Here is a 144,179-nt window from a genome sequence, read left to right as displayed (position 1 = left end):
GTCTTTTTAGAGGGTCATTTATTATTCAAACCCTCAACCCACCAGAATTCTGTTTGGTTCCCCTAAAGTATTAAGAAGTAGTTCAGGCACAAAGAACAATGAGCTTCACATGTTTGGATTAATCTCTTTTTCCAGCCTTTTCTGACTATTTAAGACCCTCCCCAAACTTGTGAACAGCACTCATACATGGTCAACATGGGAAAGACAAAGGAGCATTCCAAGGCCATCAGAGACAAGATCGTGGAGGGTCACAAGGCTGGCAAGGGGTACAAAACCCTTTCCAAGGAGTTGGGCCTACCTGTCTCCACTGTTGGGAGCATCATCCGGAAGTGGAAGGCTTATGGAACTACTGTTAGCCTTCCACAGCCTGGACAGCCTTTGAAAGTTTCCTCCCGTGCCGAGGCCAGGCTTGTCCGAAGAGTCAAGGCTAACCCAAGGACAACAAGGAAGGAGCTCCGGGAAGATCTCATGGCAGTGGGGACATTGGTTTCAGTCAATACCATAAGTAACGTACTCCACCGCAATGGTCTCTGTTCCAGACGAGCCCGTAAGGTACCTTTACTTTCAAAGCGTCATGTCAAGGCTCGTCTACAGTTTGCTCATGATCACTTGGAGGACTCTGAGACTGACTGGTTCAAGGTTCTCTGGTCTGATGAGACCAAGATCGAGATGTTTGGTGCCATCCACACACGTGACGTTTGGAGACTGGATGGCACTGCATACGACCCCAAGAATACCATCCCTACAGTTTAGCATGGTGGTGGCAGCATCATGCTGTGGGGCTGTTTCTCAGCCAAGGGGCCTGGCCATCTGGTCCGCATCCATGGGAAGATGGATAGCACGGCCTACCTGGAGATTTTGGCCAAGAACCTCCACTCCTCCATCAAGGATCTTAAGATGGGTCGTCATTTCATCTTCCAACAAGACAACGACCAAAAGCACACAGCCAAGAAAACCAAGGCCTGGTTCAAGAGACAAAAAATCAAGGTGTTACAGTGGCCTAGTCAGTCTCCTGACCTTAACCCAATTGAAAACTTGTGGAAGGAGCTCAAGATTAAAGTCCACATGAGACACCCAAAGAACCTAGATAACTTGGAGAAGATCTGCATGGAGGAGTGGGCCAAGATAACTCCAGAGACCTGTGCCGGCCTGATCAGGTCTTATAAAAGACGATTATTAGCTGTAATTGCAAACAAAGGTTATTCCACAAAATATTAAACCTAGGGGTTGAATAATAATTGACCCACACTTTTATGTTTAAAATTTATAAAAATGTAACTGAGCAACAAAACTTTTTGGTTTGTAAGATTTATGCATCTGTTAATAAATCCTGCTCTTGTTTGAAGTTTGAAGGCTCTAACTTATTTGCATCTTATTAAACCTGCTAAATCTGCAGGGGGTTGAATGCTACTTGTAGGCACTGTATGTATGTATATGTGTATATATATATATATATATATATATATATATATATATATATATATATATATATATATATATATATATATATATATATATATATATATATATATAATATACAGTTAGGGCCAGAAATATTTGGACAGTGACACAATTTTCGCGAGTTGGGCTCTGCATGCCACCACATTGGATTTGAAATGAAACCTCTACAACAGAATTCAAGTGCAGATTGTAACGTTTAATTTGAAGGGTTGAACAAAAATATCTGATAGAAAATGTAGGAATTGTACACATTTCTTTACAAACACTCCACATTTTAGGAGGTCAAAAGTAATTGGACAAATAAACATAACCCAAACAAAATATTTTTATTTTCAATATTTTGTTGCAAATCCTTTGGAGGCAATCACTGCCTTAAGTCTGGAACCCATGGACATCACCAAACGCTGGGTTTCCTCCTTCTTAATGCTTTGCCAGGCCTTTACAGCCGCAGCCTTCAGGTCTTGCTTGTTTGTGGGTCTTTCCGTCTTAAGTCTGGATTTGAGCAAGTGAAATGCATGCTCAATTGGGTTTAGATCTGGAGATTGACTTGGCCATTGCAGAATGTTCCACTTTTTGGCACTCATGAACTCCTGGGTAGCTTTGGCTGTATGCTTGGGGTCATTGTCCATCTGTACTATGAAGCGCCGTCCAATCAACTTTGCAGCATTTGGCTGAATCTGGGCTGAAAGTATATCCCGGTACACTTCAGAATTCATCCGGCTACTCTTGTCTGCTCTTATGTCATCAATAAACACAAGTGACCCAGTGCCATTGAAAGCCATGCATGCCCATGCCATCACGTTGCCTCCACCATGTTTTACAGAGGATGTGGTGTGCCTTGGATCATGTGCCGTTCCCTTTCTTCTCCAAACTTTTTTCTTCCCATCATTCTGGTACAGGTTGATCTTTGTCTCATCTGTCCATAGAATACTTTTCCAGAACTGAGCTGGCTTCTTGAGGTGTTTTTCTGCAAATTTAACTCTGGCCTGTCTATTTTTGGTATTGATGAATGGTTTGCATCTAGATGTGAACCCTTTGTATTTACTGTCATGGAGTCTTCTCTTTACTGTTGACTTAGAGACAGATACACCTACTTCCCTGAGAGTGTTCTGGACTTCAGTTGATGTTGTGAACGGGTTCTTCTTCACCAAATTAAGTATGCGGCGATCATCCACCACTGTTGTCATCCGTGGACGCCCAGGCCTTTTTGAGTTCCCAAGCTCACCAGTCAATTCCTTTTTTCTCAGAATGTACCCAACTGTTGATTTTGCTACTCCAAGCGTGTCTGCTATCTCTGATGGATTTTTTCTTTTTTTTCAGCCTCAGGATGTTCTGCTTCACCTCAATTGAGAGTTCCTTTGACCGCATGTTGTCTGCTCACAGCAACAGCTTCCAAATGCAAAACCACACACCTGGAATCCACCCCTGACCTTTTAACTACTTCATTGATTACAGGTTAACGAGGGAGACGCCTTCAGAGTTAATTGCAGCCCTTAGAGTCCATTGTCCAATTACTTTTGGTCCCTTGAAAAAGAGGACGCTATGCATTACAGAGCTATGATTCCTAAACCCTTTCTCCGATTTGGATGTGGAAACTATCATATTGCAGCTGGGAGTGTGCACTTTCAGCCCATATTATATATATAATTGTATTTCTGAACATGTTTTTGTAAACAGCTAAAATAACAAAACTTGTGTCACTGTCCAAATATTTCTGGCCCTAACTGTATATATATATATATATATATATATATATATATATATATATATATATATATATATATATATATATATATATATATATATATATATATATATAATATATATATTATACAGTGCCGTGCAAATTAAATGGGACAAAGCAAAAAAGCAAATATTTTTGAAAATGTAATATTAAAATGTTATAATGCACCGTTACACACTAATCCTTTTTCCACTGGCTAGTCGACCAAGATATATTTATTATATATTTAAAACTGGTCTGAATCACTGACTGTAACCAACTTATGATTTTACTTAAAAAATGCTTTGTCCCAATTAATTTGCACAGCTATATAATATATATATATATATATATATATATATATATATACATACATACATACATACATACATACATACATACATACATACATACACAAATATGCAAGATAAAAAGTACATAAAGAATTAAAAAAAATCATTTTTGATGTGAATTGTGAACAGTAAAAAAATATGAAAAAAAATTTCATTTTCATTTTTGTAATTCGTATGTACGGTATCTCAAAACAGCAGTAAAAATAATTTCTCCCGCATGAAACAGAGCATAATACAGTCAAGTCAGAAAAAAAAAGTTATGGCTGCTAAAGAGCAGAGGCAAAAAAATAATTAAATTGTTCAGTGATTGAGGCCTTTGTTGGCCTGGTCATGGTAAGATGTCAGCAGTCCTTGCAGGAGGCCTACACTTAAAGGCCTCTGCGCTATGGGTGCATTTTAGATGACCCCATCATGGGCGACTTTTGTAAATGCCGTGTCCCTTTGTGCTCCTGAATTGGTAAATGTGTGTGAATTACGGTAGCTTATTAAGGTTTACCTCAAAGTCAGGTCACTGGGTTGTAATGCCTGAGGTTTTGTGCTAGGGAAATTGTTAAAGGTTTATTCCCATCTAATTTTTTCATGCCTGAAAGGTTAATAACGGGAATATGACAGCATGTTTTTACTATGTAATCTGATAGCAGTATGACACAGGGGCGGAGAACCGGACTCCAGTGATGTCACTGGGCTGCATGCTGTCATTTTCATAGAATTACTGTTTTTTCTGCTGCAGATCTGGCAGAGCTCTGAATACTGAGCTGTGTATAGCACCTCCCTGACCAATGATTGGCAGCTTTCTGTCTATAACTCCACCCACACTTCATTGGCAGCTTTCTGTGTACACTTTGCTGAAGTAGAAAGCTGCCAATCAGTGGTGTGGGCGGGGTTACATAGAGCAGTTGACCAGGAGGCACGAGACACCTAGTCCTCTAGTAATAATCTCCTGGTGATTAAATCGCTGATTTTTCTGAGACAGTAACACCCAGCCCTGTAAATGATACATCACAGAAATTAGGTTCACTGCCCCTATATCATGTCAGGGAAAGGAAGAATCGGGCTATTGAAATTTCAACGGCCTATCCTTTTGTTTTTTTGGACCAGCAGCTGCTTTCTCCTCTCTTCTCATTGAAAAAAAACTGAAAGTCTGGCCGAGCCTATTGCTTCTGTGTATGGGGGAAGTTGGACCAGATAGTTGCCTGCTCAAGTTGGTGCAAATTGATTCCCAGGACCCGATCTTATAGCCATCTCAATAATCTGTGGTCGCTGTACGAGATCGGAAAAATCACCTCTTGATTAGCCGGCCTAATCAAAAGAAGAGCTGCAGAAACCATCTGGTAAGAAGCGGTTCTCAGGTCTCCCATCCAGCGGCCACATATTACTTACCTGGTTGATGGAAAGGGTCCTGCGAATCCATTTGCACCACCTCTACTGTTTGCTGACCGAGCGTTTGACCGAGCGTTTGACCGAGCGTTTGACCGAGCGTTTGACCGAGCGTTCGACCGATGGTTATCCCAGCTTTACGTCATCATGCTCTGACCATTAGCCATGGATCTATGGAAACAGCAATGAGCTGTGCTAAGTCTGTAACTCCCATTCATTCCTTGGCCATCTCTCTACCTCTACATTCGGGGTCAATGATTCACAGAGTTATTCCTGTCTCAGCCATTCAGGACTGAGATGAGAATAACCCTTGAACAACCAGTTGGATCCGCAGTGTCCTAGGCCAGTAACCATACTATTGTGCACTATTGTTTTGCAGATTATTTGAGCTTCTGGACGGAGATGACACTCAGAAACTCTTCAGAACGTACAGCGGTCTAGAATCTCTGGCGCAGAAGCTATCCCTGGACACCCAGTCTCTAAAGGACCAGCTCGCCGTCTCTGAGCAAGAACAGTCCCTTTATATATCAAAGCTCGAATCCAATCTGAAGACATTACAAGATTATATGTATCCGGATGGAAGCGAACTTATGTTAAGTACCCCAGTGAGTACTTCTTAGGCTACGTCTGTGCTGTAATTGGGACTGGCTGTCACATGGCCGACACAGAGAACATAATAGATCTGCGGCACCCTGCAGTGACCACTACACAGTTCACAAAGCTGAACAGCTGATTGCGAGGGTGTCGGACTCTCACAGATCTGATATCACTTAGGCTAGGTTCACATTGCGTTAGTGGGTGTCCGCTAACGGAATCCGTTACATGGCGAAATTGGTGCAATGAACGCTATGTAACGGATCCGTTAGCGCACCCATTGACTGCAATGTGCTAACGGATCGTAACGCATCGCTAAACGTATGCCTTTTTCGGCATGCATCAGCGATGTGCCGTTAGTTTCGGATGGGCCTCGAACGCTGCGGGCATCTGCGCTAGCGGGATTGCCAAACGCAATCCCTTTTTGGACATTGCGTTAGCGTATCCGCTAAACGGATTGCACTAACGCAATGTGAACCTAGCCTTATTCTTTGGATAAGCCATCAGTATAAGTGTATTCAAACAAACCCTTTAGGTTTTTGTTTCAGGGGCAAAAACCAGTGGGAATAAGTCCTTAGTCCAATTTAAACTTCATCTAGGTCTGTCAAAAATAAGTGACAACCAGTATGGCTGTCATTACGTATCTCTCTAGGATTGTCATCCAGCTTTCCGTGAGTCCCGAGCGTCTAGTCTACAGTTGTGTAGAGGATATTTTTCTCCCCAGAGCGAGGCACATTTGCTGAGTTTACAAGAATAGACTGATGTGTAATCACTTTATAATGATTCTTTTTTTTTTTTTCGCCTTTGTGTTTTCAGGAGCTGTCTTCCAATTTTCAGCAATTATATTCACATCTAGACAAATTAAATAAGATTTTACTGGAGGTTCTGGAGGATCTGCGGATAAAGCGGAAGATTTTACAGTCAAGCAGGTTTGACAGATTAGAAAAACAACTTTATGTTTACTTCTTCCAGAACGAGGAGCTTCTGAAGAGCATCGTGCAAAACCTGGAGTCTCAGGCCGAGCGTTTTGCCTCGTAGCGGTCCTTCTTTTATTGTGGATTTGATCATTGTATGTGCAATAATATAAATCTGTTTTTACTGAAAGTGTAAATGAAGATATCAATTTTAGACAAGAATGCTGTGACTGCAACGTCGCAAATCAGACATTAAAAGGATAGCAAGTTATCGTACTGATTGCGTAGGGGGAACTGACCATTCCGATCTCCCTCGAATGGTAGGTGAACATGCTCATTCGCTGCTCCATTCATTGTCTATGGGATTTTTTTTCGGCAGTTCCATAGAATAGGGGTGGGCAATTAATTTTCCCAAGGGGCTACATAAGATACTGTGACTGTAGTAGAGGGCCGAACCAAAATTCCGACCTTTTTTATTATTATTGTTTTATATTAAATTCTATCACTTAATATTGAGCAGGAATAAGGATGTTGACTAACTGCTACTGTTAATACATAATAGGATAGGGTTTATTGTAACTTGTATTCTTACTTGTAGCAGCTATTAAAAACTATATAATTTACTGGTTTTTTTTGTAACATATAAAAAGCCCCTGCTATCAGCTTTATATTGTCTGGTTATCAAAAATAGAGGTGCCCCACACAGTTTGTTGTTGTTGTTGTTTTTTTTAATTATTTAAATAAAGAAAAAAAATGGTTTGGGGTCCCCCTCATTTTTGACAACCAGCCAAGCTAAATCAGACAGCTGGGGGCTGGCATTCTCAGATTGGGAAGGGGGACATGGATATTGGCCCTTCCCAGCCTATATTTGCATCTTTATTACTAACCTATGGGCTTAATGTCAGCTGACATCAACCCCACAACTTTAACCCCACTTGCCACCACACCAGGGCAAGTGGGAAGACTGAGGCTAAGTGCCAGAATAGGCACATCTAATGGATGCGCCATTTCTGGGTCTGCCGAGAGCTGATGGTTTTAGTCTGGGAATCGGCCAATATTCATGGCCTTTTTCTAGACTATTAATATCAGCTGGCAATTCTGTTTAGCATTTGCTGGTTAGGGATTATAGGGGGTCCTCCACATCATTTTTTTTGGAGGGGTGTCTCCCCTGTAATAACAAATATAGGGTAAGCAAACAGATGTGAGCTGATTTTAATAGCTTGAATACTGGCCTATTGCCAAAATATTAACATCATCCCCCAGCCATTGGCTTTCCCTCAGTTGTTTATGAAAATTATGGGAGACCCCACTCAAGTTTTTTCATTTATTTTTTTAAATAAATACACAGATTGGCGCACCAGAAAGCTAATATACAGAAGCAATGTACAAAATTTCAGGAGCACACCACAACATACAGCACCACCAAGTGATACTGCCTGTATCAGCAGGACCCAGCGTATACAGAACATGGTGGAAGAGTATGTGTCCACACACATTCATGTAGAAACTGATGGGTTTGCCCCATTTAACTATTGGATGACAAAACTGGACACATGGTCAGATCTTGCTCTGTATGCCTTGGAGGTGCTGGCCTGCCCTGCAGCAAGTGTCATGTCAGAGTTTGTCTTTAGCACCACAGGTGATGTCATCACAGACAGGCGCATCCTTGGGGAAGATGACATTCCTAAAAATGAACAAGGGGACAAAGGACATGACCATATGTTTGGATGACTAGACAATTTTACCAGCTGCACCTAGCCATGGTTACACTGTATTTTTTTTTTGTTTAATTTTGTTGCATGCCAAAATTTTAACAACATTTTTTTTAAAACAATGTTGGCCTCCTCCCTCTCTCCTATGTACACCTCCACCCCCTCCTCCACTTGTATTTTTTTTTTTTTTTGTTTGTTTGTTTATTCCATTTTTTTGTCTCTGGTATTTTGTCTTTTTTTTTTTTTTTTTTTTTTAAAGGTAAAAGTGGAGTGGATGATGGATGGATGGATATGGGAGGGATAGATAGATGAATAAGGGAGGAATGGATGGAGCCATTTTTGATAACCAACCAAGGGAAAGCAGACACCTTTGTGCTGCAGCCCTCAGGTTTCTGCTTTCCCTTAGCTGGTTATTAAAATGGGGAGGAACCCCAAAGGTTTTTTTATTTATTTTTTGCTAATATTAATAAATGGAAAAACTATGTGGCACCCCTCCTATTTTTAATAACCAGCTGAGGGAAAATCAACGGTTGGGGGCTGATGGTAATATTCTGGGAACGGGCCAATAGCCATAAAGGTTCCCAGGCTGTTAATATCAGCTTACAGCAGTTTGCTTAGCCTTTACTGGTTATTACAGAGGAGACCCCACAAAAAAAATGTCGGGTCCCTTATATTCAATAACCAGCAAAGGCTAAAAGAAGCTGTGTGCTGATATTAACCCCTTGTTGACCAGGGGTATTTCAGTTTTTGAATTTCATTTTTTTGCTCCCCTTCTTCCCAGAGCCATAACTTTTTTATTTTTCGGTCAATATGGCCATGTTAGGGCTTGTTTTTGTGGGACAAGTCATACTTTTGAATGACACCATTTGTTTTAACATAGTGTACTGGAAAACGGGAAAAAAAATTGTGGTGCAATTGCAAAAAAAAAGTGCAATTCCACAGTTGTGTTTTTTTTTTTTCCGTTTTTTTTTTTTTCCGTTTTTTTTTTTTAAACCGTGTTCACTAAATGTTAAATCTGACGTGTCATTATGATTCTCCAGGTCGTTACGAGTTCACAGACACCAAACATGTCTAGGTTGATACCATTTTGGTGTAGATACGATCTCTTGATCGCCGCTATTGCATTTTATTGCAATGTAGCAGCGACTAAAAAAAATTTAGCGTTTAGCGATCGGGTTAATTATTTTTTATATTGAGAGATCAGGCGATTCTGAACACGGCGATAACTTTTCTATTTTTTTTTTTTAATATTTTAACTTTTTGCATGCTTCAATAGTTTCCATGCTGCAGTACTTCCATCACTTCTGCTACATACATTCGATGATCAGATCGCCTGTGTGTAGCAGAAATGCTCACTTGCTATGAGCGCTGACCACGGGCATACCGGCAATGACAACCATAGAGGCCTGCTTCAGACCTCTGGGTGTCATACCGACCCATCGGTGCCCCGCGATCATGTGATAGGGTCACCGATGGGCAGAATTTACGACGCGCTTCTAGTAAGCGTGAGTTAAATGCCGCTGTCAGAGATTGACAGCGACATTTAATTACCGTAACAGCCACTGGTTTATTGCGATTCCACCCGTATCTGTCGTGGGCACGTCGGCTGTATACGGCAGCAGACATGTTCCCGGAAAGTTGCGGGCTCAGCGCCGGAGCCTGTACCAAACGGAGAGTCTAACGTGGGCGTACTATTACGCCCAACATTGGAATTAGTTAAATAGCCCAGGAGAGAGCCATGGATATTGTCTCCCTCTCAATCTAAAAACATCAGCTCTTAGCCGACCCAAAAATAGCGCATCCATAAGATGCACCAATTTAGCCTCACTCTTCCCACTTGCCCTGGTGCAGTGGCACTTGGGATAATAGTAGTGTGGTTGATGTCAGCTTTGTAATTTCAGCTGTCATCAAGTCCACATGTTAGTAATGGAGAGGCGTCTATGAGACGCCCCCATTACTAACCCCATAGCCATATTGTAATATACACTAGACAGTCAGAATAATGTCCTTTATTTGAAATACCACCATTCTTTTGCCCATATTTTTTTTTCAAAAATTAATAAAACTAGACACCATATTCCTCACCTGTCCGACGAGAAGATAATCCATATCTGTCCCACAAAGAAGCCCAGCTCTGCTACAACTGGGTGGTTTGTTGAATGCTGGCATGATACGACTGCTCTCCACACCAGCCAGCTCACACTGAGACAGGAGCATGATTACGCTCCTGCAGTGTATAGCGCTGACTTGATAAAGGTCACCGGAGTTCATAGCTGATGAACCCTGGTCATCTCATTGAAGTAACTGCTGCCATCATGTGAAAGCTGTCACACAGCGATCGGTGACATCAATGAGTTGACGGGTTGAACTTGAGTTCTACACACTTCAGGAGCGTTCTCACGCTCCTGCCTCAGTGTGTTCCGTCTGGCTTGCTGATTGGTCGCATCATGGAAAAGATATGGATTATCTTCTCGTTGTACAGGTGAGGAATATGGTGGTTTATTTTTCAGTAATAATGTAGTAAATAAATTACAGTAATAAATGGGGAAAAAGAGGGACCCCGAATATTTGTTCAAAATTAAAGAAGTCTGTGTCTTTCTTTCAATTAAATAAATTTATTCTGGTTGTGTATTTTTTACAAATCTGTCTGAGTTTAGTATTGGGGGCATCTTATAGACATCTTTCCATTACAAACTCCTGGGCTTGATGTCAGCTGACATTACAAAGTTAACATCAAGTCCACAACTATTACTCCACTTGTTATCGCACCAGGGCAAGTGGGAAGACCGAGACTAAGCAGCAGAATTGGTGCATCTAATAGATGTGTCTTTTCTGGGGTGACTGAGTTATGCTATTTTTAGGCTTGGGGGGGCAATATCCATGGCCCCTTACCAGTCTGAGAATACTAGCCCCCGGCTGTCTGCTTTAGCTTGGCTGGTTGTCAAAAATGGGGGGAACCTACGCCTTTTTTAAAATAAATAAAAAAAAATGGTGTGTGGACCTCTTTATTAAATACACAGCCAATATAACACTGAGGGCTGCAGCCCGCAAATGTCATTTTTTTTTCTGCACTGGTTGACAAAAGTAGAGGGAACCGCACGTCGTGCTTTTTTTTTTTTTTTTCTTTTTTTTTTATTTATTGCACAAGCGCTGGATGATGAATACTCTCAGCATCGTATGCCTGCTCTCGCTGCTATCAGCGAGAGCAGGCGTACGATGTTGAAAGTTGTACTCTCATCAGCCGCCGCCTGTGACTGGCGGTAACCTTTTCACTGCTGGTTTATACGCTGTCATCTGAATGGGAACCGCAGCGCTCTGACCGGCGATATCGAACTTACTGCCGATCAGAGCCTGTGTGTCACAGGTTTACTGAGACAGAGAGGAGCCAGAAGACTGCAGCATCTGATTTCTCCTACTCCTGCACTGATTAGAAGCACTTCACCTTCATATTAAACGGTGCAGGTTTCTTTTTAGCAGTTGAGAGTGTTGAGGGAGGATCTAAAGTGATCCTTCACGGTTAACTCAGTGATTTCCAAATTAATCTACAGGGCGTTGCCGGCAACTGAAAATGACCAGACGGAGACGTATGTCTCTGTTTGGGGGGGATCAAGCAGATCTCTGGCCCCCGTTTATTGTGTATGACTTTTCATAGTCATAGAAATTATACTTCAACCAATCAGTATAAGAACACGCTCACAGTTCTTAACCTATAAGAATCCAGGAACAGTCTGTACGTCAAAGTCTCGTAGAACAATACACCCTCAGTCTCATGTTCTGTTCAGATTGCAACAATCAAGGTCTCATAACAGCTGTAAACTTTAGCCTAGTAACAAAATTTATATCAAAACAACAAAATGGAGTCGAAAAGCACAAAATGGAGAATCTTTGTTAATATGTTCCTTCACATTCCCCCCTAGATAAATTTTGTTAATTAATGTCCAGCATCAGAGGTACTATCCCAAGCTATAAGCTCGAGGGGTACTGGTCTTCAGATGACTGGTGCCATGTTACCAGCCATGGCTGTTGCGGCGTACCCGTCCACCCTGTATACTAGAATTTACGAATAACAATTATTGATAATAGTGGTGGGGATCTTTTGAAGATAGCGATGCGATTGGCTTCAACATCTTCATCAGGTAACTTTGTGAAATCGGTGTAGAGAAGAGCAGGGGTGGCAACGCTTTTGGTTTCATCATTAGTTGTCTTAGTGCAGGATTTCCTAATACATACAGAAATACACCAAAGAACAAGTTTTAGTATTACATACATGACAAGGATAAAGGCAGCGATGTGTAACAAACTATCCAGCCCACAAGTCCCTTAAACCAATTGGCTGGATTAAGAAAGGAGAAGATATCTGCCCACCAACTGTCCTTATTACGGTCATTGTCTTTATCATAATGATCTCTGAGTCTTTGAATGTCCTCTAACTTTAGCTTTAGAGTACTATTGGGATCTGTATAATGACAGAAAGCGGGTCCAATAACCTGACACATACCACCCTGTGCTGCTAAGTAATCCAGTACTACAGTGTGTTGATTAGTGACTATGATAAGTTGGTTTTGGACAGCGACAGTAGTATTAAGTATATCCAATATGTCCCAAATTTGATCATCTAGATAGTCTGTGGCCCTAACCAATTTATCCCACATTTGTGTAATCAGGGTAAATGAAAATAGAACTGACAATTTTATTGGCTATACCCATCTGTACTACTAATCTTTCATGATATTGTACAAACGTATTATTCAAGGATGTTGGAGAATTTAGGCTGTCCCATGCGGTTACCAATATTATTATATGGAAATACGAAAAACCAAAACATTATGTCCCCTTATTTGTTACTAGTCTGTTTGACCAGCTTGCAGTGTGATACGTGGATCCACGTCGGCCTTCCTTCCAGCTTTATTGACATAGGAGTAATGAGGAGGACTTGGTAGGGACCGTCATACAAGAGTTCTAGTCTGTGTTTTCTGACATAGCTTTTCACGACCATAAAACCACCAGGCTTCAAATTGTGACAAGTGTCAGTTTCTGCTGAATCTGGAAGGGAAGAAGAAACTAAAACATGGGTGTTAGCAAGATTTTTACTAAGCTGAATAACATATTGAACAGCACGGTCAGTTTCTTCTGACAACTACTGAGACTGGAAATTTGCAACTGAGGGCCTAGCACCAAACAATATCTCATATGGGGACAGGCCATGTTTTGCAATAGGGGTAGTACGAATGTGGTACAGTACAATGGGTGGGAGCTCTGGCCATGGAGCCGTAGTCTCCTGCATCATTTTGGTCAATTGTCCCTTCAGTGTGCCGTTCAGCCTCTCAACTTTCCCACTAGATTGTGGATGGTACAGAGTATGGAAGGCTACAGTGGATCTAAGCATTGTCGGAACCTCCTGATACACATGAGAAGAAAAGGCTGGACCTTGGTCACTTTCGACGACTTCTGGAACACCATATCTGCATATAACTTCCATCACCAGTTTCGTCGCTGTGGTCTTTGCAGTCATGTTGGTAACGGGGAATGCTTCTGGCCAACTGGAGAACATGTCGACAACCACCAGACAATATTCATACCTTCCAGACTTAGGCAACGTGATGTGGTCCACCTGGAGCCTTTGGAAAGAATAGTCAGGCTTAACAAGGTGCTTCGGGGGTACACGTTGAAGTTGACCGGGATTGCAGGTCTGACAGATATTACATGCACGGTTGAGTGCGGTCATGAGTGTAGAAATACCTGGAGCCCAGTAGAATTTTTGTACCAGGGCTAGGGCCTGTTTTTTCCTTGATGTGTGGGCCCATGTGCCCACGTGGCAATAGCAGGATACATCCGCTTAGGGAAACACAAGTTGGTCCTTTTTCCAGAGACCATTGTCCATACGTGCTCCATCAGCCTTCCACTGTTTCACTTCTTCCTTTGGCGACATTCTCTGCATTGTCATTAAGCGGTCTCGTGGGGTCTGGCAGAAAATTTCAGTCTGTCGTGGATCATCAGGTTCCTGTAGAGTCAGTGTTTCTTGTAACTGTTTACGCTGAGAGCGTGTGGTCACCATAGTTGGTATGGTCTGTTCAACGGGTAGGAGAGCAGCAGCTTTTGCTTGCATATCCGCATATCCGCAAAGGTGTTACCAACAGTCTGTGGACTGTTCCTAGGACCATGCGCCTTAACTTTGATAATAGCCACCTGAGTAGGTAATTTGATTGAGTCCATGAGGGTTTTAACAGCTTCAGCATTCTCCACTGAGTCCCGGCAGTAGTAACAAACCCTTGATTGGCCCGTAGGGCTCTGAAATCATGAGCAATACCAAATGCATACAGTGAGTCCATGTATATATTAGCCCGCCTGTCTTTGGCCAGAACACATGCAGTAGACAGAGCCTGAAGTTCTACTTCTTGTGCTGACAGTGAGGGAGGGAGTGCAGTTGTGTGCACTACAGTATCTTCCGTAATAACGGCGTATCCGGTGTGGAATCTGCCAAAATCATCATATCTTGAACCGTCTTTCAGGGCCTTGTAGAGAGGTTGCATTATGCGGGATGCGTCCGGTACACACTGATGACAATAAGTACATAGTCCAAGAAAACGCTGGAGTGCAGTCTCATCTTTTGGGAAAGGAAGGGAGCTGACGGCTATTTTTCTTTCTTCTGTGAGGTGTCTGGCACCCTGAAGGAGACAGTGACTCAAAAATATCACTCGACCAAGGCAGAACTGAAGTTTCGAGGCCGAAACCCGACAGTTCAGATCTGCCAGATATTTGAGAAGGCTAACAGTGGCAACAGTGGCTTCCTGCTCTGTCCGTGCACACAACAAAAGATCAGCCACATACTGAAGCAGCGTGACATAGGGGTGATTGTTATGAACTGGTGATTCAGAAACACAATGGACCTGGTGGTTAAGAGCACACAAAGTGACCTGATAGTTACTAATAACATAGGACGAGCTCTGAGACGTGGGAACTCTGCTGACCGCAATCCCTAATCCTATCACACCACACTAGAGGTAGCCGTGGAGCGCTCCTGACCAGACCTAGGCGCCTCGGGCACAGCCTGAGAAACTAGCTAGCCCTGAAGATAGAAAAATAAGCCTACCTTGCCTCAGAGAAATTCCCCAAAGGAAAAGGCAGCCCCCCACATATAATGACTGTGAGTAAAGATGAAAATACAAACATAGAGATGAAATAGGTTTTAGCAAAGTGAGGCCCGACTTACTGAATAGACTGAGGATAGTAAAGATAGCTTTGCGGTCAGCACAAAAACCTACAAACAACCACGCAGAGGGCGCAAAAAGACCCTCCGTACCGACTAACGGCACGGAGGTGCTTCCTCTGCATCCCAGAGCTTCCAGCAAGCTAGAAAAACCAATATAGCAAGCTGGACAGAAAAAATAGCAAACAAAAGTAACACAAGCAAAACTTAGCTTATGCAGGGCAGACAGGCCACAAGACGATCCAGGAGAGAGCAAGACCAATACTGGAACATTGACTGGAGGCAAGGAACAAAGAACTAGGTGGAGTTAAATAGAGCAGCACCTAACGACTTAACCTCGTCACCTGAGGAAGGAAACTCAGAAGCCGCAGCCCCACTCACATCCACCACAGGAAGTTCATAGACAGAACCAGCCGAAGTACCACTCATGACCACAGGAGGGAGCTCGACCACAGAATTCACAACAGTACCCCCCCCTTGAGGAGGGGTCACCGAACCCTCACCAGAGCCGCCAGGCCGACCAGGATGAGCCAAATGAAAGGCACGAACCAGATCGGCAGCATGAACATCAGAGGCAAAGACCCAGGAATTATCTTCGTGACCATAACCCTTCCACTTAACCAGGTACTGGAGTTTCCGTCTCGAAATACGAGAATCCAAAATCTTCTCCAATATATACTCCAACTCCCCCTCAACCAAAACCGGGGCAGGAGGATCAACGGATGGAACCACAGGTGCCACGTATCTCCGCAACAATGACCTATGGAATACATTATGGATGGAAAAAGAAGCTGGAAGGGTCAAACGAAAAGACACAGGATTAAGAACCTCAGAAATCCTATACGGACCAATGAAACGAGGCTTAAACTTAGGAGAGGAAACTTTCATAGGAATATAACGAGACGACAACCAAACCAAATCCCCAACACGAAGTCGGAAACCCACACAGCGCCTACGGTTAGCGAAACGTTGAGCCTTCTCCTGGGACAATGTCAAATTGTCCACCACATGAGTCCAAATCTGCTGCAACCTATCCACCACAGTATCCACACCAGGACAGTCCGAAGACTCAACCTGCCCTGAAGAGAAACGAGGATGGAAACCAGAATTGCAGAAAAACGGGGAAACCAAAGTAGCCGAGCTGGCCCGATTATTAAGGGCGAACTCAGCCAAAGGCAAAAAGGACACCCAATCATCCTGATCAGCAGAAACAAAGCATCTCAGATATGTTTCCAAGGTCTGATTGGTTTGTTCAGTTTGGCCATTTGTCTGAGGATGGAAAGCCGAGGAAAAAGACAAATCAATGCCCATCCTAGCACAAAAGGCTCGCCAAAACCTCGAAACAAACTGGGAACCTCTGTCAGAAACGATGTTCTCCGGAATGCCATGTAAACGAACCACATGCTGGAAAAACAATGGCACCAAATCAGAGGAGGAAGGCAATTTAGACAAGGGTACCAAATGGACCATCTTAGAGAAGCGATCACAAACCACCCAAATGACCGACATCTTTTGAGAGACAGGGAGATCCGAAATAAAATCCATAGAGATATGTGTCCAGGGCCTCTTCGGGACTGGCAAGAGCAAAAGCAACCCACTGGCACGAGAACAGGAGGGCTTAGCCCGAGCACAAATCCCACAGGACTGCACAAACGAACGCACATCCCGCGACAGAGACGGCCACCAAAAGGATCTAGCCACCAAATCTCTGGTACCAAAGATTCCAGGATGACCAGCCAACACCAAACAATGAACCTCAGAGATAACTCTACTCGTCCATTTGTCAGGGACAAACAGTTTCTCCGCTGGGCAACGGTCAGGTCTATTAGCCTGAAATTTTTGCAGCACCCGCCGCAAATCAGGGGAGATGGCAGACAAAATTACCCCCTCTTTGAGAATACCTGCCAGCTCAGGCAAACCCGGAGAGTCGGGCACAAAACTCCTAGATAGGGCATCCGCCTTCACATTCTTAGAGCCCGGAAGGTACGAAACCACAAAGTCAAAACGGGAGAAAAACAGCGACCAACGAGCCTGTCTAGGATTCAACCGTTTGGCAGACTCGAGATAAGTCAAGTTCTTGTGATCAGTCAAGACCACCATGCGATGCTTAGCTCCTTCAAGCCAATGACGCCACTCCTCGAATGCCCACTTCATGGCCAACAACTCTCGATTGCCAACATCATAATTACGCTCAGCAGGTGAAAACTTCCTGGAAAAGAAGGCACATGGTTTCATCACCGAGCCATCAGAACTTGTTTGCGACAAAACAGCCCCTGCTCCAATCTCAGAAGCATCAACCTCGACCTGGAACGGGAGCGAAACATCTGGCTGGCACAACACAGGGGCAGAAAAAAAACTACGCTTCAACTCCTGAAAAGCTTCTACAGCAGCAGAAGACCAATTGACCACATCAGCACCCTTCTTGGTCAAATCAGTCAATGGTTTAGCAATACTCGAAAAATTATTGATGAAGCGACGATAAAAATTAGCAAAGCCCAGGAACTTTTGCAGACTCTTCAGAGATGTCGGCTGAGTCCAATCATAAATTGCCTGAACTTTAACAGGGTCCATCTCGACAGTAGAAGGGGAAAAAATGAAACCCAAAAATGAAACCTTCTGAACACCAAAGAGGCACTTTGACCCCTTCACAAACAAAGAATTAGCACGCAGGACCTGGAACACCATTCTAACCTGCTTCACGTGAGACTCCCAATCATCCGAGAAGACCAAAATATCATCCAAGTATACAATCAGGAATTTATCCATGTACTCTCGGAAGATGTCATGCATAAAGGACTGCAATACTGATTGAGCATTGGAAAGCCCGAATGGCATAACCAGGTACTCAAAATGGCCCTCGGGCGTATTAAATGCTGTTTTCCATTCATCGCCCTGTTTAATACGCACAAGATTATACGCACCACGAAGATCTATCTTGGTGAACCAACTAGCCCCCTTAATCCGAGCAAGCAAATCAGACAGCAGCGGCAAGGGGTACTGAAATTTGACTGTGATTTTATTTAGAAGGCGGTAATCAATACAAGGTCTCAACGAACCATCCTTCTTGGCCACAAAAAAGAACCCTGCAACCAATGGCGACGACGACGGGCGAATATGACCCTTCTCCGAGGATTCCTTTACGTAACTCCGCATAGCGGCGTGCTCAGGCACAAATTAAACAGTCGACCCTTAGGAAACTTACTAACAGGAATCAAATCGATAGCACAATCGCAATCCCTATGCGGAGGTAGGGCACTGGACTTGAGCTCATCAAATACATCCCGGTAATCCGACAAGAACTCTGGGACCTCAGAAGGGGTGGATGATGAAATAGACAGAACTGGAACATCACCATGTACCCCCTGACAACCCCAGCTGGACACAAGACATAGATTTCCAATCCAATACTGGGTTATGGATCTGTAGCCATGGCAACCCCAACACGACCACATCATGCAGATTATGCAACACCAAAAAGCGAATATCCTCCTGATGCGCAGGAGCCATGCACATGGTCAGTTGGGTCCAGTACTGAGGCTTATTCTTGGCCAAAGGCGTAGCATCAATTCCTCTCAATGGAATAGGATACTGCAAGGGCTCCAAGAAAAACCCACAGCGCCTAGCAAAGTCCAAGTCCATCAAATTCAGGGCAGCGCCTGAATCCACAAATGCCATGACAGAATAGGATGACAAAGAGCAGATCAAAGTAACGGACAAAAAAAATTTCGACTGTACCATACCAATGGTGGCAGACCTATCGAACCGCTTAGTGCGCTTAGGACAATCGGAGATAGCATGAGTGGAATCACCACAATAAAAACACAGCCCATTCCGATGTCTGTGTTCTTGCCGCTCAGCTCTGGTCAAAGTCCTATCACATTGCATAGGCTCAGGTTTATGCTCAGATAATACCGCCAAATGGTGCACATTTTTACGCTCACGTAAGCGTCGAACGATCTGAATGGCCAAAGACATAGACTCATTCAGACCAGCAGGCATAGGAAATCCCACCATGACATCCTTAAGGGCTTCAGAGAGACCCTTTCTGAAAATTGCTGCCAGCGCACATTCATTCCATTGAGTGAGCACAGACCACTTCCTAAACTTCTGACAATATATCTCTACCTCATCCTGACCCTGACACAGAGCCAGCAATTTTTTCTCTGCCTGATCCACTGAATTAGGTTCATCATACAGCAATCCGAGCGCCAGAAAAAACGCATCAATATCGCATAATGCAGGCTCTCCTGGCGCAAGGGAAAATGCCCAGTCTTGAGGGTCGACACGTAATAAAGAAATAATGATCTTAACTTGTTGAACTGGGTCACCAGAGGAGCGGGGTTTCAAAGCCAGAAACAGTTTACAATTATTTTTGAAATTCAGAAACTTAGCTCTATCTCCAGAAAATAAGTCAGGAATAGGAATTCTAGGTTCTAATATAGATTTCTGAACCACAATGTCTTGAATATTTTGTACTCTTGCAGCGAGATGATCCACACAAGAAAACAGACCTTTAATGTCCATCACTACACCTGTGTCCTGAACCACCCAAATGTCTAGGGGAAAAGAAAGACAAAACACAGTGCAGAGAAAAAAAAATGGTCTCAGAACTTCTCTTTTCCCTCTATTGAGAAGCATTAGTACTTTGGGCCTCCAGTACTGTTATGAACTGGTGATTCAGAAACACAATGGACCTGGTGGTTAAGAGCACACAAAGTGACCTGATATTTACTAATAACATAGGACGAGCTCTGAGACGTGGGAACTCTGCTGACCGCAATCCCTAATCCTATCACACCACACTAGAGGTAGCCGTGGAGCGCTCCTGACCAGACCTAGGCGCCTCGGGCACAGCCTGAGAAACTAGCTAGCCCTGAAGATAGAAAAATAAGCCTACCTTGCCTCAGAGAAATTCCCCAAAGGAAAAGGCAGCCCCCCACATATAATGACTGTGAGTAAAGATGAAATTATAAACATAGAGATGAAATAGGTTTTAGCAAAGTGAGGCCCGACTTACTGAATAGACCGAGGATAGTAAAGATAGCTTTGCGGTCAGCACAAAAACCTACAAACAACCACGCAGAGGGCGCAAAAAGACCCTCCGTACCGACTAACGGCACGGAGGTGCTTCCTCTGCGTCCCAGAGCTTCCAGCAAGCAAGAAAAACCAATATAGCAAGCTGGACAGAAAAAATAGCAAACAAAAGTAACACAAGCAAAACTTAGCTTATGCAGGGCAGACAGGCCACAAGACGATCCAGGAGAGAGCAAGACCAATACTGGAACATTGACTGGAGGCAAGGAACAAAGAACTAGGTGGAGTTAAATAGAGCAGCACCTAACGACTTAACCTCGTCACCTGAGGAAGGAAACTCAGAAGCCGCAGCCCCACTCACATCCACCAGAGGAAGCTCATAGACAGAACCAGCCGAAGTACCACTCATGACCACAGGAGGGAGCTCGACCACAGAATTCACAACAGGTGATTTAACTGCCAGGATCAAAGACACTCGCTCATATTTTTTGCAAACTGATTGGGACTGTTTTGGGCCCCTTGTGGCATAACTGTCCACGTCAATTGTCGTCCCTGATAAGTGAATGCAAACAGAAACTGGCAATCTGGGTGTAATGGAATGGTGAAGAAGGCATTTGTGAGGTCGATGACTGTGAACCAAGCAGCATCCTGAGGTATCTGGGTCAAGAGAGTATGTGGATTAGGCACCACCGGAGTTTCCAGAACAGTAGCTGCATTAACTGCCCGTAGATCTTGTACGAGCTGGTACACAGGGGGTTGGCCGGGTGGGGTCTTTTTCTTAACGGGAAACAAGGGCGTGTTACATGGGGAAACACAGGGTACTAGGGCACCATTATCAAGTAACGTTTGTATTTGCCCCTTGAGGCCCCACTCCTGATCATATTTCAAAGGGTACTGACTGACTTTGGGAAAAGGGGCACCAGGTTTGAGAAACACTTTTACTGGTTCTACAGGCATTATTGGGGGTGGATCTGGGCCTCTCAGGGCCATCATAACCATGGGAAGGGCATGTAAGATATACATCTCATTATGTTCATCTGCATAGGGGTTATATAACGTAAGGACCATCTGACCATCATCTTGGAATTGTATTCTGGAGCGGAACTGTGATAATAAATCTGCCCCCAGTAAATTTACCGGACATATGGGAGAGATTACGAACTGGGCCGTGACTTCAGACAGGGATGGGTTTTGTAAGAGTATATTTATTGGGTCTGCCATCTACTCCATTTAAAACAAATTCTTGATCTGAGAATTGACATGGCAGGGCTTGGGAGGGAGATTCCCAGACATAGGGTTAAAAGGGATATTGGAGTATGGGACTGGATTTGTGTACGGTGGGAGGGCTGGAGCTGGAGTCTGTCGCGTGGGCCACTGATAAGGAACGGAGCTGTGTCCTTGTGCTGCGGTGGGGGCTAGAGAGCGAGCAAGAATCGCTGCGGCTACTGATTTAACCTTTAATTTCCCTGCTGATGCAGAATGGGTTACATTCTTCTAAAAACTTTGTAGTACTATTTTTCAATGCATCGTCCGGAATGGAAGTCTCAATATCGGGTCTAACTGACATTATTCCCTCTTTCAATTCAGATTTAAGGCCGGACATTAATGCTACTACAAAAAGGTGTGTATGGGCTTTATTTTACAATGAGAATCCCAGATCTTTAACCCCTTCATGACCCAGCCTATTTTGACCTTAAAGACCTTGCCGTTTTTTGCAATTCTGACCAGTGTCCCTTTATGAGGTAATAACTCAGGAACGCTTCAACGGATCCTAGCGGTTCTGAGATTGTTTTTTCGTGACATATTGGGCTTCATGTTAGTGGTAAATTTAGGTCAATAAATTCTGCGTTTATTTGTGATAAAAACGGAAATTTGGCGAAAATTTTGCAATTTTCACATTTTGAATTTTTATTCTGTTAAACCAGAGAGATATGTGACACAAAATAGTTAATAAATAACATTTCCCACATGTTTACTTTACATCAGCACAATTTTGGAAACAAAATTTTTTTTTGTTAGGAAGTTATAAGGGTTAAAATTTGACCAGCGATTTGTCATTTTTACAACGAAATTTACAAAACCATTTTTTTTAGGGACCACCTCACATTTGAAGTCAGTTTGAGGGGTCTATATGGCTGAAAATACCCAAAAGTGACACCATTCTAAAAACTGCACCCCTCAAGGTACTCAAAACCACATTCAAGAAGTTTATTAACCCTTCAGGTGCTTCACAGCAGCAGAAGCAACATGGAAGGAAAAAATGAACATTTAACTTTTTAGTCACAAAAATTATCTTTTAGCAACAATTTTTTTATTTTCCCAATGGTAAAAGGAGAAACTGAACCACGAAAGTTGTTGTCCAATTTGTCCTGAGTACGCTGATACCTCATATGTGGGGGTAAACCACTGTTTGGGCGCACGGCAGGGCTTGGAAGGGAAGGAGCGCCATTTGACTTTTTGAATCAAAAATTGGCTCCACTCTTTAGCGGACACCATGTCACGTTTGGAAAGCCCCCGTGTGCCTAAAAATTGGAGCTCCCCCACAAGTGACCCCATTTTGGAAACTAGACATCCCAAGGAACTTATCTAGATGCATAGTGAGCACTTTGAACCCCCAGGTGCTTCACAAATTGATCCGTAAAAATGAAAAAGTACTTTTTTTTCACAAAAAAATTCTTTTAGCCTCAATTTTTTCATTTTCACATGGGCAACAGGATAAAATGGATCCTAAAATGTGTTGGGCAATTTCTCCTGAGTACACCAATACCTCACATGTGGGGGTAAACCACTGTTTGGGCACATGGTAAGGCTCGGAAGGGAAGGAGCGCCATTTGACTTTTTGAATGAAAAATTATTTCCATCGTTAGCGGACACCATGTCGCGTTTGGATAGCTCCTGTGTGCCTAAACATTGGCGCTCCCCCACAAGTGACCCCATTTTGGAAACTAGACCCCCCAAGGAACTTATTTAGATGCCTAGTGAGCACTTTAAACCCTCAGGTGCTTCACAAATTGATCTGTAAAAATGAAAAAGTACTTTTTTTTCACAAAAAAATTATTTTCGCCTCAATTTTTTCATTTTCACATGGGCAGTAGGATAAAATGGATCATAAAATTTGTTGGGCAATTTCTCCCGAGTACGCCGATACCTCATATGTGGGGGTAAACCACTGTTTGGGCACTCGGCAGGGCTCGGAAGGGAAGGCGCGCCATTTGACTTTTTGAATGGAAAATTAGCTCCAATTGTTAGCGGACACCATGTCGCGTTTGGAGAGCCCCTGTGTGCCTAAACATTGGAGCTCCCCCACAAGTGACCCCATTTTGGAAACTAGACCCCCCAAGGAACTTATCTAGATGCATATTGAGCACTTTAAACCCCCAGGTGCTTCACAGAAGTTTATAACGCAGAGCCATGAAAATAAAAAATAATTTTTCTTTCCTCAAAAATGATTTTTTAGCCTGGAATTTCCTATTTTGCAAAGGATAATAGGAGAAATTGGACCCCAAATATTGTTGTCCAGTTTGTCCTGAGTATGCTGATACCCCATATGTGGGGGTAAACCACTGTTTGGGCGCACGGCAGGGCTCGGAAGGGATGGCACGCCATTTGGCTTTTTAAATGGAAAATTAGCTCCAATCATTAGCGGACACCATGTCAAGTTTGGAGAGCCCCTGTGTGCCTAAACATTGGAGATCCCCCAGAAATGACACCATTTTGGAAACTAGACCCCCAAAGGAACTAATCTAGATGTGTGGTGAGGACTTTGAACCCCCAAGTGCTTCACAGAAGTTTATAACGCAGAGCCATGAAAATAAAAAAAAAAAATTATTTTCTCAAAAATGATCTTTTAGCCTGCAATTTTTTATTTTCCCAAGGGTAACAGGAGAAATTTGACCCCAAAAGTTGTTGTCCAGTTTCTCCTGAGTACGCTGATACCCCATATGTGGGGGTAAATCACTGTTTGGGCACATGCCGGGGCTCGGAAGTGAAGTAGTGACGTTTTGAAATGCAGACTTTGATGGAATGCTCTGTGGGCGTCACGTTGCGTTTGCAGAGCCCTTGATGTGGCTTATCAGTAGAAACCCCCCACAAGTGACCCCATTTTGGAAACTAGACCCCCAAAGGAACTTATCTAGATGTGTGGTGAGCACTTTGAACCCCCAAGTGCTTCATAGAAGTTTATAATGCAGAGCCGTGAAAATAATAAATACGTTTTCTTTCCTCAAAAATAATTATTTAGCCCAGAATTTTTTATTTTCCCAAGGGTTACAGAAGAAATTGGACCCCAAAAGTTGTTGTCCAGTTTCTCCTGAGTACGCTGATACCCCATATGAGGGGGTAAACCACTGTTTGGGCACATGTCTGGGCTCAGAAGGGAAGTAGTGACTTTTGAAATGCAGAATTTGATGGAATGGTCTGCGGGCGTCACATTGCGTTTGCAGAGCCCCTGATGTGGCTTAACAGTAGAAACCCCCCACAAGTGACCCCATTTTGGAAACTAGACCCCGAAAGGAACTTATCTAGATGTGTGGTGAGCACTTTGAACCCCCAAGTGCTTCATAGAAGTTTATAATGCAGAGCCGTGAAAATAATAAATACGTTTTCTTTCCTCAAAAATAATTATTTAGCCCAGAATTTTTTATTTTCCCAAGGGTTACAGGAGAAATTGGACCCCAAAAGTTGTTGTCCAGTTTCTCCTGAATACGCTGATACCCCATGAGTGGGGGTAAACCACTGTTTGGGCACACGTCGGGGCTCAGAAGGGAAGTAGTGACTTTTGAAATGCAGACTTTGATGGAATGGTCTACGGGTGTCACGTTGCGTTTGCAGAGCCCCTGGTGTGCCTAAACAGTAGAAACCCCCACAAGTGACCCCATTTTAGAAACTAGACCCCCCAAGGAACTTATCTAGATATGTGGTGAGCACTTTGAACCCCCAAGTGCTTCACAGACGTTTACAACGCAGAGCCATGAAAATAAAAACTCATTTTTCTTTCCTCAAAAATTATGTTTTAGCAAGCATTTTTTTAGATTCACAAGGGTAACAGGAGAAATTGGACCCCAGTAATTGTTGCGCAGTTTGTCCTGAGTACACTGATACCCCATATGTGGGGGTAAACCACTGTTTGGGCACACTTCAGGGCTCGGAAGTGAGGGAGCACCATTTGACTTTTTGAATACGAGATTGGCTGGAATCAATGGTGGCGCCATGTTGCGTTTGGAGACCCCTGATGTGCCTAAACAGTGGTAACCCCTCAATTCTAACCCCAACACATCCCTAACCCTAATCCCAACTGTAGCCATAACCCTAATCACAACCCTAACCGCAACACACCCCTAACCACAACCCTAACCCCAACACACCCCTAACCCTAACCACAACCCTAATTCCAACCCTAACCCTAAGGCTATGTGCCCACGTTGCGGATTCGTGTGAGATATTTCCGCACCATTTTTGAAAAATCCGCGGGTAAAAGGCACTGCGTTTTACCTGCGGATTTTCCGCAGATTTCCAGTGTTTTTTGTGCGGATTTCACCTGCGGATTCCTATTGAGGAACAGGTGTAAAACGCTGCGGAATCCGCACAAAGAATTGACATGCTGCGGAAAATACAACGCAGCGTTTCCGCGCGGTATTTTCCGCACCATGGGCACAGCGGATTTGGTTTTTCATATGTTTACATGGTACTGTAAACCTGATGGAACACTGCTGCGAATCCGCAGCCAAATCCGCACCGTGTGCACATAGCCTAATTCTAAAGGTATGTGCACACGCTGCGGAAAACGCTGCGGATCCGCAGCAGTTTCCCATGAGTTTACAGTTCAATGTAAACCTATGGGAAACAAAAATCGCTGTACACATGCTGCGGAAAAACTGCACGGAAACGCAGCGGTTTACATTCTGCAGCATGTCACTTCTTTTGTGCGGATTCCGCAGCGGTTTTACAACTGCTCCAATAGAAAATCGCAGTTGTAAAACCGCAGTGAAATGCGCAGAAAATAACGCGGTAAATCCGCCATAAATCCGCAGCGGTTTAGCACTGCGGATTTATCAAATCCGCAGCGGAAAAATCCGCAGAGGACCAGAATACGTGTGCACATACCGAAACCCTAGCCCTAGCCCTAACCCTACCCCTAACCCTACCCCTACCCCTAGTCATTTATTATTTTTTTTTATTTTGATCACTGAGATAGATTATATCTCAGTGATCAAAATGCACTTTGGAACGAATCTGCCGGCCGGCAGATTCGGCGGGCGCACTGCACATGCGCCCGCCATTTTGGAAGATGGCGGCGCCCAGGGAGAAGACGGACGGGACCCCGGCTGGATCGGTAAGTATGATGGGGTGGGGGGAGACCACGGGGGGGGGGATCGGAGCACGGGGGGGAATCGGAGCACGGGGGGGGGAATCGGAGCGCGGGAGGAGTGGAACGGAGCACGGGGGGCTGGAATGGAGCACGGGGGGGCTGGAATGGAGCACGGGGGGTGGAACGGAGCACCGGGGGGGTGGATCGGAGTGCAGGGGGGGTGATTGGAGCACGGGGGTGATTGGAGCACGGGGGGGTGATTGGAGCACGGGGGGAGCGGACAAGAGCACGGGGGGGGAGCGGAGCACTGGACGGAGGGGAGCCGGAGCAGTGTACCGGCCAGATCGGGGGGCTGCGGGGGCGATCGGTGGGGTGGGGGCACATTAGTATTTCCAGCCATGGCCGATGATATTTCAGCATCGGCCATGGCTGGATTGTAATATTTCACCCGTTATAATAGGTGAAATATTACAAATCGCTCTGATTGGCAGTTTCACTTTCAACAGCCAATCAGAGCGATCGTAGCCACGAGGGGGTGAAGCCACCCCCCCTGGGCTAAACTACCACTCCCCCTGTCCCTGCAGATCGGGTGAAATGGGAGTTAACCCTTTCACCCGGCCTGCAGGGACGCAATCTTTCCATGACGCCGCATAGGCGTCATGGGTCGGATTGGCACCGACTTTCATGACGCCTACGTGGCGTCATGGGTCGGGAAGGGGTTAAATACTACCATAAGACGCCCATAGAACTTCTCGGCAGTCCAGGATATATTGGTGCCTTGGGGTTAAGGGGCATAGGGCTTACAGTCGGGAGAACAGGCTTAATTTCCTGGGGAGGGACCATATTATCTAGCAGGGAGACAATATTTCTTTCTACTGCAAAACAATATTGTTGCTTTAAACAAAACACAGATCTCCCAGCACGTTCTACACCAAGGATAGAAAATTCAGCTACGTGCCCCCTCCATACCAGAGACACAGCACAGATAAGAATTCCTCAACACAGAAAGAAGAAGCAATAACGCAGCTGTTTGACCCCTCCCGTCGGGTAGTTTAGAAATTTACACAGAAACAGAATACAGCAGTTCTCAGACTTAATTAATTTCTACAAAACCTTCATCACACAATTCATATGAAAAACCAGACCACTTTAGAAAAACCCATGATTGAGAATATCTTTCCTGCATTCCTGACAGATTTCTTTCCCCGTATTTGGGCTAACAGTATCAGATTCATCATACAAATTCAAAGTCTTTTTGTTCCACGGAAACTGATTCTCCTTTAGAGCTAAATATCCTTACTCTAGTCGTGCATAGTACTAGAGCGGCCGTATAGTCTATTCCACTGGGTCTACCTGTCCCCCGCTGGGACAACCCAAAAACGCGGTACTCAGTGAAAGGAGGAGGGTGTCTCAGACTTTCCCTCCGGATACCTCTGGAAATATACATATATATCTATATATCCCTGAGTTACGCATCCTACCCATCTTCGATCACCTCACCGCGCCTGCTTCTAACATTGATCAGGAATTCAGGATATTTTGACTATAAAGAGAATTACATCACTGGTCAATCCGGGGTGTCCGTCCCTTATGAGGTACGGTTCGAGCACTGGGCTCCCAACGGAACTACACCTCTATATGATTCCACCCAAGAATCACCCCACCATCGGGGACAAACCTCAGATCCTCTTTGCAGCACAAACACAGGAAAACCACACCAAACGGTCAGTCTGGACAGTATAACTGCCAACTTACCGTGGTTGTTGTGGGGGATGATCAGTCCCAATTTTCCAGTACCTGTGTCCGGTCCGAGGGTCCTTTGTCTTGTTGTCCTCCGGGGGGCAGAGGCGTTCCTGTTTGGGGCCCCATGTTTCGGGCGCCAACTGTTGAGGGAGGATCTAAAGTGATCCTTCACGGTTAACTCCTGCACTGGTTGACAAAAGTAGAGGGAACCACACGTCGTGCTTTTTTTTTTCTTTTTTTTTTTTTTTATTTATTGCACAAGCGCTGGATGATGAATACTCTTAGCATCGTACGCCTGCTCTCGCTGCTATCAGCGAGAGCAGGCGTACGATGTTGAAAGTTGTACTCTCATCAGCCGCCGCCTGTGACTGGCGGTAACCTTTTCACTGCTGGTTTATACGCTGTCATCTGAATGGGAACCGCAGCGCTCTGACCGGCGATATCGAACTTACTGCCGATCAGAGCCTGTGTGTCACAGGTTTACTGAGACAGAGAGGAGCCAGAAGACTGCAGCATCTGATTTCTCCTACTCCTGCACTGATTAGAAGCACTTCACCTTCATATTAAACGGTGCAGGTTTCTTTTTAGCAGTTGAGAGTGTTGAGGGAGGATCTAAAGTGATCCTTCACGGTTAACTCAGTGATTTCCAAATTAATCTACAGGGCGTTGCCGGCAACTGAAAATGACCAGACGGAGACGTATGTCTCTGTTTGGGGGGGGATCAAGCAGATCTCTGGCCCCCGTTTATTGTGTATGACTTTTCATAGTCATAGAAATTATACTTCAACCAATCAGCATAAGATCACGCTCACAGTTCTTAACCTATAAGAATGCAGGAACAGTCTGTACGTCAAAGTCTCGTAGAACAATACACCCTCAGTCTCATGTTCTGTTCAGATTGCAACAATCAAGGTCTCATAACAACTGTAAACTTTAACCTAGTAACAAAATTTATATCAAAACAACAAAATGGAGTTGAAAAGCACAAAATGGAGAATCTTTCTTAATATGTTCCTTCACAAGAGCTCCTGGAAGCTTTCCTGCATTAAGGTTCAGCTGTTCACTGTTAGCCACTCCCATCTCCTATGTAATCTAGGCCCTGGATAGCACTCATTGCCAGAGCTAGGTTTTGCTGCACGGCTTTAGGTTGTTGTTGGTTGTTATTTGGGAATGCGTTTGGTGGATTTATCTGTGACTGTTCCTAGGTTTGTTGGTGTGTGATAATTCCCATTTTCCCACTTTGGTTTTACCCCATCCTCCACTCCCCAGTGCATTCCTCTGTTTGTGTGAGTATATTTGTATGATTGGTATTTTTTGTTATCCCTGTTCGTATTTTCTTGATAGTCTGGTTGGTGTATTACGGTACACTAATACTCCCCTCTTCCCTGGGTGGGGGAAGGGTATAGACTGAGGGCAGATTCAGGAGCTAAGGCAAGGTACATGGCCCCGGCATCTTCACCATCAGAATTAAACCGGGGAACAGGGCGACCTAGATCGCCCCTAGCGTTAGGGGCAGGGAAGGAGCCACTGTTCCTGGAATACTCATCAAGGCATCTTCACCATCAGAATTAAACCGGGGAACAGGGTGAGCTAGATCGCCCCTAGCGTTAGGGGCAGGGAAGGAGCCCCTGTTCCTGGAATACTCAACAACAGAGTCGTTACACTGTGTTTCTCTCGATGTCACACACGACAGAGTGGGAAACACTTGATGTTTGGGCTGCCAAACCCGAACAATAAAACAGACTTCCTGGAGAAGTTAGTGTTTGGGGACTGTGCACTGACACTAGGTGTTGAGTACAGACGCAGAACTTTATCATTTGGGTTCCCCCATCACTAAATATAATTCTTACACAGTATGATGTGCCCACCCCACAATATGATATCCACACAAAGTATTATGTCCCCACACTGAGAATGATGTCCTCAAACCGCCCTCTTACACAGTATTATTTTCCCATGTAACGCCCTACCACCGCCACGCAAAATGATGTAAAAATAAACAAAACCTCACCTCTGGTCTGCTCTGTGTACTGTTCTTTCAGATGATGAGAGCTTCCTGTTCCATCATTATATTCACTAGTATCATAGAAAGTGAGACGCCGGACGGAAGGAGGCCACGTGGTGCGGGACCTTACTGTCCTGGTCTGCAGACCAAACTGGAACACACGAAAGGCCGCATGAGGCCTTCTTTAGTCCAGTTTCAGACTTTTTATAAAGACATTTTTAGGGCACTGAGGATTGTCCTTTTTCTTTCGGATCTCCATATGTATCAAAGATGAGGGATCAATCACCGTAGTGGACAGTGCTTTTATTGAGGTTTTTTTTTACGAGTAATGCTACTAGACAGCTTCATGTAAGGGAACACATTTAAAAAGGCTTCTGACAACAGAATTTTACCCCCCAAATTATTTATACGTGCATGTAGTGCTTTCAAAGACAAGTCCAGTAATATGTTTATATGGCCACTCCGTTCCTCCATTACTGAGAAATCAGCATTTGAATTCATATGCAAATGTGGCTGAAGAGCTATGGTAGATCTGAAGCCTCTGTCACTCCAAGTCTTCAAAGGGAACTACAGAATACAGGAGAAATGAATAAAAAAAAAAGTTTAAAAAAATTAAAATCTCACCTTTTTTCCCCCCAATGGTTTAAAAGAAAAAGAAAATTAGGTCAGCCTGTAAAAAACAAACTCTCACCCAAGTCATCAACCGCAAAATGAAAACACTACGGATCTTGGAAAATGGTGATGCAAGCAATTGTTTTTCTACAGATTTTTTTTTATAAAAATGTCACCACTTCAATAAAAGAAAAGTAATGCAACTTTGGTACCACAGTAATTGTACTGATCCGGAGAATCATATTGCCCAGTCATTTTTGGAGCACAATGAATGATGTAAAAAAAAAAAAAAACGACTGAAAAAACAAATGTTTTTTTTTTTTGCCATGTCACTTCACTTACAATTTTTTTCCTTGTTTTCCTGTACATTATATGGTAAAATTAATGGTGCCATTCAAAGTACAACTATTCTCGCAAAGAAACAAGCCCCCATACAACTATCTGGGTGAAAAAGATTGAAAATTGTAAGCTTGCGAGCAGGGCCCTCCTTCCTCTTGGTATCTGTTGATTTATGTGAGTAATGCTATTCTGTAATGTCTTTTATTGTCTGTACAAGTCCCCTCTAAAATGTAAAGTGCTGCGGAATATGTTTGCGCTATAGAGATAAAATTATTATTAATAAAGTTGTGGATCTTGGAAGATTAACAGTTAATTCCCAGTCACTTCATTGGGGGACACAGGACCTTGGGTTTGTCTGCTGTCACCTAGAGGCTGATACTAACAATACATCTTAACAAAAAAGTTGGCTTCCCCCCCATCCCCCCCATCAGACTATACCTCGCTTTCTGACATCAAGCCTCCTCATTTTAGCTTGGTGTCATTCGGAGCCAGACATGGGACTGAGCTTTGGTAGGTAGGTGCTGATCTTTTCTCTTTTTTTGGGGGTTTTAGATCTCGAATGATTGTGTCAAGAGGTAAGAGTGTTTTCACACTGTGTTTTGTCCCACGTTCATTTTGTCCCGTAGGGGATTACCTCCTATGTGAAAGTGCCATTACAGAGTGTAAGTGGCCATTCTGTTTCACCCCACGTAGCGACAAAGAGTGCAGCCTGTAATGTTCAGCCTGTATCCTCTCTCATCACTATGGCAGGACAATGTACCTTGATGCAGTTGGCGATCAGGTACCTTTGGCGTTTGCTCTTTTTGACTCCTTCCCACCCACCAATGCGCAGTACAATTGCATGGAGTTGAAGATGGTGTCTGGACTTCTCAATGCCCAGCTACAGGATCAAGGCTTCTTCAGGACAGTTAAGCACTGTGTGTCCCTTACTGTTGTCCAGTTTCATTCCAAACCCCCGCAGAACGCCCTACCATCTTGTTGGGACAGCTCTTTGGGATGGTAGTTAACGTCGCCTCTGATACATCAGGGTCACTCCTTCCACCCTACTTCGTGGCAGGGTCTAACAATGGATGTCAGTCTCCTCAGATGGTTTTCTGTCAGTTCTCCGTTCAGGGCTCATGGACAAGACAGGAGAGGCTTCTCCCAATCAACGTATTGGAGCTCAGAGCCACCTGCCTGTCACTTCTCTATTGGCAGCACTTGCTCTCTGGTTTGCTTGTGTGGATTTTGTCCGCCAATGCCACCACAGCAGCATATATCAACTATCAGGGCAGAGTTCAAAGTCAATCAACCATGGCAAAGGTTACACGGATTTTGGATTGGGTGGAAGACAGAGTTCCGTTTATTTCAGTGATTCACATACCCGGATGGGACAATTGAGATGCAAATTTTTAAAGCCGCGAGGGGTTATCTACAGGAGAGTGGTCACGTCATCCAGAGGTTTGCAGCCAGATCTGTCTTCGGTGGGGCACTCCAGATGTCAAACTAATGGCATCCAGGCCAAACTGTAAGATGCGGAGGTTTGTGGCCAGGTCTCGTAATCTATTGGTGGTCACACTTGACGCACTGGCAATCCCTTGGTCTCCGTTTACCCTGCCATACCTGTTTCCACCTCTGCCCCTGCTACACAGGCTGCTCAAGAAGATCAGGGCACAGGGGAACTGGCCTCAAAGATCTTGGTTATACACACATCAACATCACGGCAAATGTCTCATGCGGCCTCCAAGACTGTACAGATCTTTTCCAGGTTCCGCGCTTCCATCAGAATTTACGGTATCTCATTTTAACGGCATGACTGTTTAAGCCACAATTCTGAGTACATTATGCCTGTAGGATGCAATTATCCATGCTATAATTTAGGAATGAAAGCAGGGCTTTGGAGTCGGGGAGTCAATGTCCATTTTGGTGGAGTTGGAGAAGGTATAAAATGGACAGACTCAAACTTCTAAAATATATAATAAATTTGGTACAGTAGTACAATGCAGGATGTGCTTTATATTTTTTCATAAGAATTTGGGAAAGTAATGAAATGTCCTATAAATGTCTGTTCTGTCCCCGATCTAAGGATCTCGGATTTTAGTTGAGATGAATCTGTGCTGCACTTTGTACATGCTCAGCAGTGACCAGTGCTGTGGGGTCGGAGTGAGGGAAATTGAGGAGTCGGAGGTTTGGCTTACCCACTCCACAGCCGTGCATAAAAGCCCTCCTTGTTGCACTTCTACCATCACACTTGTAAGGCCTTGCTTTCACTGGTGTGAATCCAGCAACATTGCCCCAGTGTCTCTGCTGGTGTTTCTCTACTTTTTGCAGTCTGTTCTGGAGTTGGAACTGAGACTTAGCTTCCTCAAGGGTAAGAATTTTGCCTTGGCTATTCTGTTTCATATAGATCTGGCCTCCATGCCGCAAGTCAAGACTAGTGATGAGCGAATATACTCGTTACTCGAGATTTCTCGAGCACGCTCGGGTGACCTCCGAGTAATCTTTAGTGCTCGGAGATTTAGTTTTTCTTGCCGCAACTGAATGATTTACGTCTGTTAGCCAGCATAAGTACATGTGGGGATTCCCTAGCAACCAGGCAACCCCCACATGTACGTATGCTGGCTAACAGATGTAAATTATCCAGCTGCGGCAAGAAAAACTAAATCTCCGAGCACTAAAGATTACTCGGAGGTCACCCGAGCATGCTCGAGAAATATAGAGTTATGAGTATATTCGCTCATCACTAGTCAAGACTTTTCAAGGAATTGGAGCACAAGAGGCTGCTGTACCGCGCCCTCCCCCCCTTGATCCTTGCTATCTCAGTCTTGTTTTGGACGTACTTTAGTCCCCACCCTTTAAGCCAAATAGAGACATCTCGCTGTTCCTTTTTGGAGTTAGCTGCCCTCTCTTGTTGCGCTCCTTACCTCATCCTTCACCCGAACAAGGTTGTGTTGCGTCCTTAACGAGGACATTGTCGTACCTTCCTTCTGCCCTTCGCCCTCTCATCCTACTGAGAGAGCTTTGAACTTTCTTGACATAGAGTCTCACAGCGTCACTTATCAGCCACTGCTCCATCCAGACGTTCAGATTCCTTGCGGAAGGTCCGTGCAGAGGTCTGGCTGCCTTTTAAAGTGACTACTGCTTGCTGGATTCGATTGTCCATTATTAAAGCATATAGGGTGATGGCCAGATCTCCCCCATTCAGGGTTAAGGGGCACTCTATGCAGTCCATGGGGGCCTCCTGGGCCTGCCGTCAGAAGGCATCTGTTCTGCAACTTTAGTCAACGGTTCATACCTTTTCTAAGTTTTACAGGATGCATACTTTTTGTGTAGGCATTCATAAGTCTTGGCAGGAAGGTACCGCAGGCAGCAGTTACCCAGGCGGCGGCCTAAGCAAGGGCGATTACTTCTGTGGTAACAGTATAATATTTTTTTTCCTATCCCCTCCCCAGGGACAGCTTTAGGATGTCTCATGGCTTCTGTATCACCCAATGAATCGACTGAGAAATGAAGATTTTTGATACTCGGTGTAAAATCTCTTTCTCGTAGTCTTCATTGGGAACGCAGCACCCACCCTTGGTTGCCTAGTTGGGCGTACATTTAAGTTGTTTTTTCTCTCTGGGTGGTTATACTTTTTCTTTAATTCCTTCATGCTTTATGTTTTTTTTGCTTCTTCTACTGTTTTCTCACTAACCGAGAAAACTTAGTGTTAGCAGGCGAGGTGTAGTCTGCTGGGGTGAAGCCAACTTTTTTTTTTTTTTTTAAGATGTATTGTTAGTGTCAGCCTCTAGATGCCAACAGACCAACCACATGGTTCTTGTGTCCCCCAATGAAGTCTACAAGTAAGTGATTTTACGGTGAGTACCAAAAATATTAATTTTATTTATTTTAAATAAGTAATTAGTACGCATGAAAAAAATAAACGTAATATTTATTGTAAGATAAATCTGCTTCTTTTTCCTCTTGTTTTGATCATTTGTTCTCGAAATTCTCAATTCACTGGTAAAATGTGTCTTCGGTGAGTACAGATTTTCCCATTACTGAGATAGGAGTTGCCAGTTGATGCTCATAAAGGTCTATGGAATGTCTGTGTTCCACTAGCTCCTCCCTCCTCCATAGAATTTTAAAAGCACCAACTGCCGTCTCCTTTCTCAGTAATGGGGAAATCGTTCTTCACTGATTACAGACTTTAACCATCAGTCCAAGAGGAGAAAGAAGCATTTTTCTCTGATAAGATATTTTATAAAGTTTTTTTTTTAAATTTTCATGTATACTATTGATTTATTAAATTAATATTAAAACAGCAAATACTCTTTAAGATCCACTTCAAACATTGTATTCCAGCCAACAGTCCTTCCACGATCAAGTATCGGAGCCTCCAGAGATCTGAATATAGCATTGTGACCTTTCCTGGTGCAGCGTAAACATTGCAGAACATGAAGTCCTCTAGTGGCGGCCGCCCGTCCGGCCCAGCTATTTTCTGGATGAAACAGAACTTTGCAGAGACGGAGATCTTCTGAAAGGCTCGAGACGTGATGTCAAAACAAAGTCGTTGCCTGTGGCCAAGAGAATGTGTTTGAGCTCTGCGTTTGCTAAATATGACTATGAGCCTGGCAGAGCTAAAATACGAACCAACAGGTTTTCGAAATGGATCCCGTGCATTCATTTTGTGTCGCCCCCTCGTGCTTTCCTATAGACCAGTAGATCTCAAATAGCAGATGTCAGGCCCATAGATGGCCTGACAGAGATATCACTCAGTTATACTATATGGACAAAAGTATGTGCCCCCTCCACATTACACTGGCCTTTCTGACCTCCCATGCTACATCCATTGATAATAATATGGCGTTGTCCCCTCTGCAGATAGAACAGCTCCCGCTCTTCCGGGAAGGCTTCCAAGATTTTGGAGGTGTTTTTGAAAATGTTTTGCCCCCTTCATCCAGAAGAGCATTTGTGAGGTCAGACCCTGATTTTGGAGAGGCCAGGTTCTCAATGTCCGTTCAGTTCATCCCAAAGGTGTTGAAGGGTTGGAGTAGCAGACGGTCACGTTCTTCCACACCAGACTTCTCTAACCGTGTCTTTATGGAATTTGTGCACTGGGCACAGTCATGGGGAACAGAAAAAGACCTTCCTCAAACTGTTCCCAAAAAGCTGGAAACTACAATTGTCCACAATGTGTTAGTGTGCTGAAACATTAAGATTCCCCTTTTGCTGTTTCATGCGGCCCCCCAGGTGCTGTCCAGCATATTTAGCTCTGCTGTTCCACGTGGCCCCAGGTGCTGTCCGGCATATTTAGCTCTGCTGTTCCACGTGGCCCCAGGTGCTGTCCGGCATATTTAGCTCTGCTGTTCCACGTGGCCCCAGGTGCTGTCCGGCATATTTAGCTCTGCTGTTCCACGTGGCCCCAGGTGCTGTCCAGCATATTTAGCTCTGCTGTTCCACGTGACCCCAGGTGCTGTCCGGCATATTTAGCTCTGCTGTTCCACGTGACCCCAGGTGCTGTCCGGCATATTTAGCTCTGCTGTTCCACGTGACCCCAGGTGCTGTTCGGCATATTTGTGTTGTTTCACATAACCCCAGGTGCTGTCCAGCATGCTCAACTCTGCTGTCCTATGCAGCTCCAGGTGTTCTCCAACCTATTCAGCTCTGCTGTTTCACCTGGCCCCAGGTGCTGTCCACCATATTCAATTCTGCTGTTCCACAGGGCCTCAGATGCTGACCAGCCTATTCAGCTTTGCTGTTCCAAGTGGCCCCAGGGGCTGTACAGGATAGTCATCCCTGCTGTTCTACACAGCTCCAGGTGTGGTCCAGTATATTAAGCTCTGCTGTTCCACGTGGCCCCAGGTGCAGTTCAGCATACTCAGCTCTGCTGTTCTACAGGGCCTCAGATGCTGTCCAGCCTATTCAGCTTTGCTGTTCCAAGTGGCCACAAGGGCTATACAGGATAGTCATCCCTGCTGTTCTACACAGCTCCAGGTGTGGTCCAGTATATTTAACTCTGCTGTTCCACGTGGCCCCGGGTACTGTCCAGAATTTTCATCTCTGCTGTTCCATGTGACCCCAGGTGCTGTCCAGCATATTCAGCTCTGCTGTTCCATGTGACCCCAGGTGCTGTCCAGCATATTCAGCTCTGCTGTTCCACGTGGCCCCAGGTGCTGTCCAGCATATTCAACTCTGCTGTACCACGTGGCCCCAGGTGCTGTTCAGGATTTTCAGCACTGCTGTTCCACACAGCCCTGGGTACTGCCCAACATTTTCAGCTCTGCTGTTCTGCGGAGCTCCAGGAGTTGTGCAGCTGTTCTATGTGACCCCAAGTGCTTCCCAGCATGTTCAGCTCTGCTGTTCCACACAGCTCCAGGAGCTGTCCAGCATATTTAGCTCTGTTGTTCCAAGCAGCCCTAGCTGCTGTCCAGCATATTCAACTTTGCTATTCCATGCGGTCCTAGGTACTGTCCGGTATATTCAGCTCTGCTATGCCACATTGCCCCAGGAGCTTTCCAGCATATTCAGCTCTGCTGTTCCACATATCCCTAACTGCTGTTAAGCATATTCAGCTATGCATATAGCCCAGGTGTTGTCCAGCATACTCAGCTCCACAGTTCCAGCATAATCAAATCTGCTGTTCTACACAACTTCAGGTGTTGTCCAGCATATTTAGCTCTGCTATTCTATGTGGCCCAGGTGCTGTCCAGCATATCATTTAGCTCAGCTATTCCACTTGGCCTCAGGTGCTGTCCAGCATATTCAGCTCTGCTGTTCCATGCAAGCTCCAGTAGTGATCAAGCATATTCAGCTCCTCTGTTCCATGCAGACCCAGGTGCTGTCCAGCATATTCAGCTCTGCGGTTCCATTCAGATGTCATCCATACTTTTACTTACTGTTGCTTCCTGTCTGAAAAATTGCTATTTTAATTCATATTCAATGAATATGCAAGACACTGCCTTCTCCTGCTCTATAACCCAACAAGCCCCACCTTCCTCTATTTGATTGACAGTTTATTTGGCGTTGGGGAGGCAGAATCTTGTGAAGTGCTTTGTCACTCCCAGAGCACTTAAGCCTCATTTGCATATTAATTCAAATATCTTTTTTTCAGTCAGGGAGCATCATATGGCGTAGGTAATCAAATTGGTTGTCGGCTAAATCCAATTACCTTAATAAATAATGGAATCAAAGTAAGTAAGATATCACAAAAGAAAACTGGGCTGTTTATGGTAGTTTTGTAAATGGAGTCCAAGGACTTGCCTAAACTCCACCTGCAGTGAGAATCTGAGATGAAACAACAGATTTTTACTTTTTCCCTCCGAACGATTCCCATTATACTTAATAATAATAATATAATAATAATAATTTTATTTATATAGCGCCAACATATTCCGCAGCGCTTTACAAATTATAGAGGGGACTTGTACAGACAATAAACATTACATCATAACAGAAATACAGTTCAAAACAGATACCAGGAGGAGTGAGGGCCCTGCTCGCAAGCTTACAAACTATGGGGAAAAGGGGAGACACGAGAGGTGGATGGTAACAATTGCTTTAGTTATTCGGACCAGCTATAGTACAGTGTTAATTGTACAGTGATGGGGTCTGACAATACCCCAATATAGTTGGATAAAGGAACGACTGCCATTCCCTACAATAATACGAGGGCTGCAATCTGAAGCTTCAATTTAAGGTTTTGCCTTTTCTATGTGTGCTGGAAAGTGGCAGGGTAACAAGGCATTCCTGACACATCTGGACAATGTGTATTTGTAATAAGTGAACATGTCAGCTGTTTAGCAGGACGTCCATCGCCATCTCCTTTCTGTTAAAGAAGTTTTTGCTGTCTGACATACATTAAGCGCTTTATATTTTACGGATCCTAAATATTCTGCTGTGATTTCCATGTGAAGTTTGTAAACGTATGATTTTATAAGGTGACCTATAGCTTGGGGATTACTGTAAAAGGTTCTATTAGGTTTTAGTGTGGCTTGTAAACACAATGGAGGCTATAAAGCCACAGCTGAAAGACAGGAGGCTAAGTGCTCTGTGACAGCCTGAATCCGAACTGATGAACATCTGGAAAGCAGATGACTGTGATGAATGCTGAGCAGAGGAGAGGAAAAGCTGCACAGCGTACATTGTTTTCCTTAGGTCAGATCTGATATAGGTCAAAACTTCACTATATGTCTAAATATACAGGGGGGCACCTGACCATACACTTTTTGTTAGGATCAGAAATATTTGGGGAGTGACCAAATCTTCATGATTTCAGCTCTGCAGGCCACTTTTATGGATTTGAAATTAAACTTCATTTCATGGCTTTAAACTATCACATGTGAACACGCAGTGAGAGTGTTGTGCCGACAGCTGAGCGTTATGGAAAGAGGGACCCGTGTCAGTGATCCCCACAAGCAAAGGACTGTGATCAGTCAGTCAACAGCAAGATAGCGCAGGAGGTGCTGAAATATCAGCATCTCTTGGCTGATCACAGCAGGAGCTCGTCGCTGCTAGTGGCCGAGCTCCTGTGTTAACAGCCAGGGACGGTGCCAGCATGATCTAAGAAGCTTCTGTATAGGTTTAATGCATTTTCAATGCATGGAAAAGTGCAATGGTTCCTGACCCCTCAAAAGAAATCCAGCAAATTCTGCACTCCCAAATCCAAATGCCCTCTCCTTTCTGAGCCCCACAGTGTGCCTAAACCACATTTAGCATTCACATGTTCGGCAGTGGTATGATTTCCCAAATGGGATAACTTGATGGGAGATTCTGCTCTTCTACCACTTAGGGGCCCTGTATATGGAGTCCGCAAACATTTTCAGGAAAATCTGTTCTCCAGGAGGCAAATAGCGCTCAGTCCATACCGAGTCTCGCCATGTGGCTTTGCAGTACTGGGGTATTGCCATGTTCAGCAGAAATTGTGGGACAAATTTTGGTGCCATTTTTACCCATTTCCCCATGTGACAATGTAAAACGTAGGGCTAAAACAAAATGTTTGTGGTAAAAATGTAATTATCTTTTCTTCACTGTTCTAATGGTAGAAAAGTCAAACTGTGCTCCTTTCCTTCCAAGCCCAGCCATGCGCCCAAACAGTAGTTTTCCCTTGCAATGGGGGGTATACTCAGGAGAAATTGTACAACAAATTTTGGGGCCCATTTTCTTCTGTTACTATTGTGAAAATTAAATATTTGGGGCTTAAAGAAAATTTTTGTGGAAAAAAATGTGATTTTTGTTTATTTTGTTTATTTTCACGGCTCAACTTATAAATTTCTGCAAAGCACCTGCGGGTTCAAGGTGTTCACCACACACATATAGTTAAGTTCCTTTAGGGGTCTAGTTTCCAAAATGAGGTCACTTATGGGGGGGATCCGCTGTTTAGGCACATCGTGGATCTTCAAATGAGACATGGCGTCTACTCTTGATTCCAGCCAAAAGAAGATTAACAAGCCCTTATTGAGTTAGGTCCAGAAATATTTGGACAGTAAGGGTACCGTCACACTATACCATTTCGATCGCTACGACTGTACGATTCGTGACGTTCCAGCGATATCGTTACGATATCGCTGTGTCTGACACGCAGCAGCGATCAGGGATCCTGCTGAGAATCGTACGTCGTAGCAGATCGTTTAGAACTTTCTTTCATCGCTGGATCTCCCGCTGTCATCGCTAGATCGGTGTGTGTGACACCGATCTAGCGATCTAGCGATGCGATCCAGCGATGCGTTCGCTTGTAACCAGGGTAAACATCGGGTAACTAAGCGCAGGACCGCGCTTAGTTACCCGATGTTTACCCTGGTTACAAGCGTTAAACTAAAAAAAAACAAACAGCACATACTTACATTCTGGTGTCCGTCAGGTCCCTTGCAGTCTGCTTCCAGCACTGTGACTGCCGGCCGTAAAGTGAAAGCAGAGCACAGCGGCTGTGCTTTCACTTTACGGCCGGCAGTCACTGAGTGCGGGAACCAGACGGCAAGGGACCTGACGGACACCAGAATGTAAGTATGTGCTGTTTGTTTTTTTTTAGTTTAACGCTTGTAACCAGGGTAAACATCGGGTAACTAAGCGCGGTCCTGCGCTTAGTTACCCGATGTTTACCCTGGTTACCCAGGGACCTCGGCATCGTTGGTCGCTGGAGAGCTGTCTGTGTGACAGCTCCCCAGTGACCACACTACGATTTACCTACGATCACGGCCAGGTCATATCGCTGGTCGTGATCGTAGGTAAATCGTATAGTGTGACGGTACCCTAACACAGATTTGGGAATATTAGCTGTTTGCCAAGACATATTCAAGATACAGTTACAGTGCAAACTCACAGCTTTAAATGTGATCATATTCTCCTCCTAATTGGATTAAGGGTTTAGGAATTACAGCTCGTTAATATGTAGCTGAATCTTTTTAAAGGCATCAAATGTAAATGTACAATTATCTCAAAAGCTCTTTAACTGGCTGCTGTCAATGGATAATGTAGAGCCAGAAGACCGCAGCATCTGATTGTTCCTACTTCAGCACTGAGAAGAAGCACTTCTTCATTTTAATGGTGTTTATTCCTTCTGGCAGAACAGGGTTCAATCGGCCATGTTGGAAATCTCTGAGTTTGCAGCTTAGCTCGGTTAGCCTCTCCTTTCCCCTTTATAATCTGGGCTCTGATGCAAATCCTTGTCAGAACTAGCATTTGCTGCATAGCTTCAGGAGTGGGTGGTGTTTATATGAGAAGGAGTGTTGGATAAGTTATCGGTGACTGTTGCTTGGTTGTATCAGTGGTATTTCCCTATCCTCTATTTTGGTTTATTCCCCTACCTCCACTCCCTGGTGCATTCCTCTGTTTTATGTGAGTGAATATTTTGTATGCCTGGAGTTTTCTGTTAACCCTTGCTCGTGTTGCCTTGTTTGTCGGGTTGGTGTACTATGGTGCACAGTAATGCCCCTCTTCAATTGGGTGGGGGAAGAGAAGAGACAGAGAGCTGACTCAGGAGATAAGGAAAGGGAGGAGGCCCTGGCATCTTCACCTTCAGAAGTATCCTGGGAAGCAGGGAAAGCTAGGGCGCCCCTAGTGTTAGGAACAAGGAAGGAGCCCCTGGTCCCGGGTCACCCGACAGCTGTGAAGTCAGACTATCATTAGGTTGAAAAAAGAAAAAACAAGAAGAAATCGATCAGAGAGATAGCAGAAAAGTTAGAAGTGGACAAATCAAGTTTGGTACATTCTGCATAAAAAGGAGCTCACTGGTGAGCTTGGAAACTCAAAAAGGCCTGTACTTCCACAGAAGACAATAGTGGTGGATGATCGCAGAATCCTTTTCATGGTGAAGAAAAATCTCTTCACAACATCCTCCCAAGTGAAGAACCCTCTCCAGGAAGTCGGTGTGTCAGTATCTAAGTCTACCATAAAAAGAGAGGGTTCACCACAAGGTGCAAACCATTAATTAGTATTAAAAACATTAAGGCCAGATAAGACTTTGCCAAAAAACCATCTATAGATGCTTTCCAGCCCAGTCTCTATTCTCCTGGATTTCCACAATAGTTCACTGACAAAAAGGTAATTTGAGAAAACAAGTGATGATGTTGGAAAAGAAGAATTGACTATAGCATTGTATTGATAATTGTTCCACTTCATCCCTAAGGAGATAAAACCAAAGACAGAAACATAATGATTACCCTTCAGTAAGTAAATAAACAGCACAGTGCATGAAATACGGTACTTAGATGACATGTTTTTTGATTTAAAAAAAATGCCAAAGCCATCCCACCATGGCTTTCATCAGACAAATCTGCTTCTTTGCACCGACAGTCGTGTTTTATTCATATGCAAATTAGGTTCACAAGTGCGCTAGTGGGTGCAACAGTGCACTTGCAATGCTTGCTCCTCCCTGCCGGCGGCGCTCCTCGCTTTTTGATTTACAGTGGAGAGCAAAGGTGATAATCTGTACCACTGTCAATCAAAAAATTGACGCCTGTCTGGGAGAAGCAAAGAAGAGCGGTGGACTGCAAGTGCACAGATACACCCACTAGTGCACTTGCAGGCATAATTTGCATATAAATAAAAGCAAAATTTCAGCTCAATGACAATGTTTCACTAGGTACATTCTTACAGGATGCTGACGGAATAGCTATCCTTGGAAATATGTTACCCCTGCTCTATCCTCTGTTCTTAGGCACACTTTTTGTGACAGGTAGACTTTAAAACTAGACCCAGAACAATCTGCATGCTGCATGGCTTTTAGTCCTCCTTCTGCCAACGCCGTGTTCTTTGCAGAGATGAAGCTATGAATTTCCAGGATCTCATTACACTGCCCAATGAGCATCCGAATTTCCCGACGTCCTGCAGTCTTTCTACCATCTGCTGCCATGTCTGGCTTGGCACTCACATCCTCGTCCTCTAAAAACCTGAAAGGATATTGTATGAGTAAAGTAACAGATTATTTTTTTCATGTCCATCAGTCTTTTCTAGGCCAAAAAAAGAGGAGAAAATCTCAGAATTGGGTTTTTATTAGAATTTAACAGTGGAAAGTGTGAGGCAGTGACTCGTGTCACAGGTAGGGGTCGCTGTGTGTCCTCCCCAGGTTTTGCATGGAGACGGATGAAATCCATACGTGTGCATGGCAGTCACGGATTTCCGGTCCGGGTTTTCCATGTGGCTGAAAGCCACAGGTTTGTTTGTTAAAAACCCTGCAGTAAGGGGTATGGGTGTGTCAGGTGCAACGTCAGTGTCAGTCTGGTGTGTGCTGTTGTGCAGAGCAGAGGCCTGCAGAGCGCTGGCTGTGTGTGAAGCAGCACAGGCCAGAGGCTATGGCAGCTGAATAACCTGGCACCCGCAGCGATGCAAGTTATCCATGGTAACTGGTCTCGGATATGGACTGTCCTGTGCCCGGAGGTGAACTGGAGGTGGATGTCCGATGCCCGAAAGTGTCGGATGTGGACAGTCCTGTGCCCGGAGGTGGATGTCCTGTGCCCGAAAGAGGACTGGCGTGTGTAACGATTGCAAACAGGTGGATATGATGCCCGGCTGCTATCCAAAGGATATCCTGGGCTGTGTACGGCTGTGTGAGTATAGAGACTGTGATACAACGGTGAAGGACACCCACAGGAACTAGTCAGAGGAGGACTGACGTGTGTAGTGTCTGCAACATGTGAAGCTGTGTTTGGAGACTCTAATATGGCGTGCGGTCATCCAGGGAAACTGGACAAAGGGAAGCCTGGCCTGTTTAGGGACTGAAATCTAAAGCCGTATGATGTGTAGTGCTATGAAACAGGCACTGAGACGAGATGCAACTGTGTGTATTTAACTTTGATGTCGTGTACTGTAAAACGCTATGCACCTTTATGTGTGAAGTAACACAGTAAAGAGACTTTTGTGTTTGAACTTTGTGAGTCACTGCCTCTTCGCTGCGTACGGTACTATCGCGGCATCACAGAAGGAAGAAACAAATGACTCTTTAATAAGTGGAACAGGCTGCCATGAGAGGTAATGAGTTCTACTTCAATGGAAGTCTTCAAATAGAAGCTGGACAGACATCTGTCTGAGATTGTATAGTGGATCCTTCATTAAGAGGGGTTGGACACGATGACCCTGGAGGTCCCTTTCAACTCTAACATTCTATGATTCTAAGTCATACTTACCCCTGGAATCCGCTCTCCGCTCCAGCGCTCCCGCTCTGGACCATCTCCACCGAAAGAGATGATGTCCTGACCACCTCAGCAATCGAGTGAGTGGTGGTGAACATAAGATGATGTCCTGCCCACCGATAACCTGACTCTGCAGCCAATTAGGTGCCTCAGCAATCAAGTGACTGGTGGTCTTCACATAATCTCTCCTGGACTGACGGAGACGGACAGACCAACAGCACCGGAGCGTAGTTAGGATTCCGAGTTTGAATATGGTTTCAGCGACCCTTCCCGTTGGAAAAAAAGCGATTACATTTTAAAAGCTACCATAACTCCTAAATCAATTCCTGACCACTAACCATGAAAACCTGGGCAAGATCTGATGGCATTATCTTACCTGATGAAGGCCCCACCGTGTCTGCCATGGTTGTGCACCTATGAAGCCAATGTGACTGGGCTTCATAGTAGATCAATAAATTTGGCAAAACCGTTGCATCATTAGGCTTCTAAACATTGTATACAAGCGAGCAAGTGATAGTGATCAAGTCAAGTAAAGGAAAGTCTAAAAAAAAAAAAAAAAAAATGTAAAAAACGAAAGAAAAATATTTTTAACAAATAAAAAACATAAAAGTTCATATCATGCCCTCTTTTCCGGCCCATAACATAAAATATAAAAAGTATGAAAAAGAAAACATTTGATATTGGTAAGTCTGAACTAATAAAATATTATATTACTTATACTATACAGTGAATGACCAAAACGTAAGGAAAAAAAAAATGCTAGAATCACGGCTTCTGGATCTTCTTAAAAGCAGAATATCAAAAAGTTGCATGGACCCAAGATGGTAATGATAAAAAAGCGACAGCTCTTTTCACAAAAAAAAAAAGCCTTCATACAACCCTGTAGACCGAAAAATAAAAAAGTTTTATTCGAGGAAGAAAAATTGATTGAAAGCTCACTGGGATTCTGTTGCCCAAAAATCCTCAGTCATAAACCTAAAGCTGGTCCTGTGTATAAGAAGCATTTTCTAGCCCCAAAAATGAATTTGTATGTATTTTTCCAACTCTCAAAATTTGCACGAGGGACTGAAATGCACTGCTGGATATCTTCCGATTTCAAAGGCAAGTAAGAATAATGTGTCTTTCATCTGGCCGACCACTGCGTCTTTACTTGGTCCTCAATGTTGCCCATTTCTTGGTGTCTTCAATGCCGAGAAATACAGTCAGATAATTATCCATCATGTAATGCCATCAGGAAGGCGACTGATCGGCTCCGAATTTATTCTGCATCAGGACAATGACCACAAACATATAACTGATGTCATTAAGCACCAGAGTAAAGAAGAACAAGGAGTCCTTGAGTGATGATCCAGCCCCCGCGGAGCCCTGATCTCACATCATCTAGTCTGTCTGGGATCACATGACGAGATAGAAGGATTTTATAGAATCATAGAATGATAGAGTTGGAAGGGACCTCCGGGGTCATCGTGTCCAACCCCCTGCTCAATGCAGGATTCACTAAACCATCTCTGTCCAGCCTCTGAAGACTTCCAAGGAGAACTCACCACCTCTCGTGGTACAAGCGACATCCACAGAAGATCTGTGGTTGGTTCTCCAAGATGTTTGGAACAACCTATATGCCGAGATCCTTCACAAGTCACGAGTACCTGGAAGTTTTGATGAAAACAAATTGCGGTCACCAAATATTGACTGGATTTAGATTTCTCTTTTGTTCACTCACTTTTAATTTTTTTTAATTGATAAAAAAAAACCTTTGCTCTTTGCTATAGATCCTTACAATGCAGAAGCTACGCCAGTGAGTGCAGCTGTCAGGCTCGGGTCAGTAGAGCGGCCGGCCAGTCCGTGCACTGCGATGCGATCGTCCTCCATGTTATACATCCGTCTGACAGCTCCCTCATGTCTACTCTGCGATTTGGGACGCCACAATTATCTCTGAAAGGAATGTTGGAAGTGCAGCGACTGCGATGCCTTCACGTAATTCCTTGTGTGTTCGGCCAGAGGGTGACGACCTGCAGTCATTACCTGTGTAATGGAGCCTTTATTTACCCTGGGATATTCTTTTGTAATCTCACATAAAAAAAATCATTTTGATGAATTTAAAAGAATAAACATGTCATCAGATTCTCACAAATCGTTCTGCATGATTAACAAAATTCAAAGTGAATGAACAAAAGAGAAATCTAAATAAAATCAATATTTGGGGCTACTGCTCTTTGCTTTTATTACTTCTTCTAGGTGCTTGCACTTGTCACACAGTTTTTGAAGAAACTGAATATACCAATCTCTGATGATCCTCCGAAGCACCATCAAATCCATTATCATCATATGGAGGGAACATGGTACCACAACAAACCTGCCAAGAGAGGGCCACCACCAAAAGTCTCAGCCTGGGCAAGGAGGGCATGAATCAGAGAGGCAGCACAGAGTCCAAAGCCAACCCTGAAGGAGCTGCAGAGTTCCCAAGCAGAGACTGGAGTATCTTCAACTGGTTTATTAAAAACAGGCTTCATAAACCAGTGCAAACAAAATACGCACGTTCGGTCTCGTTGGCATAAACACACAACACTCATTACAGTCCGTAAAACTATGGGGTCCACCCGCTCACAAAATCGGGTTCAGCTCTGATTTACAAGAGCCCAGCTCTGGGGGTCAGCTCAACTTTAGAGCACACCTGAGTCCATGAGGCTAAACCTTTTATCCTAGGGTGGAGATATGGTGAACAGACATCCCGCCCAACTCTGGCTGTTCACAAAAAACCTGGCCCTGTCATGGCTGATTAACCCCTCTCAACACTTAGTGTGCTGAAGCAAACTTCCAGGTTCATATCACTGAAGCTAATAAACCTCAGTGAAACATATCTCCCCTCCAGTATATCACCATTGATCCTCAAAATGATTAATTTGGCAAAAACTAAAAGATGGGGGGGGGGGGGGTTTCCTCTTTTGCGTTTCTGCACAATCCTTTCAATAAACTGGAAGGTGTTTCATGTTCATTTTCAGCAGCGGAGAAATAAAAATGTTGTACAGACCCTGGAGTACTACTTAGGGTAGGTGTCACCACCCGGCCAAGTCCCGGTACCCTGAGCAAGCAGTGGGGCTCGCTCGCTGTCGGGGACTACAGGGCCCGTGAGTTTGGGGAGCCCAGTGCCAGCACCCGCGAGTGGGCCCCCTCCCCTCTTGCTCAGGGCCCGGTCACTTGCAATAATTACCTCTCCCTGTTTCCCCGGAGCGTCACTGTGGATTCTATGTAGAGGGACTCAATAATGGCGCCTGCAGACAGTTCTCTCAATTGTTCCCTTAAGAGCATGCAATACTGGAATGTCGAGTTGTAATGACAGGGCTTGTTAGAGCAAAAGATGGAGTGTTTCTCCAACACAGGTGTGTGGCTTGGAAGATGCGGTCCGTTAAAAAATTTCAGTGCACATTTCTGGAACAAGGTTTGCCATGTAATGAGTGTAAACCAAGACAAGGTGAATCAAATTTATGAAACATCTTAAACCACTATGATAAATTTGGCGCATTTTAAAACCATCTGGAGTAAGTTTACACCATCTAAGAATTAATAGTAAAAAGATTAGTAAAAAGATGCTCATATTTATGCTTTATTTTGTGTGAAATCAGCCAGAGGCCAGTTATACTGATTAGCAGACCCATAAATGTGGTACAGAGACGGCAATATTTGACTATGGATTCTCATCAACACAATCTCATCTGGTCAGTAGTAGAAAATAAAATGTCTACCAAAGGCCCAAAACAACTTCTATCCACAGGCCCTAAAAGGTCATACAGGAGAGTTCTCCTTATCTAGGACTCCATCCAGCCAGAATGAAAATCTGAAAAATCATCAGAGGGTCTTCATTTAGTAGTCCCGACGGGAGAATCCCTATAAAGTGCTATTCCCATCTTCATGAGTGGATAGTGTCAGTGCACTCTTGTAATTTACTGCTTATTAAAATTTGCCGCCGTTCTTGCGTTATTTACAGCTTGTTGCCTACGAGACCGTTCACTAGCTTGTAAGCACTGCACTGAAACTGCCTGGGATTAGGAGGTAACAGTGCAGTCCAGTTCAAAACAGTGCTTACAGGCTCAATAGAAAAGAACTGATAAGCACGGATCATGTTCTGCTGTTTTGGTCGGTGGTCGGTCTCCAAGGCAACGAGCTGTAAACACAAGTGTTAATATCTCAAGAACTACTAAAAATTTTAATAAGCAGTAAATTGCAAAAGTGCTTGTTTTTACAAGTGCTATTTGACAATACCCATATATGAAAATGGGAACAATCCTTTAAAGGGTTTGTCTCATTATTTTCAGCAGGAGCGTGCGACTCCCCAGCCTCCTGGACGGAGGTTCGTAGCAGCTGCATCAATGAGCCGCTGGCCAGAACTGTGCACTCTCTGATGCAGCTTTGTGTCTGTAGAATCGGAGAAGTGCTGGCTCGGAAGCTAAAAATGTGCTCCTTAAGAACAGCGCTTACAAGCTCCATTGTAAAAAGCTTGTAAGCGCTGCTCATGTTGCATTAAAAGGGTGAAAAATTTTCAACGAAATTTGCATGGTTTGGAATTTCTTTGCAGTGGAAAGATAGGTAGCGGACTCAATATAAGTGAATGTTCATCCGATATATACAGTATGTGGATGGGGTTGTATACGATGTATATATGAAAACAACAAAAAGTCGCAAATTTCTCTTTATAGACAATTTTATTTCCGTACATCACGTGTATTGCAGCATCGTGTTAAACATATGTACAAGATATTCTCAAATCAACAGCACAAAGTCCTGGGAAACGAGTCCCGAGACTCCAGGACATTATGATAGGACACAGTGTCATCAACTGGACGTCTGGACATTCACAGCTGCTCCACGTCGGCGAGAAGCTGCGCCAGTGTCGGATTTTACAGTATTGAGTGAGGCCGGGTTCACACATCCCACATTGCAGTCACCTCTGGGTAGTAAATAAGAATGTTTCCATTCACTGACTGCAATCAGAGATGTTAAAAAAAACAACACAATGTAAAAAGTACACCCCGAATAATTTGGAGAATATAATACATTCCCAGGTTTTATTAATAGGTAAGGAAATGGAGTTGTAAAAAAAAAATTAACCCAGCCCTGTGTGAACCCGGGCTCATACGAATTCTTACAGGACCGAAAAGAAAACTTGCATAGCAATGGTAATTCATTTATTAATGGTACATCATTATCAACCATAATTGGAATGTGCTTTTTAAGGATGGCTAAAGCTATGGTAACGCAGGAGACTGAGATTTGTTTTGGCAGCCATTTTGTGGGCTCGAAAAGTCTTGTGTGGACGCACCCCACAAAATGGCTGCTTACACTGAAGACTCAACCAATGAGGTTCCGTGCTTCTTTTCTGCAGTGCAGGATCATAAATGAAAGCTGGAGTCTGATTGGTTGTTATGGCTGTCTGTGCTTATAGAGAAGGCCCAACAGTAATTTACCTACCAGCAAGTATCAACCAATCAAGATTCAGCTTTCGCTTTTTTTTTTATCCAGAATTAGAAAATGTTATCTAAATTCTGATTGGTTGCAACTGCTTTCGAGTCTCTACTTTAAAATGAAGCCCCTTTTTCTAAATCAGAAGGAAACCAGTCAGCTGTAACCGGTTGCTATGAGCAACTAAAATCCCAGTGGCCATTGTGACGGAGATAAAATGACTTGTTGAACACAGCAACCAATCAGAGTTCAGCTTTCATTTTCTAACCTGCATCAAAAAGATATAAGCCGTAATTTGATAGGTTGACAAAGGCAATTTTTCTCCACGACCATAACAAAACATAAGGTCCTTTGTGCGGCGGCGGCGGTTTTTGCACAATATGGAAGAACTTAGGAGAGAGCTATAAACACTGAAAAAGAAGCAGGCGATTTTCTGTCATCAAATCTGACAAATAAGATGGCTCCTTTAATTGGCGACTAGTGGTCTGCAGTCAGGGCATTCTGGGACATGTAGTTATACACTCGCCGATGGGTCACCTGATGCAGACCACCAATATGGACGTCCAATGAAAGACTCCAATTTTCCATTCGATATAGTGCAATAAACGACATTTTCTCTTATCCATAGTTTAGGCATGTGAATATTGGGGGTTTTCCAAGGCAGTGATGGAAGCAAAGATGTCTCGCGTACACAGAGGGGCGGCCATGTTTTAGGCATAAATAATTCATTCACATTGGTGGTATGTTATAGGATTTCTTAAAGGAAAGCTCCACTTTTTCCTAACATATTCCATTAACCCACCATTTAAGTCATAATAATCCATTGAATATTCTTCTAAATACTTTGCTTTACTTATTGTGCACCGTTTTTTTTAATTATATGACTTTTTCTCTCCTTCTCCTTTCAGTCAGAAAGCTACATATAAGAATTAGGTGACCACACAACAGTGCATTGTGGGAGATCAGGTCACATGACTGTCCACAGAGCACTTTCGCTTTAGCTTGCGAGTGGAGAAGGAAATGTCATAAAGCTCGAAAATCGGTGCAAAATGAGAAAAGGAAAAGTTTATTTCAAAGCCTACTAACGTTTTAGGCAGATTTTAGCTGTGCAGTTTAATCTGGATTATGCCCTTAAAGAGGACGCGCTTCGTCTCCTACGCTTTGGATAACATAAAAATATATATCTATATTTCCAGCCGCCCACAATATGGCTGCCCACGTGATTTACAGGCAATAGGCATATGACGTAACAGAAGAACTATTCATTTTTGTTGTTAAAAAAAGCAAATATTGCTAAATTATCTCTACTAGGAGATAGTAAAAAGCCAAAAAAAAAAATGTTTTAAACACTATAGTTCTTCGGGGCAGTCACAAGGAGAATAGTCAGCTGCCATGTTGTGACTGCACCTCCTTCCCCTGTATTCTTTAGCGAGGGGTTACACCTGAATCATAAGATCGTAAGAAAATAAAACATACACAAATATCTGTTGTTGTTGGCAAGACATGAGCCAAGTAAGTGCAAACAAAAGGGCACATTCATAAAAAAAATAAAAAAAATTACAGAAGGAAAAAGGCTCCTTTACGACTAATCGGAGGCTTGCTTTTTTTTGTAGTAGAAAAAAAAGTATTCCGATTGATCGGCCGAACCTTTTTCCTTATATGCCCTTTACTTAAGCTGCCAAAAATGTAAATTCAGATTTATATAGTAACTGGTGTTTGGAGAGAAAGATTTCGGCCTCTGTGGTGTTTTTCTTAACCAACCTAAATAAATGACAATTTTTGGAAGTGCGCAGACCACAGAAGAGCCGCATTTAATGACGAAGACCGGAAGTACTCAGCAAAAGTCATAAAAAGGTTCTTAAAGGATGTGACCACCTGTAAAGGGTTTGATCCAAGTTAATAAGTTAGGATAGAGAATAACTTATCGATCACTGGGGGTTCAACCACTGGAACCTTCAGCGATCCCAAAAAACGGTGCTCCCATCGTGAATAAATGGGGTCTGGCCATCACTCCATTCAGTCAGAGCTTTTCAGAGCCCGGCTCTCTAGATCCATGGAGTCGGACCGCCAGCGATCAATAAGTTAATCCCTAACTATTAATAACTTCAGTCAAACCTTTTATGTATAGCACCTGTGGTGGTCTGTTAGCTGGGAACCCAACTAATAACGGGGAAGTTAGGGCGGTCTACCAGCAGCATACCTTTTTCATCTTCACTCATTGATTTATATTACAGTATCAAAAATATCAATTATTAAGGCCAGTTTCACACATCCAATATTCACAAAGTAGGGACCGCGATGGGTGCCCGACCGACCCAAACTCCTATATGTCCTACAAGGCTGTTGTATTCGGGTCAGGACATCTGCTTCGGTACAAAAATCATAGTTCGTACTTTGATAATGAATGGCAGACACGTGAAACCGGACTAAATCCTAATCTTGTGATTGGCGGAGGTTCTAGCTCACGAACCTGATGCCATTTTCTTCTGCTATATCAGATGGCGGTAATTAGAGGATCTCCTACAGTGGTATAGGTAATAAATGCTAAATTGTTGGAGGTCCAATCAATGATCGCAGAAACGAGGGGGGGGGACTTCTATACCGCCATCTACAGGACCCAAGAGAAATTTCAATAGAGCGGCGGCCAAGCATATGCCCCACAACTCCATTCAAAGTTTACGGCACTAATATAAAAAACATCCAGGTGCCCTTTTTTTTAGGTTTCTTGTTTCCTACTAAACAAATCTGTGTAGCGTGGTGAGGCAGTGCATTGTAAAGCAGATAAAGCTTCCGCTATACTATACATGTGCTTAAACGGTAATCAGTGCTTGGCTATCTACGGTAGTCTCATGTAAAACGAATGAAAATAGTGCGTATGCTTGAACTTCGCTCCATTCAGACGGGTCTCCGCAGAGTCCCGTTCTCGAGGGATCCCAACGGTCGGCTCCCTATTCTATAGATGGGGGATAACTTTCAAACTTGGTGCAACCCATTTAATCCAATATTAGAATAAAGTTAGATTTTTTTATATGTAGAAATTCTTAAAAATGGTATAAATATAGTGAACTCACAGATATAAGATGTCATTACCATACGGTAACTATAAGAAGGGGTTTATAATAAAAAATGATAATTAGTGTTTACAGTCTTAATGGGGGCAGATATTGTTCTATTTCTTTCTGTCCCTATAGGGGCTTTAAAGGGAGCTCTTATATATTTACATGTATATTCGCCAGTTATTCAGACTTCCTATACTGGTTCTGGAGACAATAGACAATATATGTATTAAAATAAAGTCTCGTAACCACAAAAATAATCTCAGACATAGCCAAAAATAAAGTATAATCGATTAACAAGGCACAATATGAAAACAAAAAGAAAAAGAAAAGAGTCCCTGAGACTCTATTTTGGATGCTTTCCTTTTTTTTCCCCCCATCTCCCCCTCCCCCACCCCCCTAATATATTGAGAACATTTAGGAAAATATAATACAAAAAATATTATTTATTTTTTTTACAAGGAAATATAGACTACACGTACTAAAATCACTCGTCAGAAAAGCGTCTGTAGCTTTTTCTTCTTTTACTACAACCTCAAACTGGAAATCCAGGATATCGATCAGGTGGCGGAAGGCGGTCATTTTGACAAATATTTAAAGGGGTGCTTCAGAACAAAAAGTTTATGGACGTACCAGTCCCATTGGTAAATAATAATCTCCTCCGTCTATACCGATTGGTGCCTGGAAACTTTTGCTTTTTAATAATACCCTTTAAAAGGGTCGATAAAAGGGCTTGGTCATAATGTTGTAAAAAGTTTTGGAACTTTCTAATATCCATTGTACTTTAATTCCTAATCTCTGCCAAACCCAATACTTTCCTGATATAAATGTATTGTACTGTTTCTCCTTAAAGGGGTTGTCTCATCTTATAAATTGCAATTACCTTTTAATAAAAATATTTTCCTTTCTCAGGAACAGAGGGATTTTTAATTCTGTAGTATGTCAATCTTCAGAAGGGTACCATCCCTGACAAGCAGGAAGTCAAGAGGCTGGGAAAAATTGTGCTCCTGAAGATAGAAACATAAGACAACCCCTTTAAGGAGGACCTGTCACTTGTCATAAATATGTATTTTTTTAAGCTGGTGTGAATGCCGCCGTTCTCCTGAATCCGGCGACGTTTTTCTTTTGTTCCTGCGCCTCTCTGTTCCTGATATATCGCCTCTTCTTTGATGCATAAGAATTTAGTCTTTTAAGCCAAGTGGGATTGGTCCTCAGTTTTATGGATGTCCCCGCCCCCTTGGCTGACAAGACTAGTTTTATAGACAGGGAATATAGGGCCGTATCTCAGGAACAGAGAGTCGCAGGAACAAGGGAAAAACATCGCCGGATTCAGGAGAACGGCGGCATTTATACCAGGTAAAAAGAAATGACATTTTTATGGCAAGTGACCACTTCAATATGGAGTCTTCCAAACGATGCTCCATGGGAAAGAAACTATGCAAATTAGCTGTAAAGGGTATTAGACTGGAGTTTGGGAGGATTGTTTAGGCTGCATATACCTGCAGCAAACCCTCAGCTGTGAACATTATTTATGTTTGTACAGGTTCTGAATACAACCATGGCTGTTCACTATCAATGATCACAACTGGAGATTTTTATAAATGGGAACACAAAGTAAATTAAAAAGTTGACGAAGATCTTTCCATCACAGTTTTCTGGATCACCCCTTTAATAGCTGCTTTGTCATCAACTTGTGAGACCATAAACGTGTCCTGGAGCTTAAGGTGCTCATACACACTAGGCTTGTGTTGAAATGTTTGGCCGACGTTCGTTTGGCAGACGGATCGGTCATGTTGGATTTCAACATGCCCGATCCTTTGTTCTTAAGGAAGATAAGGAGTCTCGCAGCGATTCCATTATCCTTGTTAAAAAAAAAAACAAAAACAAAAAAACACATGCACACTCGGTGGAACTGAGCGCCCATATGTGTGAGGGCTCGTTAAGAATTTCGGTTGGCTGAATGAGTTAAATGGGTATTCCCATCTCCAAGATCCTATCCCAATATGTAGAAGGTCTAATAATAATAATAATATTAGCAAATACCACCAATTAGAAATATTGGAAAGTATAGTTCCAATAGAAATATATTAGAAAGTATAGTTCTTCTGAGTAGGTATGTCACTTACCCCATGTGCAGGGCGGGACAGTAGCTTAGATATCCATGGTTACGACCACTCATATAGTGACAGTTAGATATCCATGGTTACCACCACTAGCAACTAAGTTAGTGCAACGCCCTTCACATAAGGTAAGTGACATAGCTAATCAGAAGAACTATACTAAATTTCTAATTGGAGTTATTTGCCAATATTATGGTTATTACACCTACTTGGCGATGGGAATACCCCATTAATGAAAGTTTAAGGCCACCTTTAGCAATGGTTCAGCCGGCTTTAACGATGTGCTAGGACTGGGGCTACATTTGGACATCTGCCTTCCCCCATGTGACGTCGGGCTCTCCTCCGGCGGGCGTTATAACACTATCGCCCCAGTAGCCCCTCTCCCCCCCTTCATACCGCCCTTCCTCTACCGGACTTCACTTGAGGAACCGAGGCCGCGTACACAAAATAAAACTAAACTACGACTTCATAGTATTGCTACAATTCTCATAGATACATATATTAGTATACAAAATAAACGGTGCCGTTTCACAGCATGATTTTTTTCCCCTACATTTTTTTTTAGTTATTTTACTTTTTTTGTTTGTTTTTTGCCATTCCAGACGTAGTTCCTATAGTGCTGAGGAAACACAATGTAATAATACGCAGCAGCCGGAAGCCAAAAAAAATCTGTATATATTGCATCTGTAGCGGAAAGAATACACACAAAACAAGCGGCTTTCTCCTACCCGAGTACCACGTTTAGAGGGGGAGTCTATGGGGGTCTTACGGGGACATCTGAGTGCATATTATAGAAGACTTATACAGGCGCTCCCATGCTGTATACTGCATCAGACCGTGCGGAAACTCCATAATGCAAGTGTGCGGTCAGGGAGAGCCATGGGGGCTGCAGAGCCGTGGGGGGCTACAGAGCCGTGGGGGGCTGCAGAACCATAATTCAAGTGTGTGGTCAGGGAGAGCCATGGGGCACTGCAGAGCCATGGGGGGGCTGCAGAGCCATAATGCAAGTGTGTGGTCAGGGAGAGCCATGGGGGCTGCAGAGCCGTGGGGGGCTGCAGAACCATAATGCAAGTGGGTGGTCAGGGAGAGCCATGGGGGCTGCAGAGCCGTGGGGGGCTGCAGAACCATAATTCAAGTGTGTGGTCAGGGAGAGCCATGGGGCACTGCAGAGCCATGGGGGGGCTGCAGAGCCATAATGCAAGTGGGTGGTCAGGGAGAGCCATGGGGCACTGCAGAGCCATGGGGGGGCTGCAGAGCCATAATGCAAGTGTGTGGTCAGGGAGAGCCATGGGGGCTGCAGAGCCGTGGGGGGCTGCAGAACCATAATGCAAGTGGGTGGTCAGGGAGAGCCATGGGGGCTGCAGAGCCGTGGGGGGCTGCAGAACCATAATTCAAGTGTGTGGTCAGGGAGAGCCATGGGGCACTGCAGAGCCATGGGGGGGCTGCAGAGCCATAATGCAAGTGGGTGGTCAGGGAGAGCCATGGGGCACTGCAGAGCCATGGGGGGGCTGCAGAGCCATAATGCAAGTGGGTGGTCAGGGAGAGCCATGGGGGCTGCAGAGCCGTGGGGGGCTGCAGAACCATAATGCAAGTGTGTGGTCAGGGAAAGACGTGGGGGGCTGCAGAGCCGTGGGGGGCTACAGAACCATAATGCAAGTGTGTGGTCAGGGAGAGCCATGGGGGCTGCAGAGCCGTGGGGGGCTGCAGAGCCATAATGCAAGTGTGTGGTTAGGGAGAGCCATGGGGCACTGCAGAGCCATGGGGGGCTGCAGAGCCATAATGCAAGTGTGTGGTCAGGGAGAGCCATGGGGCACTGCAGAGCCATGGGGGGCTGCAGAGCCATAATGCAAGTGTGTGGTTAGGGAGAGTCATGGGGCACTGCAGAGCCATGGGGGGCTGCAGAACCATAATGCAAGTGTGTGGTCAGGGAGAGACGTGGGGGGCTGCAGAGCCATGGGGGGCTACAGAGCCATAATGCAAGTGTGTGGTTAGGGAGAGTCATGGGGCACTGCAGAGCCATGGGGGGCTGCAGAACCATAATGCAAGTGTGTGGTCAGGGAGAGACGTGGGGGGCTGCAGAGCCATGGAGGCTGTAGAGCCTTGGGGGATGCAGAGCCGAGGGGGACTGCAGAGCCATGAGGACTGCAGAGCCATGGGGTTGTAGAGTCGTGGGGGGATGCAGAGCCATGAGGGGCTGCAGAGTCGTGGGGGAGCTGCAGAAGTTCCATTTTCTTGGGGGGCCCACAGCATATCATTATTTTTGCAAATCATTATCATCCTGTATTATTATCATGATATAGGTATTCAAAAGTCAATCAAGGTCTTTAGTGGGGGGCCCCGGTGAAGGCAGGAACATGTGCAGCGCTTCCCTCTCCAGAGAAGCCACATTGGCCCGAGGGTTATGAACAGAGAGAAACAAGCACCGAGCGGTGACGGGGGGCTCACCTAGCACCATAATGGGGGCCCATACTGATCACTACTATGGAAATCTCTCGCCAAGCCACCACATAGATTACGTCTCCCTTAATTCACCATTTTTTTTTAAATCTAAATATATCTATTTGAGGGCTAAAAAAATAATTTTTTGCAATTGTTTTTTTTTTTCTTTTTTTTTTTTTTTTTAAATGTCACATTCGTTTTTTGTAGCATTTGAAGAACGAGTTAACTGAGAACCCGTCAGTGAGCTCCCTCCAACAGAACAGTCTGAAATCCTTTTTCCAATCTCCTCTCGGCTGATTTACAGCCGCGGACCACAACAAAGGTGAATGCGCAATGAAACGAAATAAGCCCGGTGCAAAATTGGTGCAGAAACCCAATCGCAAAAATGATTTTTAGCCTCAAATACATAAAAAAAAAAAAACAGGAGAAAACCCATTTTAAGGAAACGTATATATTCCGTATATATTAGCCTGCATTGGGCTAATCCACAGCGCCGCATACTGCAATGTAGAAGCGGATTGGTCGGCAGGGAGAGATCCAGACGCCGTCTACGTGTATGAGGTCCGTGTATACAGTACAACCTGTACATCGCAATCACCTCCCTGCCCCCATCGGACCCCTCTCTTCCCGCGCCAAGTGCTTGAAATACTGACTCCGGGAAGCGTCGCTGCCTTTATTCTCTTCCGTCGAGCGTGTACAAATACTAATTAATTCTGAAAAATAAACTAGATGATCTCTGGTAATCAAAAATATTATCTGACCTGCTTTATATCTCCCGTGTATTCGTGTAATACTTAGTAATGGAATGAGAGGACTGCGAAATTGGGCGCCACTTTTTTTTTTTTTTTCCTTCTTCTTTTTTTCTGCTACTACCATGAGGATTCCACCAGAGGCTAGTTGGGGGTCTCCGAGTGCCGTGTAGGGGGCCGCTCAGCACTAAAGCTCCTTCTTCAGGACGTAGCAATGGATCGAGTCCCGGCTGAGCGGCGGGTAACATTTCTTTTCTTGCAGTTGTTTTTTTTTTAGTTTTTTTCTTCTTTTTCTATATATATATAAGTGCCTTCAGCTGGGTGGTCCTGAGTTGGTCCAGTCATTTGGCCACTATAAGAGGCCGGAATTAAGTCTCAGGGAATGTGGGGTGTAGCCGCTGTCGCTCGAGCTGCTCTGCAAACTGTAGTGGTCGTCGACATCGCTGGCGCTTCCCACGCTGTCCATCTCACCCGCTGCAAACTCCATGCCTTCAATGTCCACCTCTGAAAAGACAAGGAGAACGGGGACGGTTACGACGTGACTATACGTAGCCAGAAACGCCACACAATCATTGCCGACGCCTACTAACCCCCAAAACTACACTTTCCTCCACCAACACCCCACCTTCATTTTCTAACTTGCTTAGAAGTTTAGTGTTTTGTTTTTATTTATTTTTTTGCATTGTTTTTTTTTTTTTTTCCTAAAAACAAGTCTGTGCAGTACGGAGGGGTAGTATATTAAATAGCGGACAGAACTTTCTGTGATCCTCTGTGTACATTTAGTTACGATAAACTAGGTGGAGAATACATAAAAAATGGATGCGCAGTGTATTAACCGTGGTAAACCTTCCCATCATGAACTAAGTAAAATGATCAAATACATCCATTAAAGGGGTTGTCCGGCCTTAGGCTTATGAATTCTCACATTGCGCACACTGTACGCTGTTAGGATTCTCCAGTGCCGTGATTGAGTGGTCCTGAGACTGCAAGTATGAGAATTGCATACCCCCGGCCACATTACGACTAGACTTGTCCAACTTTGCTCAATACGCTTCCATTGAGTGAGGTGAGGCTACGCACGACTAGTCGGCATGTGACCGCATGTATGTGGTCCCCAGAGGAGAATCTTCAAAGTGTGAGGTGCACACCGTGCGAGGATTCACAAGTTTGCAGTCTGAAGTCTAATGTTGGTTTGTCCACATGGTGGCCCCTGACAGATGATGTTGGGGGGGAGATAAGAATCAGACGCGTCCAATTTCGGACTGTCGAACCTTTTATTCTCAAGGAAATGAGCCAACGCCAGAGGATGAGTCTGGCATCGGCTCTCTCATAGAAGACCTATGCGTGGGAGTGTCGGGTAAGATAGCTGCCGGCTGACTGTCCGTCCGACTGTCCGTCCGCTATCTAACGTGTAACCCCTATAATTCCAGACCCCTAAACTCCCCCTCAAAAAAAAAAAATCAGACCCCCCAGACTCATCACATAGGCAATGATCTCAGTAATTAAACCCTCTTCCCGCCAGTGATGTCACATGTGCCGTAACGGTGTCATTCTCTGTGATCCCCTCCCCCACCCTCCGCGACTCCAGATTATATCCTGAAAGGTCCAAAATGGCAGAGTCCGACGCGTCTTCAGGTCCCTTGTGACGATGATGAGGATTGCTTCTTATCCTGAGCCATCGACCGTAGGAAACGTTAAGGAAGGAAATGAGAGGCGAGAATGGACGTTCGCCCAGTTACAGGCCATCGTCCTGCCTGCTGACGGTCTCCCCCGTACCTGCTGGTCTCCGGATCAGAGAGAACGCCATAATTACTTTATTATTACCCAGAACTGTTCTTGTTCCCAGAAATGTCAAACTCCCTAATCTTAATCTATCTTGACCTAATCGTAGGGAAAGTGCTATTAAGCGACATAATTAATAATTAAAAAAACTAAAATATTCACATTAAAAGCTTTATAGTCACAATGTGAGCTCTGGGGGATATTTAGGGAGGGGGCTAAAAAAGTAAGTGCTCCGCCAATGACTGGAGGGGAAGATTGATGAGCTGTGGAACCAGGTGAAAGGATTCACCCAAGCTAGTGAGCTGAGGAGGTCGGGAGATCGGGAGACCGTGCCGAGTGTGAGGATCTGAGGATGTAGATGATGGCCCATCTGGGGCGGAACCTGCAGAGCGTAGCACTGGGCCCTGTCCAGCACCGCCTCAGAGTACCGCCGTCCATTCCCTCCACCCTGTAATGGGAAGTGGCCCTCACCTTGTTCGGAGTCAGTGGATATGATGGAGCCCATGCTGTCAGTGCGCAGGCGCTCCATGCCGTGGACGGACAGCTGCTCGAGGCGACGCTTGAGGTAGCGATGTTCTCTCTGAAGCTGCTCTTTGACGTTCAGTGCTTTTCGGTCCTGTTCTTCTAATTTCTGATATGAAAAGAAGCAAGAACCCAAATATACAGGGTCACATAGCAAATAAATAGGAGGTCATGAAGATGATGGATGGATGGATGGATGATAATAGATAGATAATAGATGATAGATAATAGATAGATAATAGATGATAGATAGATAGATAATAGATAGATAATAGATAGATAATAGATAGATAGACAGATAGATAATAGATAGATAATAGATAGACAGATAGATAGATAATAGATAGATGATAGATGATAGATAGATGATAGATAAATAGATAGATAGATCATAGATAGATAATAGATAGATAGATAATAGATAGATAGATAGATAGATAATAGATAGATAATAGATAGATAGATAATAGATAGATGATAGATAGATAATAGATAGATAGATCATAGATAGATAATAGATAGATAGATAATAGATAGATGATAGATAGATAATAGATAGAGATAGATAATAGATAGATAGATCATAGATAGATAATAGATAGATAGATAGATAGATGATAGATAATAGATAGATAGATCATAGATAGATAGATAGATAGATAGATAGATAGATGATAGATAGATAGATAATAGATAGATAATAGATAGATGATAGATAGATAATAGATAGAGATAGATAATAGATAGATAGATCATAGATAGATAGATAGATGATAGATAATAGATAGATAGATCATAGATAGATAGATAGATAGATAGATAGATGATAGATAGATAGATAGATAGATAGATGATAGATAGATAATAGATAGATGATAGATAGATAGATAGATAATAAATAGATAGATAGATAATAGATAGATAGATTATAGATAGATAATAGATATATAGATAATAGATAGATAATAGATAGATAATAGATAGATAGATAGATGATAGATAGATGATAGATAGATAGATAGATAATAAATAGATAGATAGATAGATAGATAATAGATAGATAGATAAATAGATAGATGATAGATAGATAATAGATAGATAATAGATAGATAGATCATAGATAGATAATAGATAGATAGATAATAGATAGATAGATAATAGATAGATCATAGATAGATAATAGATAGATAGATAATAGATAGATAGATCATAGATAGATAGATTATAGATAGATGATAGATAGATAATAGATAGATAGATAATAGATAGATAGATAGATAATAGATGATAGATAATAGATAGATGATAGATAATAGATAGATAGATCATAGATAGATAATAGATAGATAGATCATAGATAGATAGATAATAGATAATAGATAGATGATAGATAGATAATAGATAGATGATAGATAGATAATAGATAGATAATAGATAGATAGATAATAGGTAGATGATAGATAGATAGATAATAGATAGATAATAGATAGATAATAGATAGATAATAGATAGATAGATCATAGATAGATAGATAATAGATAGATGATAGATAGATAATAGATAGATGATAGATAGATAATAGATAGATAATAGATAGATAGATAGATAATAGATAGATGATAGATAGATAGATAATAGATAGATAATAGATAATAGATAGATAATAGATAGATGATAGATTGATAATAGATAGATAGATAATAGATAGATAATAGATAGATAATAGATAGATTATCTATCTATATAGATAGATATATAGATATATAGATAGATAATCTATCTATATATCTATAGATAGATAGATATATAGATCTATATAATAGATAATAGATAGATATTATCTATCTATTATCTATCTATCTATCTATCTAATAGATAGATAGATAGATAATAGATAGATAATAGATAGATAGATAATAGATAGATAGATAATAGATAGATGATAGATAGATAATAGATAGATAGATCATAGATAGATAATAGATAGATAGATAATAGATAGATGATAGATAGATAATAGATAGAGATAGATAATAGATAGATAGATCATAGATAGATAATAGATAGATAGACAGATGATAGATAATAGATAGATAGATCATAGATAGATAGATAGATAGATAGATAGATAGATAGATAGATGATAGATAGATAGATAGATAATAGATAGATAATAGATAGATGATAGATAGATAATAGATAGAGATAGATAATAGATAGATAGATCATAGATAGATAGATAGATGATAGATAATAGATAGATAGATCATAGATAGATAGATAGATAGATAGATAGATGATAGATAGATAGATAGATGATAGATAGATAATAGATAGATGATAGATAGATAGATAATAAATAGATAGATAGATAATAGATAGATAGATTATAGATAGATAATAGATATATAGATAATAGATAGATAATAGATAGATAGATAGATGATAGATAGATGATAGATAGATAGATAGATAGATAATAAATAGATAGATAGATAATAGATAGATAGATAAATAGATAGATGATAGATAGATAATAGATAGATAATAGATAGATAGATAGATGATAGATAGATGATAGATAGATAGATAGATAGATAATAAATAGATAGATAGATAGATAGATAGATAATAGATAGATAGATAAATAGATAGATGATAGATAGATAATAGATAGATAATAGATAGATAGATAGATAAATAGATAGATGATAGATAGATAATAGATAGATAATAGATAGATAGATCATAGATAGATAATAGATAGATAGATAATAGATAGATAGATCATAGATAGATAGATGATAGATAGATGATAGATAGATAATAGATAGATAGATAATAGATAGATAGATAATAGATGATAGATAATAGATAGATGATAGATAATAGATAGATAGATCATAGATAGATAATAGATAGATAGATCATAGATAGATAGATAATAGATAATAGATAGATGATAGATAGATAATAGATAGATAGATAATAGATGATAGATAATAGATAGATGATAGATAATAGATAGATAGATCATAGATAGATAATAGATAGATAGATCATAGATAGATAGATAATAGATAATAGATAGATGATAGATAGATAATAGATAGATGATAGATAGATAATAGATAGATAATAGATAGATAGATAATAGGTAGATGATAGATAGATAGATAATAGATAGATAATAGATAGATAATAGATAGATAATAGATAGATAGATCATAGATAGATAGATAATAGATAGATGATAGATAGATAATAGATAGATGATAGATAGATAATAGATAGATAGATAGATAATAGATAGATGATAGATAGATAGATAATAGATAGATAATAGATAATAGATAGATAATAGATAGATGATAGATTGATAATAGATAGATAGATAATAGATAGATAATAGATAGATAGATAGATAATAGATAGATAGATCATAGATAGATAATAGATAGATAGATAATAGATAGATAATAGATAGATGATAGATAATAGATAGATAGATAGATAGATAATAGATAGATAGATCATAGATAGATAATAGATAGATAGATAATAGATAGATAATAGATAGATGATAGATAATAGATAGATAGATAGATAATAGATAGATAGATAACAGATAGACAGATATACAGATAGATAATAGATAGATAATAGATAAATAGATAGATAAATAGATATACAGATAGATAATAGATAATAGATAGATAATAGATGATGATAGATAGATAGATAGATAGATAATAGATAGATAGATAACAGATAGACAGATATACAGATAGATAATAGATAATAGATAGATAATAGATAATAGATAGATAATAGATAATAGATAGATAGATAATAGATAGATAATAGATAGATAGATAGCAGATAGACAGATATACAGATAGATAATAGATAATAGATAGATAATAGATAATAGATAGATAATAGATGATGATAGATAGATAGATAGATAGATAGATAGATAGATAGATAGATAGATAGATAGATAGATAGAATAATAGACAGATAATAGATAATAAATCCTAGACACCGGCGTCGCCCACCTTAATGTGCATTTTTGCCCTCTTCAGGAGGCTTAGAGTGGTATGTCTGTTACTGTCGGGTCCCAGCGGCACCAGCTGCTTCAGCTGCTCCAGATATAGCCTAAGTTTTGCTCGCCTAGAGATATGGGGAACACACGCTGCATTAGTGAGGCCGGCCGCCATCTCCTGCCGCTGTATACGGCTACATATATAGACAAACACTGAGGGGAGATACAGGTATTAGGAAATCACTGCCCTGTTATATTTCCACTTTCAGAACTGCTGCGATAATTCTATAATGTCCTCTGAATACGTCACATACAACATGGAGATGTCCTTAACCATATTCTGTGTAGATAATATTAATTATAAGAGAATAAGAAGACAGTAAAGATTTGCCTTACATTAAAGTAATTAAAAAAAAAAATAACATACTGTTGGGTCTAGAAATATTCGGACAATGACGCAGATGTGGAATTTCACCCGTTTACCAAAATACATTCAATATGCAGTCATAAAACCACTGTGGGCTTGTAGTGGAGACTCTCAGCTTTAATTTAAGGGTATTTACATCCTAATTGGAGTAAGAAATTTCAGCTCTTTAATATATCGCTGCCTTTTTTTTTTTAAAGGGACCAAAAGTATTGAACAATTAGCTCAGAAGCTCTTCAATGGGCTGCAATGGATTTCCCCTAATTAATCCATCACAAATTAAGCAGCTAATAGGTCTGGGGCTGATTCCAGGTGTGGCATTTGCATTTGGAAGCTGTTGCTATGAACCCACAACATGTGGTCAAGTGAGCTCTCAATGGAAGACAAACCGACCATCATTAGGATGAATAAAAAAGAAGGAATGCATCAGAGGGATAGCGGATACATTAGGAGAGACCAAGTTAGCAGTCTGGTACATTCTACCAAAAAAATAGAATGTACTGATGAGCTTGGGAACTCAAAAAGGCCAGGACGTCCACGGAAGACAACAGTGGTGGATGATCGCAGAATCCTTTCCATTGTGAAGAAAACCCCTCCATAACATCCACACAAGTGAGGAAGTAGGCGTCTCAGTATCTAAGTCTACCATAAAGAGAGGACTTCATGGGAGCAAATACAGAGGGTTCAGCACAAGGCACAAACCAAAAATCCCACTTAAAAATAGAAAGATTAGACTTGGCCATAAAACATCTAAAGAAGCTGCACAGTTCTGGAAAAGCATTCACAGGACAGATGAAACTAAGATCAGCCTGTACCATAATGACGGGATGGAGAAAGGATGGAGAAGGTGAGGGACTCCTCATCCTCGGCACAGCACACCCTCTGTGACACATGGTGGAGGCAGTGTGATGGTGCGGACATGCATGGCTTCCAATGGCACCGGGTCACTAGTGTTTAATGATGATGTGACTGAAGATAGAAGCAGCCGGATGAATCCTGTGTGTACAGGGCGATACTTTCTGCTCAGATTCAACCAAATGCAGAAAGGTTGATTGGACGGAGCGTCACAGGACAGATGGACAATGACCTAAATCATACTGGAAAGCAAAGTGGAATATTCAGCAATGGCCGAGTCATCACCACACCTCCACTAGGTGGTGCTATCTGTACGTAACTGTGCACAGATCAACTCTACTAGTGATACACGAGACCTCCACTAGAGGGAGCTATCTGTATGTAGCTGTGCACAGATCAGCTAGTGATGCCCCAGACCTCCACTAGAGGGAGCTATCTGTATGTAGCTGTGTACAGATCAGCTCCACTAGTGATACATGAGACCTCCACTAGAGGGAGCTATCTGTATATAGCAGTGTACAGATCAGCTAGTGATGCCCCAGACCTCCACTAGAGGGAGCTATCTGTATATAGCAGTGTACAGATCAGCTAGTGATGCCCCAGACCTCCACTAGAGGGAGCTATCTGTATGTAGCAGTGTACAGATCAGCTAGTGATGCCCCAGACCTCCACTAGAGGGAGCTATCTGTATGTAGCAGTGTACAGATCAGCTAGTGATGCCCCAGACCTCCACTAGAGGGAGCTATCTGTATGTAGCTGTGCACAGATCAGCTAGTGATGCCCCAGACCTCCACTAGAGGGAGCTATCTGTATATAGCAGTGTACAGATCAGCTCCACTAGTGATACATGAGACCTCCACTAGAGGGAGCTATCTCTATATAGCAGTGTACAGATCAGCTCCACTAGTGATGCCCCAGACCTCCACTAGGGGGTGCTATCTGTATATAGCTGTGCACAGATCAGCTCCACTAGTGATGCCCCAGACCTCCACTAGAGGGAGCTATCTGTATGTAGCTGTGCACAGATCAGCTCCACTAGTGATGCCCCAGACCTCCACTAGAGGGAGCTATCTGTATATAGCAGTGTACAGATCAGCTCCACTAGTGATGCCCCAGACCTCCACTAGAGGGAGCTATCTGTATATAGCTGTGCACAGATCAGCTCCACTAGTGATGCCCCAGACCTCCACTAGAGGGAGCTATCTGTACGTAACTGTGCACAGATCAGCTCCACTAGTGATGCCCCAGACCTCCACTAGAGGGAGCTATCTGTATATAGCAGTGTACAGATCAGCTCCACTAGTGATACATGAGACCTCCACTAGAGGGAGCTATCTGTATGTAGCTGTGCACAGATCAGCTAGTGATGCCCCAGACCTCCACTAGAGGGAGCTATCTGTATATAGCAGTGTACAGATCAGCTAGTGATGCCCCAGACCTCCACTAGAGGGAGCTATCTGTATATAGCAGTGTACAGATCAGCTCCACTAGTGATACATGAGACCTCCACTAGAGGGAGCTATCTGTATGTAGCTGTGCACAGATCAGCTAGTGATGCCCCAGACCTCCACTAGAGGGAGCTATCTGTATATAGCAGTGTACAGATCAGCTAGTGATGCCCCAGACCTCCACTAGAGGGAGCTATCTGTATATAGCAGTGTACAGATCAGCTCCACTAGTGATGCCCCAGACCTCCACTAGAGGGAGCTATCTGTATGTAGCTGTGCACAGATCAGCTCCACTAGTGATGCCCCAGACCTCCACTAGGGGGTGCTATCTGTATATAGCTGTGCACAGATCAGCTCCACTAGTGATGCCCCAGACCTCCACTAGAGGGAGCTATCTGTATATAGCAGTGTACAGATCAGCTCCACTAGTGATGCCCCAGACCTCCACTAGAGGGAGCTATCTGTATATAGCAGTGTACAGATCAGCTCCACTAGTGATGCCCCAGACCTCCACTAGAGGGAGCTATCTGTATATAGCAGTGTACAGATCAGCTCCACTAGTGATACATGAGACCTCCACTAGAGGGAGCTATCTGTATGTAGCAGTGTACAGATCAGCTAGTGATGCCCCAGACCTCCACTAGAGGGAGCTATCTGTATGTAGCTGTGCACAGATCAGCTCCACTAGTGATGCCCCAGACCTCCACTAGAGGGAGCTATCTGTATATAGCAGTGTACAGATCAGCTCCACTAGTGATGCCCCAGACCTCCACTAGAGGGAGCTATCTGTATATAGCAGTGTACAGATCAGCTCCACTAGTGATACATGAGACCTCCACTAGAGGGAGCTATCTGTATGTAGCAGTGTACAGATCAGCTAGTGATGCCCCAGACCTCCACTAGAGGGAGCTATCTGTATATAGCAGTGTACAGATCAGCTCCACTAGTGATGCCCCAGACCTCCACTAGAGGGAGCTATCTGTATATAGCAGTGTACAGATCAGCTAGTGATGCCCCAGACCTCCACTAGAGGGAGCTATCTGTATATAGCAGTGTACAGATCAGCTCCACTAGTGATGCCCCAGACCTCCACTAGAGGGAGCTATCTGTATATAGCAGTGTACAGATCAGCTCCACTAGTGATGCCCCAGACCTCCACTAGAGGGAGCTATCTGTATATAGCAGTGTACAGATCAGCTAGTGATGCCCCAGACCTCCACTAGAGGGAGCTATCTGTATATAGCAGTGTACAGATCAGCTCCACTAGTGATGCCCCAGACCTCCACTAGAGGGAGCTATCTGTATGTAGCTGTGCACAGATCAGCTCCACTAGTGATGCCCCAGACCTCCACTAGGGGGTGCTATCTGTATATAGCTGTGCACAGATCAGCTCCACTAGTGATGCCCCAGACCTCCACTACGGGGTGCAATCAATACACTGATTCCACCATAAGCCTCTTCCTTGGAATGAAGCATTACTGTTGACCAATGCTCAGATTTCAGCTTTTAGTTTATTTAGTTTTTATTTCGAAGCTAAAAAAAATCCTGTCCTGATCAAGTCCAGTTAAAGGGGCGGTGCAGGGCTTGTTCAATGTATGAAAGCTTTGGTATATCCTAACCCCGGGACACGGTCTAGGTACTGTAGGTTTTCCAGCCTCTGTAAATACATAAGAATGTTTTCAGTCACTGGCAGTGAGGCAGGAGATATTGTGAAAGTTATATATGTCCTTAAAATAGAAATCCCCTTTAAGCTGACGTACAGTGTGTGTTCATGGTAGAGCTGCTGCCATTGCCATCCACTGGGGGATCGTCACCCGCGTTGTAGTGGACGTTGTGCCCATTAAATGAGCCTTTCTTTTTGCATTAAAACAGGCCGACCACAAGCTCCAGCGAGTCCTGTAAAGGGCCAGTGAGTCAGACAGCAATGGAAATAGATGTGGAGGCAGGAAAGGCTGGGAGGGAGCAGAGCGGGGTCCGGTGACTACACATCGCCCTGCTCTCTGCCTGCCAGATACCACAGCCCTCTACCGGAAACAGGCACAGAAACTTTCCACAGTCGTCATTAAGCTTTCCACCATTTTGCTGCTGTAAGGCTTTTATCTAGTGGAACGTTTTGAAAAAAAAAAAAAATGTTAAAAATCTGATAGAGCTCCGCCTCCGTTCTGATGGCTGTCCCTTCTCTCAGAGTTAGAAATAGCAGCAGGGATGTGTAGGGGGAGGGGATGTACACGGAGCTCCAGTGTGGAGAGGGAAGAAAGTATCTATAGTCTCGGAGAGGACGGAGAAAACAGACTATGGAAAACGAAGAAAGGGAAAGAGAAAATTCACGCAGGATAGAGGCTGCGCTGATATATATGAGCATATGATATATATGCCTGGATACACATAGACCACACGTTCAGCCTATATTACAGAGAGAGACACTCCCCCCAAAAAAGAGAAAACTCAAACTCACAAATTGCACATCTGAAAATGAATGCAGAAATGAAGATGGTAGACTGAAACTTAGTGCGATTTTATTAACTGAAACCACTAACCTATGGAAAGGGAAAGAGAAAATTCATGCAGGATAGAGGCTGTGCTGATATATATGAGCATATGATATATATATATATGCCTGGATACACATAGACCACACGTTCAGCCTATATTACAGAGAGAGACACTCCCCCCCCCCCCCAAAAAAAGAGAAAACTCAAACTCACAAATTGCACATCTGAAAATGAATGAAGAAATGAAGATAGTAGACTGAAACTTAGTGCGATTTTATTAACTGAAACCACTAACCTATGGAAAGGGAAAGAGAAAATTCATGCAGGATAGAGGCTGTGCTGATATATATGAGCATATGATATATATATATATGCCTGGATACACATAGACCACACGTTCAGCCTATATTACAGAGAGAGACACTCCCCCCCCCCCCCCAAAAAAGAGAAAACTCAAACTCACAAATTGCACATCTGAAAATGAATGAAGAAATGAAGATAGTAGACTGAAACTTAGTGCGATTTTATTAACTGAAACCACTAACCTATGGAAAGGGAAAGAAAATTCATGCAGGATAGAGGCTATGCTGATATATGAGTACAGCAGCACCATGGATACACATAGACCTCACGTTCAGCCTATATTACAGAGAGAGACACTCCCCCCCCCCCAAAAAAAAAAAGAAAACTCTGAAACTCGCAAAAATGCAAATTGCATATCTGAAAATGAATGCAGAAATGAAGATTGTTGTCTGACACTTAGTGCAATTTTATTAACTGAAGATAACCACTAACCTATGGAAAAAAAAACAACTTCCCAATGTTCCCCTTAAAAGAACGTAGCTGACCCCGAACAATGGTAGCATATCCTCTAAGATAGTCACCAATGTCTGATCTGAAACGGTTGCGTCGACAGTGATCTTTTCCGCGCTGTGTCACCAACTACTGTCGGCTCAGATTTTTTTCCATATAAGTGTATGGACGGCCATTATAGCGCCTCCAGTGTCTGGTGTGAGCAAAGTCCTTGAATTTTAAGCACCCGGTCCCCTTGTATTTGTCCATTAAGTTCACTGAATACAAGGTGGATTAGTAATAAGGTTATTGGAGTCATTTTCCACCTTACAAGGTGACAGCGCCACATATAACATGAAGTCTTGGCTGTTAAAGGACAATTTTACTGCAGGAATTAGTGTTACGGCTGTGTAGGTCACAGCACAAGAAGAAAAATGATACCTGTATTGTGGTAATCCGATGTGCCAGCGCTGAGAAATCAAGCTTTGAATCAAAATGCAAATGAGACTTTAAGTATGTTGGGGGCGTGTTAAATTCTGAGTAGACTAACACGCCCCCAGTGCACTTCCAGGCTCATTTGCATATAGCTTCAAAGCTGTATATCTCGGCGCTGGCACAACGGATTTTTACAATACAGGTGTCATTCTTCTTGTTGTACAAAGACCTATACAACCGTACCAGTAGTTTTTGAAGTGACAGGTTTTCCCCAATGTCCCCAGTGTAGACAATCAGCATGTGACAGAAGTGTCCATCTTACCTGTGCTTTTCTAGCTCGTTGTGCGATGACCTGTAAAAAAAAAAAAAGAGTGAGAATATTAGAAATCTGTTCTACACATGTTGACCACCACTGATTTCTAGTATCGAAAGGCTCTGCAGAGAGACAAGGCCCCTTTGACACGGCTCGGAGGTTTCCGCTAGTAAAAAAAATCTCCCATAACATTCTATGCAAAAGTAGAGTCCTGTATTCACCATTACAGCAACTAACATGGAAATAATAGAGATAATCAATTGCAGAAAGTTTCCAGACGAGCCCAGGAATCATACATCATGGTGGATTTCATGCACAGGCAAAAGACACTGAGCGCTCATATAATATCGTCAGCGGGGATGGCCGCCGTCCCAGAAAGTCTCAGCATCTTGGAATGCGGCACATTTGGTAAAACGGATGTCACCCCATGGCACTCGCGAGCAATGGGAATACAAATAAACACTGTCCTTAAAGGGGTGTTTCCATCTGAGTAAGTGATGGCACTGCAGTAGAATATATGCCATCACTTAATGGTCACTGGGGGTCGATTTCTGGGACCCACAGCGATCCTTGCAAAGACAGGGCTTGTGATCATTAAAGGGTCAATAAAAACCTGACTGCTGGGAACCCCATGGATTCCACAAATGGGGTTCTGAAGTTCTGCTATCGGCTAGCTTCAGCCTTATACCCCAGAATTCCTGCCCTTGCCATAAATATGTACAGTCACGGCCAAAAGTATTGACACCCCTGCAATTATGTCAGATAATACTCATTTTCTTCTTGAAAATGATTGCAAACACAAATTATTTGTTATTATCTTCATTTAATTTGTCTTAAATGAAAAAAAACACAAAAAGAATTGTCCTAAAGCCAAATTGGATATAATTCTTCACCTCCCATATACAATCTCTTGCCCGCTCGTGCCGCTTACACCTAAAGAACATCTCTAGAATCCGCCCTTTCCTCACCATGGAGACAACAAAAACTCTCACTGTCGCCCTGATCCACCCCCACCTGGACTACTGTAACGCTCTATTAATTGGCCTCCCCCTCACGTGACTTTCCCCTCTCCAGTCCATATTTAATGCAGCAGCCAGGGTCGTCCATCTGGCTAATCGTTACTCGGATGCGTCCGCTCTTCGCCAGTTGTTACACTGGCTGCCCATTCATTACAGGATACAATTCAAAGTACTTGTTCTCACCCACAAAGCTCTCCACAGTGCGGCACCCCCTTACATCTCCTCCCTCATTTCTGTCTATCAGCCTAACAGACCACTGCGCTCTGCAAATGACTTTCGATTAACCTCTGCACTAATCCGTACCTCCCACTCCCGACTCCAAGACTTCTCCCGTGCTGCGCCAATCCTCTGGAATGCTCTACCCCAAGATATTAGGACCATCCAAAATTTGCATAGTTTTAGGCGCTCGCTCAAAACTCATTTGTTCAGAGCGGCCTATCACGTTCACTAATCAAAGTCATGTTATGTTTGTGTGTGTGTGTAGCCCATTCACTATCCCCATCTATTCCCCAACCCCTGAAGATGGCTGGACCATCATTGTAAATACATCATTGTAAATACACACCTGTACTTTGTATCTCCCCCTCCTCATTGTAGATTGTAAGCTCTCACGAGCAGGGGCGGCTTATTTTGCTTTATTACTGTATTGTTAACGTTGTTACTGTTATGACTGTTGTGTTTGAAACTGTTAAACTGTAAAGCGCTGCGGAATATGTTGGCGCTATAAAAATAAAGATTATTATTATTATTATTATTATTATTAATTCAACACCAAACATAAAAAAGGGGGTGCACAATAGTATTGGCACTGTTTGAAAAATCATGTGATGCTTCTCTAACTAGTGTAATTAACAGCACCTGTAACTTACCTGTGGCACCTAACAGGTGTTGGCAATAACTAAATCACACTTGCAGCCAGTTGACATGGATTAAAGTTGACTCAACCTCTGTCCTGTGTCCCTGTGTGAACCACATTGAGCATGGAGAAAAGAAAGAAGACCAAAGAACTGTCTGAGGACTTGAGAAACCAAGTTGTGAGGAAGCATGAGCAATCTCAAGGCTACAAGTCCATCTCCAAAGACCCCAATGTTCCTGTGTCTACCGTGCGCAGTGTCATCAAGAAGTGTAAAGCCCATGGCACTGTGGCTAACCTCCCTAGATGTGGACGGAAAAGAAAAATTGACAAGAGATTTCAATGCAACATTGTGCGGATGTTGGATAAAGAACCTCGACTAACATCCAAACAAGTTCAAGCTGCCCTGCAGTCCGAGGGTACAACAGTGTCAACCCGTATTATCCGTCGGCATCTGAATGAAAAGGGACTGTATGGTAGGAGACCCAGGAAGACCCCACTTCTTACCCCGAGACATAAAAAAGCCAGGCTGGAGTTTGCCAAAACTTACCTGAAAAAGCCTAAAACGTTTTGGAAGAATGTTCACTGGTCAGATGAGACAAAAGTAGAGCTTTTTGGGCAAAGGCATCAACATAGAGTTTACAGGAGAAAAAAAGAGGCATTCAAAGAAAAGAACACGGTCCCTACAGTCAAACATGGCGGAGGCTCCCTGATGTTTTGGGGTTGCTTTGCTGCCTCTGGCACTGGACTGCTTGACCGTGTGCATGGCCTAATGAAGTCTGAAGACTGCCAACAAATTTTGCAGCATAATGTAGGGCCCAGTGTGAGAAAGCTGCGTCTCCCTCAGAGGTCATGGGTCTTCCAGCAGGGCAATGACCCAAAACACACTTCAAAAAGCACTAGAAAATGGTTTGAGAGAAAGCACTGGAGACTTCTGAGGTGGCCAGCAATGAGTCCAGACCTGAATCCCATAGAACACCTGTGGAGAGATCTAAAAATGGCAGTTTGGAGAAGGCACCCTTCAAATATCAGGGACCTGGAGCAGTTTGCCAAAGAAGAATGGTCTAAAATTCCAGCAGAGCATTGTAAGAAACTCATTGATGGTTACTGGAAGCAGTTGGTCGCAGTTATTTTGGCTAAAGGTTGTGCAACCAAGTATTAGGCTGAGGGTGCCAATACTTTTGTCTGGCCCATTTTTGGAGTTTTGTGAGAAATGATCAATGTTTTGCTTTTTGCTTCATTCTCTTGTGTTTTTTCATTTAAGACAAATTAAATGAAGATAATAATACCAAATAATTTGTGTTTGCAATCATTTTCAGGAAGAAACTGAGTATTATCTGACAGAATTGCAGGGGTGTCAATACTTTTGGCCATGACTGTAATGGTGTAAATGCCGCTGTTCTCCCGATTCCGGCGTTGTTTTTCTTTTATTCCTGCGCCTCTCTGTTCCTGAGATATGGACTCCTCTTCACTGCTAATCTAGGTGTGGTCCTCGTGAAGACACCCACAAAAGAGCTCAGGATAACAACTACGGTACTTGGATAACAAGACTACATTTTCATTCAGAAAAAGAGGAGGTCATATTTCAGGAACGGAGAGGCACAAGAACAAAAGAAAAACAGCGCCGGATTCAGGAGAACAGCGGCATTTACACCAACACACATTTATGGCACGTGACACGTTCTCTTTAATATGATAAACATTCTTCTTATCACTGGCATCCTAATGTCTTTACATCTAGCGAAGGGGAAAGGGTTTATGGCCTAAATGATTGTCACCAAAAGCTCAGGATAATTTGATAACTCTAGTTAAGACTCTTATGGGGGATTGGAAAAGCATGACCACTTTCAGACACAGCGCCACTCTTGTGCAAAGGTCATGTCTGGTAGTGCAGATCATCTAAATAAATGCTGTGATATCAGAAAAAGCCCATGAAGTATAAACCTAGGAATTAATGAACCGTAAAATAGATAATTTTACTCGAGTGTTTGACACTCCTACTGGAGTTCCTCCTGGAGGAACCACAGGGTTAATTCTCCTCATGATCTGCTCCATTTTCCATCTGTCTTTTTCTGAGCGCCTCTCAGCTGATTTTTCACCGCAAAGCTCCGCTCAGCTTTGATGTGGTCTGTGATCATAACCAAGAACAAAGGAGTTCAGAAAAACACAGATAAAAGAGTAAAAACTCCCCAAGGAGCTCACTGACAGATTCTCAGTTAACTCATAATTCAGCCAGCAACACAAAAAGGGAAAAAAAGAGCCTATTAAAGACAAACAAAGCAAATTTTTTCATGAAACCCAACTCCAAAACGTATTTTTAGTCTAAAATACGCACATTTAAGAATATAGAACTTCTTTAATGGAGCAAATAATGTGATTTTGTTTTACAGCGGGGGATACATGACATCTCACACTGCTAAATGTGGGTTGTATACAGTGGACGATGCGTCCAAGCGAGTGTCAGCTCTGCAGGCAAATGATGGTGGATACAATTGGGAATAAATGGGTATAAGTACAGCATCTGGGACTGCAATCTATGGAAGGTTTTCGGTGTTTTCATTTCTGCGCTATTCTCGCTTTTCATCAGATTCTTGCACCTGGCACCTTTTGCATTCTGTACAACCCATGAAACATATGTTCAGAACTGAAATAAAAACAAATGTGAGGTCCGCAGCGGGCGAATCCAATTACTGGATATTTACACTGAAAACATTCCCGGTCACAAGCTCGTAGGCAAAGGGGGGATATTCAACAGGGGTCCGGTCTTCGCCTCGAAATACGAGTGCAGGAGGAAAAGCTGGCCCGGGCTAGTGCTGAATAAAGGTTTTTATCACTCCAGAAGCCAAAATATATCATATCTTCCCCTGCTATGGTCTGCGTGAAGGCTGTGTCCAACCATGCAAAGCTTCCCTAGTTAATGGTTAACTCTGGGGAGGAAGCATAAGTGACATATGATGAGTGAATATACAGAAGAAATAGCAGGGGCTCACAGCTTTCTGAGGTAACACATTTCCCTGCCTGTTTTATCACAGGAGTGAGTGTTTCTGCCATGTCTCCAGCCCTCTGATCTCATCATAATAGGGGATCCAGCAGGCGCTGAGCTCATAAGTCACAGCCTTGATTTAGGACGAGCTCCCTTGAACGATGACGGGCCGCAGAGACACTAGCTCTTGTGATAAAACAGGCTGGGGAAATGTGTGTCAGGTCGCCGTTATCACCGCCGCGGCCCCTGCTGTCCGCTCTGACTTACTGCTCCTCGGCGTCCCGGCGCGCTCCTGTTCCTTCTCCAGCGCCGCCTCCTCTGCTCGCTCTCCCGGCTCCTGCTTCCTGTCGGGCGCGCGCGCTCTAGGATTTCCTGCGCACGCGCACTCTGCCTTTTCTTTGGATGCTCTTTCCCCTGCTCTCTGTGCTCCTGGAGGTCCATGACCCGGAAGGTACGCTGCCACTCTGCATTTAAGGCCGCCTCTTCCTTTTGGCTGTGCCTGTCTGTCATTTGTTATATGGCAAATGCCTCTGGCTCTCTCGCTTCCTAGCGTACCCTACGTTCTCCCTGCTGCTTGTCTCTGACTTTTCGTTTCTGTGTATTATCATTTACTCCCTCCGTGCTTCCCTTGCAGCTCCAGTTCTCCAGCACCTTCGTTTTTTCCCGGTGTTCCAGATCCTCTGCCTAGTCCTTCCGCCATCGTCTCCTGCGCTTCCGTGGTCTCGTGTCTTCATCCTGTCTTCCGGTTTGTCCTTTCATTCTCTGTCTGTCTTGTCAGTTTCCCGTTACCCGTTCCTCTTCTCCTTCTTCGTTTTCTTTTCCGTCGTCCCTGCCCTGACCTTTTCCTTTCCCTGTACTTTGGTACCGGCTGCCGTACAGTAGTCTCCCCTGGGCCTGCTCCTAACGCTCCCTGTATAGGGGGCGGCCCACCTGGTCCACTCATCCTGGGGAGGTTCGCTGTTTCGGTCTAGTGGGTCCACTTATCTCGCTTTCCTGGTCCCTAAGCGTAACAGTACAGACAGGCCATGGATCCCGCTGGTACCTCTGTTTCCACCCAAAAGGAACTCTTGTTTTTACGGGAGAACAAAAGCCGGATTATGGGTTTTCTTAAATCTATGGAGTCCCGTTTAGCTGCTCTTCAACCCTCCGACCCAGGGAGCGCTACTCAGCTGGCCAGTCTCCAGCAAGAGCTCGCCCAGCAACGTGATACCCAGGGCCACATACTAAGTTACATGGCTTCTGTGGATAATCGTCTGCTCACCCTTCAAACTGCCGCCTCGGCCCCTGCCCAGGCTCCGGCTTCGCACCCTCCTCCTCGTCTGGCTAGGCCGCCGCGATATAGTGGAGACCCTAAATTGTGTCGAGGTTTCCTAAACCAATGCCAGATGCACTTTGAACTTCTGCCACAACAATACCCCACTGACCGAGCTAAGGTGGCCTTTATTGTGTCTCAGTTGGAGGGTGTGGCTCTGGCCTGGGTTAACCCCCTATGGGAACGAGATGATCCTCTCGTCTCCCAACTCTCTTCTTTTCTGGAGACCTTTCGTAAGGTCTTCGATGAGCCAGGACGGTTGGCTTCTACTACCGAGTCGCTTTTTAGTCTCCACCAGGGTACCCTTTCTGTCGGCCAGTACGCCATTCAATTTCGTACCTTGTTGTCCGAGCTGGGCTGGAACAATGAGGCTTTGGTTGGGGCCTTCTGGCGCGGTCTGTCTGGTTGAATTAAGGACGAGTTGGCGGGTAGAGACACTCCTACAACTCTGGAGGATCTGATTTCCCTGGCGACCCGCATTGACTTGCGTTTCCAGGAACGTCTCCGTGAATCAGCCAGGGAGAGGAGACCGCCTCGTCCAGTCCCATCTTCTCGCAGTCCTACTCGTTCTCCTCAAGTCTCCCCTTCTATGGTATCTGCTCCTGAACCTATGCAGGTGGACCGTATCAAGCCGGCGGAGCAGCGTCGTAAGGAGAGACTGGCACAGGGTCTCTGCTTCTACTGTGGCAGTGCCTCCCATCTTCTACGTTCCTGTCCGGTGAGGCCGGGAAACGCCTCCGCCTAGGTCAGGTAAGGGAGGCTTACCTGGGTGATAGCGATTCCTCTCTACCCTTTACTCTTTCAGTTCAGTTACATATCGGTTCCGCTCGTTTTTCTGAAGTAGCGTATGTTGATTCTGGTGCGGCTGGAAATTTTATTCAACTCGAGGCAGTCAGTAGGTTTCAAATTCCTGTCAGAACCTTGGAGTCTCCTCGGCAGTTAGCTTCAGTTGACGGTCGGCCCTTGCAGGAAACCGTTACTTTGGTCACAGAAGAAGTGGAACTGCAAATCGGAGCTTTACATCGGGAGAAGATTGCCTTCTACGTGTTGCCATCTTTATCTCATACGTTTCTCCTGGGTCTTCCGTGGTTAAGAATACACGAGCCCGTTTTAGATTGGCGTTCTGGAGATGTCCTCCGTTGGGGTCATTCCTGTCAAACTAAATGTCTACGTCCTGTTCTTCCTTTAAGGTCATCCGTGTCTAATTTTCCTCCGGCAGGTTTGCCTTCAGCCTATCACTCCTTTGCTGATGTCTTCGATAAGAAAGAGGCGGAGAACTTGCCCCCGCATCGCCCATATGACTGCCCAATCGACCTCGTTCCTGGTACAACTCCACCCAGAGGACGAATTTATCTGCTGAATCCTCTTGAGTCTCAAGCCATGTCCGAGTATGTTCAGGAGAATTTGGCCAAGGGTTTCATCCGGAAGTCTTCTTCACCCGCAGGTGCAGGTTTCTTTTTTGTTAAAAAGAAGGACGGAACCCTCCATCCCTGCATCGACTATCGTGGTCTTAATTGTATTACTATTAAGAACAAGTATCCACTACCTCTTATTCCTGAACTTTTTGATTGGCTACGGGGAGCTCGAATTTTTACTAAGCTGGATCTTCGCGGGGCCTACAATCTTATCCGAATTCGTTCCGGAGATGAGTGGAAGACCGCTTTCAACACCAGAGATGGTCACTACGAGTACCTCGTCATGCCCTTCGGCTTATGCAATGCCCCCGCGGTATTTCAAGAATTTGTGAATGACATTTTCCGTGACCTTTTGTATTCTTGCGTGGTGGTATATCTGGACGATATTCTCGTTTATTCTCCTGACCTGTCTACTCACAGAAGGGACGTTCGTCTTGTTCTTCTGCGTCTGAGGGAGAATCGTCTATTCGCCAAGATCGAGAAATGCGCCTTTGAGCAGTCTTCTCTTCCTTTCCTGGGATACATTATCTCCGACTCTGGTCTATGCATGGACCCGGAATAGGTGTCCGCTGTGCTCAACTGGCCACGTCCTCTTGGTACCAAAGCTATCCAGCGATTCGTCGGTTTCGCGAATTACTACCGACAATTCATTCCTCACTTTTCTTCTCTAATCAAATCCATCATCTCCTTGATTCACAAGGGATCCGACCCTCACATCTGGACCCCTGAAGCTGAAGATGCCTTTCTCTCTTTGAAACAAGCCTTCTCTACAGGCTGCTCCCATACTTCATCGTCCTGAAGTCAATAAACCTTTTATTCTCGAAGTGGACGCTTCTGCAGTAGGAGCAGGGGCAGTACTGTCTCAAGAATCTTCGTCTGGGCGTTTTGTCACCTGCGGTTTCTTTTCCAAGACCTTCTCCCATTCTGAGCGACACTATTCTATTGGTGACAGGGAGTTATTGGCCATAAAGTTGGCTCTACAAGAGTGGAGATACCTTTTGGAGGGAGCTGTTCACCCGTTCAGGATCTATACGGACCACAAGAATCTAGCTTATATTCGTTCGGCTCAGAGACTTAATCCCCGGCAAGCTAGATGGTCCCTTTTCTTTGCTCGTTTTAATTTCGAGTTACATTTTCGTCCTGGCAATAAAAATCTTAAGGCCGACGCTCTCTCCAGATCCTTTTTGCCTATCGACTCAGAGGAAGAGGCTTCACATATTCTGGATACCTCCAAGGTCATCGTAGTAGCTCCCGTCAATCTGTCTTTGCTGCCTCCGGGCAAGACCTTCGTCTCTGAGCGCAACAGGAGGCGAGTTTTACGTTGGGGCCATGCCTCCAAGTTTGCTGGTCATGCTGGTCTTAAGAAGACGCTCTTGCTTCTTTCCCGCTACTACTGGTGGCCAACTCTTTCCCAGGAAGTTCAAGATTTTGTTGCCTCTTGTCCGTCTTGTGCCAAGAACAAGATTCCTAGACGACGGCCCTCTGGACTTCTTCATCCGCTGCCAGTTCCTTCAGCTCCGTGGCAACACATTGCAATGGATTTTATCACCGATTTGCCTCGCTCTTCCGGCTGCACTGTCATCCTTGTTGTTGTGGATAGGTTCTCCAAAATGGCTCATTTTTTATCCCTTCCTGGTTTACCCTCTGCACCTGAACTGGCAAAAATTTTTGTCCGCCACATTTTTCGTATTCATGGCTTTCCTCAACATATCGTTTCGGATAGAGGAGTTCAGTTTACATCTCGGTTCTGGAGAGCGCTCTGTAAATATATGAACATCTCACTTGACTTCTCTTCTGCCTACCACCCTCAATCCAACGGTCAAGTGGAGCGCACCAATCAGACTCTGGTAACTTATCTTCGTCATTTTTCCAATTCACATCACAGTGATTGGTCTGATCTTCTTCCTTGGGCAGAATTTGCATACAACAACCATCCCAGTGAATCTTCTTCCAAGTCACCCTTCTTTGTCGTCTAGGGGCAACATCCTGGTGTACCCCTACCGGTTCCTCCTGTCTCGGGGGTGCCGGCGGCTGATCTTTTGTCCGGGGAGTTCTCCAGGATCTGGCAGGAGACCAAGACCGCTCTTGAGTTTGCGTGAGACAGAATGAAGAGGCATGCTGACAAGAGGCGCCTAGACCCTCCGTTATATCATCCCGGTGATAGGGTATGGTTATCCTCTAAATTTGTTCGCTTAAAGATTCCTTCTCGTAAATTGGGTCCTCGTTATATTGGGCCTTTTGAGATTCTGACCCGTATTAATGATGTCTCCTACAAGTTAAAGCTGCCCCCCTCGCTACGCATTCCTAATTCCTTCCATGTTTCCCTCCTGAAGCCACTTGTTCTCAATCAGTTTCATGCCTCTACTGCGCTTTCTTCCCGGCCGGTCTCCGCCAATGATGTTTTTGAGATTAAGGACATCCTTGCCATGAAGAGAGTGAGGGGGAGGACCTTTTTTCTGGTGGACTGGAAGGGTTTTGGTCCAGAGGAGAGATCCTGGGAGCCTCGGGAGAACATCCAAGCTCCTCGAGTTTTGGCTAGATTTCTTTCTGGTCTTAGAAAGGGGGGAGGTAAGGAGGGGAGTACTGTCAGGTCGCCGTTATCACCGCCGCGGCCCCTGCTGCCCGCTCTGACTTACTGCTCCTCGGCGTCCCGGCGCGCTCCTGTTCCTTCTCCAGCGCCGCCTCCTCTGCTCGCTCTCCCGGCTCCTGCTTCCTGTCGGGCGCGCACGCTCTAGGATTTCCTGCGCACGCGCACTCTGCCTTTTCTTTGGACACTCTTTCCCCTGCTCTCTGTGCTCCTGGAGGTCCATGACCCGGAAGGTACGCTGCCACTCTGCATTTAAGGCCGCCTCTTCCTTTTGGCTGTGCCTGTCTGTCATTTGTTTTATGGCAAATGCCTCTGGCTCTCTCGCTTCCTAACGTACCCTACATTCTCCATGCTGCTTGTCTCTGACTTTTCGTTTCTGTGTATTATCATTTACTCTCTCCGTGCTTCCCTTGCAGCTCCAGTTCTCCAGCACCTTCGTTTTTTCCCGGTGTTCCAGATCCTCTGCCTAGTCCTTCCGCCATCGTCTCCTGCGCTTCCGTGGTCTCGTGTCTTCATCCTGTCTTCCGGTTTGTCCTTTCATTCTCTGTCTGTCTTGTCAGTTTCCCGTTACCCGTTCCTCTTCTCCTTCTTCGTTTTCTTTTCCGTCGTCCCTGCCCTGACCTTTTCCTTTCCCTGTACTTTGGTACCGGCTGCCGTTCAGTAGTCTCCCCTGGGCCTGCTCCTAACGCTCCCTGTATAGAGGGCGGCCCACCTGGTCCACTCGTCCTGGGGAGGTTCGCTGTTTCGGTCTAGTGGGTCCACTTATCTCGCTTTCCTGGTCCCTAAGCGTAACAGTGTGTTACCTCAGAAAGCATACAAAGGATTTTTTGGGATATTGTCCACGCTGCTGAACAAATGGAAACCTGAACGTATTGATGAAAAGGAATGGTGGTTTTATTCAACGCGTTTCAAAGTCTATATAGGACTTCGTCCTCGGGAAACACCACACACATATCCGTGGATCTGCGGCAGCTGGCGTTTATATGCCCTATCAAAGGGGCACCAGGTGAGCAGTTTTCTAAATAACAGATTCTGAAATTGTTGGATATGACCCTATGTGCGCTTCTTCTCTCCTATAGTTTCTTTGTTACCTCAGAAAGCTGCAAACCTCAGCTATTTAGCCTGTAAGGCTACGTTCAGACTAGCGTTGTGCGCCGCTGTGTCGGCGACGCGACGCACAACGCACCGAAAAACGCGGCAAAACACACGCAAAAACGCTGCCTTTTGCGACGCGTGCGTCGTTTTTTGCCGAAAATCGGACGCAAGAAAAATGCAACTTGTTGCGTTTTCTTGGTCCGACGCTTGCGGCAAAAAAGACGCATTTGTCGCAAAACGCAACAAGCAAAAACGCATGCGTCCCCCATGTTAAACATAGGGGCGCATGACGCGTGCGTCGCCGCTGCGTCGCCCGACGCGGCGCCGACGCACACTAGCACAACGCTAGTGTAAACGTACCCTAAACGCATTTACCCTAAGTGACTTCTGCTTCCTTCCTGGACAGAAGATGTGGTATTCGCTGACCATGAACTGGAGCAGCTCAGCATGGTAGGACGCAGCCATTACACAGTACACAGCAGGGGCACATTTATAAGATTATCTCAGCACAGGAACATTTTATTTAATCACATACAATTGTGTAAATTAATAGTATTCCAAGATCTATTAATTAAAATGTACTTTGCTCAACCTCTTTAAAATGGCACAATACTGGCGGGATGCCTGTTCGCACATAGGTAACCGTGATTTTCAATATATGCTCAGGTCATATAGGTGAGGCAATCACAGGTTAAATTCCTCTGGGGGGGGGGGGGGGGGGGGGAAATCAAGTGAAAAGTTTTAAAACATAGTAAGAAAATAAAAAATATCATGAATTAGATGTGTCTGTCCCCCAATCTCTCAAAATATAAAATTACTTAATGCATACAGGAAACTCTGTAAGAAAAACAAAATTGATAGGCTAACATGTTATATTTTGGGACTGCACTTGGCCACACTCAGGGTGCACCGGGCACACTAATTATCATATTTGACTAAAGAAGCACTCCTCCTATTAAAGTTTTTATCTTCTTAATATATTGCAGTCATCACAATATACAGCACGGTGTACTTACAATTGCTCATTAATCCTTTCTACCTAGATATAATCCTTCTTTTTTCCATTAAGTCTATGACATCATATGATTAATAACTGGCTAGCTGAATCCTTCTAAGCTCTATGTAGAAACAGTAGGTCATAAGTCTCTGCTAGGGGGGGAGGAGGGAGCAGCTGGGTCAGGAGATGAAGGGGATGATAAATGCAGGGACAAGAGACTTCTTGTTTCTGCATAGAGCAGAGAAAAGGGAAGAATTAGCTGGGTGGAAAGGCAAAATGAGCAATTGTAAGTACACACAGTGCTGTATAATGTGATGACTGCAATATATATAAAGAAAATAAACACTTTGATGGGAGGGGAAGATGTCGAGGAGGACAAGGAGGATGAAGAGGACAAGGAGGAGGAAGAGGACAAGGAGGAGGAAGAGGACAAGGAGGAAGAGGAGGACAAGGAGGAGGAAGAGTGCTGATTTAAGCTAAAATGATTTTAATGATTAGATCACTAAAAGTATGTCATATACCATGACATGGCCTTAATAATGTACTGTGGCAAAAAAAAAAAATTATTGCCATGGCAAAAATCCGAACGTTAGTGATCATATAGTGGTGACACGTGGCATAGGAAGTCGCCGTGTAGCCTGGTCTCCAATAATTGGCAGAATTCCAGAATGGCTTCCACGCTGCACTCCAGGAAGTTTCCACAAGTGAAATACTTTCTAACAAGCAGCCGGACGCTCACAGTAGACATACACTACAAGGACACAAGTGTCGGGACCCCTCCACATTACACCCACAGAGGATTCCTCACATCCACAGACATGAGCGAGAACAGCTTCACTACAAGATCTTGTAGGCTTCTGTCCGTGGGAATTTTTGCCCCGTCATCCAGAAGAGCGTTTGTCAGGTCAGACCCTGATGGGGCAGAGGACGGGCTCACAATCTCCGTCCTACCTGATCCTAAAGGTGTAGGATGGGGCTGAGATCCGGGATCTGTGCGGTCTTGTTCTTCCCGCCATGTCTGCATGGAGCTTGTGTACTGGGCACCTTCATGGGGAACAAAAACGGGTCTTCCCCAAAAAGCTGGAAGCTACAATTGTCCACAATGTCTTATACTGAAGTATTAAGATTTCCCTTAACTGGAAATAAAGGCCAAACCCTGAAAAACACCCCCATAGTATTATCCTCCTCCACCAAACTCTACAGCGGGCACAGTGCAGTCCGTCCGGGTAACGTTTTCCTGGAATCACCAACCCCAGATGCCACATAAAGACACATGATCCGTCACTGCACAGAACACGTTTCCTCCAGAGTCCAGAGAGGCCGGCTTTACACCACTCCATCTGAATCTCGGCATTGTGCTTGGTGATGTACGGCTGCACGCAGCTGCTCGGCCATGTAGGAGAGGAGGTCTGGACTCTGCAGTTATGGAGTCAGCAGAGAATTGGTGACATTTCCACCCTCTGCTCCTCAGCACTCGGTGACCCCGCTCTTTGACGTTACAGGGTCTCCACTTTGTGGCCGAGTTGCTTCGGTTCTTTCCACTTAATAAGTTGGGTCACATGTTATACACTGGGGGAGGGGGACGGAAGTCATACACCAGGGGAAATTAGGCTGGAGATTATACACCAGAGGTGAGGGCTGCATATTACACACTGGGGGCGAGGGGCCGGAGGTTATACACTGGGGGCGATGGGCCGGAGGTTATACACTGGGGGCAAGGGGGCGGAGGTTATACACTGGGGGCAAGGGGGCGGAGGTTATACACTAGGGGCGAGGTGCCAGAGGTTATACACCGGGGGCAAGGGGGCTGGAAGTTATACACCAGGGGGCGAGGGGGGTGGAGGTTATACACCAGGGGGCGAAGGGGGGTGGAGGTTATACACCAGGGGGCCAAGGGGGGTGGAGGTTATACACTGGGGGTGAGGGCCCGAAGGTTATACACCTGGGGCCAAGGGGGGCAGAGGTTATACACTGGGGGTGAGGGGCCGGAGGTTATACACCAGGGGGCGAGGGGAAGGAGGTTATACACTGGGGGCGAGGGGCCAGAGGTTATACACCAGAGGGCGAGGGGCCGGAGGTTATACACTGGGGGCGAGGGGGACAGAGGTCATACACCAGGGGGCAAGGGGGGTGAAGGTTATACACTGGGGGTGAGGGGACAGAGGTTATACACTGGGGGCAAGGGGGTGGAGGTTATACACCAGGGGGCGAGGGGCCGGAGGCTATACACCAGGGGCGAGGGGCTGGAGGTTATACACCGGGGGCGAGGGGCTGGAGGTTATACACTGGGGGCGAGGGGCTGGAGGTTATACACCAGGGGGCGAGGGGCTGGAGGTTATACACCAGGGGCGAGGGGCTGGAGGTTATACACTGGGGGCGAGGGGCTGGAGGTTATACATCAAGGGGCGAGGGGGGTGGAGGTTATACACCAGGGGGCGAGGGGGGTGGAGGTTATACACCAGGGGGCAAGGGGGACGGAAGTTATACACCAGGGGGCGAGGGGCTGGAGGTTATACACTGGGGGCGAGGGGCTGGAGGTTATACACCAGGGGGCGAGGGGCTGGAGGTTATACACCAGGGGCGAGGGGCTGGAGGTTATACACTGGGGGCGAGGGGCTGGAGGTTATACATCAAGGGGCGAGGGGGGTGGAGGTTATACACCAGGGGGCGAGGGGGGTGGAGGTTATACACCAGGGGGCAAGGGGGACGGAAGTTATACACCAGGGGGCGAGGGGGACGGAGGTTATACACTGGGGGCGAGGGGGGTGGAGGTTATACACCAGGGGGCGAGGGGGGTGGAGGTTATACACCAGGGGGCGAGGGGGGTGGAGGTTATACACTGGGGGCGAGGGGCTGGAGGTTATACATCAGGGGGCGAAGGGGGTGGAGGTTATACACCTGGGGGCGAGGGGGGTGGAGGTTATACACCAGGGGGCAAGGGGGACGGAAGTTATACACCAGGGGGCGAGGGGGGCAGAGGTTGCACACTGGGGGCGAGGGGCTGGAGGTTATACACCAGGGGGCGAGGGGGGTGGAGGTTATACACCAGGGGGCGAGGGGGGTGGAGGTTATACACCAGGGGGCAAGGGGGACGGAAGTTATACACCAGGGGGCGAGGGGGGCAGAGGTTGCACACTGGGGGCGAGGGGCTGGAGGTTATACACCAGGGGGCGAGGGGGGTGGAGGTTATACACCAGGGGGCGAGGGGGGTGGAGGTTATACACCAGGGGGTGAAGGTTATACACCGTGGGGGGGGGGGGGGGAGGTTATACAAATGGGACTGAGTGAAACACTGGACCTCAATGATGAGACCCGTGCTATACTTTCCTCCATACGACTGGGGGTGCTCGGGCCGTAGAGGGGAGGACACTACAAGGAGCGACGCCTCTGCAGCAAATACTTTCTACTGGATCCTTGAGGGACATAAATCTGCAGACTGAATATTTACTTTGCTTTCCAGGAACATTTTCTGCTTACACTGCACATTCTGACTGTATTCAGTGATCAGAAGATGAATTACACAGAGCTGCAGCAATGATTACCATGTGTAAACACTGGGGGCTCTTAAAGGGGAAGGTACAGCAAAGAGGCTCAGAAACCTGTATCATAAGGAAGGAGAAGGCTCCTTAAAGGGGTTTCCACTAATAAGTTTTACACTTTTGTCTTTTCTTTGAGCTCTGAGTTTTTCAACTGGAAACCACTTCAGGAACTGCTGCTTTAGGGGAGTTATTGGAGGAGTTTTACTTTTTCGAGGATTTCTGGAAGAGTTTATTTTCCCCTGAATCGTTCTTTGTAGCGTTTTGATTGGTCAGTGCCTTAACTTGGGAGAAGTTTCCTTCAAGAATTGACCTGCACTTTTTTTCCCACCATTAAATTTTCTAAAACCTCTTCATAAATAAAAAAAAAAATAAAAATAAAAAAAAATCATAGATATCCCAAAGAAATTATTAGGAAGAGCTTTCCAACATTTTTGAGGAGGATTTCGGAGTCCTAAAAAAACTTTGTGAGTAACTAAAGGGGTGGACGGATGTCGAAAACCTATTTTTAAATACTCCATTAGAGAGGAATCCACCTTTTAGGACCCTCAGGGGTTGTTCAGAAAAAATGTATTTTTCTTTGGGGGGGGGGGGGGAGGAATGAAATTTTGACATAGGGGGTCTCTCTATTCAGGACTCTCATTTATAAACTAGAGTGGCAATAAATGGCATGTTTTTCTGGCTCTCTCCAGAGACCACTTGGTAGATCCATCCTTTACAGGGTCAATCATTATTATTATTATTTATTTATATAGCACCATTGGTTCCATGGTGCTGTACATGAGAAGGGGTTACATACAAGTTACAGATATCACTTACAGTAAACAAACTAACAATGACGGACTGATACAGGGGGGCGAGGACCCTGCCCTTGTGGTCTTACATTCTACAGGATTATGGGGAAGGAGACAGTAGGTTGAGGGTTGCAGGAGCTCCGGTGTTGTTGAGGCGGTAGCTCCGGTGTTGTTGAGGCGGTAGCTCCGGTGTTGGTGAGGCGGTAGCTCCGGTGTTGGTGAGGCGGTAGCTCCGGTGTTGGTGAGGCGGTAGCTCCGGTGTTGGTGAGGCGGTAGCTTCAGTAGTGGTGAGGAGGCAGCGGGGTCAGTGCAGGCTGTAGGCTTTCCTGAAGAGGTGGATTTTCAGGTTCCGTCTGAAGGATCCGACTGTGGTTGATAGTCGGACGTGTTGGGGCAAAGAATTCCAGAGGATGGGGGATATTCGGGAGAAGTCTTGGAGGCGGTTGGATGAGGAGCGAATAAGTGTGGAGGAGAGAAGGAGGTCTTGGGAGGACCGGAGATCACGTGAGGGAAGATATCGAGAGATTAGTTCAGAGATATATGGAGGAGACAGGTTATGGATGGCTTTGTAGGTCAGTATTAGTAATTTGAACTGGATACGCTGAGGGAATGGGAGCCAGTGAAGAGATTGGCAGAGGGGGGAAGCGGAGGAGTGTAGCGAGGAGAGAGATGAATTAGTCGGGCAGCAGAGTTAAGAATGGACTGGAGAGGTGCAAGGGTGTTAGCAGGGAGGCCACAGAAAAGGATGTTGCAGTAGTCAAGGCGGGAGATGATGAGGGCGTGCACAAGCATTTTAGTAGATTGGGGGTTGAGGAAAGGACGGATTCTGGAGATATTTTTGAGCTTAAGGTGACAGGAGGTGGAAAGAGCTTGGATGTGCGGTTTGAAGGACAGGGCAGAGTCGAAGGTTACTCCGAGGCGGCGGACTTCCGGTACGGGGGAAAGCATGATGTCATTGATTGCGATAGATAGGTCAGGTAAGGAAGATCTGTGGGATGGAGGAAAGATGATGAGTTCAGATTTGTCCACATTGAGTTTGAGGAAGCGAGAGGAGAAGAAGGAGGGTATGGCTGATAGGCACTCTGGTATTCTGGACAGCAGAGCGGTGACGTCTGGGCCAGAGAGGTAGATCTGAGTGTCATCAGCATAGAGGTGGTACTGGAACCCATGGGACTTTATGAGTTGTCCCAAGCCAAGTGTATAGATTGAGAAGAGTAGGGGTCCTAGAACAGAGCCTTGGGGGACTCCAACAGAGAGAGGGTGGGATGAGGTGGGAGTGGGAGACGCTGAATGTGCGGTTGGAAAGGTATGAGGAGATCCAGGATAGGGCGAGGTCTTTGATGCCAAAGGAGGAGAGGATCTGTAGTAGGAGGCAGTGGTCGACTGTGTCGAAAGCAGAGGACAGGTCTAGAAGGAGTAGTACAGAGTATTGTCCAGTAGCTTTGGCGGTAAGTAGGTCGTTAGTGATTTTGGTCAGGGCAGTCTCAGTTGAGTGATGGGGGCGCAAACCAGATTGTAGATTGTCGAACAACAAGTTAGATGAGAGGTGGGAGGAGAGTTCAGCATGGACGTGCTGCTCCAGGAGTTTGGAAGTGAATGGGAGCAGTGATATTGGGCGATAGCTGGACATAGCAGTTGGATCGAGGGTTGGCTTTTTAAGGATAGGCGTGATTGTGGTGTGTTTGAAAGCAGAAGGGAAGGTGCCAGAAGATAGTGATAGGTTGAAGAGGTGGGTTAGGGATGGGATGAGTGTGGTGGTGTGGTTGGGGAGGAGGAGGGATGGGATGGGGTTGAGCGCACATGTGGTGAGGTGCGATTTGGAGAGGAGACAATTACGCCCCCCTTCAGTGATGTTGAATAGGGAGGTTATGGGGTTTGGGCATTGGTCTGGTATACAAAGGGGTTGTGGTGGTTGAACAATGAAGACTTGCCTTGTTTGGTCGATCTTATTTTTAAAGTGTGTGGCAAAGTCCTCAGCAGAGATGAGGGAGGTTGGAGGAGGCAGTGGGGGGCGGAGGAGGGAGTTAAAGGTTTTGAATAACTGTTTGGGGTTGTAGGATAGGGATGATACGAGGGTTGTGAAGTAGGCCTGTTTAGCAGAGGTGAGTGCAGATTTAAAATCATTGTACGGCGCAATACCCCATTTCTCCTGCGGAGGTGCTGCTGCACTTTTTGCCAGGTTTCCCCACAGATTAATCAATCAATGAGGGTCTCAGCAGCAGGACACAGCGCTGATCTTCTAACAATGTTTGCCTAAGCCAATATTTAAGAGGAGCATTTTAGGGGCTGAATTGCTGAAATACTGGGAACAGATGATTTTCTAAGTGCCAATGCAAGTAAAGCCCCGCGCAGAGCGCAGCTGCGAACCTTTACTGCACGGCATGTGAGAAAGGTAGAAAAACGCTCATAAATCATCATCACAGAAAACCACAATATTCGGCCTGCGAGATGAAAGGTGACTGGTTACAGATGGGCGCACACCACCTCTGCAGAGGAGCACAGGGGGCACGAAAACACCGAGCAAAGCCTAAAGCTATGTGCACAAGTTGCGGGTTTCTGTGCGGAATTTTCCGCTCAGTTTTTGAAAAATCCGCAGATTTCCAGCGTTTTTTGTGTGGATTCCACCTGTGGTTTTACACCTGCGGATTCCTATAGAGGCGCAGGTGTAAACCGCTGCGGAATCCGCACAAAGAATTGACATGCTGCAGAAAATACAACGCAGTGTTTCCGCACGGTATTTTCCGCAGCATGGGCACAGCGGATTTGGTTTTCCATACGTTTACATGGTACTGTAAACCTGATGGAAAACTGCTGCGGATCCACAAAGGCCAATCCGCACCGTGTGCACATAGCCTAAAGCTCCTCGCCCTCGGCAGACCTCATTGTCAGAGACTACAGGCTTGTCACTTGTACCTGTGGGGTATCGGAAAGGTTGCTGCAGGTGAATTTCCTCTAAAGTTTAAGGTTATGTTCACATTGAGTTTTTTGATTTTTTTTTTTTTTTTTTTTTTTTTAATAGGACATGTTGCAAAATCCTCCTCGAAAACAACTCAAAAACTCTGTGTGAACATAGCCTTAGGCAAGATTCAGAAATCTGTGGAAGACAGTCCAGATGTCCGATCCGGCATATATGGAGCTGCCTAGTTTGGGTCAGGAGACCCGGGGCCAGTTTGGGTCACTACAAATAGAAAGAAGTCTAGCACTCAACTTAAGCGGCGAAAGATTTGATTTATTTGTAGCACTCGAAACGTTTCAGTCCATAAGGACTTTCATCAGTCACGTGCCGTTAGAAGCCCGTAGGGCTGGGTTCAGAAAGAGCAGGGATGCACAGAATGTGCAAAAAGCGCCGCCACAGCTTGCGTTATAGAGAATGGAGGTAAAATAGAGCTTAGTTAGAGTGCTGTAATGGTGGGGCAATGGCCGCACATCAGGATGTAGCACCCACAAGCTGAAAGCGCTGGTGTTCGGGGTGAGGGGCACTGCCTCCAGACACGGTATCCACCGCTAGTCACTAGCTAGCCGCTAGCTCCAGACAGGTGGATTCAGAAGATGGGCATGCGCAAACCACTATGCCACCAACGGAAATATATGCAAGATCTGGGGGAAGAAACAGCCATGTCGCCACGCCCATATGACCTGACCAGCCTGATTGACAGGCGAAAACAACGACTTTGGTAAGGTATTTCGGCAGCATAGGTGGGGAATCATGGTACACTACATACACTATAGGAACGCACAGCTCAGGCCCCATTTAACGGTATTTTTATCTCGTACTGAAAAAACGGGGTGACAGGTTCCCTTTAAGGCAAAACTGCTCCAGCTCCTTCTAGTTAGATGGTTTCCTCTGGTGAACACCAGTCTTCATGTCTGACCACAGATTCTCCATTGGATTAAGATCTGGGCTTTTTTGACTAGACGTCTCCAAAACATGTACACGTTTCCCTTTAAACCACTCGAGTGTTGCTTTAGCAGTTTGCTTTGCGTCATTGTCTTGTTGAAAGACGAACCTCCGTCCCAGTCTCAAATCACTGACAAATAGGTTTTTCTCAAAAATATTCCTATATTTTGCACCATCCATCTTTCCCTTGACTTGGAACATTTTCCCTGTCCCTGCTACCGAAAAAACATCTCCACAGCATGATGCTACCACCACGTTTCACTGTGGGGATGGTGTTCTTAGGGTGATGAACTGTGTTGGTTTGGTGCCAGACAAAGCGTTTACCTTGGTGGCCAAAATTTTAGTTTTAGTCTTTTCTGACCAAAGCACCTTTCTCCATACATCTGGGGAATCACATGTCTTTTGGCAAACAATACAATCCTTACAATTTTTGTGTGAGTAAAGGGTTTTTTTCTGCTCACTCTTGCATAAAGGCCACCTCTTCTTGTGGTCGTATGGACAGATACTCCAGTCACTGCTTGGGAACTCTGCAGTTCCTTCAGGGTTACCTTTGGTCTCTGTGCTGCCTCTCTTGGCAGATTTGTTATGGTACCATGTTCTTCCCATTTGATGATTACCCCTGACTTGTTCTTCTCAACAACTTTGTCCCTAACTTGTTTGGAGATCTCCTTGGTCTTCACGGTGGTGTTTGGTTAGCGGTACCTCTTCCTTCATGGAGTTTGGTTAGTGGTGCCTTTTCCTTCATGGAGTTTGTTTAGTGGTGCCTCTTCCTTCATGGAGCTTGGTTAGTGGTGCCTCTGCCTTCATGGAGTTTGGGCCAGTGGTGCCTCTTCCTTCATGGAGTTTGGCCAGTGGTCCCTGTTCCTTCATGGAGTTTGGCCAGTGGTGCCTCTTCCTTCATGGAATTTGGCCAGTGGTCCCTCTTCCTTCATGGAGTTTGGGCCAGTGGTCCCTCTTCCTTCATGGAGTTTGGCCAGTGGTGCCTCTTCCTTCATGGAGTTTGGCCAGTGGTCCCTCTTCCTTCATGGAGTTTGGCCAGTGGTGCCTCTTCCTTCATGGAATTTGGTTAGTGGTGCCTCTTCCTTCATGGAGTTTGGTTAGTGGTGCCTCTTGTTAATGGTGTTTGGTTAGTGGTGCCTCTTCCTTCATGGAGTTTGGTTAGTGGTGCCTCTTGTTAATGGTGTTTGGTTAGTGGTGCCTCTTGATAATGGTGGTGCAGCCTCCGTGGTGTTTCACAAATGGTAAAGTGTATATACTGACGGCGATGTGACGCTTCGATTACACACAGGGGGACGTCCTGCCTCTAAGCATGTGACTTATGAAGGCAATTGTTGGCACTAGAATTTTTTAGGGGCTTCATAGCAGAAGGGGTGAACACATATGCACAATTTTTAACTTATTTGACCCCAACAATTTAATTTATAAAAACATTAAAAAAAAAACTCAGCTCCAGGTAGGTTTGTGCTGTGGAGAAGCCCGGAGTCTCGTCTCTGCCAGACGTTGGCATTGCTTGTGAAGGAAGCCAGTCCAGCTTCAATCCACAAAAATCAAATCATTTTATGATTAAAACAGATTTGGCAGCCAGAGATTAAGACCTCAGCAGTCGCTGGAAACCTGTCGGTTCCTCCTCCACCTCCTTGCACCCCTCATCCCCAATCATGCCTAGGCATATTTCAGTGTTGTCATATCTAAAGTAATCAAAGGATTTGATTTTATGGATAGAAGCTGGACTCTCTTCCTTCACAAACATTTCATTATATAATCGTATCGTATATAACCTTCCATTTTCACACCTCCAGCTTAGACTATTTAGTGCTGATGCCTCACACACAAATCGGATTACAAAAATACTAAAAACAGGTTGTAATGTGACAAAACGAGTAAAAAGCCAAAGGGATGAATACTTTTGCAAACCACTCTAGCTGTATTCAGATGCTGTCGCGTTTCAGAGTAAAATGTAAGCTGCTTCAATGCTGCCGCCGGCGTCTCATTCATGCTGTCCGGGGATCCGGCCCAATAAATCTCTCGCAGGTTCCCTTTAAGAAAAACCTATTAAACCTATATATAACACCTATCATTAAGAGCAACCCTCATCGGGCCATAAAAAGGCGATCACAAATACAGACTGTGAGTGAACACCGGGGAAAGTGGCCGGATGGGAGACGCAGAGGAAAAATCCCCATTACATAAGGCGTCCGGATACCGAGGGAGCAAATTACACAGTCGCCGTGCGATAAATGCTATATAATTAGCTCGATGGCCATGATGTCACGTCCAAGCTGATGAACCTAAAACACCATTCTCATTGCCATGGTAACACTCACGTCCCTTTAAACACGGGTTCCCATCACTAACCATCATCATTATGCAACTTTTGTAAAAGAAGAAAAAAAAAACTAAAAAAAAAAACTATTAGGTATTTGTGCTTGTTCTTTGATAGTTTATTAGTTTTATTTTTTAATATTACTTTTTTTTTTTATGATAAATATTTATTATATTCAGTTTTATTTTATTTTTAATTTTTTTACTGGTAATTTATTCCATCCCCAAATAAAAGAAAGACAATTTAAATTTTTCTTTTTTTCATTAAAAACTTTGTGCGAAGAAGTTAGGATTGATGATAACTTCTCTATCGCTTGGGGGTCCGACCGCTGGGACCCTCGCTGAGCCTACGGTCCCCGTCTGAAAGTAGTAAAGGTCGAGCATGCACACCTCCGCTACCATTCACTCACAATAGGAGTGGGAGTGTTGATCGCGGGCTCAGGGGCACTAAAAAAAATAAAATAAAAAAATAAGTAAAAATAAAAAAATTTAAAAAAAAAAAAAAAAAAAAAAAGAGAAAAAAAGTTTTGAAAAATTCAAGCAAAAAAAAAATTACGCGCTTATTTTCATAGTTCAAAAATAAACATATTCAGTATCGCAGAGTCTGTAAAAGTCCATTAAATATATAGTAAATACCGTAAGGCAGAAGAAAAAAAAAATGCCGCAAGTGTGCTGTTTAGTCCCATCTCCTCCCAAAAAAATGCAGCAAAATACGCTCCGTATCTCCAAAAAAAAAAAAAAAAAAAACTATTAAAACATCAGCTTGCCATGAAAAATACAAGCTCTCATACAGTGAAAAATTAAAATGTTCCGTGGCCTTCTCAGAAAAAAAAGTTGACTCGTCAATTTTTCTCATTTTTTTTTTCTACTTTTGTGTCATTTCTATATATTTTTTGGCCATTTTTCAGCACTTCAGAGGTTAGGTTTTTTTTTCTTATTTACATTACATTATAAGGTAAAATGTATGGTGTCATTAAAAACGGTAACGGAAAAAAAGCCCGACTGTACGGTTCTGCCGACGGAAAGTGCAAAAATAGAAAAAAGGTTGTTTTTTTTTTTTTTAGACTTCTGTCTTTTACGCTCACTTTGGCCACCACTTGGCTTGTAAAACATCAAAGCATCAATATCACCACTGCTGGAATAAAAGGCTGAAACTGGATCCTGGGGAGCGCTACTGATCAAAGGGGATTTAAAGGGAACTTCCACCCCGACGTGGAAGCCACGGCATGGGAATGTGCCGGCACTCACAGGTCCCTGGGCTACTACATTCAGTCCTATAGTCCCGGCACAATCCTTGCGCCCCCATTCAGCCGCCCTGTTTGTGTTTGGGCTGGAGGTTTAATAGTTTCCACATAAAGAAGCGGCTCTGAATGGTAATGAATGGCCGACATTCACACATCGCTAGCTGCCATTGTCTGCGGCCGGAGCTGCCTCTTTTATATCAGATAGTCAGCCATTGACGATGTAATGAAAGGCGAGTCATCGAAAAAAAAAAAGCTCAAAGTATCCTGGGAAAAGGGGAGCGCGCTGTCATGTCTGCTCGCCGCGTCACAAGTCATATCACCTGTCGCCTTCTATACCATTATGGATTTTTTTTTTCGTTATTTTAAATAAACCTTTGAAGAAAACAAAAAGAACAAAAACAAAACAAACAAAATAAAATAATGATTTATTTTTTATTTTTGCAGATTTGTATCTATTACGTCTGTGTTGTTTATTGGATTTATACTTTTTGTTTCAGCTTCTTAGTTTTGTATTCTCGGCCGGAGCGGAGGGTGTTTGGGGGGTGTCCTTCAATCTTGGCAGACTTGTATGATGAAATGCTCGGTTGGCATGGGCAACAAGGACATTATACCTCTGAGGCAGCACTGAGGCCCCCGCTCTTTTTGGCAAGGATGAAACTTGCCAACAGTAATAACCATTGCTACATAGAGGTGGGATATTTAAGCAAACAACACACATACTATACATACAGTACATACCAAAGTTTGGACACACCTTCTCATTTAAAGATTTTTCGGTATTTTCATGACTATGAAAATTGTAAATTCACACTGAAGGCATCAAAACTATGAATTAACACATGTGGAATTATATACTTAACAAAAAAAGTGTGAAACAACTGAAATTATGTCTTATATTCTAGGTCCTTCAAAGCAGCCACCTTTTGCTTTGATGACTGCTTTGCACACTCTTGGCATTCTCTTGATGAGCTTCAAGAGGTAGTCACCGGAAATGGTTTTCCAACAATCTTGAGTTCCCAGAGATGCTTAGCACTTGTTGGCCCTTTTGCCTTCACTCTGCGGTCCAGCTCACCCCAAACCATCTCGATTGGGTTCAGGTCTGGTGACTGTGGAGGCCAGGTCATCTGGTGTAGCACCTCATCACTCTCCTTCTTGGTCAAATAGCCCTTACACAGCCTGGAGGTGTTTGGGGTCATTGTCCTGTTGAAAAATAAATGATGGTCCAACTAAACGCAAACCGGATGGAATAGCATGCCGCTGCAAGATGCTGTGGTAGCCATGCTGGTTCAGTATGCCTTCAATTTTGAATAAATCCCCAACAGTGTCATCAGCAAAGCACCCCCACACCATCACGCCTCCTCCTCCATGCTTCACGGTGGGAACCAGGCATGTAGAGTCCATCCGTTCACCTTTTCTGCGTCGCACAAAGACACGGTGGTTGGAACCAAAGATCTCAAATTTGGACTCATCAGACCAAAGCACAGATTTCCACTGGTCTAATGTCCATTCCTTATGTTCTTTAGCCCAAACAAGTCTCTTCTGCTTGTTGCCTGCCCTTAGCAGTGGTTACCTAGCAGCTATTTTACCATGAAGGCCTGCTGCACAAAGTCTCCTTTTAACAGTTGTCGTAGAGATGTGTCTGCTGCTAGAACTCTGTGTGGCATTGACCTGGTCTCCAATCTGAGCTGCTGTTATCCTGCGATTTCTGAGGCTGGTGACTCGGATAAACTTATCCTCAGAAGCAGAGGTGACTCTTGGTCTTCCTTTCCTGGGGCGGTCCTCATGTGAGCCAGGTTCTTTGTAGCGCCTGATGGTTTTTGCAACTGCACTCGGGGACACTTTCAAAGTTTTCCCAATATTTCCGACTGACTGACCTTCATTTCTTAAACTAAGCATGGCCACTCGTTTTCTTAGCTGCTTTTTTCTTGCCATATTACAAATTCTAACAGTCTATTCAGTAGGACTATCAGCTGTGTATCCACCAGACTTCTGCACAACACAACTGATGGTCCCAACCCCATTTATAAGGCAAAAAATCCCACTTATTAAACCTGACAGGGCACACCTGTGAAGTGAAAACCATTCCCGGTGACTACCTCTTGAAGCTCATCAAGAGAATGCCAAGAGTGTGCAAAGCAGTCATCAAAGCAAAAGGTGGCTACTTTGAAGAACCTAGAATATAAGACATAATTTCAGTTGTTTCACACTTTTTTGTTAAGTATATAATTCCACATGTGTTAATTCATAGTTTTGATGCCTTCAGTGTGAATGTACAATGAATGTATATACAGAAAAATCTTTAAATGAGGTGTGTCCAAACTTATGGTCTGTGTGTGTGCGCGTGCGTGCGTGTATATATAATATATATATATATATATATTATTTTTTTTTGTTTGTTTGTTTTCTTGTGGCTTTTTGACTGGCCATGTATCTCTATGTGTGTATGTGTATAGAAAAATATTTGGAATTGAGAGTCCTCAGTGGTTGATACCTTTTAATGGCTAACTGAAAAGATGGTAACAGATTGCAGCTTTCGAGACTACTCAGGTCTCTTCATCAGGCACAGACTAATAGAAAGTCTGAAGAATCACATATTTATGCACAACACATCACAGAAGTAATGCTATAGATAAGACAGGTGATGTGAAGCAGAAGTATCATTATGGGAGAGTGATAAACAGTTCATAGATAAGGAGTGAATGTTTTATTGTCCTCTGATTGGGGTCTCGTTCTGTGTTGTGAACCAATACATTTCATTCACCTTCACAATTGTGTTCCACTTGTTGATTCTTCACCAAAAATTTCCATCTGGTATCTTTACGTTTGAAGCATGACATGTGGGAAAAGGTTGAAAAGTTCCAGGGGGCCGAATACTTTTGCAAGTCACAGGCCCACAGGGAGGTTCTGTAGTACACTCCCAACTTGAAATTTGTATCTTCATTTCCAGAGGTCATAACTTTGGAACATAGGGGCCCAGAAGAAAAATGAAAACTGTTCCAGAATCAGTGGATCAGCAGCAATTGGAGAAGTTGAGGCAGATTAAATTAAAAAAAAAGGTCCCCTTTAATAGCTATCAGTGGGTGGTAGGTGATAAGTTGTTACGGTGGGAATACCCATTTAATTCTATCACTTTTCTTTCTCTCCTTCTGTGTCCCTGTGACAACACTTCTTGCACACATCTACAATATTCACATACCATGTATTGCACCGGTTTTGTATAAACGTGTAGAATCTGGATTGTCTTGATGACAACATTGAAGTATGGTCACAAGGACACAGGAGCAGAGATAACACTTAGGATATACGTATGTTTTTGTCCATTATTCATCTATGTATCTTCAAAGCAATCACTGATCTCTACCTACAAACCTTAGCTGAACAACTACTGTAATACTCGTGCACCATATGGCGGCACATGGATGGATAAGGTCCGCACCCTAAGCTTTATACATGGCTACCTTTGTAGTCCACATGTCCCCTGATCAATCACTATTACGTGATCGATCTGCTCATCGTCAATTTGCAAACCGCAGGACTAGAGTTGTGGGCTATGTCCACACAAGGCGGAAATGCAACAACTTGCCATAGAAAACGCAAGCAGCAAATCCCCCACCTCTGCAGGCGCCATTTATGTGCGACGCACCTCTATTCATCCTTCCCGTCTTTCCTCGGACATACATGTATTATGTGGCCACTATTTATATACAGAATACAGAAAATAATCACACCGGCCAGATTTCTACCACGGCTGAATGTAAAATGTATTTGAGTCCAGAGGGAAAGGATTCCAGATCCTGCGAGCTCCTATATATAGACCTCTCCCTGCCAGGAGCGCTGCACAATGCCAGGAGGACCCGAGCGAGCAGCCTCAGGATCAGCAGAGACATTAGACGGGTCCCTGTACATGCTGGTTGGATAATAGTCACCGCTCCCGATGCCGCCACATTGATATAGACTGTTGGCGTAAGGGTGACATGACAGAACTAAAACCTCCAGCACAGCCCACCACCTATATGAGAACCCAAAAGAGTCTGAACATCCTAGGATCGGTTCTAAAGATAATAATGGGGCCCTAAATAAGAAAAGTTACTGTCATACGATGTCAGTGAATACCACCATACATCTTCAGAGAAAACTATCATAGCATGTCTGCGAATACCATCACACAACTTCAGGGAAAACCTCCATACAGTGTCTGAAAACCACAATACAACATCAGAGAAAACCTCCATACAGTGTCAGCGAATACCACCATACAACATCAGAGAAAACCTCCATACAGTGTCAGTGAATACCACCATACAACTTCAGGGAAAACCTCCATACAGTGTCAGCGAATACCACCATACAACATCAGAGAAAACCTCCATACAGTGTCAGTGAATAACACCATACAACATCAGAGAAAACCTCCATACAGTGTCAGCGAATACCACCATACAACATCAGAGAAAACCTCCATACAGTGTCAGCGAATACCACCATACAACATCAGAGAAAACCTCCATACAGCATCAGTGAATACCACCATACAACTTCAGAGAAAACCTCCATACAGTGTCAGCGAATACCACCATACAACATCAGAGAAAACCTCCATACAGTGTCAGCGAATACCACCATACAACATCAGAGAAAACCTCCATACAGTGTCAGTGAATACCACCATACAACATCAGAGAAAACCTCCATACAGTGTCAGCGAATACCACCATACAACATCAGAGAAAACCTCCATACAGTGTCAGCGAATACCACCATACAACATCAGAGAAAACCTCCATACAGCATCAGTGAATACCACCATACAACTTCAGAGAAAACCTCCATACAGTGTCAGCGAATACCACCATACAACATCAGAGAAAACCTCCATACAGTGTCAGCGAATACCACCATACAACATCAGAGAAAACCTCCATACAGTGTCAGCGAATACCACCATACAACATCAGAGAAAACCTCCATACAGTGTCAGCGAATACCACCATACAACATCAGAGAAAACCTCCATACAGTGTCAGTGAATACCACCATACAACTTCAGAGAAAACCTCCATACAGTGTCAGCGAATACCACCATACAACATCAGAGAAAACCTCCATACAGTGTCAGCGAATACCACCATACAACATCAGAGAAAACCTCCATACAGTGTCAGCGAATACCACCATACAACATCAGAGAAAACCTCCATACAGCATCAGTGAATACCACCATACAACATCAGAGAAAACCTCCATACAGTGTCAGCGAATACCACCATACAACATCAGAGAAAACCTCCATACAGTGTCAGCGAATACCACCATACAACATCAGAGAAAACCTCCATACAGTGTCAGCGAATACCACCATACAACTTCAGGGAAAACCTCCATACAGTGTCAGCGAATACCACCATACAACTTCAGAGAAAACCTCCATACAGTGTCAGTGAATACCACCATACAACTTCAGAGAAAACCTCCATACAGTGTCAGCGAATACCACCATACAACTTCAGAGAAAACCTCCATACAGTGTCTGAAAACCACAATACAACATCAGAGAAAACCTCCATACAGTGTCAGCGAATACCACCATACAACATCAGAGAAAACCTCCATACAGTGTCAGCGAATACCACCATACAACATCAGAGAAAACCTCCATACAGTGTCAGCGAATACCACCATACAACATCAGAGAAAACCTCCATACAGTGTCAGTGAATACCACCATACAACATCAGAGAAAACCTCCATACAGTGTCAGTGAATACCACCATACAACATCAGAGAAAACCTCCATACAGTGTCAGCGAATACCACCATACAACATCAGAGAAAACCTCCATACAGCATCAGTGAATACAACATCAGAGAAAACCTCCATACAGTGTCAGTGAATACCACCATACAACTTCAGAGAAAACCTCCATACAGTGTCAGTGAATACCACCATACAACTTCAGAGAAAACCTCCATACAGTGTCAGTGAATACCACCATACAACTTCAGAGAAAACCTCCATACACTGTCAGTGAATACCACTATACAACATCAGAGAAAACCTCCATACACGGTCAGTGAATACCACCATACAACATCAGAGAAAACCTCCATACAGTGTCAGCGAATACCACCATACAACATCAGAGAAAACCTCCATACAGTGTCAGTGAATACCACCATACAACTTCAGAGAAAACCTCCATACAGTGTCAGCGAATACCACCATACAACATCAGAGAAAACCTCCATACAGTGTCAGCGAATACCACCATACAACATCAGAGAAAACCTCCATACAGTGTCAGCGAATACCACCATACAACTTCAGAGAAAACCTCCATACAGTGTCTGAAAACCACAATACAACATCAGAGAAAACCTCCATACAGTGTCAGCGAATACCACCATACAACATCAGAGAAAACCTCCATACAGTGTCAGTGAATACCACCATACAACATCAGAGAAAACCTCCATACAGTGTCAGTGAATACCACCATACAACTTCAGAGAAAACCTCCATACAGTGTCAGTGAATACCACCATACAACTTCAGAGAAAACCTCCATACACTGTCAGTGAATACCACTATACAACATCAGAGAAAACCTCCATACAGTGTCAGTGAATACCACCATACAACATCAGAGAAAACCTCCATACAGCGTCAGTGAATACCACCATACAACATCAGAGAAAACCTCCATACAGTGTCAGTGAATACCACCATACAACATCAGAGAAAACCTCCATACAGTGTCAGCGAATACCACCATACAACTTCAGGGAAAACCTCCATACAGTGTCAGCGAATACCACCATACAACTTCAGAGAAAACCTCCATACAGTGTCTGAAAACCACAATACAACATCAGAGAAAACCTCCATACAGTGTCAGCGAATACCACCATACAACATCAGAGAAAACCTCCATACAGTGTCAGCGAATACCACCATACAACATCAGAGAAAACCTCCATACAGTGTCAGCGAATACCACCATACAACTTCAGGGAAAACCTCCATACAGTGTCAGCGAATACCACCATACAACTTCAGAGAAAACCTCCATACAGTGTCTGAAAACCACAATACAACATCAGAGAAAACCTCCATACAGTGTCAGCGAATACCACCATACAACATCAGAGAAAACCTCCATACAGTGTCAGCGAATACCACCATACAACATCAGAGAAAACCTCCATACAGTGTCAGCGAATAACACCATACAACCTCAGAGAAAACCTCCATACAGTGTCAGTGAATACCACCATACAACATCAGAGAAAACCTCCATACAGCGTCAGTGAATACCACCATACAACATCAGAGAAAACCTCCATACAGTGTCAGTGAATACCACCATACAACATCAGAGAAAACCTCCATACAGTGTCAGTGAATACCACCATACAACATCAGAGAAAACCTCCATACAGTGTCAGCGAATACCACCATACAACATCAGAGAAAACCTCCATACAGCATCAGTGAATACAACATCAGAGAAAACCTCCATACAGTGTCAGTGAATACCACCATACAACTTCAGAGAAAACCTCCATACAGTGTCAGTGAATACCACCATACAACTTCAGAGAAAACCTCCATACAGTGTCAGTGAATACCACCATACAACTTCAGAGAAAACCTCCATACACTGTCAGTGAATACCACTATACAACATCAGAGAAAACCTCCATACACTGTCAGTGAATACCACCATACAACATCAGAGAAAACCTCCATACAGTGTCAGCGAATACCACCATACAACATCAGAGAAAACCTCCATACAGTGTCAGTGAATACCACCATACAACTTCAGAGAAAACCTCCATACAGTGTCAGCGAATACCACCATACAACATCAGAGAAAACCTCCATACAGTGTCAGCGAATACCACCATACAACATCAGAGAAAACCTCCATACAGTGTCAGCGAATACCACCATACAACTTCAGAGAAAACCTCCATACAGTGTCTGAAAACCACAATACAACATCAGAGAAAACCTCCATACAGTGTCAGCGAATACCACCATACATCAGAGAAAACCTCCATACAGTGTCAGTGAATACCACCATACAACTTCAGAGAAAACCTCCATACAGTGTCAGTGAATACCACCATACAACTTCAGAGAAAACCTCCATACACTGTCAGTGAATACCACTATACAACATCAGAGAAAACCTCCATACAGTGTCAGTGAATACCACCATACAACATCAGAGAAAACCTCCATACAGCATCAGTGAATACAACATCAGAGAAAACCTCCATACAGTGTCAGTGAATACCACCATACAACTTCAGAGAAAACCTCCATACAGTGTCAGTGAATACCACCATACAACTTCAGAGAAAACCTCCATACACTGTCAGTGAATACCACTATACAACATCAGAGAAAACCTCCATACAGTGTCAGTGAATACCACCATACAACTTCAGAGAAAACCTCCATACAGTGTCAGTGAATACCACCATACAACTTCAGAGAAAACCTCCATACAGTGTCAGTGAATACCACCATACAACTTCAGAGAAAACCTCCATACAGTGTCAGTGAATACCACCATACAACTTCAGAGAAAACCTCCATACAGTGTCAGTGAATACCACCATACAACTTCAGAGAAAACCTCCATACAGTGTCAGTGAATACCACCATACAACTTCAGAGAAAACCTCCATACAGTGTCAGTGAATACCACCATACAACATCAGAGAAAACCTCCATACACTGTCAGTGAATACCACCATACAACATCAGAGAAAACCTCCATACACTGTCAGTGAATACCACCATACAACATCAGAGAAAACCTCCATACAGCATCAGTGAATACCACCATACAACTTCAGAGAAAACCTCCATACAGCATCAGTGAATACCTCCATACAACATCAGAGAAAACCTCCATACAGCGTCAGTGAATAACACCATACAACTTCAGAGAAAACCTCCATACAGTGTCTGAATACCACCATACCACTTCAGAGAAAACCTCCATACAGCGTCAGTGAATACCACCATACAACATCAGAGAAAACCTCCATACAGTGTCAGTGAATAACACCATACAACATCAGAGAAAACCTCCATACAGCGTCAGTGAATAACACCATACCACTTCAGAGAAAACCTCCATACAGTGTCAGTGAATACCACCATACCACTTCAGAGAAAACCTCCATACAGCATCAGTGAATACCACCATACAACATCAGAGAAAACCTCCATACAGTGTCAGTGAATAACACCATACAACATCAGAGAAAACCTCCATACAGCGTCAGTGAATAACACCATACAACATCAGAGAAAACCTCCATACAGCGTCAGTGAATAACACCATACCACTTCAGAGAAAACCTCCATACAGCGTCAGTGAATACCACCATACAACATCAGAGAAAACCTCCATACAGCGTCAGTGAATACCGCCATACAACATCAGAGAAAACCTCCATACAGTGTCAGTGAATACCACCATACAACTTCAGAGAAAACCTCCATACAGTGTCAGTGAATACCGCCATACAACATCAGAGAAAACCTCCATACAGTGTCAGTGAATACAACATCAGAGAAAACCTCCATACAGCGTCAGTGAATACCACCATACAACATCAGAGAAAACCTCCATACAGTGTCAGCGAATACCACCATACAACTTCAGAGAAAACCTCCATACAGTGTCTGAAAACCACAATACAACATCAGAGAAAACCTCCATACAGTGTCAGCGAATACCACCATACAACATCAGAGAAAACCTCCATACAGTGTCAGTGAATACCACCATACAACTTCAGAGAAAACCTCCATACAGTGTCAGTGAATACCACCATACAACTTCAGAGAAAACCTCCATACACTGTCAGTGAATACCACTATACAACATCAGAGAAAACCTCCATACAGTGTCAGTGAATACCACCATACAACATCAGAGAAAACCTCCATACAGCATCAGTGAATACAACATCAGAGAAAACCTCCATACAGTGTCAGTGAATACCACCATACAACTTCAGAGAAAACCTCCATACAGTGTCAGTGAATACCACCATACAACTTCAGAGAAAACCTCCATACACTGTCAGTGAATACCACTATACAACATCAGAGAAAACCTCCATACAGTGTCAGTGAATACCACCATACAACTTCAGAGAAAACCTCCATACAGTGTCAGTGAATACCACCATACAACTTCAGAGAAAACCTCCATACAGTGTCAGTGAATACCACCATACAACTTCAGAGAAAACCTCCATACAGTGTCAGTGAATACCACCATACAACTTCAGAGAAAACCTCCATACAGTGTCAGTGAATACCACCATACAACTTCAGAGAAAACCTCCATACAGTGTCAGTGAATACCACCATACAACTTCAGAGAAAACCTCCATACAGTGTCAGTGAATACCACCATACAACATCAGAGAAAACCTCCATACACTGTCAGTGAATACCACCATACAACATCAGAGAAAACCTCCATACACTGTCAGTGAATACCACCATACAACATCAGAGAAAACCTCCATACAGCATCAGTGAATACCACCATACAACTTCAGAGAAAACCTCCATACAGCATCAGTGAATACCTCCATACAACATCAGAGAAAACCTCCATACAGCGTCAGTGAATAACACCATACAACTTCAGAGAAAACCTCCATACAGTGTCTGAATACCACCATACCACTTCAGAGAAAACCTCCATACAGCGTCAGTGAATACCACCATACAACATCAGAGAAAACCTCCATACAGTGTCAGTGAATAACACCATACAACATCAGAGAAAACCTCCATACAGCGTCAGTGAATAACACCATACAACATCAGAGAAAACCTCCATACAGTGTCAGTGAATACCACCATACAACATCAGAGAAAACCTCCATACAGTGTCAGTGAATAACACCATACAACATCAGAGAAAACCTCCATACAGCGTCAGTGAATAACACCATACCACTTCAGAGAAAACCTCCATACAGTGTCAGTGAATACCACCATACCACTTCAGAGAAAACCTCCATACAGCGTCAGTGAATACCACCATACAACATCAGAGAAAACCTCCATACAGTGTCAGTGAATAACACCATACAACATCAGAGAAAACCTCCATACAGCGTCAGTGAATAACACCATACAACATCAGAGAAAACCTCCATACAGCGTCAGTGAATAACACCATACCACTTCAGAGAAAACCTCCATACAGCGTCAGTGAATACCACCATACAACATCAGAGAAAACCTCCATACAGCGTCAGTGAATACCGCCATACAACATCAGAGAAAACCTCCATACAGTGTCAGTGAATACCACCATACAACTTCAGAGAAAACCTCCATACAGTGTCAGTGAATACCGCCATACAACATCAGAGAAAACCTCCATACAGTGTCAGTGAATACAACATCAGAGAAAACCTCCATACAGCGTCAGTGAATACCACCATACATCTTCAGATAAAACCTCCAATGTCTGCGAATACCACCATACAACGTCAGAGAAAACGGTCATATCATGTCAGTGAATACCGCCATACAACTTCAGAGAAAGTTTCCATACAGTGTCTGCGAATATCACCACACATCTTCAGAGAAAACCTCCATATAATGTAAGTAAATACCACCATACATCTTCAGAGAAAACCTCCAGCCTCCTCTAACCTTGTGCCAAAAACACAGCAGTCATAGGTTCTTCTAAGCAGCTGCCTAGCACTCTGAAAATGAAAACGGTGAAGGCCCACAAAGTAAGAGAAGGCTATAAGAAGATAGCAAAGTGTTTTCAAGTTGCCCTTTCCTCGGTTCAAAATGCAATTAAAGGCACCGTCACACTTAGCGACGCTGCAGCAATACCGACAACGATCCGGATCGCTGCAGCGTCGCTGTTTGGTCGCTGGAGAGCTGTCACACAGACCGCTCTCCAGCGACCAACGATGCTGGTAACCAGGGTAAACATCGGGTAACTAAGCGCAGGGCCGCGCTTAGTAACCCGATGTTTACCCTGGTTACCATCGTAAAAGTAAAAAAAACCAAACACTACATACTTACCTACAGCCGTCTGTCCTCCAGCGCTGTGCTCTGCACTCCTCCTGTACTGGCTGTGAGTACAGCGGCCGGAAAGCAGAGCGGTGACGTCACCGCTCTGCTTTCCGGCTGACCAACGCTCACAGCCAGAGCAGGAGGAGTGCAGAGCACAGCGCTGGAGGACAGACGGCTGTAGGTAAGTATGTAGTGTTTGGTTTTTTTTACTTTTAGGATGGTAACCAGGGTAAACATCGGGTTACTAAGCGCGGCCCTGCGCTTAGTTACCCGATGTTTACCCTGGTTACCAGTGAAGACATCGCTGAATCGGTGTCACACACGCCGATTCAGCGATGTCTGCGGGGAGTCCAGCGACCAAATAAAGTTCTGGACTTTCTTCCCCGACCAGCGACAGCACAGCAGGGGCCTGATCGCTGCTGCCTGTCACACTGGACGATATCGCTAGCGAGGACGCTGCAACGTCACGGATCGCTAGCGATATCGTCTAGTGTGACGGTACCTTAAGAAATGGCAGGTAACAGGAACTGTGGAGGTCAAGATAAGGTTTGAAAGACCAAACAAAAGGTCAGTGAGAGCTGGTCGTAGGACTGCTAGAGAGGCAAATCAGAACCTCCACTTGATTGCAAAAGACATTCAGAAACATTTAGCAGACTCTGGAGTCGTGGTACATTGTTCTACTGTTCAGAGATAAATATGACCTTCATGGAAGAGTCATCAGAAGAAAACCTCTCCTCCATCCTCACCATAAAATTCAGCGTCAGAAGTATGCAAAAGGACATCTAACCAAGCTTGATGCATTTTGGAAACAAGTCCTATTGACTGATGAGGTTAAAATAGAACTACCGTATATACTCGAGTATAAGCTGACCCGAGTATTAGCCGAGACCCCTAATTATGCAATAAAAAAAACTGGGAAAACTTAATGACTCGAGTGTAAGCCTAGGGTGGGAAATGCAGCAGCTACTGGTAAATTTCAAAAATAAAAATAGATACCAATAAAAGTAAAATTAATTGAGACATCAGTAGGATAAGTGTTTTTGAATATCCATATTGAATCAGGAGCCACATATAATGCTCCATAAAGTTCATGATGGGCCCCATAAGATGCTCCATACCAAAAATATGCCCCATATAATGCTGCACAAAGGTTAATGATGGTCCCATAAGATGTTTCATATTAAAATATGCCCCATATAATGCTGCATAAAAGGTTAATAATGGCCCCATAAGATGCTCCAAAGAATAATATGCCCCATATGCTGCTGCTGCGATTAAAAAAAAAAAGACATACTCACCACTCATCGCTGGGCGCCAGGTGCAGGAGTCACCGCTGGCTCAGGCCCCTGGCACTTGCGATATTCACCTGTCCCCGTTCCACCGTTCCACCACCGCTGTATCTTCCGGGTCTCTGCAGTGACTGTTCAGGCAGAGGGCGAACACTAACCACGTCATCGCCCTCTGACCCGAACGTCACAGCTAGAGACCCGGAAGACAGCACAGCGGTGGAACGGAGACAAGTGAATATCACATGGCTCACCCTCCCCCGTTATACTCACCTCCTCCCGGTGTGGTCTCTGCACGTCCCTGCTTCTCAGATGGTCTCCGGCAGCTTGTTCCTGTGTTCAGTGGTCACATGGTACTGCTCATTAAAGTAATGCATATGCGCTCCACGCCTATGAGAGTGGAGGAGCGTCCATATTCATTACTTTAATGAGCGGTACCACGTGACCGCTCACACAGGAAGAGCTGCCAGCGCCGGAGACATGTGAGAAGCAGGGACATGAAAAGACCGCACCAGCAGGAGGTGAACAGGAGGTGACAGCTGCCACTCCCCTGCTGCCCCCCTGGGACAATGACTAGAGTATAAGCCGAGAGGAGCACTTTCAGCCTAAAAAAAATGGGCTGAAAACCTCAGCTTATACTCGAGTATATACGGTATTTGGCCACAATGATCAAAGGTATGAGTGGAGAAAAAAGGACACAGAATTTCAGGAAAAGAACATCTCGCCAACCATTAAATTGCAACAGATTCTTCATTCAAACATAACACCATCTGCAAAATAGCTGAAGTTGAAAAGAGGATGGCTTCTACATATCTATCTATATATATAATTGTCTAAGGGTTTTTCCGTCTGTCTGTCCTGGAAATCCCGGCTCTCTGATTGGTCGAGGCCGCCAGGCCTCGACCAATCAGAGACCGGCACAGCATCGACGTAGAAATCCCACGTCTGATTGGTCGAGGCCGCCAGGCCTCGACCAATCAGCAACGGGCACAGCGACGATGATGTCATAAAGGACATAGAAATCCCGCGTCTGATTGGTCGAGGCCGCCAGGCCTCGACCAATCAGCAACGGGCACAATGACGATGATGTCATAATGGTTGCCATGGCGATGATGATGTCATAAAGGTTGCCTCGACCAATCAGCAACGGGCACAGCGACGATGATGTCATAATGGTTGCCATGGCGACGATGATGTCATAAAGGTTGCCTCGACCAATCAGCGACGGGCACAGTCTGCCGCGAATTCTGGAATCATCATTGTCCATATACTACGGGGACATGCATATTCTAGAATACCCGATGCGTTAGAATCGGGCCACAATCTAGTCTAATATATAATTGCCTAGAATACTACTTCCTGCAATTTGTGCCAACTTCCTGTCCGGAGCTAATGTCCGGAGCTAATGTCCGGAGCTAATGTCCGGAGCTAATGTCCGGAGCTAATGTCCGGAGATAAGTGACGTCAACAGTGTCCAGTGTCTGATTGGTTGCCGCCTGCTGCGAGCGACCAATCAGAAACATGCCGTACTGTGACACACTCCGCCCGCCATTTTGGTGTGATTTTTGAATTTTTACTTTCTACTGCGTGGAGGCGGGCCCAGTGACGTTGCTCTTCAAGCTCCTGCCGAATTTCGTCAAAAAAATGATAATACCATTTACCAAAACTATATATATTTAGTTGTGAAGTGGTTCAGTGACATTTTCACACCAATTTTGAACTTTTGTTTGGTGTTTTCTCCATATACTGCCTCCCCTCATAAGCATGTTCATGGATCCTGTGTAACTGTACCTTAAATAACAAGAATTGTCAAGAGCTGGTGAGTGCAGCCATTTTTTGTTCTTTCTTACTATTATTTATTAATTGTATTATTCTTACATTTGAATAAATAAAGTATATATGGATTCTAGACTCCCGATTCTTTAGAATCGGGCTGCCATCTAGTATATATGTAATTGCCTAAGGGTTTTTCCGTCTGTCTGTCTGTCTGTCTGTCCTGGAAATCCCGGCTCTGTGATTGGTCGAGGCCGCCAGGCCTCGACCAATCAGAGACCGGCACAGCATCGACGTAGAAATCCCGCGTCTTTGATTGGTCGAGGCCGCCAGGCCTCGACCAATCAGCAACGGGCACAGCGACGATGATGTCATAATGGTTGCCATGGCGACAATGATGTCATAAAGGTTGCCTCGACCAATCAGCGACGGGCACAGTCTGCCGCGAATTCTGGAATCATCATTGTCCATATATTACAGGGACATGCATATTCTAGAATACCCGATGCGTTAGAATCGGTCCACAATCTAGTCTATATATATAATTGTCTAAGGGTTTTTCCGTCTGTCTGTCTGTCCTGGAAATCCCACGTCCCTGATTGGTCGAGGCCGCCAGGCCTCGACCAATCAGCGACAGGCACAGTATCGACGTAGAAATCCTGCGTCTCTGATTGGTCGAGGCCGCCAGGCCTCGACCAATCAGCGACGGGCACAGCGACGATGATGTCATAAAGGACGTAGACATCCCGCGTCTCTGATTGGTCAAGGCCGCCAGGCCTCGACCAATCAGCAACGGGCACAGCGACGATGATGTCATAATGGTTGCCATGGCGACGATGATGTCATAAAGGTTGCCTCGACCAATCAGCGACGTGCACAGTCTGCCGCGAATTCTGGAATCATCATTGTCCATATACTACGGGGACATGTATATCCTAGAATACCCGATGCGTTAGAATCGGGCCACAATCTAGTGGATAATGATCCTAAACACATGTCAAAATAAACAATAGACGACCTCAAAAGGCGCAAGCTGAAGGTTTTACAATGGCCCTCACAGTCCGCTGATCTGAACATCATTGAAAATCTTTAGTTAAACCTCAAAATGACAGGATGCAAGACGACCCAGGAATCTCACAAAACTGGAAGAATTTTCCAAGGAAGAATGGCAGAGGATCCCCAAATCCAGGTGGGAAAAACTTGTTGCATTATTCCCAAGAAGACTCATGGCTGTACTAGCTCAAAAGATGCTTCTACTCAATACTGAGCAAAGGGTCTGATTACTTATGACCATGTGATATTTCAGTTTTTCTTTTTCAATAAATTTGCTAATATAACTACATTTCTGTTTTTTTTCAGTCAAGATGGGGTACAGAGTGTGCATTAATGAGAAAAAAAATGAATGTTTTTGAATTTACCAAATTGCTGCAATGAGACAAAGAGTGAAACATTTAAAGGGGTCTGAATACTTTTCGTACCCACTGTATATAAAAAAAATTTTTTGCCTAAAATAAAAAGGAAACATGACAGCTCTAACTTTAAGCCTTTTAGAGATCATTTAATCTTTAACGTGCTTAACTGTTCACAAGAACAGTAACATGGACCCAGGCTGCCCAAACCTTTACATGCCACTGTGTATCTTCATAGAAACTCGCCATACAATGTCACAAAATACCACCAGAAAATGTCAAAGAATATTATCATAAAATGTCAGAGAAAACCACCGTGTAACTTCAGAGAAACTCACCATACAATGTCAGAAAATACTGCCATTCATCTTCAGAAAAAAAAAAAAAAAAAAAAAAAAATCGCCATGCGAAGGCATATTTCTGCAAAGCATTGTGATAGAATACTGCCAAACATAGAATATTTGTAGCAATAGCCGAGTACATGTATTCATTAATCGCAGTATGGTGACACACATATGTTTGTATATTGGCCACAGGGTATTTCTGCACCTGCATACTAACTGTATACTATAGGCATGCTGATCTTTTTTCTAGTTTTTTTTGTACCGCAATATAATGTCAGAGAAAACTGAAATGCAATATAAGGGATTACTACCATACAATGTCATCAAATATTTCCATACAAAGCCAGAGAAGACTACTAAACAATCTCAGAGTGCCGCTATACAATGCTAGAGAATACTGCTATACAATGACAAGGAGAACTACTAACGTACAATGCTAGAGAATACTGCTACACAATGTCAGGGAGAACTACTAACGTACAATGCTAGAGAATACTGCTATACAATGTCAGGGAGTATTACTAACGTGCAATGCCAGAGAGTACTGCTATACAATGTCAGGGAGAACTACTAACGTTCAATGCTAGAGAATACTGCTATACAATGTCAGGGAGAACTACCAACGTACAATGCTAGAGAATACTGCTATACAATGTCAGGGAGAACTACTAACGTACAGTGCTAGAGAATACTGCTATACAATGTCAGGGAGAACTACCAACGTACAATGCTAGAGAATACTGCTATACAATGTCAGGGAGAACTAACAACGTACAATGCTAGAGAATACTGCTATACAATGTCAGGGAGAACTACTAACGTACAGTGCTAGAGAATACTGCTATACAATGTCAGGGAGTATTACTAACGTGCAATGCCAGAGAATACTGCTACACAATGTCAGGGAGTATTACTAACATACAATGCTAGAGAATACTGCTATACAATGTCAGGGAGAACTAACAACGTACAATGCTAGAGAATACTGCTATACAATGTCAGGGAGAACTACTAACGTACAGTGCTAGAGAATACTGCTATACAATGTCAGGGAGTATTACTAACGTGCAATGCCAGAGAATACTGCTACACAATGTCAGGGAGTATTACTAACATACAATGCTAGAGAATACTGCTATACAATGTCAGGGAGTATCACTAACGTACAATGCCAGAGAATACTGCTATACAATGTCAGGGAGTATTACTAACGTACAATGCTAGAGAATACTGCTACACAATGTCAGGGAGAACTACTAACGTACAATGCTAGAGAATACTGCTATACAATGTCAGAGAATACTGCTATACAATGTCAGGGAGTATTTACTAACGTACAATGTCAGAGAATACTGCTATACAATGTCAGGGAGTATTTACTAACGTACAATGTCAGAGAATACTGCTATACAATGTCAGGGAGTATTACTAACGTACAGTGCTAGAGAATACTGCTATACAATGTCAGGGAGTATTACTAACATACAATGCTAGAGAATACTGCTATACAATGTCAGGGAGAACTACTAACGTACAATGCTAGAGAATACTGCTATACAATGTCAGGGAGAACTACTAACGTACAATGCCAGAGAATACTGCTATACAATGTCAGGGAGTATTACTAACGTGCAATGCCAGAGAATACTGCTATACAATGTCAGGGAGAACTACTAACGTACAATGCTAGAGAATACTGCTATACAATGTCAGAGAGTATTACTAATGTACAATGCCAGAGGATACTGCTATACAATGTCAGAGAGTATTACTAATATACAATGCTAGAGAATACTGCTATACAATGTCAGGGAGTATTACTAACGTGCAATGCCAGAGAATATTGCTATACAATGTCAGGGAGTATTACTAACGTACAATGCTAGAGAATACTGCTATACAATGTCAGGGAGTATTACTAACGTACAATGCCAGAGAATACTGCTATACAATGCCAGGGAGTATTACTAACGTACAATGCTAGAGAATACTGCTATACAATGTCAGAGAGTATTACTAATGTACAATGCCAGAGGATACTGCTATACAATGTCAGAGAGTATTACTAATGTACAATGCTAGAGAATACTGCTATACAATGTCAGGGAGTATTACTAACGTGCAATGCCAGAGAATACTGCTATACAATGTCAGGGAGTATTACTAACGTACAATGCCAGAGAATACTGCTATACAATGTCAGGGAGTATTACTAACGTACAATGCTAGAGAATACTGCTATACAATGTCAGGGAGTATTACTAACGTACAATGCCAGAGAATACTGCTATACAATGTCAGGGAGAACTACTAACGTACAATGCCAGAGAATACTGCTATACAATGTCAGGGAGTATTACTAACGTACAATGCTAGAGAATACTGCTATACAATGTCAGGGAGTATTACTAACGTACAATGCTAGAGAATACTGCTATACAATGTCAGTGAGTATTACTGACGTACAATGCTAGAGAATACTGCTATACAATGTCAGTGAGTATTACTATCGTATAATGCTAGAGAATACTGCTATACAATGTCAGGGAGAACTACTAACGTACAATGCTAGAGAATACTGCTATACAATGTCAGGGAGAACTACTAACGTACAATGCTAGAGAATACTGCTATACAATGTCAGGGAGTATTACTAACGTACAATGCTAGAGAATACTGCTATACAATGTCAGTGAGTATTACTGACGTACAATGCTAGAGAATACTGCTATACAATGTCAGGGAGTATTACTGACGTACAATGCTAGAGAATACTGCTATACAATGTCAGTGAGTATTACTATCGTATAATGCTAGAGAATACTGCTATACAATGTCAGGGAGAACTACTAACGTACAATGCTAGAGAATACTGCTATACAATGTCAGGGAGAACTAACAACGTACAATGCTAGAGACTACTGCTATACAATGTCAGGGAGTATTACTAACGTACAATGCTAGAGAATACTGCTATGCAATGTCAGAAAATACCACCAGAAAATGTCAGTGAATACTGCCATGCAATGCCAAGAAATACTACTGAAAAAGAAAGGGCCGGAGCTGAACTAGAAAAGGGTAGGTCCCACATGACAGGGGTCGGGCCGTGAGCAGAATGTTAGTTATGTGATTGGTGGTTATGGGGCTTGAATTTGAATTTGCCGTTTTAGGGGCTCCTCTAGGTGAAAAGTGACCCCTCCTACTATCATACTGCCTCTTATCTGTTAGCCAAGGCTAATATTGAGGCTCTTCTAGGATGGCTGCAAACGTCAGAGGTGAAGTGTGGCTGGAGTACCAGGGAGTTCGGTCGGAGGCTGGGGAGGATGAGGCCACCAGAGACTGACCTCGGAAAATACCTCTCGCTCCTGGCCCCGTCTCAGGAGCCCCTGTACGGACCCTCCTGGTGGAGGGCACCAGAATACCGCAGCCGTGAGGCTTCCACAACCAGGGAGGAATCCTAACAGCCAGCCTGGGGCCACGGGAGGAAGTAGGCCGCAAAGCACACAAAGAGATAGGCCTCTTCCTTCCAGATGACCAGAAGTACGAACAGAGGCGGTGTGCCCTGCTGCCGATGTTCCTGTTGCCGGGTCTGACAGTGTTGATGGGTCTCCGGGACGTTCGGCGTTACAGTCATGGTACGTAACTACCAAAAGTTCATCCTGATAGTATAGTGTTAGCAGGTTGTTTTTTGGGAAAGGAATACTTTCTCGATAGGCATTTGCCGATGGGTACTGCCTTTCTTGTTCTCTTTTTGAAACCTTCAGCTCTTTTTCGGAATGGGTGGTAAGGGATGTTTCCACCATTCAGTCTGTTATTCACAACTTTGATGACTTCTTGTTTTTGGGTTCTCCTGAATCGGCAGTTTGTACAAATGTTTTGATGACCATGGAATGGGTGGCAATGCGTTTTGGAGTTCCGTTGGCGAGGGATAAAATGGAGGAACCTTATGCACAGTTAGTTTTTTGGGGATATTTAATTGATTCGGAGTTAATGCAATGTCGTTTACCGGAGGACAAATTGGTGTCTTTGTGCCAGGAGGTAGACAGGGCGCAAAACTTGCACAAGTTGATGCAGAGGGAAAAAAAAAATTGAATTTTTCTCTCAGAATTTTACCTATGGGTAGGGTTTTTTTTTGTTGAAGGTTAGCAGGGCCGACGGCTGAAGTGCTAGTGGCCATATCCACATGTGGCGAAATTGTAAGATTAGGTTTCATCGTGACAACATGGCGGTGGTAGCGATTATTAACAACCTTACGGCTTTTCACCACCGACGGCAAGATTGCTTAGGGAGCTGGTTTTTGCGTTGCTTGGAACGGAATGCCTGGATTGTTGTAGTACATGTACCGGGAGTAAAGAATTGTATTGCCGACTCTTTGATTCGATTTCAGTGGGATCGTTTCCGAGAATTGGCTCTGGAGGCTCAACAATTGGGGTTGGAGTGTCCCTCGTTACTGTGGAGGGTGGTTACCGAGGAGTAAAGTCTTAATTCGTGGTTCAGTCTCTGAGGGTACCTGAGAGGCGTTTGAGTCTGTTTGGCGAGCATGGGAGAGCTGGTTATTATATTGGGGTGATGTTCTTGTAGAAGGATTGGATTAGAACAGTGGTCCCCAACCCCAGGCCTCGAGGGCCGCCAACAGTGCAGGTTTTCAGGATTTCCCTAGTATTGCACAGGGGTTGGAATCATCACCTGTGCAGATGATCACATTACCACCGATGCAATACTAAAGAAATCCTGAAAACCTGCACTGTTGGCGGCCCTCGAGGCCTGGAGTTGGGGACCCCTGGATTAGAAGGTCAAAGATGGATCAAGTAGGTGGAGGTAGAAGGGCTAAGCTTGGGTTAGTGGTTGGGTCTGAGATGTGGTCCGTTGCTTCCTCATGCTGGGTCTTTTCTTTCAAGACACCAATTTACCTCAGTTACGAGAAAAGGATTACGGGAGTTGGGTTTGGCTTCGGCTTGTTTCGGCTCTCACTCCTTTAGGATAGATGCGGTGACGGAAGCAGCAGACGGGGCCTCAGGACAGAAGGCATCAAACGGATGTAAAGATGGAGTTCTAGTAGGTCACATACTGTAGATGTCTCAGATTCAGAGGTATGGTGTGGAGTTGGTGTTACCTGAGCTTCGTAACGCTGCACGTCTGGATAGAATGCCTGATATCTTGGTTTTACAAGAGGTGGCGGTGATGGGGGACCTTGGAGTTGGTGTAAAAATGTGTTGCGAGGGAATCAGATGGAGGGTTCCCTTCAGGATGGAATTACTAATGGCTGATCTGGCACTTAGTAGGGTTCTGGTTGGGGGGCTGGACCCTTGGAGCCGGTGGCTGGAGTTATTTTACCACTGACCGTGGTGCGGTGGCCTTGAGCTTGGGTTTCATGGCTGAGGGTAAAGATATTTCTAATTTGAATAATTGGCTAAAGTGTGCCAGATCTGGTCGCTCCATGGACCTCACTCTTTATTCTGGTAATTTACAATGGTTATTGTTATTGTATTGTTTGATAAATAAAGGTCCGCTCTGGCCAATTCTCTCCAAATAATATGTCTCTCAGGTATGATTATTAAGAACAGGGGCTTTCATGGTATGTGGAATTTTACTAATAGGGAGTAGATGTCTTTAAAAGGTGCAAATAAATCGGCCATAGCATGTTATGTCAGAGAATACCACCAGAAAATGTCAGAGAATACCGCCATGTAATGTCAGAGAATACCGCCATGTAATGTCAGAAAATACCGCCACGTAATGCCAGAGAATACCACCACGTAATGTCAGAGAATACCGCCATGTAATGTCAGAATACCGCCATGTAATGTCAGAATACCACTATGTAATGTCAGACAATACCGCGATGTAATGTCAGAGAATACCGCCATGTAATGTCAGAGAATACCACCACGTAATGTCAAAGAATACCACCATTCAATGTCAGAATACCACCAGAAAATGTCAGAGAATACCGCCACGTAATGTCAGAGAATACCACCACGTAATGTCAGAGAATACCACCATGTAATGTCAGAGAATACCACCATGCAATGTCAGAGAATACCGCCATGCAATGTCAGAGAATACCGCCATGCAATGTCAGAGAATACCGCCATGCAATGTCAGAGAATACCACCACGCAATGTCAGAGAATACCGCCCCGTAATGTCAGAGAATACCGCCATGCAATGTCAGAGAATACCACCACGTAATGTCAGAGAATACCGCCATGCAATGTCAGAGAATACCGCCATGTAATGTCAGAGAATACCGCCATGCAATGTCAGAGAATACCGCCATGCAACGTGTAACACTGCATGTGTTTACAACTTTCTTGGCACCAGGAGTGGCACATTATTAGTATTAGTCATCACAAGGGAAATTACACCCAAACCAGGAGCAATACCTCTAGTCTGACAGGTAAATTAATTGGATTGAAAACTGTCTGAAAGAATGTGCGCTGCCAGAGAGCTGTGGTGAATGACTGACACCCTAAATAGTCCCCGGTTATAAGTGGTGACCCCGAGGTTCAGGGCTCGGCCGCTATTATTCAACTTACTTATTAATCATATGGAAGATTATTAGTGTAGTTTGTATTTTTGAGGATGACACCAATCTATGTAGAGTAGTGCAGACCATGGACGATGTTCATAAATAAGTTACAGGCTGACTTGGACAAAAAGTGTTTGAGCATCCCCATGGAGAATAAGGTTCAATGTGGAGAAACTTAAAGTTATCTACATGGGCACTAATACTGTTGGCACCATATGTTCAAGGGGGCGTAAAACTAGGAGAGTCACTTGTAGAGAAGGATCTGGGTCTACCTGGAGATCATAGACAAAACAACAGAATGCAATGTCAATCAGCAGCTTCTAAAGCCAGCAGGATATTGTCATGTATACCACTTTGTAAATGCCGCTGTTCTCCTGAATCCGGCGCTGTTTTCCTTTCGTTCCTGCACCTCTCCATTCCTGAGATATGGCCTCCTCTTTCCTGCATATAAATCTAGTGTTATTAGTCAGATGGGTGTGGTTACTGACTCCCATACATGGAAATCTTCTGGGGAGCCACGCCCACTGAGCTTAAAGGAGGAGATTTACATAAAAGGAAGAGGGGGTCATATTTTAATAACAGAGAGGCGCAGGAACAAAAGAAAAACAACACCAGATTCAGTAGAACGGCGGCATTATCGTCATATTTAAAAAATACATATTTATGGCGAGTGACAGGTCACCTTTAAGAGGTATATATTATTTTAAGATAAATAAGATATAACGATAACAAATTCAAACATAGTTCACTGGTATGAAAAACTCCCTCGGGTGTACAAACTTTATAACACAATAGGAATGTTGGGGAATTTCACAAAAGCCATAACTATACTAACAGGAGAAGAAGGACCCGGACCACAGGTCACATATTACAAAGATTTAGGGGAGTCCCTGTTTTCTTATTTCAGATACGACAGCGACCATTCTATTTTTTAGGTTGCTTGAATTTTGCTTTTTAAAAAAGGGATAGTTCCCTTTAGTCATCTCCTAATAAGTCGGTGAGACACGTCTGACGTTAGGCATGACCTCTACCAATCCCTGAAATCTCCATTGACATTCCTGTGCCCCAACAGTCATCATGATAGGACAGCCCTAAAGAGCATTTTATAGGTAAACCCCTTCCTTTATTCACAATTTTAAGCCAAAATCTACTTAGTTGAAATGGTACTGTTCTCCTGAATCCGGCGTTGTTTTTCTTTTGTTCCTGCGCCTCTCCGTTCCTGAGATACGGCCCCTTATTTCCTAGGGTCTTTTTAGCCAATCGAGCATGGTCCTCAAGAACACGCCCACACTTGGAGACCACGCCTACTTAGATAAAACCAGATTTACATACAGGAAACAGAGGGCCGTATGTCAGGAATGGAGAGGCGCAGGAACAAAAGAAAAACAGCGCCGGATTCAGGAGAACAGCGGCATTTACATCAGGTAAGAAACATATTACATATTTATGGTAACTAACAATTCCTTTAAGAAATGAAAGCTGAGCTCTGATTGGGAAACAAAGATAGTTATTCTTTTAGACAGTTTTGATAAATGAGGCCTGCATTTCTTATTTTATTACTCCTTCAAGAACAAATTATGTATTATTATATGGAGAAAAACATTCTATGTTTAATACAGGACGAATGTGACGTCCACCTAGAGCTGATATACGGTCACGTCTGCAGTCATCTGGTGGACACCTGCTGTTTTAGAAGCTCGGTGGAAATGTTACCACAACAAAGGAGCTGAACAAAATGTTCGTGTCACGCTGAATGACCTGTAACGCTGCCCAGCGAACATGTGAAAGAGTGGAGGAGTAATGTCATCTCGCTGGCTGCACTGGGCGGTCAGGGACTTTAATGCTGCTGCAAAATGCCTATTTATGTGAACCCTAGGCATATACAGCAGCAACAATCTGCTGAAAAATAGCAACATCAGCCTCAACAGACGCAATCTCAGTCAGGAAATATTCATATTTTAATATTTAGTGTTTAACTTTTACATAGTTTTTTTGTAAAAGGGTAATGCTAGCAGGGCTTGGATTGGATAAGTGGATTCCTTTGTTTTGATTACTTGGAGAACATGGTAGCCATTGACAGTGGGATGTAAGGGGTATTCCCATCTCCAAGATCCTATCCAAATATGTAGTAGGTGTAATAATAAAAATGTTAGTAAATACCTCCAATTAGAAATGTAGTATAGTTCTTCTGATCAGCTATATCACTTACATCATGTGCAAGGCATCCCAGTAGCTTAAGTATCCATGGTTACAACCACTAACTGCCACTATACGAGTTGTCGTAGCCATAGATACCTAAGCTACTGCAATGCCCTGCACATGAGATAAGTAACATAGCTAATCAGAAGAACTATGCAACATTTCTAGGTGCAGGTATTTGCTCATATAATCATTATTAAACCTACTACATAGGATTTTGGAGCTGAGAATACCTCTTTAACAGCCGAGATCACAGCCTTTGGATTCACATCACTATTCATTGTGTTAGTTGCACTGTTTCTTTACAGTTGGCTTCATCCTTTGTAAATGTAGGTCGTGGTACCAAGAGGGTTAATAAGGACATTAATAATAGGGGACATACAACCCCTGGCAAAAAATTATGGAATCAGCGGTATTGGAGGATGTTCATTCAGTTGTTTAATTTTGTAGAAAAAAAAGCAGATCACAGACAAGGCACAAAACTAAAGTAATTTCAAATGGCAACTTTCTGGCTTTAATAAACAAATCAAGAACAAAAAATGTGGTAGTCAGTAATGGTTACTTTTTTTAAATCAAGCATAGGGGAAAAATTATGGAATCACTCAATTCTGAGGAAAAAATTATGGAATCACCCTGTAAATTTTCATACCCAAAAATAACACCTGCATCAAATTAGATCTGCTCGTTAGTCTACATCTAAAAAGCAGTGATCACACCTTGGAGAGCTGTTGCACACAGTGGACTGACATGAATCATGGCTCCAACATGAGAGATGTCAATTGAAACAAAGGAGAGGATTATCAAACTCTTAAAAGAGGGTAAATAATCACGCAATGTTGCAAAAGATGTTGGTTGTTCACAGTCAACTGTGTCTAAAATCTGGACCAAATACAAACAACATGGGAAGGTTGTTAAAGGCAAACATACTGGCAGACCAAGGAAGACATCAAAGCATCAAGACCGGAAACTTAAAGCAATGTCTCCAAAACAGGAAATGCACAACAAAACAAATGAGAAACGAATGGGAGGAAACTGGAGTCAACGTCTGTGACCGAACTGTAAGAAACCACCTAAAGGAAATGGGATTTACATACAGAAAAGCTAAACGAAAGCCATCATCAACACCTAAACAGAAAAAAAACAAGGTTACAATGGGCTAAGGAAAAACAATCGTGGACTGTGGATGACTGGATGAAAGTCATATTCAGTGATGAATTGCGAATCTGCATTAGGCAAGGTGATGATGCTGGAACTTTTGTTTGGTGCCGTTCCAATGAGATTTATAAAGATGACTGCCTGAAGAGAACATGCACATTTCCACAGTCATTGATGATATGGGGCTGCATGTCAGGTAAAGGCACTGGGGAGATGGCTGTCAAGTTTATGTTGATATTTTGGACACTTTTCTTATCCCATCAATTGAAAGGATGTTTGGGGATGATGAAATCATTTTTCAAGATGATAATGCATCCTGCCATAGAGCAAAAACTGTGCAAACATTCCTTGAAAAAAGACACATAAGGTCAATGTCATGGCCTGCAAATGGTCCGGATCTCAATCCAATTTAAAATCTTTGGTGGAAGTTGTAGAAAATGGTCCATGACAAGGCTCCAACCTGCAAAGCTGATCTGGCAACAGCAACCAGAGAAAGTTGGAGCCAGATTGATGAAGAGTCCTGTGTGACAATCATTAAGTCCAGGCCTCAGAGACTGCAAGCTGTAATAAAAGCCAGAGGTGGTGCAACAAAATACTAGTGATGTGCTGGAGTGGTTTTTTTTGTTTGTTTTTCATGATTCCATAATGTTTTCCTCAGAATTTAGTGATTCCATAATTTTTCCCTATGGTTGGTTAAAAAAAGTAACCATTACTGACTACCACATTTTTTGTTCTTGATTTCTTTTAGTGTTTCTTAAAGCCAGAAAGTTGCCATTTGAAATGACTTTAGTTTTGTGCCTTGTCTGTGATCTGCTTTTTTTCTACAAAATGAAACAACTGAATGAACATCCTCCAAGGCCGGTGATTCCATAATTTTTGCCATGGGTTGTATATGTTAGATTAAAAAAAAAAAGAAACAAAAAAAATGCACTTTACTTACAGTCACTGGGCCGTGTGCTGATCCCAGTGACCGGTATTGGCTCTGGCGCTGACATCATGTCGACAATCAGTGAGCTCAGCATCTTTGCTGATGTAGACGGAATGTCCTGCTCAGTATCGCTGAGCTCACTGATTGGCTGCAGCGCTGTTGACGTGCTGTCATCGCTGCAGCCAATACCAGACACCAGGAGCGGTTTGTTTTCTTATAACAAACTGCACCCAGGGACCAACCCTTTAGGCCCTTTCACAGCTATGTAATAACTAGGACCAGCTCTACTGATTTTTTTTTTTTTTTAATATAGAAATTTGGCTACTGGCCACAAATAACCACAGCATGAGCGGCTGTGGTTTGTGCATGCCTGCTTTATATTGACAACTGGGTGTTACCATTCAGCTCAAAAGGTAGAAGAGAGAACGAGAGAATCTGCCATCTTGGACCTAATTCTAAAAGGAAAGACAGAGCTAGGAAATTACAGGCCAGTGAGCCTTACTTCTACACCAGGAAAGATACATGAACAAATTATTAAACAGTATGTATGCAAGTACATGGATAAGAATACAGTAATTAACCAGAGCCAGCATGGGTTTATGGCAAACAAGTCATGCCAGACTACTCTAATTTCCTTCTATGATGGAATCACTGACTGGGTGAATTAGGGAAATGTGGTAGATATAGTATAGCTCAACTTCAGCAAAGCATTTGATAAAGTATTATTATTAAGTACTATCCTTCGTGAAAAAGTGACAAAATATGGGATTGACAAGGCTACAGTGGATTCATAACTGGCTCAGTGATCGTACTCAAAGAGTGGCAATAAATGGTTGCACATCCAATTGGAAAAGTGTTTGCAGTGGAGTACCACAAGGCTCTGTCCTGGCCCCAGTGTTCTTCAACACTTTTAGAAATGATCTAGATACGGGAACTGAAGGTAAACTGATTTGGAGATGATGCAAAGCTAGGAGGGATAGCTAACACTAGAGAAGAAGGAGAAGGGTTTTGGAAGGATCTAGATAAGCTTGAGCAATGGGCAGCGACTAACAGAACAGTATTTAACAGGGAGAAATGCAAGAATCAACATCTGGGCGAGAAAAACGAAAATTACATCTCCAGAAGGGGAGAAGTAGAAATAAGCAACAGCAGGTGTGAAAAAGACTTGGGTATACTAATAGATCACAGACTGCACATGAGTCAACAGTGTGATGCAGCAGCAAAAAGGCAAACACAGTTCTAGGATGTATAAAAAGAAGCATAGAGTCTAGATCACGTGAAGTCATTATCCCCCTCTATTCCTCCTTGGTCAGGCCTCATCTGGAATACTGTGTCCAGTTCTGGGCACCACATTTTAAAAGAAACATTGAAAAACTGGAGCAAGTTCAGAGAAGAGCGACCAGGTTGGTGAGTGGACTGCAAAGTATGTCCCACTAGGAGCGGTTAAACGATCCAGGAATGTTTTGCTTGCAAAAAAAGAAAGCTAATAGGAGACTTAATAGCTGTCTACAAATTTCTGAAGGGCTGTCACATTGTAGAAGGATCATCCTCATTCTCATTTGCACAAGGAAAGACTAGAAGCAATAGGATGAAACTGAATGGTAGGAGACACAGATTAGATATTAGAAAAAAACTTTTTGACATTGAGGGTGAGGAATGAGTGGGACAGGCTGCCAGGAGAGGTGGTGAGTTCTCCTTTAATGGAAGTCTAGAAACAGAGGCTGGACAGACATCTGTCTGGGATGATTTAGTGATTCCTGTATTGAGCAGGGGGATGGAAGTCTCTTCCAACTCTACCATTCTGTGATTCTTTACCAGCAGGCAGTGGCGACTCTAGAGGTCGAAGGGCATCGATGCAAAATTTGGACCGGGGCCCCCACCTGCATGTTGGTCAGATGTGTGGGCCATTGTAGCATTCTAGGTCCTATAAAGAAATGTGTGTTCGCCTTCCATAGAATAATGTCCCTGTCCTGGCTCCTTCCAGAAATAATACCCCTCTATCCTGGACCTCATGCAATAACAGTATCCACCATCCTGTGCCCCTTCCTATAATAACGTCCCATCCTGTGCCCCTTCCAGTAATAATGTCCCCCGTCCTGGTCCTATCCTATAACAATGTCACCCATCTGGGGCCCCTCCCTGGTATAATGTCCCGATCTCTGCGACTGATGTCTCGGGAGCCGATGAAGAACATGATAGATGATGGGAAGTGAGAATGTCAGAAGTCCTCAAAAACTAGGAATCATAAAAGGACAGAACAAAAAATACCGAATGTAGAGTAAATACAAAAAAAAAAATGTCCTAATGTTTAATTAAAGGTTGAGGGGAAAAAAGAACTGCAGCAGCGATACCAAAGAAAATAATTGAAAACCCTATTGAGAAAAAATCTGGCTACAATCCTTGGGAAGAGTGGGGGCTTCAGAGGACGCGATTTGGAGTCACACTACGCACTTGTTACACTATGAAAAACTTTCTTTCATTTAAAGGGTCCGTTCGAAAAGTTTTAGCTGATCACTGCAAATCCTACACACTGAATTCCAATGGTTTGGAACTTGATAATTAGCAGAATTAATCCATCAGGAGCTGAAATCCTGAAAGGAAAAACAATGTAGTTTCGCACACGGAGTCTTTTTCAGGCGGATTGTAGCCCCTTTAAAATGAACATGGTGCAGAGCAACTTCAAAATGATGGATTTTAACAGCTTCAGGATTCGGTGGGTTAAAAGACGCGACAAGATCATTCTTTGTGGGGGCTTTCGATGGCAGCTATGGGGGTCTTTAAGAGACACCAAGCTGCCATGGTACTCTGCATTTCCATCAGTGATTGCATCTAAATGGTGAAACGGCAGCGAGCTGAGTAAGCTCGGGTCACTGCTGATACAGAAGCCGGCAGTGTAACACAGCCGACCCCAGGGCGAATGTAGTAGTAAATCCATTTATCCACCTATGTTAAGAACGGGGCGGGGGAGGGGGGGTGACGTAAGGGAATAGACATATTTACTCCGTAGCAACCCCTTTAAATAATTTAGTGTTGGTAGTGTAGAAAAAGAGCAAGGTCGAGGCATGCCCCCCAATGCACCATTGTCTTCATGCCCAGGGGTCCGGATGGGGAGACCCTCGCGGTCATAAAGTGACAAACTGGATGTGATACTCCTTTAACTTGGAGTTTGAGCTGCAATTCCACAAATAAAGGCAAAAAATAAAACTCTATTTGTGTTGCCCAGACTCATTACACATCGCCCATTGTTTGGTACAGGCCCACACTGCTCCCCTGGGCCCCGCGCCCACCGTACTACACAGGGGTTCTACACTGGAAGCATTATTTATAGAGGAGAATACGGTGTCAAAAAACAAACAGTTACACGATATTATTTTTTTTTACTTTTTATCACTTTATTATGTAGCAATTGAATTACCTAACTCTAAGGCCACTTTCACACGTCCGTCTTTTGTCTCATTTTGTCGATTTTCCCATAGACTTGTATTAGCTTCGGATTGTGGCGGATGGCCGTCCGTTTCATCCGTCGTGCGCTGGATCCGTCGGAAAATAGCGGCCGGCTATGATGGAAGCCTATGGGCGCAGGATCCGTCGCTGACCGTCACACATAGGAATCCAGCGACTTCTCACGTTTTTCCCTCTGAGCATGCCCAGAAGGATTTAAGTCCAGGAAAAAGTCTCAGTCTCTCACGCTCTCTCATCGTCATTACACTGGATGCGTCACACACGTTTTTCACTATTTTCGTAACGTCCGTCGATACGTCATTTTACTACACAACGACGCACAGCAGAAGACGGAAGTGTGAAACAGGCCTAACCCTACACTTCTTGTGTTATCCCTACTCGTAGCCTAACCTTACCATTAACCCTAACCCTGAGCCAAACACGGCCAGGGCTAGAAAAAGTGTAAAAACATAAAAGCAGCTCTCACTAGTGAATGCACTACGTCTTCACCAGCAGAATAGTGAGTGCAGCTCTGGGGTATAATACAGGATGTAACTCAGGATCAGTAATGTATGTATGTATGTACACAGTGACTGCACCAGCAGAATAGTGAGTGCAGCTCTGGAGTATAATACAGGATGTAACTCTGGATCAGTAATGTAATGTATGTACACAGTGACTGCACCAGCAGAATAGTGAGTGCAGCTCTGGGGTATAATACAGGATGTAACTCAGGATCAGTAATGTAATGTATGTACACAGTGACTGCACCAGCAGAATAGTGAGCGCAGCTCTGGGGTATAATACAGGATGTAACTCAGGATCAGTAATGTAATGTATGTACACAGTGACTGCACCAGCAGAATAGTGAGTGCAGCTCTGGGGTATAATACAGGATGTAACTCAGGATCAGTAATGTAATGTATGTACACAGTGACTCCACCAGCAGAATAGTGAGTGCAGCTCTGGGGTATAATACAGGATGTAACTCAGGATCAGTAATGTAATGTATGTACACGGTGACTGCACCAGCAGAATAGTGAGTGCAGCTCTGGAGTATAATACAGGATGTAACTCAGGATCAGTAATGTAATGTATGTACACAGTGACTGCACCAGCAGAATAGTGAGTGCAGCTCTGGGGTATAATACAGGATGTAACTCAGGATCAGTAATGTAATGTATGTACACGGTGACTGCACCAGCAGAATAGTGAGTGCAGCTCTGGAGTATAATACAGGATGTAACTCAGGATCAGTAATGTAATGTATGTACACAGTGACTGCACCAGCAGAATAGTGAGTGCAGCTCTGGGGTATAATACAGGATGTAACTCAGGATCAGTAATGTAATGTATGTACACAGTGACTGCACCAGCAGAATAGTGAGTGCAGCTCTGGGGTATAATACAGGATGTAACTCAGGATCAGTAATGTAATGTATGTACACAGTGACTGCACCAGCAGAATAGTGAGTGCAGCTCTGGGGTATAATACAGGATGTAACTCAGGATCAGTAATGTAATGTATGTACACGGTGACTGCACCAGCAGAATAGTGAGTGCAGCTCTGGAGTATAATACAGGATCTAACTCAGGATCAGTAATGTAATGTATGTACACAGTGACTGCACCAGCAGAATAGTGAGTGCAGCTCTGGGGTATAATACAGGATGTAACTCAGAATCAGTAATGTAATGTATGTACACAGTGACTGCACCAGCAGAATAGTGAGTGCAGCTCTGGGGTATAATACAGGATGTAACTCAGGATCAGTAATGTAATGTATGTACACAGTGACTGCACCAGCAGAATAGTGAGTGCAGCTCTGGGGTATAATACAGGATGTAACTCAGGATCAGTAATGTAATGTATGTACACGGTGACTGCACCAGCAGAATAGTGAGTGCAGCTCTGGAGTATAATACAGGATGTAACTCAGGATCAGTAATGTAATGTATGTACACAGTGACTGCACCAGCAGAATAGTGAGTGCAGCTCTGGGGTAAAACACATGATGAAATCAAGGATGAGAACCCTGGTGTGATCCTCCAAGACTAATACTAACAATAATAAAGTTGTTTTAACGGATCCAAGTGTGAAAAGAAATCAGCTGGCATCTCAGAATCTTTTTTCAAAAATCCTATTATCTCCTTATAGGTAACGATCATGAAACGCGTCGCCACGTTGTTATTAGAGCCGTGAAATTCAGTGTAAATTCTACCCGTGCCACAATGGTGGGAAGCCGCCACATTCAGGCCCTAACCTGCGGTGTCTGTATTCTCCGGGCCACAGATCTGCACCGTGTCACAGCAGCGGCATCTCATGAAAAGTTGCTCACACACTGCGGAAGAAAAGCTGCACCGCGAACTGACCTATGGTGCGGCTCTGCATCTGCTGTATGGCGACCTAAGTTGGGAATGTCAGGCGGATGCAAGGGTAAAACGTGCACGAAATAAAACTGCAAAGCATACGCCAAAGTAATAGGAGAGGAACACAAGGCCGGTACCACTAAGGGAAGTAGTGGCTCTGCGGCGTCAGTGTATGATGTGGGAGCGGCGGGGACGGGTCAGCTGTGCGGAGCGGCGGGGACGGGTCAGCTGCGCGGAGCGGCGGGGACGGGTCAGCTGTGCTGAGCGGTGGGTAAGGGTCAGCTGTGCGGAGTGGCGGGGACGGGTCAGCTGTGCTGAGCGGTGGGTAAGGGTCAGCTGTGCGGAGCACGCAGCAGTACAGATGTGTGCGAGGAGAGGGGACGGCAGGAGTGACAGTGATCGCGGGGACGGGTCAGCTGTGCGGAGCGGCGGGGACGGGTCAGCTGTGCGGAGTGGTGGGGACGGGTCAGCTGTGCGGAGTGGTGGGGAAGGGTCAGCTGTGCCGAGTGCTGGGGAAGGGTCAGCTGTGCGGAGCACGCAGCAGTACAGATGTGTGCGAGGAGAGGGGACGGCAGGAGTGACAGTGATCGCGGGGACGGGTCAGCTGTGCGGAGCGGCGGGGACGGGTCAGCTGTGCGGAGCGGCGGGGACGGGTCAGCTGTGCGGAGCGGCGGGGACAGGTCACCTGTGCGGAGCGGGGGGACGGGTCAGCTGTGCGGAGCGGCAGGGACGGGTCAGCTGTGTGGAGCACGCAGCAGTACAGATGTATGCGAGGAGAGGGGACGGCAGGAGTGACAGTGATGGCGGGGACGGCTCGCAGGCATGGTGTACGCGTGGCAATGTTTATATGGAATCAAAACAGAGCCAAGCCCAGGCACGAAAGATGGCGTCCGCCCAGCACCTCCCTCCCGGGCCTTCTCCAGTTACCTGTTATTCTGGGATTTTCTAGATAGTGAGGCTGCTTTGGTTTTTTTCAAGGAGTAATCACTGTCAAAGGGTAGAATGGACGCGTAGCCGTGTTCTGCTTCTGCAATGAGAGGGGGTGAAGGGGTTAAAAGTGGCAACAACATACAGATGGAGCAGAGCTGAGCGTCACATACCAAGCAGAGCTGTGTGACAGCCGAGTATAGGGCGATACAGGAGCTTGTGTGTGGATGTAGCAGAGCCGAGTATGCAGCTATACAAGAGCTTGTTTGTGGATGTAGCAGAGCCGAGTATGCAGTTATACAAGAGCTTGTGTGTGGATGTAGCAGAGCCGAGTATGCAGCTATACAAGAGCTTGTGTGTGGATGTAGCAGAGCCGAGTATGCGGCATTACAGGAGCTTGTGTGTGGATGTAGCAGAGCCGAGTATGCGGCATTACAGGAGCTTTTGTGTGGATGTAGCAGAGCAGAGTATGCGGCATTACAGAAGCTTGTGTGTGGATGTAGCAGAGCCGAGTATGCAGCTATACAAGAGCTTGTGTGTGGATGTAGCAGAGCCGAGTATGCGGCATTACAGGAGCTTTTGTGTGGATGTAGCAGAGCAGAGTATGCGGCATTACAGAAGCTTGTGTGTGGATGTAGCAGAGCCGAGTATGCGGCATTACAGGAGCTTGTGTGTGGATGTAGCAGAGCAGAGTATGCGGCATTACAGGAGCTTGTGTGTGGATGTAGCAGAGCCGAGTATGCGGCATTACGAGGAGCTTGTGTGTGGATGTGGCAGAGCCGAGTATGTGGCTTTACTAGCGTTTGTTTGTGCATTTACAGACAGGAGTCGCTGGCTTTGTTTGTGGATGTAGCAGAGCTGAGTACGCGGCTTTGAAATCGATTATTTGTGCATGTCGCAGCGCGGATTCTGTGGACGCGGCAGTAATGGCAGAGCGGGCTGCAGATGTGGAGGTGTTGAATTTGGAGCATGTCACACGCTGCATAGTTGAGGCTGACTATGTGCTGTAGCGGAGCTGGCGGCTGCGCAATACGCGAGCTTCTGAATGCAGCAGAGCCCATCATGTTGCTGCTCCTGAGCAGAACCCCTGGTTGCAGCTGATGTGAGTGTGTGAACTCGGCTGCCCTGAGTGTGTTATGTGCCATCTCCATAGGAACAGCAGATAAGAGGAGGTTATCTGGCTGCACAAACAATGGAATCCCAAAGCAAACACACTCAGCTCTGCTACATGTGTCAGCCTCCTCCTCTCAGGGCTGAGCTCCCCTCCTGCATGTGTCAGCTGCTCTGACAGCGGTGATCTCAGTGCTGACAGGAGCAGGTCCCAGAGTGACAGCACATACATGTACCGTGCGGAGCCGCACACGCCGCCATGGTGCACGCGTGACGGGCGTGCAGCGCTGCCTCTGCACAATATATATATCTGTAATAATGGCGGAATATATGGACTCTGCACATATCTGTACCGTGGCGACTATATACTGTCACTGCAAGATCCTCCGCACTGGTGAGAACACGCAACCTGCGCCATTATATATATACACAATGTGTGCAAAGCCTGTATATACACCAGTGACGCACCGTATATATAGCTATACGGTACTGATGTAGACAGACAGCACTGTATAGAAATTGTTACATATAAATGCAAATATATACGGTATATAATAAACTAATAAGATATTTATGCACATGTTCATACAAAAAAATAGTATGAAAGTGCTAAATATACACTTAGAATAAAGTGCATCAAGATGGCGCAGAACGTGCAGAGCGACATCCTCACGGCACCACAGTACATATACGGAGACACCAATGGAGATATATATACACACACACACCTCTATGTATAACAATGATATATATATATATACACATATGTAAAGAAATAAATAACATACAAATTAGAAAGTGGTGTGTGTGGTGTTTACATGTATATGTGTGCAGATCGCACAGAGCAGGGATATACTGACAGTACATGTACACAGACAGCAAAGTGCGTGTATATATATATATTATACACAAATATAAAGAAACAATATGGAATAACATGCAAAGTAGCGCATGTGCTCCTAACATGTTTACACAGTGCATATTAGTGCAAAGTGTCTGTATCCAGGAAACACTGTGTGTACAGCTATATCATGACAGTACAGAGGGTGTATATATATATATATATACACTCTGCACACACACAGCGGTATACAGGGGCCAGGTATACAGCTATATACTGACAGTACAGAGGGTGTATATATATATATATATATATATATATACTCTGCACACACAGCGGTATACAGAGGCCAGGTATACAGCTATATACTGACAGTACAGAGGGTGTATATATATATATATACACTCTGCACACACACAGCGGTATACAGAGGCCAGGTATACAGCTATATACTGACAGTACAGAGGGTGTATATATATATATATATATATATACTCTGCACACACAGCGGTATACAGAGGCCAGGTATACAGCTATATACTGACAGTACAGAGGGTGTATATATATATATATATATATATACTCTGCACACACAGCGGTATACAGAGGCCAGGTATACAGCTATATACTGACAGTACAGAGGGTGTATATATATATATATATATATATACTCTGCACACACAGCGGTATACAGAGGCCAGGTATACAGCTATATACTGACAGTACAGAGGGTGTATATATATATATATATATATATATATATATATATATATATATATATATATATATATATATATATATATATATATATATATATATATATATACTCTGCACACACAGCGGTATACAGAGGCCGGGTATACAGCTATATACTGACAGTACAGAGGTTGTATATATATATATATATACTCTGCACACACACAGCGGTATACAGAGGCCGGGTATACAGCTATATACTGACAGTACACAGGGTGTATATATATATATATATATATATATATATATATATATATATATATATACTCTGCACACACACAGCGGTATACAGAGGCCGGGTATACAGCTATACACTGACAGTACAGAGGGTGTATATATATATATACTCTGCACACACACAGCGGTATACAGAGGCCGGGTATACAGCTATACACTGACAGTACAGAGGGTGTATATATATATATACTCTGCACACACACAGCGGTATACAGAGGCCGGGTATACAGCTATATACTGACAGTACAGAGGGTGTATATATATATATATATATATATATATATATATATATATATATATATACAGAGGCCGGGTATACAGCTATATACTGACAGTGCAGAGGGTATATATACTCTGCACACACAGCGGTATACAGAAGCCGGGTATACAGCTATATACTGACAGTACAGAGGGTGTAATATATATATACTCTGCACACACACACGGTATACAGAGGCCGGGTATACAGCTATATACTGACAGTGCAGAGGGTATATATACTCTGCACACACAGCGGTATACAGAGGCCGGGTATACAGCTATATACTGACAGTACAGAGGGTGTATATATATATACTCTGCACACACACACGGTATACAGAGGCCGGGTATACAGCTATATACTGACAGTACAGAAGGTGTATATATATATATATACTCTGCACACACACACGGTATACAGAGGCCGGGTGTACAGCTATATACTGACAGTACAGAGGGTGTATATATATATATACTCTGCACACACACAGCGGTATACAGAGGCCGGGTATACAGCTATATACTGACAGTACAGAGGGTGTATATATATACACACACAGCGGTATACAGAGGCCGGATATACAGCTATATACTGACAGTACAGAGGGTGTATATATATATATATATACACTCTGCACACACACACGGTATACAGAGGCCAGGTATACAGCTATATACTGACAGTACAGAGGGTGTATATATATATATATACTCTGCACACACACAGCGGTATACAGAGGCCGGGTATACAGCTATATACTGACAGTACAGAGGGTGTATATATATATATATATATATATATATATATACTCTGCACACACACAGCGGTATACAGAGGCCGGGTATACAGCTATATACTGACAGTACAGAGGGTGTATATATATATACTCTGCACACACAGCGGTATACAGAGGCCGGGTATACAGCTATATACTGACAGTACAGAGGGTGTATATATATATATATATACTCTGCACACACACAGCGGTATACAGAGGCCGGATATACAGCTATATACTGACAGTACAGAGGGTGTGTATATATATATATATATATATACTCTGCACACACACACGGTATACAGAGGCCGGGTATACAGCTATATACTGACAGTACAGAGGGTGTATATATATATATACACTCTGCACACACACACGGTATACAGAGGCCGGGTATACAGCTATATACTGACAGTACAGAGGGTGTATATATATATATACACTCTGCACACACACACGGTATACAGAGGCCGGGTATACAGCTATATACTGACAGTACAGAGGGTGTATATATATATATATATATATACACTCTGCACACACACACGGTATACAGAGGCCGGGTATACAGCTATATACTGACAGTACAGAGGGTGTATATATATATACTCTGCACACACACACGGTATACAGAGGCCGGGTATACAGCTATCCGCACAGTGCAGTGAGGCCGCGCACCATTACCGCACGGTGTGTACACGCTCCAGCACCCGGTGCCCTGGCACATACCTCGGTCTCTTCTCTCCAGGTATTCGGCCGCCTCCAGGAGGATGAGCAGAGAGTTCAGCTCCATGCTTCACTATACAAATATATGTCTATAGGATAGAATGGAAAAGTAGATCTCAGGAAATCCGTGCGCGTCGCCCCGGGCAGGAGAGGGACGAATCAAAACAAGACGAAGTGGGACGAACTACAAGGAGTTCAGGCGCTTCGGGGACTTCTTAGTCCATATAAAGGTGAAAGCAGCTTGGTTTGACATACGCTGATGGACGGGGAAGTCAACCAATAGGCGAGCGGGAAATACAGAAAGGCGTAGTTTTTTAGTTTGTCGTAGCCAATAGGAAAGCATTATGTAAGGGTAGGGGGCGGGGCAAAGCAAAGGGAGGAGCGTAGCGGGGAATGTTGACAGATCCCAATCAAGGGATGGTAACGATTGAGATGCCGAAGCTTAGCAACAACTAGAGAAGCCGCGCCCACCTGAAGCGGGATTGGATATATTTATGCATGTTAAGTAGGTGCTTAACGTTGATTGGTCATGTACAGTGACTGTGACAGCGGGGATGCTCGGCGATGCGCTGACCAATAGGAGGCGTTGAACTTGACGTTGCTGAGGAAGAGAAAAGTTTAAAGGGAGAGAGGAAAAAAAAAAAAAAAAACCATAACACACACACACGGGGACCTGACCTGTTTAGGGACTGTAGGCAAAGACAGTGACCAACGGAAAAACGAAACATTTTTGTGTTTTCCATCTTGTATGATCCCTGGGCAATTATCATGTATAGTTTATTAATGACAGAGATATCAGCGTGCTATTATAGTGTAGGCCTCGCCATTACTCTTTATACAATGACACTGGGCCTCATTTATCAAAACTATCTGTGTTTGTCATAGAAACCAATCAGCGATCAGCTTTCATTTCATTAAAAGCTCTGGTAACGTGAAAGCTGCGTTCTGATTGGTCATTTTTTGAGCAACAAAGACCGTGAAGGTGCAAAATAGAAAGCGGACCGCCATTTTTTTCCCTTAGTCTCTCCGCTTAAAATAAAGACAACTAGAAGACCACTATAGTCAGATAAATGGTGCTGCGGCATCGCCGTACATAGTAGAAGCGATCAGACGATCGCAGCTTCAAGGGGACTAACAAACACAGTGAAAAGTGAAAAAAAACTACACATATGTGGTATCACTGCATTCAGAAAAGTCAGATCTAGCAAAATATTAAAATAATTTACCCGATCGGTAAACACCGTGAACGGAAAACATTAAAAAAAAAGCCAAAATTTAATTTTTGGGGGTAGCTACAACACCATAAAAAATGCCGGAACAAGTGATGAAAACATCACATCTGTCCCAAAATGGTATCACTAAAAACGTTGTCTCGCCCTGTAAAAAATAAGCCGTCACACGGCTCCATCGACCAAAAAATGAAAATGTTACTGGACTTGGAAAATGGCGACACAACCCCCGAAAAATGTATTTTTCAAACTTCTGATTTTTTATTCAGCACTAAAATAATTTTAAAAAACTGGACATGTTTGGCATCGCCGTCATCGTACTGATGAGAAGAATCATTTTACACGGTCACTTTTATCGCACAATGTACGCCGTATAAACAATTCCCCAAAAACAATGTCGGAATTGCATTTTTTTTCATAATCTCCCCCGGTTGGATTTTTTTCCCCCCTTTTCCAGTACACTATATGGTAAAATGAATGGTGTCATTCAAAAGTACAACATGTCCCACAAAAAAAAAAACAAGCCCTCACATGGCCATATTGACAGAAAAATAAAAAAAAGTTATGGCTCTGGCAAGAAGGGAAGGGGAAAAAAATGAAAATGCAAAAATGGAAATGGGCCATTTTGTGAAGGGGTTAAAGGGTTATTCCCAAAATAGTAAGTTATCTCTTACCTTTAGGGTATAGGAATAACTTACTGATCACTGGGGTTCGGATCACTGGGACCCCCTGTAATCCTGAGTATGGCGCTCTGTAAGGGTATGTGCACACGTCAGGATTTTTAGCGTTTTTTTTTTGTGGAATTTCGCCATAAATACGCTATAAATCCGGTAAAAAAAATGCTAACATCATGCATCCTATCTTTTAGAATGCATTCCGCATTTTTTGTGCAGATGTTAGCGTTTTTTTCCGCAAAAGAAACGCATACCGCAAAAAATCCGGACATGCTCTATCTTTTTCCGGATTTTTTGCGGATTTCCTATCAAAAAGGACATTCCGGAAAAAAAAAAAAAATCTAAAAAAATCCACGCAAAAAACGCGCAAATTCCGAGAGAAATCCGCGCGAAAAAAGAACGCGGATTTCTGGCAGAATTCTCAGGATTTTGTCAGGAAAAAATCCTGACGTGTGCACATACCCTGACACAGGAACCTGGTTCTCCAGTGGAGTTGGGGTGTACGTGGTCGACCCCCCCCCCCCCCCCCATTACTTTATTTATGGGAATGCTGGAAATAGTGGAATATAGTGACCCCCAGTGATCACTAAGCTATTTCCTATCCTGCGGATGGAGCCCTACTATGTTGAGAATAAAATAAAAAAACAATAACAATCACAGTAAATCCCTCTGATCTAAACTGGTAAAGCTCTAATAAAATACCATCAAGTGTAGCCTTTATTAAATAACAATTAAAAACGTGTATATTAATCTCTAAGTGATTAGGGAGCACTGTTCACCAGGTCAACAGTGACAAGTTTTTGCTCTTATTTTATTCCCACTGTTCCCCTGACAATTCCGTTTTTTGTTTTCTGTTTTTTTTTTTTCAAATCTGCCATAAGGTCCCAGAGATATGGGCCTTTTTATTTAGTTCACTTTTTTTTATGGTCTTTTCCGAGTGGGCGGGGCACGCAGGATCCTCTGGGGTGTGTCTTTAGGCCCTTATCTCTGGAAACATATGGTTGATTTGAAAAAAATAAATAAAAAACTGAATACTCATATGAGGAGCGGGACAAAAATAAGAGGAAGAACTGGACACTTTTGACCCTGTGACAAGTCCTATTTAAACAGATTGCAAAATATGTGCTCCTTGAAGACCCTACAAAAACTTTTTCACAGTGAGGGTGATCAATGAGTGGAACAGGCGACCACAAGAGGTGGTGAGTTCTCCTTCAATGGAAGTCTTCAAACAGAGGCTGGACAGACATCTGTCTGGGATGGTTTAGTGAATCCTGAGCAGGGGGTTGGACACGATGACCCTGGAGGTCCCTTCCAACTCTAACATTCTCTCATTTACGGCTTACAGCCGTTCTTGAGATATTGAGTAGTGTTAATCGGTCACAGGAGCGCTGGAAGGAAGCTCTGACACCGGATATGTTTAGCCACAACGCGTTTCGACGGAAGTACCGTCTTCATCAGGTACTTCATATACTGGATGAAGACAGTACTTCGGTCGAAACGTGTTGTACCTAAATATACCTGGTGTCAGAGCTTCCTTCCAGCGCTCCTGTGACCGATTTACACTACTCAATCCTGCTTCTATCCTCCTTTGGAGGTGTTCGGCTGGAGCTGCGGTGGTACTCGACACCCCCTCCACTCCTTGGGCTGCCTCCGCAGCGCTCCTACACGACCGCCTTTACTGACCCTGGTTCTTGAGATATTAACACTTTTATTTTGTTTACATTTCGTTGCCTAGGAGACCGACCACCTAGCTTGTAAGTGCTGAAGATAGTCAGGTAACAGCGCACTTCAGCGATCCTGCCCAGCTTCAAAACAACACTTACAAGTTCAATGGTAAGGAGCTTGTATTCACTGCGCAGGTTCGGTTATCTAGCAGCGGTGGTCGGTCTCCAAGGCAGTGATCTGTAAACAAAAGTAAAGTGTCATTATCTCTGCAGAATCTTGAATTTAGCGGAAGTGCAGATACTCGAACTCCATTCCTTTGATTGTCCATGCGAATCCTGGAGAAGTCCGAATGCTGTGCTCAGCTGTCACTCTAAAGGATAGGCGATCCTTTTTCTTAATTACCTTTAAGGCAAAATTCCCTTTAAAGGGAATCTACAATAACGATCAACCCAGACCTCCCTCCCCTCAAAAAATAAGAAAAAACACAAACCACTTATATTGCCACATAGCACTTGGAAAAATAAGTAAATCTGTACCTTTTCTATAGCCTAAAAATCCAATTTTTTATCTATGTGCAATATATGGCAAATAAATAATTTGCCATAAATGTGTAATCTATTTTACCTTGTATTAATGCTGCTTTTTTTTAGCCATCTGGGTGTGGTCCCCACATATGAAAACTGAGGATCACGCCCACTTGGCTAAAAAAAGGACTAGATTTATGTGTATGCAAGAGGAGACCATATCTCAGGAACGGAGAGGCGCAAGAACAAAAGAAAAACAGCGCCGGATTCAGGAGAACAGCGGCCTTTTACGCCAGGTAAAAAAATTAACGTATTTCTGGCAAGTGACAGGTTGTCTTTATTTTATAGCAAGCATAGATCTTGAAAACCACAAGGAACTTGAAAAGTACACTACAGACAGAAAGTTTGGACACACCTTCTCATTTAAAGATTTTTCTGTATTTTCATGACTATGAAAATTGTACATTCACACTGAAGGCATCAAAACTATGAATTAACACATGTGGAATTATATACTTAACAAAAAAGTGTGAAACAACTGAAATTATGTCTTATATTCTAGGTTCTTCAAAGTAGCCACCTTTTGCTTTGATGACTGCTTTGCACACTCTTGGCATTCTCTTGATGAGCTTCAAGAGGTAGTCACCGGGAATGGTCTTCCAACAATCTTGAAGAAGTTCCCAGAGATACTTATCACTGTTGGCCCTTTTGCCTTCACTCTGTGGTCCAGCTCACCCCAAACCATCTCTACTGGGTTCAGGTCTGGTCACTGTGGAGGCCAGGTCATCTGGCGTAGCCCCCCATCACTCTCCTTCTTGGTCAAATAGCCCTTACACAGCCTGTAGGTGTGTTTGGGGTCATTGTCCTGTTGAAAAATAAATGATGGTCCAACTAAACGCAAACCGGATGGAATAGCATGCCGCTGCAAGATGCTGTGGTAGCCATGCTGGTTCAGTATGCCTTCAATTTTGAATAAATCCCCAACAGTGTCACCAGCAAAGCTCCCTCACACCATCACACCTCCTCCTCCATGCTTCACGGTGGGAACCAGGCATGTAGAATCCATCCGTTCATCTTTTCTACGCCACACAGACACGGTGGTTTGAACTCCTCAAACCAAAGCACAGATTTTCACTGGTCTAATGTCCATTCCTTGTGTTCTTTAGCCCAAACAAGTCTCTTCTGCTTGTTGCCTGTCCTTAGCAGTGGTTTCCTAGCAGCTATTTTACCATGAAGGCCTGCTGCACAAAGTCTCCTCTTAACAGTTGTTGTAGAGATGTGTCTGCTGCTAGAACTCTGTGTGGCATTGACCTGGTCTCCAATCTGAGCTGCTGTTATCCTGCGATTTCTGAGGCTGATGACTCGGATAAACTTATCCTCAGAAGCAGAGGTGACTCTTGGTCTTCCTTTCCTGGGGCGGTCCTCGTGTGAGCCAGTTTCTTTGTAGCGCTTGATGGTTTTTGCAACTGCACTTGGGGACACTTTCAAAGTTTGCCCAATTTTTCAGACTGACTGACCTTCATTTGTTAAAGTAATCATGGCCACTCGTTTTTCTTTACTTAGCTGCTTTTTTCTTGCCATAATACAAATTCTAACAGTCTATTCAGTAGGACTATCAGCTGTGTATTCACCAGACTTCTGCACAACACAACTGATGGTCCCAACCCCATTTATAAGGCAAGAAATCCCACTTATTAAACCTGACAGGGCACAGCTGTGAAGTAAAAACGATTCCCGGTGACTACCTCTTGAAGCTCATCAAGAGAATGTCAAGAGTGCGCAAAGCAGTCATCAAAGCAAAAGGTGGATACTTTGAAGAACCTAGAATATAAGACATAATTTCAGTTTTTTCACACTTTTTTGTTAAGTATCTAATTCCACATGTGTTAATTCATAGTTTTGATGCCTTCAGTGTGAATGTACATGCAGCGCCCCAGAGACCTGGTCGTTGCAGTAGTGTCGCTCTGCCACTAAGGGGAGTGATGGTACGTCTGATGGCACTAAAGGAGTTCATCTGACCAGGTATCACAAGCACACATTACACTTCACACTCCGGCCACTAGGGGGAGCAAAAGGCACTATTTACTAGGTCACTCCTCACACTGGTAAAACTAGGGGTTGGATAGGAAGTTAGAACAGAAGCTGACTGGGTTTTGCCCAGGCAACATCTCGTGGCAGGGGGTGTTGCGGGGGAGACTTCAGGGGAGTCCCTGTGAGGCGTGGGAACCTGGCAGAGACTTAGCGACAAGAACAGAACGAAACGGAACCGCGCCTGCACTACCTTGCGGCGGTATTCTTAGAAAAGACACGAAGCGAAGGATATTGTGGACAGTGAGAAACGAGAACAAGCACAAAGGAGAGCCAGTAAGAGTTGTGCCCCGAGAACGGCAACATCCTACTGAGGTGCGTAGCCGGTGCCCGGAACACCGAGGAAGTAACTTACTTTATGCCTTACTTCAAATAACGCAGGACAGTTAATTATAGGTTGGCTGTCTACCTTACATCACCTAAGCAGACATAGGGGGCAACCGTGGAGAGGGGCATCTCTAGGGTCCCAGAATAGCTCCGAGCCTACCCGTCAAACAGGTGCGTCCTAGCCATAACAAACTTGGGGGACGGAGAATAGAAAGAACGAGAAAGAACTAGAAAGAACGAGAAGAGAAGTTGTGAGGACTATCCCGAATGCTCAGCAGGGAAGCACTACAACACACAGGCGCTAGTGGTAGGCAACGATTTCCACCTGCAAAGGGAACTCTGGATGTGCCCATCGGACCGGCCGGTCTCAGACAGCCCTGTTAGCAGTGCTCTGGATTGAGGATCCTGAAGTTATCAGTAAAGAGGTAAAGAGACTGCAACCATGTGTCCTCGTTATTGCCTGCACCTCACACCATCGCCACCTACACCACTGGGAAGCCCTGGGGACATACTTCACCTGTGGGAAGGTATACCATCTAGCTGCCATCACATCATCCCAGTGGACCCCGAGCAGCGTCGGTCACCCTGACCGAATACCACAGGTGGCGTCACTAAACCTTGACAGACTTGTATCACCTTTTATTGGACGCCCCTTAGCAGGGTCACGGACCGGGTCCAGCCACCATGACAACCCTTGAGCCTGACAGAGAGGACCGGTACCGAGTACCCCGCGGCCCTGCGTCTGGGGGCGCTCCAACTAATTTTCATAGTCATGAAAATACAGAAAAATCTTTAAATGAGAAGGTGCGTCCAAACTTTTGGTCTTTTACTCTGTTGAAGCAAATAATCTTTATTTGCTAAAACTGTAGTACCCCTTTCAGTTTCAGAGCCCCTTTATTACACCGTCTTCGCCTCCTGCTCATAGAATGGTATAATTCCTGAAGACTTATTAAGCTGTTTTATCACTTTCTGACCTTACAGGCCAAGAAATATTTCTTTTTCTAAAAGAAATGAGGCTGTCTGGGATCGTTACTATGGAGAAACCAGTAGTGCAACGGAGATGATATGCTATTCCCAGTGGGATAGTCTCCTCACAGACTGGCGACTACAACTGGATGACTGCCCTGGCACCTGAAGTCACCGGGGATTGTATTTTTCCATTTACTCAGGAATTACAAGCTGATGCAAGATTATTAATAAACACATATTCACAGTTCCTGTCAAAATGGGAGGAATCATAATCAAAAGTACAGAACAGGATGATAGAATCAGCTTTACTGCGCAGATTGCCCTATTTGAGGCTTTTGATTTTTCCAACATTGATTACTGGGATTCATCATTACAAGATTTTAAGGGACAGAAACATATGTGGAAATCAGAATGACCTTATAGTGCCTCCATCAAGGTATGATGTCCCATCAGTGCCCCCAGCACAATATGATGTTGCTTCAAGGCACCCAAAACAGTATGATGTCCCCACAGTTGCCCATCACAGATTATGAGGCCCCCCACCCTACAGTATTATGTCCCCTCTGTTCCCCCACACACATTATGAGGCCTCCAGTAACCCCCAACACAGTAAGATGACCCCACTGTTGCCCATCACAGATTATGAGGCCGCCACTCCATAGTATTATGTCCCCACTGCTCACGCACACACATTATGAGGCCCCCAGTAACCCCCATCACAGTATGATGTCCCCACGGTTGCCCATCACAGATTATGAGGCCCCAACCCCACAGTATGATGTCCCCACGGTTGCCCATCACAGATTATGAGGCCCCAACCCCACAGTATGATGACCCCACTGTTGCCCATCACGGATTATGAGGTTCCACCCCACAGTATTATGTCCCCACTGTTCCCCCACACATATTATAGGCCCCCAGTAACCACAAACACAATATGATTTCTCCACAGTTTCCCCTGACAGATTATGAGGCCCCCACCCCACAGTATTATGTCCCCACTGTTCCCCCACACACATTATGAGGTCTCCAGTAACCCCCAACACAGTAAGATGACCCCACTGTTGCCCATCACAGATTATGAGGCCCCCACTCCATAGTATTATGTCACCACTGCTTACCCACACACATTATGAGGCCCCCAGTAACTCCCATCACAGTATGATGTCCCCACGGTTGCCCATCACAGATTATGAGGCCCCAACCCCACAGTATGATGTCCCCACGGTTGCCCATCACAGATTATGAGGCCCCAACCCCACAGTATGATGACCCCACTGTTGCCCATCACGGATTATGAGGTTCCACCCCACAGTATTATGTCCCCACTGTTCCCCCACACACATTATGAGGCCCCCAGTAACTCCCATCACAGTATGATGTCCCCAAAGTTGCCCATCACAGATTATGAGGCACCCACCCCACAGTATGATGCCCCCACTGTTGCCCATCACGGATTATGAGGTTCCACCCCACAGTATTATGTCCCCACTGTTCCCCCACACATATTATAGGCCCCCAGTAACCACAAACACCATATGATTTCCCCACTGTTTCCCCTGACAGATTATGAGGCACCCACCCCACAGTAT

General features: G+C 44.0%; 2 protein-coding genes across 2 annotated transcripts in view; one reads left to right on the top strand and one right to left on the bottom strand.

Annotated features, from left to right (window-relative positions):
* HAUS3 (HAUS augmin like complex subunit 3) overlaps positions 1 to 7,049 on the top strand; it is a 16,974-nt gene extending 9,925 nt beyond the window's left edge. The window contains exons 5-6 of the mRNA XM_069744877.1: positions 5,294 to 5,519; positions 6,325 to 7,049. Of these exons, the coding sequence (XP_069600978.1) occupies positions 5,294 to 5,519; positions 6,325 to 6,546 (448 nt within the window). The 3' untranslated portion in view covers positions 6,547 to 7,049. The remainder of the gene's footprint in view (positions 1 to 5,293; positions 5,520 to 6,324) is intronic.
* Positions 7,050 to 49,642: 42,593 nt separating this feature from the next.
* Positions 49,643 to 135,376, bottom strand: MXD4 (MAX dimerization protein 4). Its single transcript, XM_069744876.1, has 6 exons — positions 135,115 to 135,376; positions 130,402 to 130,501; positions 71,903 to 71,932; positions 65,148 to 65,262; positions 61,036 to 61,195; positions 49,643 to 59,286 (listed from the first exon to the last, which is right to left on the bottom strand). The coding sequence occupies exons 1-6, from the start codon at positions 135,176 to 135,178 to the stop codon at positions 59,135 to 59,137; spliced, it is 621 nt and encodes a 206-aa protein (XP_069600977.1). The 5' UTR covers positions 135,179 to 135,376; the 3' UTR covers positions 49,643 to 59,134.
* Positions 135,377 to 144,179: the final 8,803 nt, after the last annotated feature.

Source organism: Ranitomeya imitator, chromosome 1, assembly GCF_032444005.1.
Source record: "Ranitomeya imitator isolate aRanImi1 chromosome 1, aRanImi1.pri, whole genome shotgun sequence".
Lineage (NCBI taxonomy): Eukaryota > Metazoa > Chordata > Amphibia > Anura > Dendrobatidae > Ranitomeya > Ranitomeya imitator.
This window is presented reverse-complemented; position numbering and strand designations above follow the sequence as displayed.

Coding starts and splice junctions, on each gene's coding strand:
- MXD4 (XM_069744876.1), bottom strand. CDS start 135,178: ATGGAGCTGAACTCTCTGCTCATCCTCCTGGAGGCGGCCGAATACCTG. Junction 65,263..71,902: donor AACGAGCTAGAAAAGCACAG/GTAAGATGGACA, acceptor CCATATCTCTAG/GCGAGCAAAACTTAGGCTAT. Junction 59,287..61,035: donor ATCCACTGACTCCGAACAAG/GTGAGGGCCACT, acceptor TTGTCTTTTCAG/AGGTGGACATTGAAGGCATG.